This window comes from Jaculus jaculus, chromosome 3, assembly GCF_020740685.1.
Source record: "Jaculus jaculus isolate mJacJac1 chromosome 3, mJacJac1.mat.Y.cur, whole genome shotgun sequence".
NCBI classification, from domain to species: domain Eukaryota; kingdom Metazoa; phylum Chordata; class Mammalia; order Rodentia; family Dipodidae; genus Jaculus; species Jaculus jaculus.
In genome coordinates, this window is record NC_059104.1 from 96,573,092 (window position 1) to 96,702,800 (window position 129,709).

General features: G+C 49.4%; 2 protein-coding genes and 1 non-coding gene across 3 annotated transcripts; 1 reads left to right on the forward strand and 2 right to left on the reverse strand.

The window, feature by feature from the left end:
• Positions 1-3,626: 3,626 nt before the first annotated feature.
• On the reverse strand, positions 3,627-3,733 carry LOC123459662. The gene has a single exon (XR_006636420.1). It is a non-coding gene; the product is annotated as a U6 spliceosomal RNA (small nuclear RNA).
• A 14,907-nt stretch (positions 3,734-18,640) lies between these two features.
• Tmprss4 (transmembrane serine protease 4) lies at positions 18,641-87,926 on the reverse strand. The gene is made up of 14 exons (XM_045146066.1): positions 87,896-87,926; positions 87,251-87,379; positions 64,684-64,859; positions 56,766-56,799; positions 37,514-37,627; positions 33,541-33,693; positions 32,248-32,377; positions 29,077-29,178; positions 28,196-28,236; positions 26,298-26,457; positions 23,958-24,124; positions 21,921-22,019; positions 21,635-21,777; positions 18,641-18,847 (listed from the first exon to the last, which is right to left on the reverse strand). Exons 1-14 carry the CDS (start codon positions 87,924-87,926, stop codon positions 18,641-18,643), a joined length of 1,686 nt encoding a protein of 561 aa, XP_045002001.1.
• A 2,904-nt stretch (positions 87,927-90,830) lies between these two features.
• On the forward strand, positions 90,831-116,430 carry Smim35 (small integral membrane protein 35). Its single transcript, XM_045146067.1, has 5 exons — positions 90,831-90,896; positions 90,989-91,055; positions 113,229-113,345; positions 115,266-115,299; positions 116,331-116,430. Exons 1-5 carry the CDS (start codon positions 90,831-90,833, stop codon positions 116,428-116,430), a joined length of 384 nt encoding a protein of 127 aa, XP_045002002.1.
• The last annotated feature ends 13,279 nt before the right edge of the window (positions 116,431-129,709 follow it).

Consider the following 129,709-nt stretch of genomic DNA (forward strand, 5'->3'; position numbering starts at 1 on the left):
AGGGAGGATTTTCAGGGTCTGAAGTACTGTCCCCCCCCCATCTACCAGGTCTCTAGCTGAGTACTGCCAGTACAGATGTGTGAGACCCCCAACCCACCCCTCCAGGGAAAGAACCACTGGAAAGGATTAAGGGGAGCAGACCCTAAGAGCCCATAGCACAGCTCTGACGTGGAGCTGACATTGCTCCACTGCTGAGGCAGTAGCCTTTCCATTCTCTTCCTCATCTCCCATCATGGCTACGCCTTTGTTCTAGCTGCGGGCCACAATTATCCCTGGGTCTGTGTGAGCTCCAGGGCGTCCCCCAAACTCACATCCCTTCTGATGGCTTTCCTCACTCTCAGGGGCCTGTCTGCAGACCCCTGGGGCACTCTCTGTGCCATTGCCTCTTCTCTGGCACTTGGCCTGGTGATCCCTATCTGCTCTGCTTTTGTGGACTCCTGACTCATGTTGTTTTTATCTTACACACTTTGGTATGAGTCTGTAAAAATTAAAAATATTTTTTTCTTTTTTAGCCACACTATCATTGTTACATACAATGAGATGAATAATTTTTCTTTTTACTTAATGCCAGGATCACATTTCCCAATTAATCCTTGATCCAAATGTCCCTTAATGCTAATTTGTTGATTTTGGGATTCAATCAGGGTTTCACCTTGTGTGTGATCTGTAAGAATCTTTCTGGCCATTGATTTGTAGAAGAAATATGGTCAGTTGAGTGATCTAGTATCCTGGCTTTGGGTTTGAATTTCCAAGTGGTGTCACTTAACTTTCTCCCTTTAATTCTTGGGCACTGCAGATTAGATCCAGAGGCTTAGGTACAACGTTTTTTGGTAAGATACGTACAGGGGATATACCATGAAGGTGTATTTCTTATTCACACAGGAAGAATGATAATTGATCTTGACCATCAACTTGATGGGATGTAGAATCACCTTGGAAACAAACCTCTAAGCATGTCTGTGAGGGAGCTTCTAGATTAGGTAAACTGAAGTGGGAAGACCCACTCTAACTGTAAGCTGCACCATTATATACTGAGCAGTAAAGAAATGCAAAATTATGAAATTAAGAAAATGGATGCACCTGGAGAAAAACATATTGTATGAGGTCACTTGGGCTCAGAAAGACAAAAGCCATATATATTCTCTCCTATGTGGATTCTAACATGGCATAGTTATGGTTTGTTTATAAGTTGCATCAGTAGTACTGGTAAGGAAGCTATATTGAGGTTGGAGAGAGGAGAAGTAAGGAGAGGTCAGAGGAGGGGATAGTAGACAGGCAAGTGGAGGAACAGAACACAGAGGCTGGCCGTGTCTGGGGGACTGGTATGAGGGAGGAAAGGGAAGATACACAAAACTAATGATGGCATAAATCAGTACCAAGAAGCTATCCCCTTGGCTAGCTAGCTAAAAGGTATATCTTTCTTCAAGATGCAGATAGAGGGATAGTTTAGGCAGAAGCATGCTGAGGAGTATAGAAAGTTTTTATTTTAAAACCATAGTCTATTGCTGGTAAAATCCCAGTGCCAGAATTTAGTTACCCCCTACAGTGAGCTGTTGGTTCAGGGAGGCTCATGAGGTCTCCCAAACAATGCAAACCATTGCCAAAGCATTTGGTTATCCACCAGAACCAAAATGGTCAGTCCCTGTTGCTGAAGATACATCAGGTTAGAAAGCACTATGTGAGCTTTGCTGTGGGGGCAAGAGCACCAACTGTGTACTGCAACAAGCAGTGGAGCCTGCAAGCTACAGAATCAACCAGCCAGGCAGTATGTACCCGCCAGTGCAACAGTGGCACACAGGCTATGAGGGTAATTAAGTGCTCTCTGATTGGATATGACGCCCACTCAGTGGGAGGGAATTCATACCTAGCACTGAAGTCATGCTCCCTAGAAGAACACTTCCTCTATTCTTTGGCTAAAAGGAGAGGCTATGTTCATCAAAAAGTCTCCTAAATGTTTATCCCCTTTGACTATGCTGCTGTTACTCTTGAAAAAACAATTTGCTTTTTACAGATGGCAGTGAATACCAAGAAGACCCAAGACCCATCAGCAGGGCAAGAAAAGAAAGCCTACTGTCTAGCACACTGCAAGTCATCTCTATCACACTCTATCACGCCAGGGCCCAGTAAACATGACAGAGGAAGTGAACGATTTACTATGAGTGCTTCCTTAATGCTAGTCTGATAATCCCCTCCAGGGAGATGGTGGTAGACACCAAGGAGCCTCAAAACTTATCAAAGTAGAATATCAGATTCTGCCAAGAGTTCAACACTAAAGGAGACTTATAGCACATCCTCTGTGGTGGTGTGAATTCGGTGTTCCCCATATATTCTGAATGCTTGGTCCCCAGCTAGTGGGAGTTTGGGAATTGAAATCTTGCTGGAGGAGGTGTGTTGTTGGGGTGGACTTAGGGTATTATAGCCAGCTTCCTCTTGCTTGCGTTTGTCATATTTTCTTGCTGCTTTTGTTCACATGATGTTGGTCAGGAGGTGATGTACAGCTTCTGCTCATGTCATCATTTCCCCCTGCAATCATTGAGCTTCCCTTTGAGTCTGTAAGCCAAGATAAACCCTTTCCTCCCACAAGCTGCTTTTGGTCACGAATTCAGAGGTAACTACAAAACCCTTCAAAGCTCAACGCAGAAAGAATGTAAGAGACACAGGGTGGAAGGTGTACTTTGAGGCATTATCCCCCCACACAAAGACTGATTGGTGTATCCATGAGCCCCAGCGATTACCAATAACCCCACTGAGGAAGACCTCAGTGGAATGAGGGCAGGGGAAATGGGTCATAAGAGTATTACCCAATGGGAATATGACCAATTTGCAGTATGTTCATATATTAAACTTCTCAATAAAAACTAGAAGCAGAACAAAGAATCCAAATTTCCTTGCCAAATAGAGAGAGAGAGAGAGAGAGAGAGAGAGAGAGAGAGAGAGAGAGAGAGAGTTGTCTTCTTTCTCCTTCAATTATGAAAGATGACAGGCAGACTTGCTGGGCATAGTAGTCTGGGCTGACAGTAATTGTCTTTCAGAACTTGAAATACATCATTCTAAGCTCTTCTGACTTAAAGTTTCTGTGGAGAAATCTGTTGTCATTGTGGTGGACTTGCCTTTGTAGATGACTAGATACCTCTCTCTTGCTGCTTTCAGTATATTTTCTTTGATCTGCATATTTAGTAATTTAATTATGATATGATGAGGTGTGGTTCTTTTTCTGGTCTTGTCTGTTTGATGTTCTAAATGCCTCCCATGTTTGTATTGACATCTCTTTCTCTAATTTTGGGAAATTTTCTTCTATAATTTTGTTAACAATACCTACTATGCCTTTGGGTTGAAATTATTCTCCTTCTTTGCCCAGAGTTTATAGATTTTATCTTTTCATAAGGTCCTGAATGTCTTAAAATTCTTGCTCATATCTTTACTTAATTTATCTTTCTCCTTGTTGAAATGCTCCAAATCAAATCCTCCACTGTGTCTTCAAGCTCAGTCCTTTCTTTGGTTTATTCTATTGGTGAGACTTTCTATTGAAGTTTTAAAATTTGACTTACTGTCCTTTTCATTTCCAACAATTTGGATTGGTTTTTCTTCAGTATTTCTTCTTCTTTTTTAAGTAGAGAAGCAGAGAGAAAAATATGGAATGCTTCATAAACTTGTGTGTTATCCTTGAACAGGGGCCATGCTAATCTTCTCTTTATTGTCCCAAATTTAGTATATGTGCTGCCAAAGCAAGCACCAGTATTTCTTTTTTTTTTAAATTTAAATTTTATTTAATAATTTTTTCTCAATTTTTATTAACATTTTCCATGATTATAAAAAATATCCCATGGTAATACCCCCCCCCACTTTCCCCTTTGAAATTCCATTCTCCATCATATCCCCTCCCCATCTCAATCATTGTACTTACATATATACAATACCAACCTATTAAGTACTCTCCTCCCTTCCTGTCTCTTCCCTTTATATTTCCTTTTTAGCTTACTGGCCTCTGCTACTGAGTTTTTTTCTTCTCATGCAGAAGCCCAATCATCTGTAGCTAGGATCCACATATGAGGGAGAACATGTGGCGCTTGGCTTTCTGGGCCTGGGTTACCTCACTTAGTATAATCCTTTCCAGATCCATCCATTTTTCTACAAATTTCATAACTTCAGTTTTCTTTACTGCTGAGTAGAACTCCATTGTATAAATGTGCCGCATCTTCAGAGAATGTCTTAATCTTAAAGCTAGCTTTGTCTTTCCTAAATCTTCATTTAGTAATTATTATGGGTTTGGGAGATGGATCAGTGGTTAACAGTGCTTGCTTGCAAAGCCTGCCCACCCAGGTTCAATTCCTCAGTACTCAGCCAGGTGCACAAAGTAGTGGATGCATCTGGAATTTGTTTGCAGGAGCAAGAGGCTTTGGAATGCCCATGCTCTCTCTCTCAAATAAATAAATAGAAATATTTACAAATTATTATATAGGCAAGTTAGCTTAAATTCGATTAAATGTTTGCTTTTTATATATTTTTAAATCATTCATTAAAAAAGAGATAGTCTTGCTGTATATTCCAGGCTGGCATTGAACTTACGACCTTCCTGTTTCAGTATCCCATGTGCTGAGATTACAGGTGTACCACACTATTCTTGGCCACATCTTTTTAGTTTTTATGGTTCTGAAACCTGATGTTTTGGGCATGTGTCTTATAAATAATACATACCTAGGATTTTCATTATCTGTGATAATTTCCCATTACTGTAATGAAATGATTAAAGTAATCAATACATAAGGGAAAAGACTTATTTTGGCTCACAGTGTTGGAAGCTTCAGTCCATGGCTGGTTGGCCATGTTGCTTTGGGGCCTATGTTGAGGCAGAGTACATCATGGTGGGAACACAGACTGGCGAAAGCTGCTCACCTCATGGTGCCTAGGAAGTAAAGCAAAGAGGAAAGGCCTGGATCCCAGAATCCCCTTCTAGGACACATCCACAGTGCCCAGTCCATCTACTAGTCCTTCTGAAAGGCCTACCACCTCTCAAGACCTTCACAGGTTGGGGAACAAGTCTTCGATGTAAGGGCATTTGATGGCATTCATGATTCAAACTGTATCAATTTTCATCCAGTTTGACCATGCCTTTATTAATTGATGAGTTTGACATTATTATGAGCATTGATAATTTTTGTGACCAGCCTACTTTGTGTATTCTATTTGCTAAATAATATTGCTTTTCCTCTTTAGTTCTCTTCTTCTTCCTTGTATATTTGTTGTTGAACAGAATTTGTTCTATTGTACAATTGTATGATTTTAATGTTTTTTTGTTTGTTTTTTGAGGTAGGGTCTCACTGTAGCCTAGGCTGACCTGGAATTCACTATGGAGTCTCAGGGTGGCCTTAAACTCACAGTGATCCTCCTACCTCTGCCTCCCAGTGCTGGGATTAAAGGCATGCACCACCCCACACTCAGTTTTTTCCCCTTAATATATTTCTTCCTTTTATTACTTTGAAATTGAAACACTATTTTTATTCTTTTGGTAGCTAACCTTTGACCACATAGACTATAGGCATATACTTTATATTCCACAATTTCAGGTAGTATTTAACCTCTTTTTTAAACAATTAAGAAACTTTAGAATATTTTTGTTTTTAAATTTTTATTTATTTATTTGAGAGCGACAGACACAGAGAGAAAGACAGATAGAGGGAGAGAGAGAGAATGGGCGCGCCAGGGCTTCCAGCCTCTGCAAACGAACTCCAGACGTGTGCGCCCCCTTGTGCATCTGGCTAACGTGGGACCTGGGGAACCGAGCCTCGAACCGGGGTCCTTAGGCTTCATAGGCAAGTGCTTAACTGCCAAGCCATCTCTCCAGCCCAACTTTAGAATATTTTAACTCTAACTGTCCCTCTGACTTACACACTGTTGTTATCCCATAGCTCAGCTGGGCTTTTAAGAACTAATCCAGGAGGTGGATGTTATTGTTATGTTACATAGACACAGCTGCCTCACCATTACTTCTTATATCTCAGTTCATTTTAGGATAATTTTCCTTCTTCCTAAAGGTTGTGCCTTAGATATTCCTTCTGAAAAGGTTTGCTGTTGGTGGTAAAATATCAGTTTTTGTTTTTCATAAAATGTACTTACTCCTGAAAGGGTTTTGTAGGTTTACAACTCTCAACTCATTAGACCTATCTCTTGGCAGCTGAGGATAACATTCCACTGTCTCCCAGAAACTTCACTGCTGTGGAAGAGTCCTCTGTTAGCCTGACAACCTTTGTGGTGCTGTGTGTGGTCTGTCTTTGTGCTCTGGATGCTATACAACGTTTCTATATAAAGGGCTGGAGAGATGGCTTAGTGGTCAAGGAGCTTGCCTTTGAAGCCTAAGGACCCATGTTCAACTCTCCATATCCCATGTAAGCCAGACCCACAAAGGTAAGGCAAGCACAAGGTCACACATGCCCACTAGGTGGCGCAAGTGTCTGAAGTACTATTGCAGTGTCTGAGGCCCTGGCACGCCACCTCTGTCTCTCTCACTTTCTCCAAAAATAAAAAAAAGTTTCTTTCATCAGTGCTCTGCAGTTTTACTAGAATGGCTAGGTATTGGCTCACTTTAAAATTTCTTTTAAAAAAATATTTTACTTATTTATTTGAGAGAGAGAGAGAATGGGCATGCCAGGGCCTCCAGTCACTGCAAAATAACTCCAGATGCATGTGCCACTATATGCATGTAGCTTACATGGGTCCTTGAGAATCGATCCAGGATCCTTTGGCTTTGCAGGCAAATGCCTTAGCTGCTAAGCCATCTCTTCACCCCTCACTTTAAATTTTCCACCTCACTTATATGATGGGAATTGTTCATATCTGCAGATTCATGTCTTAATAAATTCTGAAATATTCTCAACTATTATCCCTTTGGATATTATCTCTCCTTATGGGGCTCTGAGTATATTAGAATTTACCATTCTTGCATCTACAGTTTATAGCTTCATTTTCATATTTTACTTATCTCTTTCTTGTATAAACTTAGTAACTTCTTCAGTCTACCCTTTATTTTATTTTAAATGCTATTTATACCTCCAATTTATTTTATCACTTTAATAATTATAGTGCTTATTTCTAAGAGCTTTATTTGGTTCTTCTTTAAGTCTGCCTGTCATATTTTCTTGATTATTAAAATATCATATTTTTAACAGAAAGTAAGTGTTATGGAGGAGGTAGAAAAAGTAGAACTCCTGTGAACTGCTGATGTAAAATGGTGCAGTCTCCATGGGAAATAATATGGTGGTTCCTTTAAAAAGTTAAAAATAGGGTAACCATATGTTGCAGCCATTCCATTCAGCCATTCCATTTCTAGTCATGTAACTAAGAGAATCAGAAGCAGGGTCTGAGGACATGCTTACACAGCTAAGCCATTTCATAGCAGAATTATTACTGATAACCGAACAGCAGGAGCAACCCAAATGTCCACCAACCGATTAATGGATAACCAAATCATGAAAGCAAGGCAATATCAGCCTGAGCGAGGAAGGCGTTTCTGACATGTGCTACAACATGGACAGACCCTGGGATGATAAGTGAGACCATCCAGGTGCAAGCAGATGCATACTCTATGATGCCACTTATGTGAACTATGTAGAGTAGTTGAATTCATTGGTAGAAAGTAAAATGGTGGCTTCCAGGAGCTGAGAACAGAAATAAATGAGGAGTTGTTTACTGGATATGGAATTTCAGTTTCGTAAGATGGAAGGAATTGTGTGGATGGATGGCGAGGATGGTAACACAATAACATGAATGTACTTAATACCATTGAACTACACACTTAGAAAATGGCAAAGACTGCAACTTTTGCTATGTGCACTTCACATTTCATAAAAGCAAGGCCTCATGGCACAAGCCTGCAATCCCAGCTACTCAGCAGGCTAAGGCAGGAGGATTACAAGTTCAAGGATAGCGTAAGTTACAGACAGAGTTCAAGAACAGCCTGGGCAACTTAGTGAGACAATGACTCAAAATAAAATGTTTTTAAAAATGGATGGCTAGAGATATAGCTCAGTAGTAGAACACTTGCCTACTATGCATGAGGTACTAGGTTCAAGCCATAGTAGTATGAAAAAATTGCTCCAAAAATTAACCACCACATGTTCTCTCTCATATAGAGATCCTAGCTTCAGATTTTTAGATTTATATGTGTGAGTTGAAGTAGAGTCAGTAGTAGAGGCTAGGAAGCTGGAAAGGGCCCATGAGGGAGAAAGGGGAGGGAAGGGTTTAGTCAATAAGTAAGTAGAGGGGCAAAATACTAGTGGTGGGTTTTAACTGGGGTCTGGAGAGGGGGTAGAGGAGAGGAGGGGGTAAGAGGAAAGTTAATCAAAATTAAAGATATTATGAATAAGCCATCTGGAAACATGCTTCTTTGCTAGCTAAAAAATATGTATGTTAAAGAAGAGAGAGTTTGCTCTACCTTAGAGATGCTTGCTCAACCATGTCTATTGCCACTCTATTCACAATAGCTGGGAAATGGAACCAGCCTAGATGTTCCTCAACTGATGAGTAGATAATGAAGATGTGGCACATTTATACAATGGAGTTCTACTCAGTGTTAAAGAAAAATGAAGTTATGAAATTTGCATGAAAATGCATGTATCAAAAGAATTATACTAAGTGAGGTAACCCAGGCCCAGAAAGCCAAATGTCACATGTTTTCTCTCATATGTGGATCCTAGCTACAAATGAATGGACATCTGTGTGAGTAGGAAGAAAACTCAGTAGCAAAGGCCATTAAGCTAGAAAGGAGATATAAAGGGAATAGAAAGGGAGGGTGGGGGGACTTAATGGGATGGTATTGTATATATGTAAGTAGAAGAGATTAATGGCTTAAGTGAGGTCAGGGGAAGGGACTGAGTAAAGGAAAGGTGGATGGAGGGCTAATCAAAATCTAAGAGGATATAAATAAGACATATGGAAACCTGCTTTTTTTGGACAATGAAACACACAGGAGCCATAGATTGTTACTAGAAAACTTTCAGTTCCAGGGATGAGATTACCTTCCAGTGAGTTGTTGGCTAGGGAGGTCCCTGATGCCCCCAAAATATTACAGGTCATTGCCAAGGCCCTTGGTTTCCCACCAGGAATATATGGTAAGACCCTATTGCTGAAGATTCTACATACTTGGGCTGCAAGGTCACTGAGAAACCATGCTGGAGCTGAGCTGAAAACCTCTTCCATGTAGACCAGCTGACAGAAAGCTGGAAAAAGCCATGCTACATGCAGTTCAATGGGAAAGAGAGAAATAACCAGTGAAGATACCCAGCAGTGGACACTGCAAGCCATATATTTGGCCAGCAAGGCCAAATGAGCCAACTGGTGCAATAGTGGCATGTCTGTTATGGGGTAAGCCAATCACCCTCTACTTTGACTGGAGGCCTGCTCCATGGGAGGAATACATCCCTGATACTGAAAACCTACAACAGGGGTAGTCATGAGCCCTAGGGGTGTAACATCTGCTGGTGTCTAGCTAAAAGTATATATTATGCTCACCAAATTGCCCAGTAAACACTTCTCTTAATGTTCATACCCATATATCAATGCCACTTTCACTTTTGGTTAGAGAACATTCTCTTTTCAGATGGCAGTGACCATGGGATGACTCAGAAGGCACCATGGTGCTAAGAAGAAGTGACAGAGGAGTGCTCAGCACTGAAATATCTTAATCACACCTTCCATGACTCAGGGTCCATTGTGGAAGAGGTGGTAGAAAGAATGTAAGAGCCAAAGGAAGGGTAGTGTGGTGGTTTGATTCAGGTGTCCCCCATAAACTCAGGTGTTCTGAATGCTAGGTTCCCAGCTGATGGAGATTTGGGAATTAACACCTCCTGGAGGGAGGGTATTGTTGGGGGTGGGCTTATGGGTGTTATAGCCAGTTTCCCCTTGCCAGTGTTTGGCACATTCTCCAGTTGCTATTGTCCACCTTGTGTTGGCCAGTGGGTGATGTCCACCCTCTGCTATGCCATCGTTTTCCCCTGCCATCGTGGAGCCCTTGAGCCTGTAAGCCAAAATAAACCTCTTTTTCCCAGAAGCTGCTCTTGCTTGGGGGATTTCTACCAGCAATGTGAACCGGACTGCAACAGGTAGGACTCCTTACAATGTGCTCCTCCAGACACAAAATGGCCTGGATATCCATGACTTTACAGTGTCTGACACTATCTACACAAGACCATCATAACAGGAAGAAAAGATCATGACATCAAAATAAAAGACTGTTTGGGAGGGAGAGGGGATATGATGGAGAGTGGAGTTTCAAAGGATAAAGTGGGGGGAGGGAATTTCCATGGGATATTGTTTACAATTATGGAAGTTGTCAATTAAAAAAATGAAAAAAAGAGAGAGAGTTTAGACATAGATACTCTGTGGGGGTGGATAATCCTGTATCCAGAAGCCATAGATTGTTACAAGAAAATTTCAGTGCCAGGGCTGGGATAGCTTTTAGTGAGTTGTTGGTCAGGAGGTCCTGATGCCTGAAAATATTACAAGCTATGGCCGAGGCTCTTGGCTGACCACTAGAAATAGATGGTAAGACTCTATTGCTGAAGATACCATGTGCTTAGACTGACGGATGCTGAGAAATCAAATTGGAGCTGAGCTGGACGCATCCTTCCTGTTGATTAGATGTTTTGATGCTGGAAATTTAGTTCTATGCATTCTGTTGGGGCAGAAAAGTCATCAATCGTCTTAATTAGGAGTGGACCCAGGAATCTTTTTTTTTTTTTTTATTTCGAGGTAGGGTCTCACTCTGGTCCAGGCTGACCTGGAATTAACTCTGTCATCTCAGGGTGGCCTTGAACTCATGGCAATCCTCCTACCTCTGCCTCCCGAGTGCTGGGATTAAAGGCATGTGCCACCACGCCCGGCTTGGACCCAGGAATCTTCATAGCTGGTTAGCCAGGCCAAATATGCCAACTAATGCAATAGTGGCACATCTGTTATTGGGGAAACCAACTGCTCTCTGATTCAGTTTGAGGCCCACTTCATGAGAGAGAATTCATGTATGGTACTGAAAAGCTAATCAGAAGCATATGACTAGGGAGGTAATAGGCCCTACGGAAGAAACTACCATTGTTTGGGCAAATGATTACATTATGCTCAACAAATTACCCTCTAAATACTTATGTTTATGCACATATATTAGTGGTACCTTCACTTTTGGTTAGAGAAACTTCTCTTTTAGATGGTGGTGGTCATTGGGGAGACAGAAAGCTCATCAAAGTACCGAGAAAAAAGAGACAATGGAGTGTTTAGCACGAAATGAGACTTTTCTGTCACACCCTCCAAGGCTCAAGGACCAAGTAGTAGAAAGCATGTAAGAGTGAAAGGAAGGGGAGGAATGCTTTGCAATACTGTCTGCCAGACACAAAGTGAGTATCGTATTCATGACCTCTCAGTGGCTGACACTACCTACACAAGATCTGCATAATAAAAGGGGAAAATAATGACCTCAAAAGAGAACAGGGACTAGTGTTGGACATAAGGTATTCAGTGGAGGGGGTAGGGGAATGGCGACAAATAAGGATGGTGAGAGGGGGTTATAATCATGGTTGTCAATACAAAGTTAAAAATTATCATACTAGGGCTGGAGAGATGGCTTAGCGGTTAAGTACTTGCCTGTGAAGCCTAAGGACCCTGGTTCAAGGCTCAATTCCCCAGGACCCACGTTAGCCAGATGCACAAGGGGGTGCATGCATCTGGAATTTGTCTGCAATGGCTGGAAGCCCTGGTGAGCCCATTATCTCTCTCTCTCTCTCTCTGCCTCTTTCCCTGTCTGTCGCTCTCAAATAAATAAATAAAAATAAAACCAAAAAAAAATTAAAAAGAAATTATCATACTAGAGGTCCTAGAGTATAGTAGTCTATAGCCTGAACTCTGTAGTCTGAATGTGCATATTCAACTTATCAGTCTAACTTCAAAAAATGTATTTAACCTTATTTTGCCTTAATTTTTAAAAATATTTATATCATGAGGATATGAATAATATTATCTTACATGTCTATTTGAGTGTTAAATGAATCAGTACACTTAGAACAGGGCCTGTCACTCTACTTATTATTAATATTTTTTAAGGTCTTGCTCTATCCCAGGCTGACCTGAAATTGATTATGTAGCCTCAAGCAGGTCTTGAACTTACAGAGATCCTCCTACCTCAGCCTCTTGAGTTCTGTGAATAAAGGCATGCACCACTATTCCTGGTTAATTATTATTAATATAGTTATTAGATCATTATGACACTAGACTCTTTGAGGTATTAATTAGCTATTGTGAACTATCCCCACTTATGGTATACTTTCTTTTTAAACATCTCTGATCTCTAGTTGACAGTTTCTGTTTAGAGGATCTTTGGGATTCCCTCGGCTGTAAGCAGTCCATCTGGAGAGGTAGAATTGGAACCCCAGAGACTTCATCATGGGGCCTACATGCCAGGCATGGAGCTGTAGGATTTGATGTTTGGCCTGTTTGTTTTAGCTCTTTCATTGGTTCAATATTTTCTTGCAATTCTTTCTTTTTCAGTAGGAATGTTTATTCTGTGTTATTACGTATATTTAACTTGTGTTTTAATTTTATAGGCATATAGTTAAAAGACTGTCTTGATTCTCAGATGAGACCTTGGACTTTAGACTTTTGAACAGTATTGGGATTGATAAAACTATAGGGACTTTTGTTTTGTTTGGTTTTGTTATTTTAGTTTTTGAGGTAGGGTCTCCCTACTGTAGCTCAGGCTGACCTGGAATTCACTATGTTGTCTCAGGGTGGCCTGGAACTACAGTGATCCTCATACTCTGCCTCCCGAGTGCTGGGATTAAAGGCGTGAGCCACCATGCCCAGCTCAACTATAGGGACTTTTTATTTATTTTTTTGAGAGACAGAGAAAGATAAAGAGAGAGAGAGAGAGAGAGAGAGAGAGAGGGAGCACACCAGGGCCTACAGCCACTGCAAGTAAACCCTAAACACATGTGCCACTTTCTGCATCTGGCTTACATAGGTCCTGGGGAATTAAACCTGAGCCCTTTGGCTTTGTGGGAAAGTGCCTTAACCCTTAAGCCATCTCACAAGTCTCTATAGGGACTTTTAAAGTTGGGCTAAATGCAGTTTACATTGTAAATGGCTATAATTTTATGGGGGCCAGGGTTATAAAGTGATGTTTGAATCAGATGTCCCTCATACAGTCATGTACTCTAAATGCTTGGTATTCAGCTGGTGGCAGTTTGGGAGGTGGAGCCTTACTGGAGGAGGTGTTTTGGTGGCAACCCTCCTTGTCACAGTAGGTGGAAACAGCAGCAGGAGAATGACTGAGCTCTGGAATGGGGAGCTGACTATAACATCTCAAACATTACCCCTTTCCCCAGGAAAAATATCTGCAGCAAGGCTTTACCTCCCAAAGTGCCAGTAGCTTTGGGACAAACATTCAGAACACATGAGTTTGTGGGGAACATCTTATTCAAACCACCACATGTGCACAGAGGCTAACCTAATTTATATAACCCCTCACCAGTGATTTTAGATCCTGTCAAATTGACAACCATTGTAAACCATCACTTCTTTGGTGCCTATGTGGGATGAACAGATGTTTGCTCACATCTCCCCAGGAACAGATAATACTACAGGAATAGGAGAGATCCCTAAAACAGTTGATAGACTAGAGAATATAAACCCCCTCCCCCACAAAACATATGACTGAGGCTGAGCTGTCTGCCCAGAAAGATTGCCTGCCTAAAAGAGGGATTCTGAGCAAAAGATGTGAAGATCCTATCTTCCACATCCCCCCATTAGCCTCTGATTTGGCAGACAAAGTGGGAAAAAGTGAGGATAAGATGGAGGTGTTGGCTTGCTGTTTCTGATAGCTGGTAGGGTGTAAGGGAAAGAGAGTCCAAATTAGATCTGTGTTAAAAAGCCCTTCTTGTAATCCAAAAACTTGAAAATAATGAGAAAACTCAGATAGTGAAGAGGAAGAGAGTGAAGTCTAATATTCAATACAGAGGAAGGGAAGAATCCATGATTCAACATGCCATGGAGGCCTTCACAATGGCCCTGTATGGGAAACCTTGAGAATCAGAGAATGTTCTGCGTCTGAACTGCTTGAACTGAGACAGGCTTCTAAGCAAGGAGTCAGAGAGCCTTTCATAGCATAGATCCTGAGCTGTGGGGCATGAGGACAAATGGGCTATAGAAGTGAAGAAACTGATGATAGAAATGCCCACTCCTCCTTGAGACAAAGGCTGCATAACAGGCAAAGCAGGAAAATGAGTCCCTAATGGATTGGCTCACACAAGTCATTAGATACATTTGGTTACTACTGGCGGAGATCTCCACGAATATCAAGGATGGGAGACATTAAGAAGCAGGACAGGTATTACTGAGGGAACTCGGTATGCAAGAGGTGGTATTTGATGTCCAGTTTATAAGAGAGTTAGAAAAAATGTTAATTCATCAGGGACCTTGGAATTGCCATGTGGCAAATTGGTACCTTTGCTGAGCCCCAAAGTCAAATTAAATATTTCCAATTAAAATATTACCTCCAGAAGGGAGGAGGTAGTCAAGTAGTCAACAAGTCTGGTAGAGCTGAAATTTAAAAAGCCCTGTCCTCAAAGCTATAGGAGTTGTGAATAACGGTGAGGGACATACTGTGACCAGTGTTGTGTAGTCATTTTCTCTGAATTGAAACCTTCCCTCCTGAAGGGAGGAGGGAGTCTGGAGGTCAACAGGTTTGGGGACAAGGTTACAAGAGCCCTCCCTAAGGTTACACAAAGGTTAAACCACTGTTTGGGGAGGAGACTATCTGACTGTGTGAGCTGCCTGAACGTCCGACCTTGTGCCCCAGAGATGCCGCTTCCGTGAGTCATCAGCTACGCTGGGGTGGGCTTTTTGTCCTCTGACTCACCGTGCTCCTGTAAGTGACCCCAATAGTCTCACTGCCCACCAAAACTGCTGAATAGATATGTGCTCACGTCTCCCCAGGGAAAAGGTTCCACAAGGTAGAGGCTCTGGCAGACCTGAACAATTTCGACTCTCAGGTCAATTGGGTTTGAAAGGTACTAAAGAATTCAGGAGGAGATGCAGGAAAAGAGACAGCGCATTGGATCCTAACTGGGTCACTTGAAAGCAAGTGGAGTATGACTTGTGCTGAGCTGGAGTTCTCAGGGAACAAAATTGACATAAAGGTTGAGAGAGCCTCAGGAAGGCTCTTTAGAGCCTGAGCAACCGTTCACCAAAGGGGCAAAAGAGTAGCGAGTGACCAAGTACCACATGTGAGAAGATCGTGCTTGTCCTAGAGGGGCAGCTGTCCTTCCACTTATTCAACATACATTTCTCCGTATAAGAAAGTATACTGGGAGGTGAAGATTGTCCCACACGGGGCCTGGCAGAACTGTGAAGGCAGGTTCAGTGGCAGGCTGGAGCATCGGGTTATTTGCCCTTGGCTCCGGGATGGGTCAAGCAGTGCGAGGCAGCCCTGCTGAGCCCATTTTGGGATTTTTCAGTAAGTAGATGCATTGTGGCCTCTCAGCGGTGCTTCAGAGCGAGGGAGGGGCATGCACATGGACAATGGTCATGGAGGGCAGGAGGGAGCAGTGTCCTCCACCAATGTTGCTGTTCCCAACACTGTTTTTATTTTATTATTGTTTTGACAGATTAACTGATGAGACCCTTTATGCTATATTGGACCTTGCTGACATTTTCATTTTCAGTATGCCTTTGGGTAATGAATCCCATGACCAGTTGGAAATTGCTTGGAACAGATGGTTGTAAACCTTCAGCGATCTTGTCCACTTTCTATAAGAAGGTTATATTATATAATACTAATCCTTGAATATCTTACAGATTTGGAAAGACATCTGGAAGAACATTAAAGGCAACAGTTACAGAGCTTAAATAAAGATACCCTTCGTGGATGGAAAAAAACTCTACATACAGCCATGAGGTTATTAAATAGAATCTCAGCGTCAGGGGTGGTTTACCACCATTCAAGTTGTTGGGCAGGGAGGCCCCTTAGGTCTCATCAACTATAAAGGTTATGGCCACTTCTGTTGGTTGCATGCCAAAACTAGGTGGCAAGTCCTTGTTGCTGAAGGCACTATACACTTTGCTTACAGGACATGGAGAAATCAGGCAGAAATTTCCCTTCCTGATGGCTGACTTCTGTAGTTCCAGGAGGTACTATGCAGGCTGGAGGGAGAACATTGCTGCTGATAGTTCTGCTCAGTTAAAGACCCTGCGTGCTATATATACTACCAACATGCCCGGCAAGATGTGCCCACTGACACATAGTGGCATAGTTGTTGTGGGTACTACCAACTGATTGCTTTTCAGTTGGATTTTCTCCATAGGAGAGAGCTCAAGTTTGGTATCGTCATAGGCTTTAGTGGGGAAACCACTGCTGTTACTATGAATACAGTGTGCCCGTAAGATTATCTTCCAAATATTTGCATTTACCGGTAGACCGGTGCTGTTATCAGCTGTGGTTGTGGAGGGAAATTTTTATGCAGAGGATAGTGGTTGCTGTGGAGATTCATAACCAGTCACACTGCTGAGAATGAGGGACTATTACTATGGCATGATGATCCAATGTTCAGGTATAAGTGGAATAAAATAATCACACATCTATATCACCCACTCCAAGGCTCAGTGAGTGTGGTGGTTTGATTTAAGTGTCCCCCATAAACTTAGGTGTTCTGAATGCTAGTGTCCCCTGCTGATGGCAAGTGGAAATTAAAGCCTCCTGCAGGCAGTGTATTGTTGCGGGGGCAAGGGGAGCTTATGTGTGTTATAGCCAGTTTCCCCATGCCAGTGTTTGGCACACTCTCCTGTTGCTATTGTCTACCTATGTTGGTGAGGAAGTGACGTCCACCCTCTGCTCATGCCATCGTTTTCCCCTGCCATCATGGAGCTTCCCCTCAAATCTGTAAGCCAAAAATAAACCTTTGTTCCCACAAGCTGCTCTTGGTCAGGTGATTCCTGCCAGCAATGCAAACCTGACTGCAACAATGAACATCTTAGAATAATAGCATCTCCTGTGGAAGGAATGGAGTGTTGTGTAGCCGTTTTCTTTGAATTGAAACATACTCCCTCTCCCCGGAGGGAGAAGGGAGGCTCATAAGACCCAGAGAGCTATGAAACTTAGCGCTCATGGGAGTTATAAGACTCAGGGAGCTCAGAAAGCCAGAAGACTCATGGGGCCCTCCAAGGTTATTTACATAATAAGCAATCTCGGGGGGGGGGGCAAGGAAACCTTTTCAGTGAAACTGTCCACAGGTTGTGCAGGGAGCTCCAGTGATGCAGCTTTCATTAATCATCACCTGGGGTGGCCTTTTGGTAATGCAGCTGTCTTTGACATGCTTCTGTGAGTAACCCCAACAATTCACTGGTTCTTCAAGCTAGACTTGGGTAGAATTAGTTTTTTTCCCTTTGGTCTGCTGTCTGTACCTGATCTGGGGTGAATAGGCATGTGTTCACATATCTCCAGGGATAGTCACCCATCACTCAGGGCTTGCACTCCTACTTGACTTCTTCTTTCTTTTTTTTTTTTTTTTTTTTTTTTTTGGTTTTTCCAGGTAGGGTCTCACTCTGGTCCAGGCTGACCTGGAATTAACTCTGTAGTCTCAGGGTGGCCTCGAACTCATGGTGATCCTCCTACCTCTGCCTCCCGAGTGCTGGGATTAAAGGCATGCACCACCACGCCCGGCTCTACTTGACTTCTTATCAAGCAACCCAGCCAACTTGCGCCAAAGGTCTCTCATACCTGTTTAATAGTCATGGCTATGACAATAACATTAGTAATAACAGTAGGCAGCAGTAGTGACCGTAACAGCAGGACATGCATTTTACATCAGAACTAGTTCCTTGGTCCAATGGGTTTCAGAATGGGTAGAGAAGAGGGCTGTTCAGACTCTCCTCCTCTGCTCAGCCCTTGGTGATCTGGGCTCTCATGAGAGAGCTGACTTCCATTTGTTCGGTCGTCAGGAGAGCCTTCTGGGCTGAACAAGGCTTCTGAGATCTGACTCCACGGACTGATGGCTCCGTGAGCTCTTCTCTCCCTGAGGTTCTGGGAGCACCAGCGCTGGCCGAGCTAGCACAGCTGACTTCCTTCTGGGCACCTCTGGGGTCTGTGTGGCGTTCATCTGCTGTTCCAAGATACTCCAAGGCTCCAAAAAAAATTGCCACAGTTGTGCTCAAAGGGGACTCTTGCTCAGTGTCTGACTTCTGAGGGATCCCCAGTGGGCAGAGCAGCAGGAAATAGCTCTCAGGAACCCAGAGGAGCAGCAGCATCACATCTCAGACTGGAGTGAGACCGTGACGAAGAGGAGGTTAGGTGATTTGAAATGGGTGTCACAAAGTGGTGACAAGCACAAAATGACCTTCCCTTCCCAAGGGTCCTTGCTCTCCCTCTCCTCTCTGAGGAGCGGCCAGTCTGTTTTCACTACTCTTATCCGAATCTAAAGGGGCTGACAGGCTCACTTAGTTAGTAGATCTTGGGGTTCTGGGCCTTAAGGAACTCGCATCCTACAGAAATCTCTGACCTAGGCTCCTTCTGGCTTAACAAAGCAATGTTAGGCTCTCAGCTTGCTGGGAGGCAAAAGTATTTGGGATGTTCAGGGTTGTCGGAGGCACTTACATCAAATGGTGTGTACTGTCAGCGTGGAAGGAGGGAGGGAGGGAGGGCACCGGGGGTGGGGTAAGCCATGCTCACCTGACGGACACTGTAGATCCAGTTGAGATAGGCTGTGACCTTGGTGTACACTCCAGGGGTGCTTGGCCCTCCACAGCCATAGCCCCAACTCACGATGCCCACCACTTGCCACTGGTCAGAGTGGTACATCAGGGGTCCACCACTGTCGCCCTGTGAGGAGCCAAGACAGAGGCTGCTGGGGAGCAAAGGAGGGCAGGGGGTGGCCCTCCCCAATGTCTGAAATGCCTACCAGCTTCCTTGCACTTTCCAGGGCTCTGCTGTGCTCTTCTCACCACCCTCCCCCTGGCTCGTGCTGGTCTTTCCTCCTGGAACAGGAGGGTCTATGGGCAAGTAAGTTGTGGGCATGCTGTCTTCACGCTAGCAGAGCAGTGTCCGTCATTGGTAAACTGCCGGTTCTAAAGCCTGCGTGAATCTGGTAGCTTTAAAAATATGTATGTTATTTTTAATTTAGTGATTTGAGAGAGAGAAAGGCAGAGATAGATAGATAGATAGATAGATAGATAGATAGATAGATAGAGAGATAGATAGATAGAGAGATAGATAGAATGGGCACACCAGGGCCTCTAGCCACTGCAAATAAACTCCAGATGCATGCGTCCCCTTGTGCATCTGCCTTACGTGGGTCCTGGGGAATTGAACCTGGGTCCTTGGCTTTGCATGCAAGCACCTTAACCACTACTTCATCTCTGCATCCCATGGTAGTTTTATATCTATTGAGTCACCAACAGAGTGCCTATTTGTGCAGGGTACTATTTGTGGCACTTGGGATTCAATTAAGAGGTCCTCATCCACAGGGAGTTTACTATCAAGTAGGAGAGCTAATAGCAAAGTAAGAAAATGTCAAGCAGTGGCAAATGTACTTATTTGGGTCCCTTTATTATCACCTTCTTTTCTCTGAGCCCAGAAATGCCTGCACATCCTCACTGCTGCCACTGTGTGCTCCTCGAAGGCAGACACTGTCCCCAAGGCCTGCTGTGTTCATGGCATGCAAGATATGACCCAGAGATGCCTCTCGTGTTAAGGATTTTAGTGACTGGGCATAGAGGTGGGATTGCAAGGAGCATTAGACATTTTAATAAAAATGATTCTAAAGAACCTCGGGAGATATGAGGTGGTGAGAACGTACGCAGGGATTGCTGCAAAGTCCTCACGGCCATGAGGATGAGCTTGTACCAGTGTTTATCTACCATGAGGCATTTTTGTTTTTAGTAAATCATGGCAGCTTAGGGACAGTCACAAAGAAAAGAGACCCAGACACTTGCCTGCAATGCCAAAGGACCCATGTTTGATTCCCCAGGACCCATGTAAGCCTGATGCACAAGGTGGCATATGCGTGTGGAGTTTGTTTGCAGTGGCTGGAAGCCATGGCATGCCCATTCTCTCTCTCTCAAATAAATAAATAAATAAATAAATAATATTTTTTAAAAAAGAAAAGAGAGCTGGAGTCCCTGTCCTCAAGGCAATTATAACCCTGAAGACAGTGGGAAGTAAGAGGGGGTATGGAAAATGGCAGTGTCATATTTATTTCTCAAGGTAGGGTTTCACTCTAGCCCAGGCTGACCTGGAATTCACTATGTAGTCTCAGGGTGGCCTTGAACTCACGGCGATCCTCCTACCTCTGCCTCCTGAGTGCTGGGATTACAGGTGTGCACCACCAGGTCTAGCCTTGCAGTGTCATCTTTGTATGTGAAATAGACATTTAAACTCTTTGCTTGTGTAAATGCATTATTTTTCTATCCATCCACCCATTCATTCTTCTACCTTTTTATTTATTGTTTGTTTATTTTGCATGTGTGTGTTGTGCATGTGTGTTCACATGTATGTTGAGTGCACGTGTGTGTGTGTGCTTGCTTGCACATGTGCAGCTAGAGGTTGATATCACTTTCTACCTTAGTTACAGAGGCAGGGTCTCCCACTTGAACCCAGAGCTTACCAGTTCAGCTAGTCAGGATAGCCAGCTTGCCCTGAGGGTGCCCTGCCTTTGTTTCCTAACTGCTGGGATTGTAGGCTGTAGCCCCCATGCCTGTCTACTGTTTATGTAGTTGTTTATGTAGTATTTATGTAGGCACTGGGGATTCTGGCTCACAAGGGAAATGCTTTATCCACTGAGCCATTTCTCCAGCCCCATTCTTCTTTTTAAAAGGATTTTTATTTATTTATTTCAGAGAGGAGAGGGAGGGAAGGAGGGAGGGAAGAAGAAGAAGAAGAAGAAGAAGAAGAAGAAGAAGGAGAAGGAGAAGGAGAAGGAGAAGGAGAAGGAGAAGGAGAAGGAGAAGGAGAAGGAGAAGGAGAAGAAAGAGAGAGGGAGGGAGGGAGTTTGGCTTGCTAGAATCTCCTGCCACTGCAAATGAATTCCAGACACATGCACCACTTTTACTTTTACTGGGGAACTGGATCTAGGTCATCTAGCTTTGCAAGCAAGAGCCTTTAACTGATAAGCCATCTCTCTAGCACATCTTCTTTTATTTAATTTTTATCATTATTTATTTATTAGATACAGAGGGACAGGGTGGGGGGAGAGGGAGAGAATGGGCACGCCAGGTCCTCTAGCCACTGCAAACGAACTCTAGATGCATGCGCCATGAAGTGCATCTGGCTAACATGGGACCTGGAGAATTAAACCTGGGTCCTTAGGCTTCACAGGCAAGCACCTTAACTGCTAACCCATCTCTCTAGCCCTCTTATTTTTGATTGGAAGAATATTGTTTATTGTTCTTGAATAATTTTCATGATATCTTGATTCCTGATTTTAACTAGGGTGATTGGCCCCAGCCTCATTCTTCTATCTTTATCTGCCTGTTCTACTTTCTCCCTTCATCACACATTGAGTCTAACAGTATGAAAGGCTTCATGTGGACATCCAGCCCCTGGGCTTTCACATCTCTCTGGACCAACATCCTTATCCACATAATTCCCCATGCTCCTCGGAGAACCCACCTGACAGGTGTCCACGCCACCATCCGGGATACCGGCACACAGCATCTCCTCGGTGACTTCCCCTTGGTATGCATCCTCTGCGTTGCAGCGCATGCTGTCAATGAGCTGGACTGTCGCCTGTAGCAGGATGTCGGACATTTTACCTGGGAGTTGGAAACACACTTGCTTTCTCATTCTTGCCTTTACTCTTAACCCAGGTTAGTTTTCTGTACCACTCAAACACTTTGCTGCCTGGAACCTTGGTACCTGGGCTTCTGTTGACATGGGTTCTGAAGCCAGGACTTACCTTCATTCTGCTCTGTAAAGCCCCATCCAATGACCCAGAGTGGGGTGGCTGGAGTGAGCTCCTCATCAGGGAAGGGCAGGCAGATGGGTCTGATAGTGCCTGTGAGAAGCAGAGAGGAAGAGGAAGATCCCGTATCAGAGATTTAAAAAAAGAAACCCAGCTGACACCAGAGGAACTGGGGAGACGAGCAAGAGTGCTGCTTCCATGCTGAACCTGATAATCAGCACCAGGGTGAAGGAGACAGACCCTGAGGATACTCAACACCTACCAAAGCAGAGATCCAGAGGCTCCTGAGAGCTCATCACTGAAGTAGACTTAAAACTCACCCACCACAGCTCAGGGAATTTTGCAGAAAAGGGGGTGGAAAAGATTGTAAGAGCCACAGGTTGAGACATCATGCCCAGAGGTATTCCTTCCCCTCCAAAAATAACTGACTGCTGCTCCCACAACACAAAAACCACAACCTCATGAGGATTCCCTGCAACCCCATTGAGAAGGGTCCCCCCATAGAACAGGGGCAGGGACAAGGGAAAAAAGGGTACTGACACATGATGTATCCCTATATCATCTTGATAATAATAATAATAATAAAAATAATAATAACACCACATTCTGAGATTCATGTTTCACATGTTGAGGATTTTGCTGGTCTGGGTGAGACTGGGCTAACTAATTTCTAGATATTATAAACCACTTGCCATAAATATGCCTTTATTATCTAAACCAAGTAATCCAAAGCCCACAATCTCAGCCACCTCCTTTATCTCACTCTCATACACCAAGCCAGTATTTTTCTCTGTTCTAAATCCCCCCAGAGACCAGCCTCTATGATCTAGGGAATTATTCTCACTCCTCAATGTTGAGCAGGTTCAAACTTGCTTTGCCTACTCTTCCTTACCCCTGTAGACATTCACCTCTGGACCATGTCTCCCCGCTCCTTCCTTCCAGCTCCTAAGTGACCTCGTGTTTCCCCATGCATCCCTGCGTCATGGTATGCCCCTTCTCTCAGGAAATGTAACCGTTTTTGGTTTGATTCAGAAAAGTCTCACTTGATGAGGCTGTGGAATCTTTAGCTGGCAGAAGGAAGTAGGTCACTAGGGGTTTTGAAGTCTTAGCCTGGCTCCTGGTTCTGGCCTAGCTCTCTGCTTCCTGGTCCACCATGATGTGAATAGCCGCTCTCTATCACACCCTTCCACCAGAGTTCGGGCAAGTCTTCCCTGTCATGGTAGACCGAGATAGTCTGAAATCATCAACTCAAACAGACCTTTCCTCACTTAAGTTATTTCTGTTCAATATCTTGGTCATGGTAATGCAAAGTAACTGAAAGAGTAATACATTCATCTTTCAAAGGCTGTTGTCCCCATGTTTGTTACCTCACAAATCTTGAAACAGAACCAGAGATCAGGAGAGACTGGTTTAACCCTCTGAAAGGGTCCTGCCAGGGTTTCTATGACATATGTCCTATGGGATGCTAACAGAAATAACACAAAAAAGGATTCCATAGTCAAACATATTTAGAAAACATGGTTTAACATAATGAAAAAGATTCTCCAAAAAGCTTCTTATGGGGCCGGAGAGATGGCTCAGTAGTTAAAGGTGTTTGCTTGTAAAGCCCAATGGCCCAGGTTTGATTCCTCAGTGCTTATGTAAAGTTAGATGCACAAAGTGACATATGTGTTTGGTGTTTGTAGTGGCTGGAGGCCCTGGCATGCCTATTCTCTCCCTCTCTCTCTCAAATAAATAAAAACAAAAAAACAATATTAAAAAAAAGTCCCTTACAATTCCAAGATTGGTTGCCTCTGATTCTCACTTGTGCTCCAAATGGAGATACAGCGGAAGAATCTTTGCCAGAGGAGGTCCTGTGGCATCAGTGATACTGGGATGACATATTAACTGGACTCCAATGGGCAGCCAAAGTCTTGAGAAGGAACAGGACGCACCTAAGGCCACTTAGGGCACTAGAGGCAAAGTGACAGTGGGGTTTATCTGAGGGACTCAGGTCACCCATGGGCTCTGTTCCTAGCTACCGCCTCTTACCTGAGAATGTGAGTGGGGACTGTAGCTTTATGAGGGCAATGTCCTTCTCTTTGGGGTATGAGGTATTGTGCTCAGTGACGAAGATCTTCGCCACAGGCAGGGATGGGAAGTCACTTAGTTTGTCTGAGCCGGCCCTCACCTTCCAGTTGGACACATCAAGATGCTTCCTAGAAAGGATAGAGAAGGCTAGGTTCAGGTAGGAGCCAAGCACGAGAAGCCTTTGCTGAGAGGTGGGTCCTCGGGACCTGGGTGTTGGAGTGCTGGCTGCTGACGCCTTAAGAAGTAATGCAGTGGTGGGGCAGAGGTAGTAGATGGGGTAGTCTGACGAGTCACCTTCCTGAAGCTATGTTGGACAAGGAGATCTGACTCCTTTTCTTTGGTGAAAAGTGCCCAAGGGAACTTCTACCTGGAGAACTAGGGAAAAGGAATACGCTGCCTGTGTCCCAGCTCTGGGGTCCTGACATTCTCTCTTCCACCCTACTTTTTTATTTTTATTTTTTTTTTGATTTTTTGAGGTTGGGTTTCACATTAGCACAGGGTGACCTGGAACTCATGATGCAGTCTCAGGCTGGCCTCGAACTCACGGCGCTCCTCCTACCTCGGCCTCCCAAGTGCTGGGATTAAAGGCGTGCGCTACCCCATGCCTGGCTCTTTTTCATTTTTTTTTTTTTTGCATGTGTGGTGTGTTGTGTGTGGTATTCATAAGTGTGTGTATGTGTGTTCATATGTGTGTGGGTGTACATGCGTGTGCAGGTGCCTGTGCATGTATGTGTGTGGAGGCCAGAGGCCAACTTCGGGTGTCTTCCTCAATCACTCTCCACCTTATTGATTTTTGCACATGCGCCTTATGTGTGTGGTATGGCATATTTTTGTGGTGTAGGTATGTGTGTGTGCAGATGCATATGTGCAGTGAGCTTTGGAGTCTATTCTCTATTGCGTATCTGCCTTCTTCCTTAAGATAGGGTCTCTCTCTTAAACCAGAGCTGTCATTTTCAATCAGCAAGTCCAGAGATTCTTCAGTCTCTCCCCCTCCCACTGCGGACTGGGGTTGCAGATGTATGTGGACATACCCAGCCTTTTCTGTGGGTTCTGGGTGGTCTCAGGCCTTCATACGTGCTCATGTTTAAGCGGTAAGTGCTCTTAGCCACTGCACCATCTTCCCAGGGTCTCTCACCAAACATGATGCCTATTGATTTGACTACACGAGTTAGCCAGGGGATGGAGGGATGGCTTAGTGGTTAAGGCGCTTGCCTGCAAAGCTAAAGGACCTTGGCTTGATTCCCCAGTACCCACGTAAGCCAGATGCACAAAGTGGCACATGCGTCTGGAGTTTGTTTGCAGTGGCTGGAAGCCCTGGTGTGCCCATTCTTTCTGTCTTGCTCTGTCTTTTTCTTTCTCTCAAATAAATAAGTAAAAAAAATATTTAAAAATATTTAAAATACCGTAAAAGAATTAGCCAGCAAGCTCAAGGAAAGGATCCTTCTGTCTTCACTTCTGCAGTGTTGGGATTGCAGGCAGGTGCTGTCATGCCCAGTTTTTATGTGGGTGCTTGGGATCTGAACTCAGGCCCTCAATTTTGTGTGGCAAGCACTTAATCAACTGAGGCATCTCCCCAGTCCTCTACCCTTGTTCTTGCCTGTTATTTATATTGTGGTCAACTGAGTCATGGGCTTGTCTTCCTTTTTCCCCATACCAGGCACTGCTTGCGTGCAGTGAGATTTTCCCAGGATAGCTCTTGTCAGCGTCTCACAAAGGTGAGAGCCCCCCTGGTCTCGACTGGGAGCACCTTGAAAGCAGTGATGGGATCTATGTGATACACTGGGGCACACAATTTGGGAGGGGTTTGATTCTTAGTAGATACACATTAGATGGTGAATGAATGAATGAAGTGGGAAGGGCTTGGATGTGGCTGTTCTCCAAGGTGTGTCCAGGCTCCTCTCTCCTGGACCCAAAGGGGAGTCTATAGCTGGTTGTTTCTGGACACGATGAAGGCGTGGCAGTGACTCTAGACCCTGGGCCATTTCCTGTAAGATTGGCAAGGAGGAAGTGAGTTCTTAGGAGCGTAGGCAGATGAGAGAGCTTTGTGGTGTGAATAGAGCGGGGGTACAGTGGGCTGAGGACCCTGTGTATCCATCCGAAGGCTTTCTACCCAGCAGAGGTCAAACTTGGGAACCTCTTTACTCAGACCTCCAGTCCAAAAGAGCAATCATGATCAAGGTCTCCCTGGGGAGGCTGTACCCTGTCAGTGATCTTTCGGGGAGAATGAGGGCAGATGTCAGATAAGCCTGCTCTATCCAAGGCCTCTATCCTGCTGGCCTCCTCATACATGGGGGGCCTTACCTGAAGCAGTGGGCTGCTGTGAGGATCCAGTGGGGGTCCAAGATGCTTCCACCACAGATGTGTTGTTTGTTGTACTGGATGCTGACCTGCCAAGGCCAAGTTTCCACGGAGGCAGTCTCCCCACCCACCACCCGAGGCATCTTCTGGCCGCTTCCACAGGCTGGACTCGGAAGAAAGGTGGGAGGAAGGGGATATCAGGGCTGAGAGAAAAGGCTGCCTCCCCTGAGAGCCCCCTCTTTGTCTACTCAGGGCAGGGCTCGTAGGACTGGTACCAGAAGTTCCAAATTGTTCATGGAGAGGCACTGAGTGTCCCAGGCCATAGGCTTTCCCTTAACTCTCTCCTTCTCTCTCTCCCCCATGCCCCTGTCCTTTGAGTGTGTTTAGGTATTTAGACTGTGAACATAGGCGTGCCCGTCATGATAGGAATTTATGTTCTTCAAATGAAACAAGGATGCAGAATCACAAATTCTGAAAGGCCTACCCTGTCCCTAGTCACTCCCACTGGGTAACAGGAAACAGTCACAAGCCACTTTGGTATCCGGATGTGAGAAGAAAGCTCTACAAACTAGATGGTATCATTCCAAATTCAGCTCTCCCTAAATTCCTTCCCCTTGATAAGTAAGGCTCCCCAGTGGCCATCTCATTTTCCCTCAATCAGAATTTCACATGTGACCTTTGAACTCCTGTTAAAATCTCCATTGCCACCTCCCGGTCTTGCTTGTTACCTCTCTAGTCCTTTGGGCACTCCTGACCATGGTGGTATTTCCAAGGGGAAAAGACCCTTTTCTTTCCTGCCCAGCCCTGTGCCTTTTAAATCCTGCCTGATTCAAACCTGTTCTCTCCCTGCCCGCCAGCTCACCTATTCGAGCCTCTTTGCTGGCAAGGGAGGTCTATATTCCTCCAGAGAGCCTCATGTTGCCTTTATAGAAAGTTTCTGTCTAGCCAGTGACCTGCTTCCAACAATTGTTTAGTATGTCTTCCAGAGGTCATTTGTGTGAGCTTAGTCCTGAGTATGGTGGTGTTGAGATGGCATAACATTTAAGAGGTGGGACCCAGTGGCCCTTAAGTCACTGGAGGAGCTGCTGTCAAATCTCTGAGCTCTTGTAGAGTAGCAGTTATCAGACAGAGCCTAACCTTGAATTCTCTCTGGCTCTCTCTTTCACATACTCCATCATGATCCATCCAAAGCTAGGGTCAGAGGTCAAACCAAGGGGTCTACCTGATCTTGAACCTTCAGCTTCTAATTTTATGACCTAAATAAACCCCTTTCTTGCCTAAGGTATTGTGGTAGTTTGAATCGATGGCCCCCAATATATTCAGTGTTTTATTAGTTTGTTGTTTGCATCTGCAGCCACCTGGCTGGAGGCTGTGTCACTGGGAGGATCTTAAGGTGTGGTGGTGGGGTTGAGATTTCAATCTAAAAACATGCAAAGTGTGCCTAGCTGGAGTTCCTGCAGTGTGCTGTGCTGTGTGGCTTTTGGCTTTTAGGCTTGTGCTTCTGTCTTTGCTTGGACCTGTGAAAGCAGGCCAGCTTCTTCTGCCATTATGGAACTTCCCCTGGATCTGTAAGCGTCAATAAATATCCCTTCCTCCATAACTGTGCCTGGTCTGGAAGTGCATCTCAGTGCACCTGAAGCTGTCTGCTATAGGTATACATTATAGTAATCAAAATCTAATATGCTTAGGTCAGGTGGTGTGAGTGGATCATAGAAGGGAGTTCTTAACATTAGCCGCTTGAAGGAACACTAATCTACAACAAGCTCAGGGGCTAAAGAGTAGAGGCTGGTCCCACACAGAGTGCCCTTGGAGGTTGTGAGATGTAGGAATGAGAATGAAGGACGTTCATCTTGTCCATTGCCGGCCTAAGCCCCAAACCCTCGGAGACTGGACCTACTCACCAAGACAGTGCAGGGAAACCAGCAAGCCTGAGAGGCAGGATCTGGAAGAAAGATGTAGGGCCCTGTGGGTTCTGCTTCCCCGTTGACTGAGAGGCCAGGACTCAAGCCTTGTGACACTGCTGACTCAGGTCCCCTCCCCCCCCACAGGAAACCTGGAATCTGCACCACGGGGCCTGTGTGGAAACTGCATCAACAGTGCAGTTTAATTTGATTCAACACCCCATTCCTGAGTGCCTACCATATGCTGGGTCCTGCCCATTCCAAAGCTAGCCCAGGCTGCTGGCAGCCTGAGCAGGAAGAGAACAGAGCCCAGAACAAAGTCTGCCTTTCCCAACTGTAGAACAGCATTTTGGTGGAATTCCAGGCAGCTACAACTCTGTCCCTCTCAAGGGTTACTGTGACGAATACACAGCTCTTGCAGTGTCCTTGAGTGCTAAGAAACCAGTTGCCTTGGTGAACCTCTGCTGCCCCTTGCTCTAATGCGGGCTGGTGACACCAGGGCCACAGAATCTTTCCTGAAGCATTGGAAGGTAGGAAGGCCCTACTTTGGTCTGGCGGGGAAAGACAAAGTGACGTTTGGAATCTTGCCTATTGGGCAACTTATTAGGGAACCTGAGGCAGTCACAAAAAGCCTTTGTCTTTATAGCTCATGTGGTTAGAGAGGTCACTTTATCCATCCCTCTGCCTTTGAGTAGAAGCATATTTTGTCTAGCTGTTCATTGTATTAAGAGCATCCCCCCCCCAAACACACAACAACAACCCTTAAATGTGATTCTGTCACACTGTCGTCTGGCTGCTTGTCTGTTCTGGAAGGCTGGCTACAGGCTCAAGAACTTTCTAGCATTCATAGCTTCTGTAGTCAGAGGTGTTCTTGCACTTACCTACTTGTATTTTGCACTTGAAGCTCCTGACTGTTTCCTGTGACTTCAGCGACATCCAGATCCTGGTTGGGGCCAATCGTCACTGCTTTGAAGGTGGGTTGGCTGTGGTAGGGAGAGTCAGCTGTGAGCTGGGGCCGAGGCTAGAGCTAGCCCCCAGGACAGAGGGTGACAGAGGGCACGCGGGGAGTGGCAGGAGAGCGCAGACGGGCTTGGTCACTGGGGCGGGTTCTGCTTTGCTACACAAGTAGGGACATTTTCCAGTCATTCCGGGCCTCTGGCCAAGGTGCACTGCTGATGTGGCCTGCTTGCTGGGGCAGGGACTCCTAATCCAGAGCTCAGAGCTCTGTAGAAATGCCAGGGGCCCCTTTTCCTAACACCCAGCTCTGTCCCTATTTCAGAAGTCCAAGAAGTCTTTTCTGGTCCAAATCAGTAACGGCAAAAACAAGAAACAAAGCAAACTTCCTTTTCACTGTGGAGAAAGCTGGGGTGTGTATATCAGGTTCTCCAGAAAAAAGTATCTGGCCTGACTTTAATGGTCAGTGTGCGTGTCTGGCCTCCCTGGAGATAGGAGAGGTCCCAATCCAGCTTCTTATGAATCAGATGAATCTTCTCTATCTTGGAGCATTTTTCTCTTTTTTCCTTTTGCTAGTTCACATTTTCTGTCATTCAAACCCTGGGTTTAAGTCTTTTTAGGAAGTCTCCAGGAAACCTTCCCCAATGACTTCCATCTCTATGATTCGTCCTTTGCCTCTTCCAATTTTGTCTCTTCCCAGCCAGTCCAAGCTCTGCATAGAGGGCAGGCATCAATCCATGATAGAAATACTGCTACTCCCTTGGGGGACCAGGTACTGCACCAGGGAAGAGCAGAGCCTGTCTTAAGAGCTCTCAGGAGGCACTGATCTTATGCTGGCTCTGACACAGGTTTGAGGTATGACCTTGGGAAGGTCACATTCCTTCTCTGGGTTTCTCTGAGGCTCAGTTTTCTCCTCTGTTAGGATGCATGAATCAGGTGACCCCTGGGCTTCCTCTCACCCTGACTACCTATGGTGTTTAGGTCTTTGGCTAAGAAGGACCTCCAGTCTAGGCATAGGAAAGAAAGTCAAGAGATTTGTCCCACAAGGAGGGCCAATGCCAGAAGTGGATATTCCCAGGAAAGCTAACTTCTGCTGCTCACCACTTATAGCCTGGTGAGTAATTTAATCAGCCTCGATGTTGTGAAGTCCAAGGAACAAGGTGACCCAGTGTCTCAATGATCCCCAGAAGGGCAGACATTCTGGGAGGTTACCACCCTAAGAACCTTGGGAGGCCCCCAGGTTTCATAGCTGAGCCTTTGCTCATGCTGCAGCTGGCTGGGCTGCGCTGGAGGAGGGACTGGCTGCAGGTGGATGGAGACAGCAGCAGGTGCCAGGCTTGTCTCCCACTCTCCTTGGAAATGACAATGGCAGGGTGTCCTTGCTAGAGGTGCTAGGTGTTGAACATGGATGGAAGAGGGCAGAAACCTGATAACCAGACAGCAAGGGCACAGAGGCTGGATCGATTTGTACTGGCTGCCCCAAGCAGTTCTCGGACAGGATCTTGAGGCTGCTTTCCGGATCCTTGGGAGAGCGTTTTGTGATCAGTTGGTGATGTCTGTGTAGAAATGATCATTTCTTCCTTCTTTCTGGGCTCAATTCCTCAGTTTCCTAAAGAACTTTGGGGCCCACCAGGGAGAGGGTATTCCATCCTTCAGTAGTATACCTGGGTTCCTTTCCACTCTCTCCAGATAGGCTCCCCCGAGTGACTCCTTCCTCTCCCCCTTCCTTCACTGATGAAGCCTCGTGAGAAGAGAATTCCCAGCACCCACAGTGAGTCTGCCTGATGGCCAGGAATCAGGGGTCGTGGCACAGATTCTAGCCCTCTCCTTCCCAGCTACTGCCCAAGCAGCCATTCACTTTCTTGGCGTCTACTTATAACATAGATAATAATAACAACTATGCACTGGGTTTTCTGCCAAGATCAAAAGAATATAAATATGTAATACTAATTACACTTCATATAATTATGCACCTTCCATCCACCCCAGATTTGGAACTGCTTCTGGAGTTTGCCGAGAGAGCTGGGATGGCTGATGATGGGCCCTTATTGAAATCATGCTGGATCCACTGTTTTTTTTTTTTTTTTTTCAGTTTGAGGCATGGAACCTGAGGGCTTTGAGCATGCTAGGCAAGTGCTCACACCACCAGCCCTGATATCCACTTGTCCTTTTCCTCCTTCTCCTCCTTTTTTTCCAGGCAGGGTCTTGCTGTAGCCCAGGCTGACCTGGAGTTCCTGGAATTCACTATGAGTCTCAAGGCGGCCTTGAACTCTGCGATCCTCCTATCTCTGCCTCTGAGTGCTGGGATTAAAGGTGTGCTCCACCATGCCCTGCTTTCACTACATTAAAAAAATATTTTTATTTATTTATTTGCAAGGAGTGAGGAGGGATGAAAGAGAAAGGAGGAATGGGCCTACTTGGGCCTCTTGCCACTGCTTACAAACTCCAGATGCATGCTCCACTTTGTGCATCTGTCTTTATGTGGGTACTGGGGAACTGAACCCAGGCCACTGGGCTTTGCAAGCAAGCCCTTTAACTGCTGAGCCATTTCTCCAGCTCCCTGCAGTACATCTTAACCATAACTTTGCATAAGTAAATTAGGCTTTTGTATTATTGGTCAGGGGAGGTTCTTACAAAGGACAAATGAGTGAGGACTGAGTAAAGGGGACAAGAGGATCAGAGCAAAGGAGCTGGAAGTACAATTGTGTGTATATTTGTATATGTGTACATGCATATGTGGTGTATGTGAGTGACGATGTATATTGGAGGGGCGGTACACGTGTTCTCATTTGTACCCCATCATCCTATGAGGTAGGCATTAGTTTCTCTACCTCTTGAGGAAAGTGAGAGTCAAGGGATTTCGCTTCAAGTTGCTTGGAAATGAAAGTGTTTGGATTTAACTGCAATTCTGTGTGAATTCCATGCCTTTCATTTTAGAGAAGGAAGGAGGAATAAAAGAAGGAAAAGGAACAAAGAAAAAGAAAGGAAGGGAGGGAGGGAGAAAGGAAGAAAGGAAAGAAAGAAGGAGGCAGATAAGCAGGCTGAGGAGAGGAGGCTGCTGGGTAAATTGACACCCTGCAATGTTTTGGGTTGGATACCTGCGATAGCCCATCTGCCCACAGGCTGTCTTGGCCAGAGCTTCTGTGAAGTTGTCAAAACAAGCAGAGACCCAGGTTCCTGTGGACTGGTCCAGCACCTGCAGGGTGGATCTGTCCTTGGAGAGGCGGACTGGGAGGGAAGGAGTCTGGGTCAGTTGCAAGGTAGGGTAGGGACTCTCTGGAGCCCCTCAGGACTCATCATGAGACCAACCCAAGCTTCTTTAACCCAGAACTGGGGACTCTATGAACATCAACACATTCCACATCAAGTGAAGTTCCTCTATTTGACTTGGTTGGTTTGACCCTTGTTTTAATGGGAGCTAGGGTGAGGCTGACCTCCAGCCCAGGCACCATGATTAACAGGTCCCTGTTGGCTTTTCCAGGTTTCTGTTTGGGTGATCACTGACACAATTATTCTACTGTGGTCCATATAGCTTGCTCAGCTGGGGGAAAGATCTCGGCTAGGAACCAGGGAGTTTCTCCATGGGAGGTCCAAAGGGGAGGTTGAGTGACAAACTCTATTGGCACTAGGATGGCAGGTGCCCAGAAGCATTTGACCTTAATAAATAAAGTGCAAGATACACAAGAAGTCACTTAGTGCTGCCCCCTCCAAAACCTCTATTACCCATCTCCTGGGCCTTTTATCTTCAGAGAGCCCAAATACCAAGTAGATCAAGCTAAGCTGACTTAGTCCAGGGAAGACCATGGTTTTCATGTTTCAAATACCTCCTGCTTCTTTGAAGGACCTCACCCAGCTCCACAGCATGTTACAACAAACGCTAAGGAATGGAAGAACTGCTTAATGATCTCTCTTCCAGTCCCCTCTAAATAACAGACTTTATAGAAAGGAGGAGTTCTCAAGGCCATCCAATCTAGTCTTCTTTGTCAAAATCAAGCTAGTGCAGCAGTAACAGGAAGGCTCAGTTATAATTTCCTGTTCCCTTCCTGAGTGTGTGCCCCGTGCACTGCTGGATCTAACAGTAGACATGCCATGGCCTCACCCCGTGCATTGCTGGATCTAACAGTAGACATGCCATGGCCTCACCCCGTGCATTGCTGGATCTAACAGTAGATATGCCATGGCCTCACGCCGTGCATTGCTGGGGTCTAATGGTAGACGTTCCATGGCCTCACCCCGTGCATTGCTGGGGTCTAACGGTAGACATGTCATGGCCTCGCTTTCGTGGACCTTATTTGGCAGAGATGGAAGGTATCAAGGAAGTGGGCAGCTGCTTTCCCTGAGCAGACTTCCTGTCGTGCCCACTCCTCCTGTCCCTCAGCTCCGGGACTCACCTGACATTGCAGGTCTCTCAGAGAAGTTCTGGACACATTGCTCCTCGTCTTCTCCCAAGGCACAGTCAGGATGGCCGTCACACACCTGGTCCCTTGGGACGAAGGTTAAGGGATGGCTGCATATGAAGTAGTATTTGTCCAGAATCACCTTGACTGGAAGGCAAGTGCAGGGAGGAATGGAGAAGGCTGAGACTCAGGCGAGTGGTTGGGGGCAGGGAAAGCCAGGGCTTTCCAGAATGTTCGGCTGAGCCGGGGCCAGGCAGGTGTGGGTTCTAGGTTCAGTTCTGCTGTTTAGTAGCAGATCTGCTTGGTCTTGAGCCTTGGCTTCTTTCCCTGTAAAGTGGAGACAATAACTCTGGTCCCATCTACAGGGTGGCAGAGAAGTCACAAGGCTGTGCATGTGGGAGCAAATGAGAAACAGGCCTTGCCAGTCTACTGTTCCCAATCACTGACTCAGGGCCCTCCGGTTATGAAGCAGAGACAGAATGGGAGACTTGGGTCCCGAGGTCTGAGTCCTGGCTCTGTCGCTGTTCAACCCTACACCCCTCACTTCCCTCTGCTAGGCCTCAGTCTCCTCTGGGCAGCAGGACTGTAATGCTTATTTCACAGGGTTTTAGGAACCCATGGTAATCAAGTGTCTTAAAGCGATCAAGCACAGTTACATGGTGATTTTAAAAAATATTTTTATTTACTTATTTGCAAGCAGAGAGAAATAGATGAGAGAGAGAGACAGAGAGAATGGGCACACTAAGGCTCCCAGCTGCTGTCAACAAAGTCCAGATGCATGGTTCACTATGCCTCTGGCATTACATAGATACTGAGGAACTAAACCCAGTTAGATAGGCTTTACAGGCAAGCACCTTAACCCTGAGCAATCTCTCCAGCCCCAGGAGGGTTTCTTTAAATCTGGGATGGAAAGACCCATGTAGAGGTGGGTGTTTTGTCTTGCTTTCTGCTGGCTGCCTTCAACTTCTCTCTTTCCTTTCCTGTGCTGGGCCTGTGGGAACACTTAGTGCTGTTAATACCTTAGGGACTCACTAGCTGAGGACGTTTCTTTGGTGATGATCACCAGTGCCCCTGGCAGAAGGGACTCCTCCTCCCTAAATGAGCTCTTTCTAGTCTGGACTCATCCCATCACCCCTTGCTGCTCTTACGAGTCATGGAAGTAAGTCCATGATGGTTTCCACTTATCACTTACTAAGGATGAGTCAGGGATTATTTCCCATGGCCATGTAGTGCCTATGTGGTGTAGCCAACCTTTGTCTACCTCCTGAGGAATGCATAGAAACATGAAGGTTGAGGGGGCCTACTCTAGGGTTCGTTTAAGAACCTTTGGTGGCAGAGTCTGGGGGCATGCAAAGCTGTCTGAACTCTAAGTTACACTTTGTGCCTATGTAGGTTTGTCCCTTTCTTCTCCCTCTACAGTGGCAGGCGCATACTGAGAAAGAAAGCTCACTTTAATAATAGTCTGAGTGTAACAGGACAGCAGATCTCCCGGTGCTACTGCAAAACCGGTGCTGTAGTTTGCATTTGGAATGTCTCCCAAAGGCCCACATGCTGCAGGCTTGGTTGCCAGCCTGTGGTGCAATTGCGAGATGGAGGAAGTGAATGGGAAGAGGTTAGATCAGCGGGGGCATGCCCCTGAAGGGAATGGCCAGAGCCCAGGCCTTCCTTTCTGTTCCTCCCTGGCTCATGATGTAAGCCCCTTGTGGTGGTTTGATTCAGGTGTCCCCCATAAACTTAGGTGTTCTGAATGCTAGGTTCCCAGCTGATGGATATTTGGGAATTAATGCCTCCTGGAGGGAGTGTATTGTTGGGGGCGGGCTTATGGGCTTTATAGCCAGTTTCCCCATGCCAGTGTTTGGCACACCCTCCTGTTGCTGTGGTCCACCTTATGTTGGCCAGGGGGTGATGTCCACCCTCTGCTCATGTCATCGTTTTCCCCTGCCATCGCGGAGCTTCCCCTCGAGCCTGTAAGCCAAAATAAATCTCTTTTCTCCCAGAAGCTGCTCTTGGTTGGGTGATTTCTACCAGCAATGCAAACTGGACTGCAACACCCCTTTCCTGTCATGTGTTCTGATCGTCATGTGTTACCTCAGCACAGGCTCAGACACAGAGAGGCAACTGGCCATGGACTTGAACATCTAAAACCCCAAGTCAAAACAACCTTTTGCTATCTTTAAGCTATCTCAGGCATTTTCTAAAATTTATTAAAAAAAATTTTTTTTTGAGGCAAGCCAATAGACTGGCTTTTTATTTAATGCGAGACAACACAACAGAGAAAGAGAGAGGGAAAGAGAGAATTGGCATGCTAGGGCCTTCAACCACTGTAATCGAACTCCAGACAGATGTGCCACCTTGTGCACCTGTGCGATCTAACATGCTTGTGTCAGCTTGTGCTTCTGACTTATGTGGGATATGGAGAGTCGAACATGAGTCCTTAGGCTTTGTAGGCAAGCGCCTCAACCGCTAAGCCATCTCTCCAGCCCCTCAGGCACATTTTTTTAAATAGCAATGGAAATCTGACTACCATAACCACATCGGGTTCAGCCAGCTAAGGTCAAGAAGAAATGATCTGAGGTCTTCTACCTTTCACACCCATCACAGGTCCTCGGGGATTGCAGTGGAGTTCATGTTGTGGATTGCTATTGCCAAGAGAGAAAACTGGACTTGCTCAGTCTCACAACTGGAGTCCTGTCCCAGCTCTGTCTCTGAGCTTTGGTGCTCAGGTATAAAATGAGAGGTCAGGGCTGGAGAGATGGCTTAGCGGTTAAGCGCTTGCCTGTGAAGCCTAAGGACCCCGGTTCAAGGCTCGGTTCCCCAGGTCCCACGTTAGCCAGATGCACAAGGGGGCGCACGCGTCTGGAGTTCGTTTGCAGAGGCTGGAAGCCCTGGCGCGCCCATTCTCTCTCTCTCCCTCTATCTGTCTTTCTCTCTGTGTCTGTCGCTCTCAAATAAATAAATAAATTAAAAAAAAAAAAAAAAGAGAGGTCAGACCAGAGGATCTCTGAGTGTCTTCCAATCAGACAGTGGCTGCTGCTGGTACAGATGACACTGTAGCTATAAGTTCATGCTCTCCAAAGGCCAACCATCCCTAGCCTTGTGCCATAAAGCAAACCCACACCTTGGGTCCCAAATGTGCATGTTACACAGTGACATGGGCTTTTAAGCTTGTTTTTTTTTTTGTTGTTGTTGTTCAGGTCCTTGACAGGCTAGATCACTGGTGCTCATGATATTGCTTGGAGAGAAGCAGAACATTTTACAGGCGAGGAGCCTGAGGGACTTTGTTCCTGGTCACACAGCAGCAAGTGACAGAGTCACCCATCCCAGGTATCCTGATCCCTAGTCTGGTCTTCTGGGCCCTACTTCCTGCTGTGATCACTCCCTGCTATGACCCCGTGGTTGATGAAGTCAAGGACTGTGGGAACTCATTCAGCTTAATCTTCCTTGTCACAGAGTGGCCTGCTCCAGGGCGCACTGGAGCCCAGGCACGGGCGTGAGGCACGCAGGAGTGCTGTCTGTCTAACCATCTTCCCCTGGTGTTTCAGGAAATGTCGTGTCCTCTAGTTGAAAGGGTTGCTCTGCTCCCCTTAGCTACCAACCTGCAGATGATGGAAGGAGGAGGCAGGGGGTGGGCACCCCTGCAACTGCCTGCGTGGGTTTGGAACGGGTGCCACGTGTGTAGCAACCATCTGGGAGAGAAGCCATCTGGGAGAGTGGTGGGGGTGGGGAATGAGCTCACCTTCTCCTTTCACTCTTAGGAGAAGGATCAAAACAGGGGCGGCACATGGGATACAGTTTCTTTCTTTCTTTTATTCCTCCTAAGCTTTCTGCACATCACCTGCCTATGACTGTGGGGGTGGGAAGATGGGGTGAGGGCTGTCACTGACTGAGGGGGTGTCACACTTACAGAGGAGGTGAGGCAGGGCACTTTCATCTAGGTAGGGATGAAAGTTAAGAGGTTGTCACTTACTGAGGATAGCCACAATGACGATGGCCGCCAGGCTCAGCAGCGCGGCAATGATGGGAATGCCCACCTTTTTGAAGGTCTCCAGGGGCCTGCGGGGTTTGTGCGGGGGACTGGCATCTGTAAGGAGTGTGGGCAGAGGGAAAGAGGGTGCAGTCAGCATTTGGAGTCTACCCCTGCCAAGACCCACAGGTGTCTGTCCTCCAGCCAGTGCCAGGGGTGACCTGATGATCGTCTGGTTTTGTGGAGGGTTATTCACACAAGCTAGACTGAGCTTCACGAGGACGTGACCACTCCACCTTGCTTCACTTGCCCCAGCTTACTCATCTGTCCACAGCGCTCCTCAAATGATCCTGCAGAGCATGCTACCTCCCCTGTCTTGTCCTTTCCTGTGCCAGGGCGGGTCACCCCTGCTTAGTATATCCTGGGCTGCCCTGGGAGAGGCCGAGCACATGGACATGACCTTGGGCACCTACCATTCCTTATGCTGTCATTTACTCTTTCCCTGACTTACCGTTTCACATATATATTTTTTAGTTTTAATTGAAGCACAATAATTGTGCATATGGACAGGGTACAGTGTGACATTTCAATATATATAAGATCACATATAATAAGCAGATAGGTAACTGGCATGGCTGTCATCTCAGACACTATTGTGTTGGGAATATTCAGAACCCTCTCACTGGCTCTTTGAAAGCTTGGACTCCAAATTTTGGGGCCGTCTAGACACTTGGGGGAGTAGGGCTTAGCTGAAGGAAGTAGATCACTGAGGGCGTGTCTTTAGGTGTATTATCCCTGTTGACATTCTGTTTTGCTCTTCAGGTCTCTTCTACTTCACTTCCTTGAGGCACAGCCTCTTACCGAACCTGGAGCTGCTGTTGGCTCAGATTGGCTGAGCCTCAGCGAGTCTCCCGTTTCCACCCCACTCAGGACTGAGGTTACAGGCATACGTAGGCATGCTTGGCTTCTTACATGGCTATTGGGATTGAACTCAGGACTTTATGCTTGCACAGCAAGTGCTCCTACCTGATGAGCTACCTCCCCAGCCCCTGACCTAACTCTTTGTTTGTTTTAAACTTTATTTATTTGAGAGCAAGAGAGAGTGAGCCTGAGTGCACGCACGTGAGAGAGAGAGAGAGAGAGAGAGTGAGTGAAAGAGGTAGACAGAGAGAATGAGCGCATCAGAGCCTTCAGCCACTGCAAATGAACTCCAGATTCATGTGCCACCTTGTGCATCTGACATATGTGAATTCTGGGGAATCGAATCTGGGTCCTTCAACTTGCAGGCAAGCACTTTAACCTCTAAGGCAGCTCTCCAGCCCCAGTAAACTTTTATTTAAGGGATTTCCCATGTGATTCCCTCATTGTCCATTGAGGTCACCTTAGTTCTACTGAAGCTGAAGATAGTCCACAATTTTCTAAGCTTTTACCCTGACTTAACTCTTTTTTATTGCTTTGTTTTGGTTTTCTGAGGCAGGGTCTCACTCTAGCTCAGGCTGACCTGGAATTCACTATGGAGTCTCAGCATGGCCTGGAACTACAGTGATCCTCCTACCTCTGCCTCCCGAGTGCTGGGATTAAAAGCGTGTGCCACCACGCCCGGCTTGGCTTAATTCTTGATTAAACGGTAAGCTTCAGAAGGCCAGAGGCCCCTGACACAGTTGGTGCTTAGCAGAGGCTTGATAAACACTTGCGAGAGGATGCATCCTCATGGCCCCATCTGCAAGTCAACTCAACACAGCAGTGCCCAGCATGGTCCTTGTTTTTGAGGAGATTACACTCTGAGGAAGGGGCAAACAGGGCACAGGTAGCAGTTCTACTAGGTGGAAGATGAAATGTGTTAAGCTAGAGACACCATCTAGCGTAGAGTGAGGATGGCATCCTAAGCTAGTAGTTCTTAGATATAAGGAGAGCTGGGGGATGAAGGCTCGGGGCCAGTTGAAGCACAGGCATGGAGGTGGGGGTGCTGTGAGTGTTTGGGGTCTTGTTGGGAGGTAGAACAGTAAAGTCATTTTGTGGAGACTTGAAAATCATGCCAGAGATTTGGAGGATACGCTGAAGGTAGTGAGATGCCATTGAGAGTTTTGAGCAGCAGAAAGACATGCTCCAATTGAGATGTAGGAAGAGCACTTGTTCTCCATCAGGGAGGACAGGGATTGCAATGAAAGGATCTAGCATGAGGATGGCCACCTAGGAAGCTGTTTCAGGCTAAAATGGGTACAATGACCACATGTCCACTTCACATGGTGTCAAGGATTGAATCTGAAATGCTGTTCACAGGCTCATGTTGTGAATGCTTGTTCCCCAAATAGTGGTCTGTTTTGGGAAGATCTAGAAACTGGAAGGCGGAGCTTGACTGAAGAAAGCAGGTCAAGGAGGGCATATCCCTGGAGTATATTATCCTAGCCACTTCCTCTTTCTCTCTTTTATCCTCTCTGCCGTTCTGTGAACTGCTTGGCTTTGCCCTGCCAAATCTTCCCTGCCATGATGGGCAGAAACTTTTTTTTCTGAGGCAGGGTCTCACTCTAGCCCAGGCTGACCAGGAATACACTATAGAGCCTCAGGGTGGCCTTGAATGCATGGCGATCCAACTACTTCTGCCTCCCAAGTGCTGAGATTAAAGGCGTGCGCCACCACGCCAGGTGAACTTAAACTTTTGAAACCATGAGCCAAAATAAATAAAAATAAAATAAACCCCTTCTTAAGTTTTATATTTCAGGTTACTTTTGGCCACAGTGACATAAAAGAAACTAATGCAGATGGCTCCCTAGGAGATGGAGCACAGGGAAGGCTGTAGAGAGATGGAGCACGGGGAAGGCTGTAGAGAGATGGAGCACGGGGAAGACTGTAGGGAGATGGAGCACGGGGAAGGCTGTAGAGGGATGGAGCACGGGGAAGGCTGTAGAGAGATGGAGCACGAGGAAGACTGTAGGGAGATGGAGCACGGGGAAGGCTGTAGAGAGATGGAGCACGGGGAAGACTGTAGAGGGATGGAGCACGGGGAAGGCTGTAGAGAGATGGAGCACGAGGAAGACTGTAGGGAGATGGAGCACGGGGAAGACTGTAGAGAGATGGAGCACGAGGAAGACTGTAGGGAGATGGAGCACGGGGAAGGCTGTAGAGAGATGGAGCACGGGGAAGGCTGTAGAGAGATGGAGCACGGGGAAGGCTGTAGGGAGATGGAGCACGGGGAAGACTGTAGGGAGATGGAGCACGGGGAAGACTGTAGAGAGATGGAGCACGGGGAAGGCTGTAGAGAGATGGAGCACGGGGAAGGCTGTAGAGAGATGGAGCACGAGGAAGACTGTAGGGAGATGGAGCACGGGGAAGGCTGTAGAGAGATGGAGCACGGGGAAGACTGTAGAGAGATGGAGCACGGGGAAGGCTGTAGAGAGATGGAGCACGGGGAAGGCTGTAGAGAGATGGAGCACGGGGAAGGCTGTAGAGAGATGGAGCACGGGGAAGACTGTAGAGAGATGGAGCACGGGGAAGGCTGTAGAGAGATGGAGCACGGGGAAGACTGTAGAGAGATGGAGCACGGGGAAGACTGTAGAGATGGAGCACGGGGAAGACTGTAGAGAGATGGAGCACGGGGAAGACTGTAGAGAGATGGAGCACGGGGAAGGCTGTAGAGAGATGGAGCACGGGGAAGACTGTAGAGAGATGGAGCACGGGGAAGGCTGTAGAGAGATGGAGCACGGGGAAGACTGTAGAGGGATGGAGCACGGGGAAGGCTGTAGAGAGATGGAGCACGGGGAAGACTGTAGGGAGATGGAGCACGGGGAAGGCTGTAGAGAGATGGAGCACGGGGAAGACTGTAGAGAGATGGAGCACGGGGAAGACTGTAGAGAGATGGAGCACGGGGAAGACTGTAGAGAGATGGAGCACGGGGAAGGCTGTAGAGAGATGGAGCACGGGGAAGACTGTAGAGAGATGGAGCACGGGGAAGGCTGTAGAGAGATGGAGCACGGGGAAGACTGTAGAGAGATGGAGCACGGGGAAGGCTGTAGAGAGATGGAGCACGGGGAAGGCTGTAGAGAGATGGAGCACGGGGAAGACTGTAGAGAGATGGAGCACGGGGAAGACTGTAGAGAGATGGAGCACGGGGAAGGCTGTAGAGAGATGGAGCACGGGGAAGGCTGTAGAGAGATGGAGCACGGGGAAGGCTGTAGAGAGATGGAGCACGGGGAAGACTGTAGGGAGATGGAGCACGGGGAAGACTGTAGAGAGATGGAGCACGGGGAAGACTGTAGAGAGATGGAGCACGGGGAAGGCTGTAGAGAGATGGAGCACGGGGAAGACTGTAGGGAGATGGAGCACGGGGAAGGCTGTAGGGAGATGGAGCACGGGGAAGGCTGTAGGGAGATGGAGCACGGGGAAGGCTGTAGGGAGATGGAGCACGGGGAAGACTGTAGAGAGATGGAGCACGGGGAAGACTGTAGAGAGATGGAGCACGGGGAAGGCTGTAGAGAGATGGAGCACGGGGAAGACTGTAGAGAGATGGAGCACGGGGAAGACTGTAGAGAGATGGAGCACGGGGAAGACTGTAGGGAGATGGAGCACGGGGAAGGCTGTAGAGAGATGGAGCACGGGGAAGGCTGTAGAGAGATGGAGCACGGGGAAGGCTGTAGAGAGATGGAGCACGGGGAAGGCTGTAGGGAGATGGAGCACGGGGAAGACTGTAGAGAGATGGCGCATGGGGAAGACTGTAGAGAGATGGAGCACGGGGAAGGCTGTAGAGAGATGGAGCACGGGGAAGACTGTAGAGAGATGGAGCACGGGGAAGGCTGTAGAGAGATGGAGCACGGGGAAGACTGTAGAGAGATGGAGCACGGGGAAGACTGTAGAGAGATGGAGCACGGGGAAGGCTGTAGAGAGATGGAGCACGGGGAAGACTGTAGGGAGATGGAGCACGGGGAAGGCTGTAGGGAGATGGAGCACGGGGAAGGCTGTAGAGAGATGGAGCACGGGGAAGGCTGTAGAGAGATGGAGCACGGGGAAGGCTGTAGAGAGATGGAGCACGGGGAAGGCTGTAGGGAGATGGAGCACGGGGAAGACTGTAGAGAGATGGAGCACGGGGAAGACTGTAGAGAGATGGAGCACGGGGAAGGCTGTAGAGAGATGGAGCACGGGGAAGACTGTAGAGAGATGGAGCACGGGGAAGACTGTAGAGAGATGGAGCACGGGGAAGACTGTAGAGAGATGGAGCACGGGGAAGACTGTAGGGAGATGGAGCACGGGGAAGACTGTAGAGAGACGGAGCACGGGGAAGGCTGTAGATAGATGGAGCACGGGGAAGGCTGTAGAGAGATGGAGCACGGGGAAGGCTGTAGAGAGATGGAGCACGGGGAAGGCTGTAGAGAGATGGAGCACGGGGAAGTCTGTAGAGAGATGGAGCACGGGGAAGGCTGTAGAGAGATGGAGCACGGGGAAGGCTGTAGAGAGATGGAGCACGGGGAAGACTGTAGGGAGATGGAGCACGGGGAAGACTGTAGAGAGATGGAGCACGGGGAAGACTGTAGAGAGATGGAGCACGGGGAAGGCTGTAGAGAGATGGAGCACGGGGAAGGCTGTAGAGAGATGGAGCACGGGGAAGACTGTAGAGAGATGGAGCACGGGGAAGGCTGTAGAGAGATGGAGCACGGGGAAGGCTGTAGAGAGATGGAGCACGGGGAAGACTGTAGAGAGATGGGGCACGGGGAAGACTGTAGAGAGATGGAGCACGGGGAAGGCTGTAGGGAGATGGAGCACGGGGAAGGCTGTAGAGAGATGGAGCACGGGGAAGGCTGTAGAGAGATGGAGCACGGGGAAGGCTGTAGAGAGATGGAGCACGGGGAAGGCTGTAGGGAGATGGAGCACGGGGAAGGCTGTAGAGAGATGGAGCACGGGGAAGGCTGTAGAGAGATGGAGCACGGGGAAGGCTGTAGGGAGATGGAGCACGGGGAAGGCTGTAGAGAGATGGAGCACGGGGAAGGCTGTAGAGAGATGGAGCACGGGGAAGGCTGTAGAGAGATGGAGCACGGGGAAGACTGTAGAGAGATGGAGCACGGGGAAGGCTGTAGGGAGATGGAGCACGGGGAAGACTGTAGAGAGATGGAGCACGGGGAAGGCTGTAGAGAGATGGAGCACGGGGAAGGCTGTAGCGAGATGGAGCACGGGGAAGGCTGTAGCGAGATGGAGCACGGGGAAGACTGTAGGGAGATGGAGCACGGGGAAGACTGTAGGGAGATGGAGCACGGGGAAGACTGTAGAGAGATGGAGCACGGGGAAGGCTGTAGATAGATGGAGCACGGGGAAGGCTGTAGGGAGATGGAGCACGGGGAAGACTGTAGGGAGATGGAGCACGGGGAAGACTGTAGAGAGATGGAGCACGGGGAAGGCTGTAGAGAGATGGAGCACGGGGAAGACTGTAGAGAGATGGAGCACGGGGAAGACTGTAGAGAGATGGAGCACGGGGAAGGCTGTAGGGAGATGGAGCACGGGGAAGGCTGTAGGGAGATGGAGCACGGGGAAGGCTGTAGAGAGATGGAGCACGGGGAAGACTGTAGGGAGATGGAGCACGGGGAAGACTGTAGAGAGATGGAGCACGGGGAAGGCTGTAGAGAGATGGAGCACGGGGAAGGCTGTAGAGAGATGGAGCACGGGGAAGACTGTAGGGAGATGGAGCACGGGGAAGGCTGTAGAGAGATGGAGCACGGGGAAGGCTGTAGAGAGATGGAGCACGGGGAAGACTGTAGAGAGATGGAGCACGGGGAAGACTGTAGGGAGATGGAGCACGGGGAAGACTGTAGAGAGATGGAGCACGGGGAAGACTGTAGGGAGATGGAGCACGGGGAAGGCTGTAGGGAGATGGAGCACGGGGAAGACTGTAGAGAGATGGAGCACGGGGAAGGCTGTAGAGAGATGGAGCACGGGGAAGACTGTAGAGAGATGGAGCACGGGGAAGGCTGTAGAGAGATGGAGCACGGGGAAGACTGTAGAGAGATGGAGCACGGGGAAGGCTGTAGAGAGATGGAGCACGGGGAAGACTGTAGGGAGATGGAGCACGGGGAAGACTGTAGAGAGATGGAGCACGGGGAAGGCTGTAGAGAGATGGAGCACGGGGAAGACTGTAGAGAGATGGAGCACGGGGAAGACTGTAGAGAGATGGAGCACGGGGAAGGCTGTAGGGAGATGGAGCACGGGGAAGACTGTAGAGAGATGGAGCACGGGGAAGGCTGTAGGGAGATGGAGCACGGGGAAGGCTGTAGAGAGATGGAGCACGGGGAAGACTGTAGGGAGATGGAGCACGGGGAAGGCTGTAGAGAGATGGAGCACGGGGAAGACTGTAGGGAGATGGAGCACGGGGAAGGCTGTAGAGAGATGGAGCACGGGGAAGGCTGTAGAGAGATGGAGCACGGGGAAGGCTGTAGAGAGATGGAGCACGGGGAAGGCTGTAGAGAGATGGAGCACGGGGAAGACTGTAGAGAGATGGAGCACAGGGAAGACTGTAGAGAGACGGAGCACGGGGAAGACTGTAGAGAGATGGAGCACGGGGAAGACTGTAGAGAGATGGAGCACGGGGAAGGCTGTAGAGAGATGGAGCACGGGGAAGACTGTAGGGAGATGGAGCACGGGGAAGATGTAGAGAGATGGAGCACAGGGAAGGCTGTAGAGAGATGGAGCACGGGGAAGACTGTAGGGAGATGGAGCACGGGGAAGACTGTAGAGAGATGGAGCACGGGGAAGGCTGTAGAGAGATGGAGCACGGGGAAGACTGTAGAGAGATGGAGCACAGGGAAGACTGTAGAGAGACGGAGCACGGGGAAGGCTGTAGGGAGATGGAGCACGGGGAAGACTGTAGAGAGATGGAGCACGGGGAAGGCTGTAGGGAGATGGAGCACGGGGAAGGCTGTAGAGAGATGGAGCACGGGGAAGACTGTAGGGAGATGGAGCACGGGGAAGGCTGTAGAGAGATGGAGCACGGGGAAGACTGTAGGGAGATGGAGCACGGGGAAGGCTGTAGAGAGATGGAGCACGGGGAAGACTGTAGGGAGATGGAGCACGGGGAAGGCTGTAGAGAGATGGAGCACGGGGAAGACTGTAGAGAGATGGAGCACGGGGAAGACTGTAGAGAGATGGAGCACGGGGAAGGCTGTAGGGAGATGGAGCACGGGGAAGACTGTAGAGAGATGGAGCACGGGGAAGACTGTAGAGAGATGGAGCACGGGGAAGGCTGTAGAGAGATGGAGCACGGGGAAGACTTGTAGAGAGATGGAGCACGGGGAAGGCTGTAGAGAGATGGAGCACGGGGAAGACTGTAGAGAGATGGAGCACGGGGAAGACTGTAGAGAGATGGAGCACGGGGAAGGCTGTAGAGAGATGGAGCACGGGGAAGACTGTAGGGAGATGGAGCACGGGGAAGGCTGTAGAGAGATGGAGCACGGGGAAGACTGTAGAGAGATGGAGCACGGGGAAGGCTGTAGAGAGATGGAGCACGGGGAAGACTGTAGAGAGATGGAGCACGGGGAAGGCTGTAGAGAGATGGAGCACGGGGAAGACTGTAGAGAGATGGAGCACGGGGAAGACTGTAGAGAGATGGAGCACGGGGAAGGCTGTAGAGAGATGGAGCACGGGGAAGCTGTAGAGAGATGGAGCACGGGGAAGACTGTAGAGAGATGGAGCACGGGGAAGGCTGTAGAGAGATGGAGCACGGGGAAGACTGTAGGGAGATGGAGCACGGGGAAGACTGTAGAGAGAAGGAGCACGGGGAAGGCTGTAGAGAGATGGAGCACGGGGAAGGCTGTAGAGAGATGGAGCACGGGGAAGACTGTAGAGAGATGGAGCACGGGGAAGGCTGTAGAGAGATGGAGCACGGGGAAGTCTGTAGAGAGATGGAGCACGGGGAAGGCTGTAGAGAGATGGAGCACGGGGAAGGCTGTAGAGAGATGGAGCACGGGGAAGACTGTAGAGGGATGGAGCACGGGGAAGACTGTAGAGAGATGGAGCACGGGGAAGACTGTAGAGAGATGGAGCACGGGGAAGGCTGTAGAGAGACGGAGCACGGGGAAGGCTGTAGAGAGATGGAGCACGGGGAAGGCTGTAGAGAGATGGAGCACGGGGAAGGCTGTAGAGAGATGGAGCACGGGGAAGGCTGTAGAGAGATGGAGCACGGGGAAGGCTGTAGAGAGATGGAGCACGGGGAAGACTGTAGAGAGATGGAGCACGGGGAAGGCTGTAGAGAGATGGAGCACGGGGAAGGCTGTAGGGAGATGGAGCACGGGGAAGACTGTAGAGAGATGGAGCACGGGGAAGGCTGTAGAGAGATGGAGCACGGGGAAGGCTGTAGAGAGATGGAGCACGGGGAAGGCTGTAGGGAGATGGAGCACGGGGAAGGCTGTAGAGAGATGGAGCACGGGGAAGACTGTAGAGAGATGGAGCACGGGGAAGGCTGTAGGGAGATGGAGCACGGGGAAGGCTGTAGAGAGATGGAGCACGGGGAAGGCTGTAGAGAGATGGAGCACGGGGAAGACTGTAGAGAGATGGAGCACGGGGAAGACTGTAGAGAGATGGAGCACGGGGAAGGCTGTAGGGAGATGGAGCACGGGGAAGACTGTAGAGAGATGGAGCACGGGGAAGACTGTAGAGAGATGGAGCACGGGGAAGGCTGTAGAGAGATGGAGCACGGGGAAGGCTGTAGAGAGATGGAGCACGGGGAAGACTGTAGGGAGATGGAGCACGGGGAAGACTGTAGGGAGATGGAGCACGGGGAAGACTGTAGAGAGATGGAGCACGGGGAAGGCTGTAGAGAGATGGAGCACGGGGAAGGCTGTAGGGAGATGGAGCACGGGGAAGACTGTAGAGAGATGGAGCACGGGGAAGACTGTAGAGAGATGGAGCACGGGGAAGGCTGTAGAGAGATGGAGCACGGGGAAGACTGTAGAGAGATGGAGCACGGGGAAGACTGTAGAGAGATGGAGCACGGGGGAAGGCTGTAGAGAGATGGAGCACGGGGAAGGCTGTAGGGAGATGGAGCACGGGGAAGACTGTAGAGAGATGGAGCACGGGGAAGACTGTAGGGAGATGGAGCACGGGGAAGACTGTAGAGAGATGGAGCACGGGGAAGGCTGTAGAGAGATGGAGCACGGGGAAGGCTGTAGAGAGATGGAGCACGGGGAAGGCTGTAGGGAGATGGAGCACGGGGAAGGCTGTAGGGAGATGGAGCACGGGGGAAGGCTGTAGAGAGATGGAGCACGGGGAAGACTGTAGAGAGATGGAGCACGGGGAAGACTGTAGGGAGATGGAGCACGGGGAAGGCTGTAGAGAGATGGAGCACGGGAAGACTGTAGGGAGATGGAGCACGGGGAAGGCTGTAGGGAGATGGAGCACGGGGAAGACTGTAGAGAGATGGAGCACGGGGAAGGCTGTAGAGAGATGGAGCACGGGGAAGGACTGTAGAGAGATGGAGCACGGGGAAGGCTGTAGAGAGATGGAGCACGGGGAAGACTGTAGAGAGATGGAGCACGGGGAAGGCTGTAGAGAGATGGAGCACGGGGAAGACTGTAGGGAGATGGAGCACGGGGAAGACTGTAGAGAGATGGAGCACGGGGAAGGCTGTAGAGAGATGGAGCACGGGGAAGACTGTAGAGAGATGGAGCACGGGGAAGACTGTAGAGAGATGGAGCACGGGGAAGGCTGTAGGGAGATGGAGCACGGGGAAGACTGTAGAGAGATGGAGCACGGGGAAGGCTGTAGGGAGATGGAGCACGGGGAAGGCTGTAGAGAGATGGAGCACGGGGAAGACTGTAGAGGGATGGAGCACGGGGAAGGCTGTAGAGAGATGGAGCACGGGGAAGACTGTAGGGAGATGTAGCACGGGGAAGACTGTAGAGAGACGGAGCACGGGGAAGGCTGTAGGGAGATGGAGCACGGGGAAGGCTGTAGAGAGATGGAGCACGGGGAAGGCTGTAGAGAGATGGAGCACGGGGAAGACTGTAGAGAGATGGAGCACGGGGAAGACTGTAGAGAGACGGAGCACGGGGAAGACTGTAGAGAGATGGAGCACGGGGAAGACTGTAGAGAGATGGAGCACGGGGAAGGCTGTAGAGAGATGGAGCACGGGGAAGACTGTAGGGAGATGGAGCACGGGGAAGACTGTAGAGAGATGGAGCACAGGGAAGGCTGTAGGGAGATGGAGCACGGGGAAGACTGTGGGAGATGGAGCACGGGGAAGACTGTAGAGAGATGGAGCACGGGGAAGGCTGTAGAGAGATGGAGCACGGGGAAGACTGTAGAGAGATGGAGCACGGGGAAGACTGTAGAGAGATGGAGCACGGGGAAGGCTGTAGAGAGATGGAGCACGGGGAAGACTGTAGAGAGATGGAGCACGGGGAAGGCTGTAGGGAGATGGAGCACGGGGAAGGCTGTAGAGAGATGGAGCACGGGGAAGACTGTAGGGAGATGGAGCACGGGGAAGGCTGTAGAGAGATGGAGCACGGGGAAGACTGTAGGGAGATGTAGCACGGGGAAGACTGTAGAGAGATGGAGCACGGGGAAGGCTGTAGGGAGATGGAGCACGGGGAAGGCTGTAGAGAGATGGAGCACGGGGAAGGCTGTAGAGAGATGGAGCACGGGGAAGGCTGTAGGGAGATGGAGCACGGGGAAGGCTGTAGAGAGATGGAGCACGGGGAAGACTGTAGAGAGATGGAGCACGGGGAAGACTGTAGAGAGATGGAGCACGGGGAAGGCTGTAGGGAGATGGAGCACGGGGAAGGCTGTAGAGAGATGGAGCACGGGGAAGACTGTAGAGAGATGGAGCACGGGGAAGACTGTAGGGAGATGGAGCACGGGGAAGACTGTAGAGAGATGGAGCACGGGGAAGACTGTAGAGGAGATGGAGCACGGGGAAGGCTGTAGAGAGATGGAGCACGGGGAAGACTGTAGAGAGATGGAGCACGGGGAAGGCTGTAGAGAGATGGAGCACGGGGAAGGCTGTAGAGAGATGGAGCACGGGGAAGGCTGTAGAGAGATGGAGCACGGGGAAGACTGTAGAGAGATGGAGCACGGGGAAGGCTGTAGAGAGATGGAGCACGGGGAAGACTGTAGAGAGATGGAGCACGGGGAAGACTGTAGAGAGATGGAGCACGGGGAAGGCTGTAGAGAGATGGAGCACGGGGAAGACTGTAGAGAGATGGAGCACGGGGAAGACTGTAGAGAGATGGAGCACGGGGAAGGCTGTAGGGAGATGGAGCACGGGGAAGACTGTAGAGAGATGGAGCACGGGGAAGGCTGTAGGGAGATGGAGCACGGGGAAGGCTGTAGAGAGATGGAGCACGGGGAAGACTGTAGGGAGATGGAGCACGGGGAAGGCTGTAGAGAGATGGAGCACGGGGAAGACTGTAGGGAGATGTAGCACGGGGAAGACTGTAGAGAGACGGAGCACGGGGAAGGCTGTAGGGAGATGGAGCACGGGGAAGGCTGTAGAGAGATGGAGCACGGGGAAGGCTGTAGAGAGATGGAGCACGGGGAAGGCTGTAGAGAGATGGAGCACGGGGAAGACTGTAGAGAGATGGAGCACGGGGAAGACTGTAGAGAGATGGAGCACGGGGAAGACTGTAGAGAGATGGAGCACGGGGAAGGCTGTAGAGAGATGGAGCACGGGGAAGGCTGTAGGGAGATGGAGCACGGGGAAGACTGTAGAGAGATGGAGCACGGGGAAGGCTGTAGAGAGATGGAGCACGGGGAAGACTGTAGGGAGATGGAGCACGGGGAAGACTGTAGAGAGATGGAGCACGGGGAAGGCTGTAGAGAGATGGAGCACGGGGAAGACTGTAGAGAGATGGAGCACAGGGGAAGACTGTAGAGAGACGGAGCACGGGGAAGGCTGTAGGGAGATGGAGCACGGGGAAGGCTGTAGAGAGATGGAGCACGGGGAAGACTGTAGAGAGATGGAGCACGGGGAAGGCTGTAGAGAGATGGAGCACGGGGAAGACTGTAGAGAGATGGAGCACGGGGAAGGCTGTAGGGAGATGGAGCACGGGGAAGGCTGTAGAGAGATGGAGCACGGGGAAGACTGTAGGGAGATGGAGCACGGGGAAGGCTGTAGAGAGATGGAGCACGGGGAAGACTGTAGGGAGATGGAGCACGGGGAAGACTGTAGAGAGACGGAGCACGGGGAAGGCTGTAGGGAGATGGAGCACGGGGAAGGCTGTAGAGAGATGGAGCACGGGGAAGGCTGTAGAGAGATGGAGCACGGGGAAGACTGTAGGGAGATGGAGCACGGGGAAGGCTGTAGAGAGATGGAGCACGGGGAAGACTGTAGAGAGATGGAGCACGGGGAAGGCTGTAGAGAGATGGAGCACGGGGAAGGCTGTAGAGAGATGGAGCACGGGGAAGGCTGTAGAGAGATGGAGCACGGGGAAGACTGTAGGGAGATGGAGCACGGGGAAGACTGTAGAGAGATGGAGCACGGGGAAGGCTGTAGGGAGATGGAGCACGGGGAAGGCTGTAGAGAGATGGAGCACGGGGAAGGCTGTAGAGAGATGGAGCACGGGGAAGACTGTAGAGAGATGGAGCACAGGGAAGACTGTAGAGAGATGGAGCACGGGGAAGACTGTAGAGAGATGGAGCACGGGGAAGACTGTAGAGAGATGGAGCACGGGGAAGGCTGTAGAGAGATGGAGCACGGGGAAGACTGTAGGGAGATGGAGCACGGGGAAGACTGTAGAGAGATGGAGCACGGGGAAGGCTGTAGAGAGATGGAGCACGGGGAAGACTGTAGGGAGATGGAGCACGGGGAAGACTGTAGAGAGATGGAGCACGGGGAAGGCTGTAGAGAGATGGAGCACGGGGAAGGCTGTAGAGAGATGGAGCACGGGGAAGACTGTAGAGAGATGGAGCACGGGGAAGGCTGTAGGGAGATGGAGCACGGGGAAGGCTGTAGAGAGATGGAGCACGGGGAAGACTGTAGAGAGATGGAGCACGGGGAAGGCTGTAGGGAGATGGAGCACGGGGAAGACTGTAGAGAGATGGAGCACGGGGAAGGCTGTAGGGAGATGGAGCACGGGGAAGGCTGTAGAGAGATGGAGCACGGGGAAGACTGTAGGGAGATGGAGCACGGGGAAGGCTGTAGAGAGATGGAGCACGGGGAAGACTGTAGGGAGATGGAGCACGGGGAAGACTGTAGAGAGATGGAGCACGGGGAAGGCTGTAGGGAGATGGAGCACGGGGAAGGCTGTAGAGAGATGGAGCACGGGGAAGGCTGTAGAGAGATGGAGCACGGGGAAGACTGTAGGGAGATGGAGCACGGGGAAGGCTGTAGAGAGATGGAGCACGGGGAAGACTGTAGAGAGATGGAGCACGGGGAAGACTGTAGAGAGATGGAGCACGGGGAAGGCTGTAGGGAGATGGAGCACGGGGAAGACTGTAGAGAGATGGAGCACGGGGAAGGCTGTAGAGAGATGGAGCACGGGGAAGACTGTAGAGAGATGGAGCACGGGGAAGACTGTAGAGAGATGGAGCACGGGGAAGACTGTAGGGAGATGGAGCACGGGGAAGGCTGTAGAGAGATGGAGCACGGGGAAGGCTGTAGGGAGATGGAGCACGGGGACGTCTAGGGAGATGGAGCACGGGGAAGGCTGTAGAGAGATGGAGCACGGGGAAGACTGTAGGGAGATGGAGCACGGGGAAGGCTGTAGGGAGATGGAGCACGAGGAAGGCTGTAGAGAGATGGAGCACGGGGAAGACTGTAGGGAGATGGAGCACGGGGAAGACTGTAGAGAGATGGAGCACGGGGAAGGCTGTAGAGAGATGGAGCACGGGGAAGACTGTAGAGAGATGGAGCACAGGGAAGACTGTAGAGAGACGGAGCACGGGGAAGGCTGTAGGGAGATGGAGCACGGGGAAGGCTGTAGAGAGATGGAGCACAGGGAAGACTGTAGAGAGATGGAGCACGGGGAAGGCTGTAGGGAGATGGAGCACGGGGAAGACTGTAGAGAGATGGAGCACGGGGAAGGCTGTAGGGAGATGGAGCACGGGGAAGGCTGTAGAGAGATGGAGCACGGGGAAGACTGTAGGGAGATGGAGCACGGGGAAGGCTGTAGAGAGATGGAGCACGGGGAAGACTGTAGGGAGATGTAGCACGGGGAAGACTGTAGAGAGACGGAGCACGGGGAAGGCTGTAGGGAGATGGAGCACGGGGAAGGCTGTAGAGAGATGGAGCACGGGGAAGGCTGTAGAGAGATGGAGCACGGGGAAGACTGTAGGGAGATGGAGCACGGGGAAGGCTGTAGAGAGATGGAGCACGGGGAAGACTGTAGAGAGATGGAGCACGGGGAAGACTGTAGAGAGATGGAGCACGGGGAAGGCTGTAGGGAGATGGAGCACGGGGAAGACTGTAGGGAGATGGAGCACGGGGAAGGCTGTAGAGAGATGGAGCACGGGGAAGACTGTAGAGGGATGGAGCACGGGGAAGGCTGTAGAGAGATGGAGCACGGGGAAGACTGTAGAGAGATGGAGCACGGGGAAGGCTGTAGGGAGATGGAGCACGGGGAAGACTGTAGAGAGATGGAGCACGGGGAAGGCTGTAGAGAGATGGAGCACGGGGAAGGCTGTAGGGAGATGGAGCTCGGGGAAGGCTGTAGAGAGATGGAGCACGGGGAAGGCTGTAGGGAGATGGAGCGCAGGAAAGTCTACAAAGAGATGCAGTATGAGGAAGGTTATTAATAGATCTCAGTGAGTTCAGGGATAGGTTCTGGCTCTTTCAGGCCCCTTCCTTCAGACAGTAATCCAAGGAGGTGTCTCGGCGACCTTGCTTCCGGGGAAAGCAGGGAGATCACATATTGCAGCTGGGGAGGCCTAGGAAGCCATAGGCAGGGGCTCCGGTTCCTCACCTCTCGTACCTTACTCCCTCCCCCCTCACACCTTTCCCTGATTTCCTTCTGATTCCTGACATTTTTTAAATCTTCCTATTCCTTTCTAACTCTTCTATAATCTTCCCTTGCCTTCTCCCTCCCAAGGCATTCATCACATCTCATATCCTTTATATTTTGTTTATTTTCTATCTCCTGCCACATCTTCTTATAATGAAGCCTCCATGAACGTAGTGTCTTGTGTCACGGCTGAGTCCCTGGTGCCTTGACCAGTCCCTGCCCTATATCAGATGCCTAGCAAGTATGCAGTGAATGATAAAGCGATATGCTCGTGGCCCAGTTTTCTTAAGCATATCCTGTCTTCTTTTTCCTAGGTGTAATTATATTCTACCTCAAGTGATGGTGGTCATCACTCTTCAAAATTATAGAATGGAGCCAGGTGTGGTGGCGCACGCCTTTACTCCCAGCACTTGGGAGGCAGAGGTAGGAGGATTGCCATGCGTTCATGACCACCCTGAGACTACAGAGTTAATTCCAGGTCAGCCTGGACCAGAGTAAGAACCTACCTCGAAAAACCAAAATTAATAATAGTAATTATAGAATGGCGCCCTGCCCGAGACTGGTGTCCAGTAAATGCTGATATCAAGGAATCTGTTGATAAGGGCAAGCTGACACCTTGTGCTTCCCTAATGGAGTGTTTTAATCCCATAGAAGCCTGCCACCAAGAATATGGGCACAGGGCTGGAGAGATGAATGGCTTGGCAGTTCAGTGCTTGCCTGTGAAGCCTAAGGACCTTCAAGGCTCAATTCCCCAGGACCCAAGTTAGCAGGATGCAGAAAGGGGAGCTTGTGTCTGGAGTTCGTCTGCAGTGGCTGGAAGCCCTGGCACGCCCATTCTCTCTCTGCCTTTCTCTCTCTCTCTGCCTCTTTCTCTCTGTCACTTTCAAGTAAATAAATAAAAAATAAACAAAAATAATTTTTAAAATTAAAAAAAGAATATGGAGGGAATTACCATGGGATTTTTTTATACTTATGGAAAATGCTAATAAAAATTTAAAAAATTAAAAAAAAAAGAATATGGACACAGTGTGGTATTGCCTGGAAAGTATTGGGACCTGTCATAAAGTAGGTCACCAACAATGTTAGGTATGTTTTAAATGTCCCCACCGTCCTCCCTTTCCTATGGCCATGGACATAGTGACATCTTGCTCATTTATTCATAATGATCTGGTTACAGGACACCTTCTCCTGGGGACATGAATGTAGTTTGCTTTTGAGTGAGCCATCTGTCAACGGCCATACATCCTGCAACCAGGCCCAAAGCCTCTGCTTTCTGCCAACTTTTCCTGGGAGAGACTGATTTCCCTCCTCAGGAAAGGAAGGGGTTTCCACTCAGCTCAAGTTCATGAACTAGCTGAGCTGTGAATATCTTCCTTGCCTGTGGTTGTTCTTCCCTTCAGTCTGTCCTGCCCTTGACTGCTAGTCAGGGCTTTGCAAAAGATGGCTTTCACCACGTCCCTTCCCCTTCAAGTGCCTGCAAGAGGCTCCTGGGATGTCCACCTTTGGAATGTGTCACTGCACTTTCTAAGCCTGTGCAATTGGTCTCATCTTCCTAGCCAAATGGCCTTCAGGGCTGGACCTTAGTAGCCCCCATGCAGTGTAGGCAGGTTGGGTCCCTGGTCCTGAATGACCCCTCAGTTCAGGTCCTTGACTCCTTCACCTGCCACCCTGCTGCCACTTTAGAGGGTTCATCCTGTGGGGCTGGAGGGTGGCGTCATCCCCAGCCACTTAATCAGAGCTGATTGTTCCTTCCTAGCTCTAGCTCCTTCCCCTGCAAGCACTGGGAACGGATTCAGCTGTGATCTGGATCGGCAGTTCTTGGGTTTGCTCATTGAGTGAGCACCAGACAGCCTAGGACTCTTTGGGGATGGCATGATCTGTGATAGTAAACTCCCCAAGTACAAAGTAGACACTGTTTTTACTTGCTTGTGATGCTACTGTTTGTGATCATTAGGAACTTGTGGATCTTAACTGAGAAACAAGCTGTCAGTAAGAGCAGCAGCGGAGCTGGAGAGGTTGCTCAGTGGTTAAAGGCACTTGCTTGCAAAGTCGGCTGTCCGGGGTTTGACACCCTGGTACCTATGTATACCCAGATGCACAAAGTGGCTCATGCATCTGGGGTGCATTTGTGGCGCCAAGAGGCTCTCTCTTTATCTCGCATTCTGCAAATAAAGAAAAAAATATTTTTGGCTTTTCAAGGTAGGATTTTACTCTAGCCCAGGCTGGTCTGGAATTCACTATGTAGTTTTCAGGCTGTCTTCAAACTCATGGTGATCCTCTCACCTCAGCCTCCTGAGGGCTGGGATTAAAGGTGTGCACCACCATGCCTGGCAAAGAAAAAAAAAAAATTTTTTTTTTTTTCTTTCTGAGGTAGGGTCTCACTGTAACTCAGGCTAATCTGGAATTTACTATGTAGTCTCAGGGTGGCCTTGAACTCTTGGTGATTCTCCTACCTCTGCCTCCCAAGTGCTGTGATTAAAGGCGTGCACCACCATGCCTGGCTTAAATAAAAATATTTTTAAAAAGAGTGGGAGTGGCCATTTTCTTTGAGGTTTCTTTACCCTAATTAATTTGTTCCATGATCATTTGCTTTGGTGACCCAATAGGCTATCAGGAGTATCAATCACAGTCAACAATAGGAATCAATAATTTAAGAAAATGTCCTATGAGAAAAACACCCTTACATTTGGGAATTTTCAATTTCTTCACTTGTCTCCTGTAAGTCAGGAATACACTGGTGTTTTCTTTCCTACCAGTGAGAACTAGTGTGGCGCTGATTTCCTGGTGTCATATACCCCACAAGACAGGGGCATCAGCCATCTTATTGCTACAGACCATCTCTGCTCCCAGCCTGACACAATAAATGGATTGTTCTTGACATTTTAGATGTGTTGGGCCTACATTCTCAGAGACCCGGCTTCTTGCATCTAGAAGAAGTCCTGGAGCTGGCAGGAACTTGGTGTTTGGTTATTGAATGATGGGTAGATGGGAGATGGCTGTCAACCTGCATTTTTTTAAAAAATTTTTATTTATTTATTTGAGAGCAACAGACACAGACAGAAAGACAGATAGAGGGAGAGAGAGAGAGCGGACGCGCCAGGGCTTCCAGCCACTGCAAACAAACTCCAGACACATGCACCCCTTGTGCATCTGGCTAACGTGGGACCTGCGGAACAGAGCCTCGAACCGGGGTCCTTAGGCTTCACAGGCAAGCGCTTAACCGCTAAGCCATCTCTCCAGCCCTGTCAACCTGCATTTTGCCCTTGGTAGAGGTGCTGATGTTGTGTAAGAGTGGCTCAGCGTCAACCTGGAAACTAAACCTCAGGGATCAGTGGGCCCCAGCTTACCGTGGCTGTTCAGGGGTTGGTTGCTGGCAGGATCCTGTAATTGAAGGACAAACAGTGAGGTGAGTGAGGGAAGCTTTGAGTCTGGGGTGGGCAGTCCTTATCTATTCCCTTCTTCCCTCTAAATCTACTTTAGGGGCTCCAAATGAAAAATTCAACCACATACCTATTTGACCTGGTTTGTCAATTCCAGTGACTACTTAATCAGCCATTACAGAAGGGACTGCTTGCTGGGTTGCTGCGTGGATTGGTGAAATCTCAAGATAATTTTGCTCTGCTGTCTGCTTTATCAATCATTTGCCTGTATTTATTATGTACTGTATTTATGAAGAAATTCAAACTGAAGCTTCACAAAGTAGGGAGGGGTTAGTAAGTAGCAAAAAAAAAAAAAAAAAGCCCAATCTTACTATTCACCAGGCAAATAAGTGCATCAAACCACCATGAGTCATCTCTGTATAGGCAGCAGAATGACTAAAATTGAAAAGACTGACAGTTCTAAGTGTCAGTGAGAATGCAGAAGCCCGAACCTTGTTGGTGGGAATATAAATTGGCACAAATGTTTTGGGAAATGGTTTGTCTAAATCTATGAATACTTAATGTATGGTTGTCTTATGATTTATATATATGTTTGATGACTGAGCAAATCTATTCCAGGACATAGTCAATAAAAAAGAATGTAAGCTGGAGAGACGGTTCAGCTGCCTCTCCTCCATCATCGCCAGGCTGAATGGAGGAGACTACTTCCAAGTTAAAGACAAGAACAAATCAGGAATCTTGCCCTGGAAATACCGAGTCAGGTACAAATATATATATAAAAAAATCCAAACATAATTGGCATGCAACAGTTTACAAAATCCCTTCATCTAACTCAGTCAAGTATAGGGCAAAAGAATAGATATTAAGCGTTTGCTTTTCGTGGTAGAGTCTCACTCTAGCCCAGGCTGACCTGGAATTCACTATGTAGTCTCAGGGTGGCCTCGAACTCATGGCGATCCTCCTACCTCTGCCTCCCAAGTGCTGGGATCAAAGTAAACAACTCTTTGAGGAGGATCTGTACTGTGCCAGACTGTGCTCCAGAAGCCATGAATTCCCAAACTAATAAGCAATCACCACCCAGGGCTGGGAGGCTGGAGGACCAACTACAGAGAAGCCAGAAAAGACCACAGGGTGGTGGAAGTTCTGCAGAGGAAAGTGGGTGGAGATGAGATAGGATCGGGATAGAGACTGAGAATGGGAGGTCGGGGAAGAGGAGACAATGCTGAGCTGTGACTTGAGCAACTGGAAGAGCCAAGCAAGCAAGCATAAGGCAGTGCACTGAAGTTCGCAAGGCTAGAGGGAGGGCAAGAACACCAGAGAGAAGGAAGATTAAGATGTTGGGCCTTGGGCTGGAGAGATGGTTTAGTGGTTAAGCGCTTGCCTATGAGTCCTAAGGACCCAGGTTCGAGGCCCGATTCCCCAGGACCTACGTTGGCCAGAAGCACAAGGGGATGCAAGCATCTGGAGTTCCTTTGCAGTGGCTGGAAGCTCTGGCAAGCCCATTCTCTCTCTCTCTACCTCTTTCTCTGTCTGTCGCTCTCAAATAAATAAAATAAAGGCCAGTCTGTTGGGCTTGCATCAAAAAAAAAATAAAAAAAAAAAAGATGTTGGGCCTTGTCAGTGGTCTAGATTCCCTTGGGTTTTCGTGAAGCGGGCTATGGTGTTTGCTAGGGTGTGGAAGGCAGAAGAAGGGCTGGTAGGTAGGATACTAAGAGCACTTGTGTAGTAGCCTTTCCCATCAAGTCATTTGTTTTCACTGACTACCTTTGTACACATGCCTGCATTAGTTGGATGGACACGACAAGTTTCTTATGTTTGTTACTAATTGAAAAGACAGTGAATGTACTGTTAATGGGCCAGGACTCATGCTAGAAGCTCATGTACAGAGGGAGCAGGGAAAGCTTACAGTCTATACTTCCCTGGGCCTTTGCTTCTCTTTCTAAGCTGAAGTGACTCAATATTCCATGGTGGATAATGTTTCTAGTTGCTATCTACTCAGTAGTGGATGGGCGTAAAAAAATCCACATACCTTTGCAAGCGAAAGAGGGAAAGAATCCTGAGAAAAATAAAACAGTAAGTTGGAATTTCGGAGACATTATGACTATCTTGTTAGTCACTATATCTCTGCTGTCTCCTACAACTCATGACATAGTGAGTATTTAATAAGCATTTATTTGTTGAACGAGAAAATTAATAAACATATCCCGGTTTCAGGACTCAAAAAAGCTGACTATAGTATAGTCACACAATAATGCTGTGATCAAAAGAAATAGGCTATATATAATATCGATGGCATTAGCAATTTAATATCAATAGAAAAGTCCCAAAAGATTATAGATAGCCTAGAAGCCTTTTCATGAAGAAGCAAGCAATGGTGAACATGGCATTTGAAATGGTGTTTATTTTACAACTGCATTTAGCATAGCTCCTGGCCCATCAAAAAATGTTTAGTCAGTACTGGTTGAATTAATAAGCAAAAGGGACTTGCCCACCTACCGCAGCAGACTATGGATGTGCATGCCAAGAGCAGGGGAAGGATGTCATGATTAGATGTAGGTTATTGCTAAGTTAAAGCCTTCTTGGGGGGGGGTGAGTTTATGAAGACCCACTACAAGGTTAAACCAACAAACTCTATACAAGTTACAAGTAGGCCCTGAGTGAAGCACACAGTGTTTTAGTTATGGGGTAATTGATGTGCATTCGAGGTGCAAAGGGAGATTGAACAGATATCTCTGCCTGGGCTGAGTGGCCTGATGAGGTCAACTCTTGTCCTTACAATGTTCTGTTGCAGCTTGCAACCTATTTAGTGGCTGATTTTTCTCCTTGTCTCTCTCGTATGTGTGTATGGGTTCCTATGTAAACACATGTGTGTGTGTGTGTGCATGTGGAGGCCAGAGGTTGACATCAGGTATCTTCTTCAATCACTCTCCCCCCCCCCCACATTTTTTTATTAACTATGACCTTTACTATATAAACATATTGTATGTTGGTCATATTCCCATCAGGGTTATACTTTTGCTCTGGTATACTTCTGCTTCCCCCACACCCATTCCACTGAGGGCCCTTCTCAGTGGGGTTATTGGTATTCACTGTGAGGTCATGTCTCTGTGGGTCAGTCAAAAGATAGCATTGGCATGCCACGGCTTCCAGCCACTGCAATCGAATCATCTTGTGCACATGTGTGACCTTGTGCATCTGGCTTATGTGGAACCTGGAGAGTGGAACATGGATCCTTAGGCTTCACGGGCAAGCGCTTTACCTGTTAAGCCACCTCTCTGGTCCCGCCCTGTGGTTCTTGATGCAGGGTTTATCACTGAACCTGGAGCTCACTGATCTGACTAAACTAGCTGGCCAGCAAGCCCCAGAGTTCCTCTTGTCTTTGCCTCTCTGCACCTAGCTTTTACATAGGTGCTGGGGATCCAAACGCAGGTTCTCACATTGTGTGGCAAGTGCTTTGACAACTGAAATACCTCCCCCATCCAGATCCCTCTGACCTCTCTTGAAGTTCCTGGGAAACATCTCTTACACAGAGAGATTAAGAATAAGGGGTTGATAAACCTCTGGGACATGCAGCTGCTATACGTCGTGGGTACTGGGTTAATTAATGACTAGGGAGGTCGGTGATTTTCAGGCCTGTGAGTGGCAATCTGGGACAATCAGTGTTATAGACATCTTGAGCAGGACAAATCTCAGAACCTATGACCAGCTCAATTCCCTCTCAGCCCAGGGTCTTCTCTGAGCTGTGGGAAGGAAAGGATGGGGCTGAGAGACATGTGGGCACCAGGCCAGACTCAGATCTAGTTGGCCCTGCCATGATCAAGGATGTAGAGCTGAAACAGTCTTTATAGGCCGTCCCAAGCCACCCTACCTGGTGCCACACAGGGGAACTCTTGTTCTGGTATTGGTAGAAGGAAGAGGGAAAGCTAAACACTACAAATAGCCAACTGTACTTCCTTCAGCTTTGCTACAAACACCTTAGTTTATCTTCAACTTGAACTTAGCCCCTTGAACTGACCACAAATGCCACAGCCCAGACCCAGCCTAGCCCAAGCGAGGGCATCGTGCTTTTCCTTTCTGTTTGGTGTGTTGGCTGGGCCAGGCCATCTGATTATTTGATCCAGCCTGTGCAGAGCCCTGACTCATGGGTCTGCTCCTGCCTTTGTCTGTCCTAGGGCTCTCCTGGAACGAAACACCTGCTTTCTGGAGTACCAGGGAAGGGTAAGAATGCCCAGACATCTAGGGCCCAGATGGGTGACAGGGTGTGAGGTGGAGGTGGCTGAAGAACACCCACCATTGTCTTAGGAGCTCAGAGCAGCTTCCTTCCATATTTCGGGGTTGTTCACTGTCAAGAGAAAGACACCAGGACCTACGTGTGCAAGCCAAACCATGAGCTAGTACAGTCGTGTATGGTTAGACAGCTTGCACTATCCTTCCTCCACAGCCATGGTTCTGTTTAATCCTTGGAACAACCTTGAGATGTGCTCCTCCTCTTACAGAATTGGAAACCAAGGCTCATCTATATGGAGCTGATGCTAAGACACAGATCCTGCTCTCCAGGCCAGGCTTCTGGAATCACAGGGCTGTTGTTTTCATTGCCCTGCTGTTTCAGGCACCTACTTGGGTAAGTGTTCCCCCACCCCCACCTTTTAAAACTTTTATTTATTTATTTATTTATTTATTTATTTATTTATTTATTTATCAGAGAAAGAAGGAGAGAGAGAGAGAATGGGTGCGCCAGGGCTTCCAGCCACTGTAAACAAACTCCAGACACTTGTGCCCCCTTGTGCATCTGGCTAATGTGGGTCCTAGGGAATCGAACCTGGGTCCTTTGGCTTTACAGGCAAATGCCTTAACCACTAAGCCATCCCTCCAGCTCCCCTACCTTTTAAATATGTATTTATTTGCAAGCACAGAAAGAGAGAGGGAGAGCGGCACAGAGAGAAGGGGGGCTCCAGGCCCCCTTATTGCTGCAGACAATCTCCAGATGCATGCACCACTTCCTGCATCTAGCTTTATGTGGGTACTGGGGAATAGAACCCGAGTTGTTAGGCTTTGCAGGCAAGTGCCTCAACCGCTGAACCATCTCTCCAGGCCCTGGGTAAACATCCTTAATTGGCGCTGTGTCCTTTTGACTCTCTACTCCTCTGAAATGCAGTCTTGTATGCATTTGGCATGTAACCAACATGCAAGCATTGCCCGCAGCAGTTCCATGGCCCTCCCCCAGAAGGCATGGCATCAGGCCTTGCTGCCTGGTTTTGCACCATTATCCATGAGTGGAGGTACAAGTCACCCCTCAAAAAGCATAGTACCTCCTGCCAAATCTGCACCTTTCTGCTATCCCCTTCCCCACTCCATCCTGGAGAGCCTTCGGGACTTAGTTCAGCTCAAAATGTTGTATGGACATTTCAGGGTCCTTGTTTGTCCTCTAGCTCAGAGACAGTGATCCCAGACACCACCCGGAGCACCTTTGACACTGACTTTATTTATTTATTTATGTGGTTTTTCAAGGTAGGGTCTTGCTCTAGACCAGGCTGACCTGGAGTTCACTTTGTGGTCTCAGGGTGGCCTTAACTCATGGTGATCCTCCTACCTCTGCCCCCCAAGTGCTGGGATTAAAGGCGCATGCCACCATTCCCAGCTGACACTGACTTTATTTTTTATGTGCACCACAGCGCTCTTGTTTTTAAGTAAGAGGAGAATTATGGTGCCTAGAGAAGCCACAAAAGCCAACCACCTGTGAAGTGTGAGTTCTCATCTCACCTTCTCTTGGGCACACCTCTGAATCTCTCGGAACACTGAAGTCCTTATTAATGGTTACTGAGAACTCTCTTTCAAGGATGGTGGAGCAGATCAAAAACCTCACAATGAAAAGCCCAGCGTTGCACTGGGCTGGTGGTAAGGCAGCAGCTCCTGTCTCTCCACCCCCAGCCCGCCTTGGCCTTGCTACTCCCTTTCTCTCTTCAGTGTAGAGCCCCCACTGCTGTGCTCTGGGAAGAGGTCAGCAGTGGCATTGTGGAACAAGTGGGAAATGGACGAGGGAGAGAGGCCAGTGTATTGCACAGGGGTTTCTCTGGCCTCGCTCTGGTCTGTGGCAGCTTCAGGCTTCCCCAGGGGGGGGCCAAGGGGCTGGCTTCCCTTGATCTCAAAGGGAAAACCTACAGCCAAAGATGCTGCCGTTGCTAGGTGATGGATGAGCAGGTCCTTTGAGGCTCTCTGGCAGATGGTAGCTAGGTTGCTGAGGCCAATGGCGAGGCCGTGGGGGAATCCCAGGGAAGGGATGGGGAACACTTTCTGGGAGAGCCAGGAGACCTGAGGCTGTTCACGGTCAGTATGAAGAGTGGCCCTTGGCCACAACTGGCTCGGATGCTCAGGACCTCTCTATGCCATCTTACTTGGCTTTGATCCCTGCACCCCAACCCAGTCCTCCTGCCAGCAGCTGTGTCTCCACCTGCAACCAGCTGGCTGGCTTGATGCCTCAGGGCCTGTCTCTTGGGTCCCTCAGTCATGACAGGTAAGGGGATGTGGAGGGGTACACCATCCCAGGATAGGGGAGGGCGCTGTTGTGACACAGCAGCTCAGAGAGCATGGAAGGTTTCAGAAGTGACACTCATGATGGCTTCCAAGTAACTCCTGCCCTGGGACCCTGCCTCCAGGACGCTCTCCAACTCAGGCTGGGCACCAGCTCTCCCGCGTGAGGGTTTCAGGAAGCAGTCTCTCTGCAGTGCGTGTAGGCATCCTTATAGCAGCACTTTTTCCTCCAGTTTAACCCCAGCCTCGGCTGCTACAATAGAAACCACATGGTCTTGTTCTAAAGCATAGAGGTGCTGACCTCTTAGCAATTTGAGCTGATCGCCTTGGTCCCCATTGCAGGGTATAATGGCTCCAGAGCAGGGGCTGGACGGGACGGGGCAGGTGGCCTACCTTTATCATGCTGCCAGCCCTTTGTTCAGTTCTGTCATTACAGAATCAGCCTTTGTGTTTGGGCATGGCTCTGAACTGCAGGCAGGGTCCCGGGGAGAGGCAAGGATCTTGGCTTCATGGTAGGAAGAATGGAGGTGCAGTTACACCCCTTTCTCAAGGCACAGGGCATCACAGTGAGAAGGACTGGAGTGAGGTGCTAAGATAGGCACTGACTGCAGAACAGCCTCTGGAGCTAAGTGGGGTGGGGGGGGTTGCTGCGGGAGGTACTCCTGTGGCCTCACTTTTGCACGTTCTCCAAGCCAGGGTAGCAGTTTATCCTCTCTGGCCTTTTAGAGTTGCTGACGATTCTATGTTGCTCGGCTTTCCTTCTAGCGCATGGCAGGGGATCCACCTGGGCCCAGCCTTGCTTCCCAGCAGAGACCCATCCATGAAAGGAAGGTGGCCCCTCCTCTGCACACCTGAGGGCAGTGCCCGGCCAGCTAGTGTGTCTGGGTCAGGCCACACAGATCTGACTTATAGCCTGACAGAGACCCTTGGGGGGGGGGCGGCTAAGGGTTACTAAAGTTTAGAGGGATTCCCTAAACACTAGTTTACCCAAACAGGAAACTGCCAACCGTGATGTAGTCTGATTGATGTCCATAAAATAATTCCATGGAGTTTATGGTGCCTTTAAAAGAACATACTCCCTTTTGCTTGTCCTGAATTGTCCTCATACTTTAAGGGGGTGAGATGTGGTGGGCAGGGAAGAAGGAATGCGGCACCAAAGGACCTGGCTCCTCTATTCAGCAGCTGAGCAAACCCGGACAAATTTCTTGCCATCTTTCGGACCCAGCTTTCCCTTTGACAGTGAGGATAGATGCCCAGTCTGACTTCCTGTGATGGTAGACAGTGGCAAAGACTGCTCCGCTGCTGGGGACCCTTCAATCCCACCCGAGCCACATCCGGTCCCCTCATGATCTCGTACTTGTTGGTTGATCTTTGTGGTGTGACGGGTCTCAGTTGCTTGGGTCCCATGCCGCTCCTTCTGTAAAGACACGCAGGCTTGAACTGAGCTCTGGCCCTGACTGTTCTCTCCATGGTGCGTAAGGAGGGTCTGTGCCCGGGTGCCGCACAGGAGCAGGAAGCGGCAGCCTTCTTTATCTTGGAGGTGTTGGTGACAATCAGCCTCTAGTGGACCATTTAATGCAAGCTGCTAACAAAAGTCTTAGAAACTCCTCGATCACTTTCCTGGGAACTCTGAACTCAAGCTCCTATAAATAGTGCTCTGGTGTCATTCCTGGGACTTTTCTGTACTATCGCTTTGTGGTTGCATAACCTGGCATTCTTCTCCCACCTTTCCGCCCACTCACCTAACTCTACCAGGGCTTTGAAACTTTTTCCATGTTGAGATGCCACTGTTGGAAGAGGGGGTGCTTGACAGTTGATGGAGCACAGGCTCTGGAGTCAGGGTCTGAGCCTCACCTCTGCAACTCACTGGCTTGAGACCTAAGGTGGGTTATTAACCATTTTGTGTGTATTTCATGAGAAGAGAGAGAGAGAGATTCTTCCTCCTAATGAACCCCAAATATGCATATAATACATTACCTGGTGCAATGTAGTAGTAACTGTTAAGGTAATAATAGGGGCTGGAGAGATGGCTCAGCAGTTAAGGCACTGCCTGCAAAGCCTAAGGACCTGGGTTTGATTCCCCAGCACCTACGTATAGCCAGATGCACAAGGTGGTGCATGCGTCTGGAGTTCATTTGCCGTGACTGGAGGCTCCGGCTTGCCCGTTCTCTATCTGCCTTTCCCTCTCTCTCAAATAAATAAATAAATAAATAAATAAAAAGTTTAAAAATAATAGTAATAATAATATAATGACAGCAACAGTACTTTATTCATTTTGTGAGGCACTGTTTGGTGGGGGCAGGTGGGTGTTGGAGACCCAGCAATGAACAAGAAGTGAAGTTCTTGTGCCCATGAGCAGATACCCTATTATTGCTCTTAATAATTAATAACAATGTTGAAATAGAACTTGGCAAGTGCTTGACATACTCAAAACTTATTCATTATTGATGGGCACAAGCTTTGCAGAGGGCCTGACATAGATGTAGCAGATGGTAGCTATTTTGATGGCTTTACAGGACAAGGGGCCTGACATCAAGAGGACAGACTGTGAACTAAGTACATTTGTGAAGGGTGACTGTGGCAGTTAGGGGACCTGAAGTGATGTTGTGTGACCTATTTTGAGTGTCCTCTGAGAGAGAGAGCAGAAAATGCAGTCCATAAAAGCAAAGACCAAAGAAAAGATCAGGACACACATGGTCCTTTAAACCACCTCGGGGACAGGGCCAAAGAGGAATTTGAGGACCAACGGGGCCTTGTCTCTTGGCAAAGGGAAGATTGTTGCACCAAGCAGAGCTTCCTAGAAAAGGTGTGACTAGACGCTCTCTGTGGAGAAAGATTCTCCAGAAGACAGGGACAGGCCCAGATGTGGCCTCTAGCACCCCTGGGGGCTGGGCAGAGTCCCAGCAGTGCTGGGGCAGGTGAGTAGGTGGGGCAGGAGTGGGTGGAGTCACAGGCATTCCAAATGCTGCCATTCTGGTTTTTCTGTTTTGCATATAAGGCTCTGCATTAGATTTAATCGGGGCTCTGAAGTCAGAACATATGGGGAATCCCTCCATCTGTACTACCTCAAAGGTCCTTCCCCAGGGTCTGTGATCTGCTTGCCTGGGGCTACTTCTGTTTCCTTCCCTAGATAATATTTGTCCAAGGTCCAGTTCACCCAGAGTTTTATCCCCTTGAACTCTCTGTGTAGCCCAGGCTGGCCTTGCACTCAGGGGAGTCCTCCTGCCTCAGCCGCCTGTGTGCTGGAATTCTAGATGGGAGCAACCATGCTGGGCTATATATCAGTTTTAAAATTTTTTAAATTTTATTATTATTATTATTATTTTTTCGAGGTAGGGTCTCACTCCAGTCCGGGCTGACCTGGAACTCACTATGTAGTCTCAGGGTGGCCTTGAACTCATGGCGATCCACCTACCTCTGCTTCCCAAGTGCTGGGGTTAAAGGTGTGTGCCACCATGCCTGGCTATATATCAGTTTTTTAAAAATATTTTATTTATGTATTTATTTGAGAGATAGTAAGAGGGAAAAAGAGAGAGAGAGAGAGAATGGGTGTGCCAGGGCCTCTAGCCACTGCATACGAACTCCAGATGCATGTGTCACCATCTGGCTTATGTGGGGACTGGGGATTTGAATCTGACTTCTGAGGCTTCACAGGCTTAACTGCTAAGCCATCTCTCTAGCCCTATATCAGTTTTCGATTCTTAATAGCCTCATGGCAACGTGGTGTTTATCCTGAGCAGCACTGAGTATGAAATCTTATCTCCAGCTTCTTGTAAGCCTGTGATAATCATGCCCGCTGCTCTCCTTTTGTACATGCAATGCTTCCTCCTTCGTGACCTTTAGCAGCTCAGGGGGGCTGAGTCTCTGCAGAATCCCTGGTCCTTCCTGCATCCTGTGGTACTGGCTGGTGTAGCCTTCACTGTTCATATACTTTGCTGTAAGATCCATCAGTCTGGAGAAAGGGGAGTGGGGTGCTCCAGTTCTGTATCTGGTGGGGTGCTGGTGTTCTGGGTCTGCATCTTGGTGGAGGAGGGAACTCCAGAATTTGGAATCCCATCTCTGCTTCCTATAGATTGAATGACCTCTTTCTTTCAAATCACTTAGCATCTCTGTACCTCCCATTTCCTCAGGTGTTAAACAAAGATTTATAAGTCTCAAGGTTGTATCACACACCAAAGATGACCAAGTGTTTCATTTTTTAAATATATTTTAAAATTTTTATTTATTTCTTTATTTGAGAGAGAGAGAATGCTCATGCCAGGGCCTCCAGTCACTGCTAATGAACTCCAGATGCAAGCGCCCCCTTGTGCATCTGGCTTACGTGGGTCCTGGAGAGTTGAACCGGGATCTTTTGGCTTTGCAGGCAAACGCCTTAATTGCTAAGCCATCTCTCCAGCCCCAAGTGTTCCTTGAGCCAGAGCCCTGTGCTTGTTGCCCTGGGTTGAAGATGAGCCATCACTGCAGCTGCTGTTACTCTCTGTGAAACCCCTCAGGGTAGGTCCTTCCCAGCAGCCTGGCAGGCTCATTCTCTGGGGACTGGTGATGAGATGTCCCCAGTGTCAGGGTGGCATCAGGATGAAGGCTTCCCTCTTCTTGTTCACATCGGTGGGTTATGAGGCTTCACTCTGCTTGGGGTGAAGGAAGGTGTTCAGCCCGTCTCAGCTCCATCTGGAGAGTGGTAGAAGTGAGGGCCCAGAGTTGGCATCTTCTCCGAGTCTCCCAGTGTCTTGCTCAGTGTAGGTGCTCAGGTACCCATGGGGCATGATAAAGGACCGGATGGGTGCATGCGGACTCAAGCGAAAGCAAGTGAGACCACAGCAAGTGTCCCAAGGATCGGACAGCTTGGTCCTGCCAGGGGACAAAGCCCAGCCAGACCGATGTGCAGTACAGCTCCTCACCCAAGGTCCCTCTACCACCATGGACAAGGCACCTCATTCTGTCGCCCTCTTCCTGTAGTGTTCCTTCACCTGTCACCTGGGAGAGTTTCTGATTGCACGTGGATGATGCTAGGGAGCCGGAGGCTGCTCTGGGAGCTGGGGAGAGGGGACAGTGCTTCACCTTTGAGACTTGTTTACCAGTTTCTCTGCTGCGATCGTGATGTTTAATCAGAGTGGCAGGTTGGGCGGTGGAGACATTGCCGGGGGATTGCCACACTGTGGCTGCCTGACTCTCCCTTTTTCCTGTTGCTGTGGTTTTCTGGCACGCTCAGGCCTGTCCCTCCCTAACTCTTAGCTCCTGTTTCTCAGGGTCAGAAATGTTTTGGTCTCATTTCTGATAGGATTGGACTTTAAAAAAATATTGGACTTTGTGAAGCAAGGTTCACTCAGATGAGAAGCTGGTTATAGGGGATTCAGTCTTGGATCATTTATCTATCATCCATGCATTCATTCGCTCCTTCATTCTCACCCATTTCTCAATGGTCTACTCCATGCCAGGCCAGTGCTATGCTTGGGACTATATGCAGGCCTCATCCACGAGAAACTCAGTCTGGGGGGGCAGATTTACACAGTGAGGCAGTTGAGTGCATTTAGGCTTTGCAGAACTCACTGTCTTGGGGAACTATGGCAAAACGGAATGTTTTATTGAGGCTGATGCTTGCACCTGGGCACATTGCCCCTTGTCCCTTACACTGCCACTCTGTCTTGCTGACCATAAGCAATTCCCTCTGTGTGATCACTCTTCCTGGCTTCTCTGCCCAGAGACTGGCTCACCTTTTGAAATCCAATGTTAACACTTTCAGGGGACAGCTTCTAGTCACCTTTGAGAGAATCTACCTTCTGGCCCCTGGCTGGGGACCTTATGATCGTTCTGGATTATACCCGTGGCTCACTTTTGTGAATATCTCCAAGGCAGAACCTGGACCCACCTAAGGTGGCTGGCCAGTGGCAACGATGGCCTAAAGGACGAATTAAATGGCTGCTGGCTAGCTGGAGCTTCCGTGGAGTCATAGTGACATCTGGTCTCCTTACCCAGGTAGAGAGGGACCTGGGAGAGAAGGTAAGGGAGAGAGGCCTTTCTTTATACTCTCTCTAGGGTCTTTCCATTGCTCAACCATCAGTTTGCCACCGCAGAGTCCAAGATGGCACCATTAGGTGGGTTGCTAATGCCTCATTTGGAGGAGGCCCTCCCTGCATGTACCCCTAGACCCCTGGAATGTTCACTCACCACATTCCTCCAATACCACCCAAGCCCAGCTAAGCTTTTTGGGTCTGCACCAGTTGGCAAGATAAGAAGGCAGTGGGGAACCCCAACACACTCACAGTGTCTCAGAGGTCTGGGATTGAGCGCAGGCATTTATGTCCTTCCTTGATAGTAACATGTCTTCTGAGGCTCATGGTGCATTTACGATCCTAAGCATGATTGGGTTTTGGTCAGACTGACTTCAGCTATAGAGAACCCACTGATTGCCCAGGGCCTGGCTGGCTGTCTTTGGACATCTCGGTGGAATAGGCTCAAGGGGCACATTGTCAAGAGGAAGCTCATGAAGGCCTTTGATCCGCACTGACAGAGAGAGTCCTGACAGGGAGGGAGGAGACAGGAGGGGAGCAAGGTAGAGCTGGCCTTGACCTTGGTCTGCCTATTCTCTTCCTAGGGCTGGGCGCTAGCTAGGCTTGTCTTGCCCTCAGCAGGGGGAAAGGGAAGATTGTTGGGTATCCAAGGTTTAGTGGTTCCCTCAGGGCCACAAGTCCCTTTACCCTTCCCTGGAGACCGGCCTGGCCAAGCTGACACCTGCCTTCAGGACCTTGGGCTTGACACCTCCATCACAGTACCCTCCTGTCCTCTTGGGGAGCAATGCCCAGTGCCTTCCCGAGGTGGCAGGGGGTCAGGGTGAGATGTGGTACTTGGCTGTTACTTTCTGGAGTGGATTCCTTACTGGTCACAGTTCTGACATTTGTTCAGGATTCCTAGTTTACAGAGCCCGGTCACATGCATGGGTCACTCAGCCTCTCCCTTGGTCTGTGTATGTGCTTGGTGTGCTGTGGAACACAGTTTCCATTTTACCGGGGGAGGAAATGACCCAAGTCTCAAGACCACACAAGGTGCTGGCCCTTTGGCCATGGATTATGCAAGATCTGCTCCTGAAGCTGCCCCAGACAGAAATAGCACCTTTGTTGTTGGCTCCCTTAAGGTACATCCCGGGTTTCTTCGGAGCCACCCAGAAGCAGCGCACGGCCAGGAGGCTGGCACTGCTTCTCTCCCGTCAGCCCGTGACCTCAGGGGAGGGATCCTCTGCACAGAGCTGAGCCTCTTCCAAGGGTGCCCTGATTCTGGCTCTGGGCCTGCGCAGGCAGGAGAGACCCTCTTCCTCAGATGACACCAGCATTTTGTCAGGCTTTTCTCTAGTGGATCATGGGAAGTTCTTGGGCAGGGGATCAGGAGACTTCACATCACTCCTTCTTGCACTACCCTCTGTCTCCCCTTGCCTTTTGTTCCGGTGGTTGAACAACTGTCACATTCTGGCCAAGGACTGGAGAATGAAGACCCCCGGGGTCCCACCTCAGACCCACTGATTAGCTCCTCCACTTTTTGGTTATCAGTTGTCCCCCTTCAAAGGACAACAGAAGACACTTTGGGTACTCAGAGGAGTTTAGAACATGGAAGACACCAAGCAGAACCCTGTACAAATGCCTGAGACTAGTCTGGGCTATCTCTGTACTATTCCCTTTAAAAAAGAATAGGAGACACTTTCCCTAGGGAGTGGCTGTGGGCCACCGTGGTACCGATGGAGCCCTTGGCCTTGGAGAAGTCATATCACGGAGGACTTAGGAGGGGACAACAGGGATAGCCCTGTTTCTATTCCCACTTTCTTCAGTGGGTTTCTTCAAGGAAGGTTGGCAGTAGAGGGAAAGGGAAGGGCTGGCAGATATGAGGGGCTGGATGTGGGAATGATTCAGTTGTGACCTCATTTTTTTTTCCTGTGGCAAGCCCAAGAGGCAAGACAGCAAGAACGAGAGAGACTTGGGGGGGGGGGGGGTTGGCATGCCAGAGCCTCCAGCCATTGTAATCAACCTCCAGACGCATGTGTCACCTTGTGCATATGTGCAACCTTGTGCACTTGCGTTACCTTGTGTGTGGCTTACATGAGACCTGGAGTCGAACATGAGTGCTAAGGCTTCACAGGCAAGTGCTTTAACCACTAAGCCATCTCTCCAGCCTGTAGCCTCATTTTGATTATTATTTTATTTTTGAGAGAGAGAGAGACAGAGTGAGAAAGAGGGAAAGAGAGAGAGAGAGAGAATGGGTACACCAGGGCCTTTCAGCTGCTGTGAACGAACTCCAGACTGTGTGCCCCCTTGTGCACATGTGTGACGTTGCAAGCTTGCCCCACTTTTGTGTCTGGCTACTACGTGCGACCTGGAGATTCAATCATGCGTTCTTAGGCTTCGCAGGCAAACACCTTAAATGCTAAGCTATCTCTTCAGCCCTGTGAACTCATTTGTAACCTGAGAGGTGTCACAAAATTCTCACTGGCCCACCCCACAGGCTGTTTGAAGGGCCCTTTTTAGGAAGAGCCACCCTCTCCCAGGTATAAGGTACTGATGGTCCCACACTCACCATGTTGCCTCTGTGGCTCTGAATTCTCCTATAGACTGGAGCTGAGATCCAAAAACCAGGGCAGCAAGGAAGTTCTCCAAATAGGCCCTGCTGGCCAGCAGGTCAGAAAGGTGTAGTCAGCACAGCCCAGACGGAGGCCATGTGCAGGGCTGGCCTTGGTCCCTGATGGTCAGCATCGTATCCTTTCAGCAAACCAGCCACCTCTCACCGTTGTATCCAGTAGTGACTTGGGTACTGTGGGACTGGAGGATTCAAACAACCCTATGGGTGAACTTGCCAAACTGGAATGCTTATGAGTCTTGTAACCTGACACCTATGGGCTGGGACAACACCTGGAGTCATTCAAGGGCCCTTTGGACTCAGAGCAGGTGACACACCTAAGATGTTACAAAAGCCTTCCCTCTTGAATGCCTGCCACCAAAACGGGCATTGACTGAGGTAAGGTGATGGCAGACAGCTCTCTCTGTCTCTCCTCATTGTGTGACTTCTCACTGTGGGGGTGCTTTTGTTTGGGTTTGGACAAGAGTCTGAGGTTGGGGTGACAATGTGCTGCTCCAGGAAATGGGATTGCTGGCATGTGGGGCAACAGGATTGGGAAGTTTCTGGAGGAGGAGCAGGTTGCTCCCTGAAGAAGACCCACTTTCTCTTGTTCTCTGGACTCTATGTGAAGCCACCAGGCATGGGGCAGGCAACCCATCCCCACCAATGCCCCAAGTGCCTCATGGGCTAGTACCCTGTTTGAAAGCCAATGATGTGCTATGGCTGGGGCCTGGGCCTCTCCTCCACAGGGTCCTGCCATATCCTGATGGCCGCTGGCTGGAGCTGCTTCCTGGCCAATGGCTGTGCAAGGTGGAACTGTGCAGTCACCGACCTCAGAGCTGGAAGATACTTGAGTACTCCTTAGTTCCCTTCCTTCCAGTCCATGGGTCATGAAATTCAACTCCAGAGCAGCAAAGGCAGCAGTCCAAAGTCACACAAAAGTTAAAACTCCAGCTCTTGCGTTTCACAGCTCTGACTCTCCTTGAAAAACAGCCCAGTTAGGCATGTGTCTTGGCCCTTCCATTAGCAATGTGTCATCTCTTTAATTCTCACTATAACCCATTTTCCAGTCGAGGAAACCATAGCTCAGGGACACGGTAATAGTAATGGTGAAGTGGTTTAGTAATGAAGTAGTTTATTGAGATGTGGCTGGAGCTGAGGGGACACTCACTGGCAGCCATGTGAATACGCTGCATGTAACACAGGTGTCGGAAAGCCCTGTGTGTATGGTCAAGGGCAGGGGTGGGGGTGCCCATGACCAATACCAGGTGTCTTTGAAGTTTGCTGCCCACATGGCCCTAGCTCTTTCTCATCCCAGGGGCCTTTAGAGTTGGAAATTTGGGACAAGCTGAAAGTGATAACTGCAGGATTTCAACATAGGGCAGTGAGGGTCCAGTGGGCCACCCTGGGCCAAGCCTTCCCTTGCCTGGTTCCTCTCTGTGGCCAGGTGAACGTATGGTCCATAGGTTTCCCTTTCCTCGCCCGGTGCTCAGGGGAACCAGGAATGTGGCAGCAGCCTGAGTGGGAAGGCTAAAGGGCAGGGCTGGCTGAGGGATGATTACTCATCCCTCCTGGCTTTGGCTATGGCTTCAGCTCCCAGTTGAGTGTGGGAATCTGTGAAAAGGCCTAGAAGGGAGGCATGTGGGTAGGACTGGGCAGCTCACTGTGATACCCTGGGGAAGAGACCACACAGTTTACAGATGAGGGCACGGTGACGCACAGGGAGTGGAGGTGCCCGGAGTACCGACCAAGCGACCCCAGCTTCTGGAGGCCGTCAGCCCTCACTTGCCATGCTTTCCCTCTGTTTATTGCTTTAGATCCCCTTGGTTTTCCTTGCTCTTCTCCTCCTTTTTGCCTCTTCCTCTCTTTCCCCAGCGCTTTCCCCATTTCCTTCCTTCTTTTCTTCTTCTATTCCCAGCAAGTGTGTCAAGGTCATGAAGGTCAAGCTTTAGAAACCCTCACTTGCACAGGGCCTTCCAATGCCCCAGGCTGGGGGGGGGGTGTCCAAGCAAGCATGTTTGCATGATCATGCACTTTTGTAATTTTTGTACAAGTTTTTTTTTTTTTAGCATACATACATATATAAGCTTTAGGCTCACATGATCTGCATCACCCTTGGGCATCGGCTCTGGTACCCCTGGAGTCCTATGTCCTCATCACTGTCACTAATCTCAATCACTAATTATATGTGTAATTGTGGGCATTTCCTTTAATCCCCTTGAGCCCATTTCCCTCATCTATAAAGGGATCATGAACATGCTAACCTCATTATGAAAGCTAAGTCACATTATCCATGTGATATGTCTGGCTCCCCAAAGAGACTTTGTGAATGGGGGTGTTATTCCCACTCATGCTGGAGAGAGCTCTTGTTCAAAGTGCTGGAATTGTGGGAGAAAAGACATAGAACCCAAGTATATATGCCTCAGTTTGTTGGAGGTGATCTGACACATCCCTAAATCACACTAAGTCTAAAAAGAAGAAGAGACAAAGAGAAAACTCTGGATTTGGAGAAAGTCTGTCATCTTTCACTATTCACTCTTTCTCTCCCTTTTTCCTTCCATCTTTACCTTCCTGCCTTTCCCCTTGTAGGATGTTTCTACTTAGATATGTAATTTATCAAACTTTGTATTAATTGCCAATTGCTTCAATTGCCCATTTGCTTTTGGTATCAGCAGTCACTCACTTTTCCATGTGTAGATGACCAATTATCAAGTGATCCATCCATTCCAAAGATGTTTCCTTGGGTGTTGTCAGGCACTGTGGTTGGAAAAAACAGAATAGCTACATTTTGAAGAATAGTCCACACACTGTACATTCCTAATCAAAGCAGAGCAGAGCCTTCCAAAGGGCAGCAAACTCTCTAGATCCTCCCGAATGACCCTGAGTGACGTTGGCTGGGTGGTTAATAGAGATACAAAATCTCAGCACCCCCCCCCCCAACAAGGCTGCATCACAAAGTTTCTGTGAGGAATGAACTTCTTAAAGCTTGAGCATGATGTCACAAGTCTCTTTTTAGTCTCAGAATAAGGACTGCTCTTTTTTTTTTTTTTAATTTTTTATTTAGTTATTGGAGAGCGACAGACACAGAGAGAAAGACAGATAGAGGGAGAGAGAGAGAATGGGCGCGCCAGGGCTTCCAGCCTCTGCAAACGAACTCCAGACGCGTGCGCCCCCTTGTGCATCTGGCTAACGTGGGACCTGGGGAACCGAGCCTCGAACCGGGGTCCTTAGGCTTCACAGGCAAGTGCTTAACCGCTAAGCCATCTCTCCAGCCCAAGGACTGCTCTTTTTGGAGTGAGCTGAATTCAGAGTTGGGGCTTGATATAGGCAAAACCCTGAGGTTCTAGGTACCAGAGGCTACAGTTCTGCCCTCTGAGCCTGAGTAATTTGAGACCAGTTTAGTAATAGATCCATTTGTCCCCGCCTGTTCTATGAAATCATGTGGAGAAGGGCACAGTGGTGGCAGGAGACGGCAGCACCTATGCCAGCTGTGAGATGCTGTGTGCACACTTGTCTCTTCTACAAGGACAGCAGAAGGTACCAGGACTGCTGACACTGGGTGAAAGCGTGGCTCTCCCGAGACGCTCTGACTTTCTGGAAAGGAATGTCACTGCTCAGCCCCTCTTGTCTGGAGACATAAGAGCCTCAAGCATCTGCACCAAAGACCCCGAGATCTCTGTTAGCTGAGAACGCTCCACGCTCTTCTGGCTCCTGCCCATTAACTTAAAGCTCGGGCCAAGGGTCCTGGGGGCCTGACAGATGGCAGGGGCACGGCTCAGTTGGCAAGTGCTTGCCTCACAAGCGCGAGGACCAGAGTCCTACCCCCGGTACTGGGGAGGTGGAGACAGTAGGATTCCTGGGAGCTCACCTACAAGCTGATATATCCTAATCGGTGAGCTCCCAGCCAATAAGAAACCTGATCTCCAAGGAGGGGTTTGGTGTTCCTAAGGATGACACACACCCAAGGTTGCCCCCTTTTCTCCACATGCACGTACATGCATATGCACACCCACACATAACCTCCCATGAATGCACACACACGCACATGCATTAAAAAGACATTAAGGGGGTCACTTCGGCCAAGATGGCAACCACCTAAATGTGTCGCACATCCCTGGGAAAGGAAAATAGACACAGATCCTAAGGAGAGAACCACCCCATCATACTTCAAAAGGGCCCCAACTGAAACTAAGAACGATTGGCAAAACAAGCAAGGGTGCTGTTTTCCTGATGAATCAGATACCAGCACAAGGGTGAAGGAGATCAACACAGAGAACAATCAACTCCTACCAAATCAGAGAGCCAGAGCCTCAGAGGCCCCCAACACCTCATCACTGAAGCAGACCAAAAATGAACCCAACATGGCTCAGGGAAATTTTGCGGAAGAGGGGGCAGAAAGAATGTCAGAGCCACACGTTGGGTCATGATATGCAGAGACATTTCTCCTACCCATAACTGTGGGTTAACTCCACAATGCACGACCCATATACCTCAACAAGGAGGGGCCAGGGGGAGGGGGCAGGACATGGATGAGCCTACAATGGTACCAACTTGACTGTATTCACTGAGTACAAAACTAATTAATAATAAAAAAATAAATTATAAAAAAGTGGAAAAAATGACATTAAGGGACTTGTCTGTGGAGCCCAAGGATCCAGGTTTGATTCTCCAGGGCCCATATAAGCCAGAGTTCATTTGCTGTGGCTTGAGGCCCTGATGCACCCAAACTCTTTCTATCTGCCTCTGACTCTCTCTTAAATAAATAAATAGTTTTTTAAAGACAGTAAGGAGTAAAATAACACATCATACGAGCTCCTGTGTGCACTGGGGGGCCTGCTTGGATTGAGGAGAGGGTCTGTAATGGTCTCTACAGCCCCCCAGCAACCTCTGGCCCTCAGAGCATCAGAGTCCCTCAGGGGGAAGTTTACATCTTGCCCATGCAATTTGCAAGCAGTCTCAGGGAAATTCCTTTCCATTATCCCCCTTGTCCTAAATTAAGTGAACAAATTTCAGATTCTTTCTGACACCTATCTCTTTCTTTTCATCAGCCTTTGAAGAACAATCTTCCTTTTTGGGGGACAAAGTTTTGCTATGTAGCCTGGGCTGGTTTCAAACTCAGTGTAGCCCAGACTAGTCTCAAACTCGAGATCTTTCGGCCTCACCTTCTCAAGTGCTGAGATTGCCAGGCATGTGCCACTCTGTCCAGTTTGAGGACATGCAATCGAACTTTGGGCAACCCAGTGCACATAAGCCTCAGAGAAGGAAGGCAACTGGGTGAAGAGTCTACTTTTCATCCTCTTGTCTTGTTGATTCAAGACCAAGGACAGTGAGAACTTTGATGATTGGTGAGAAAAATCATGGTTCAGATTTACTGTATGACTTTCTCACAATCTGGACAGCAAGCAGCACTTACGTGGAACAACCTTCACGCATACCTGGGGTCTCAGGTGTCACAGTGTCATCACGGCCAGTTATCTCATCTTGGGCATGCTCCTTAATCTGTGACTCACTTTCCTCCTCTATAAAATGGGCACAATAATAGGACCTGCCTCCGAAGGCTGTTGTGAGGACTGACTTAACATTCACAAAGTGCTTTATACAGTAGATGCCATGGGAACAGTTAGGGAAATGAAAATAAAAGTTAAGTGAGGGCTGGAGATATGGCATAGTGGTTAAGCGCTTGCCTGTGAAGCCTAAAGACTCTGATTTGAGACTTGATTCTCCAGTACCCATGTAAGCCAGATGCACAAGGGGGCGCATGCATCTGGAGTTCGTTTGCAGTGGCTGGAAGCCCTGGTGCACCCATTCTCTCTCTGTGTGTGTCTGTTGCTCTCAAATAAATAAATAAAAATAAACAAAACTTTAAAAAAGTTAAGTGAATCTTTCCTATCAAAATGATTTTTTTACATTCTTCTTTATCATGTACTTTATTTTTTTTATTTGAGAGACAGAGAAAGAGAGAGAGAGAGAGAGAGAGAGAGAGAGAGAATGGGTGTGCCAGAACCTCCAGCCACTGCAAACAAACTCCAGATGCATGCGCCTCCTTGTGCATCTGGCTTACGTGGGTCCTGGAGAATTGAACTGGGATCCTTTGGCTTTGCAAGCAAACACCTTAATCGCTAAGCCATCTCTCCAGCCCCCAAATGAATTTTTAATTGCTATATATCATTACCATACATTCCATATGTATTATTAATTCATGACTGCTTCATCAACAGTCATGTTTTTTAAAACAAAAATTTATTTGCTTATTTGAGAGAGAGAGAATGTGAATATGGGCACACCAGGGCTTCTAGCCAATGCAAATGAACTCTAGATACATATGGCACTTTGTGCATCTGGTGTTATGTGGGTACTGGGAATTGAACTTGTATCCTTTGGCTTTTCTAGCAAATGCCTTAGCTGCACAGCCATCTCTTCAGCCCCTCAACAGTCCAGGTTTTTGTTCAAGCTCTGGGTCTTTTTGCCTGAGTGGTTAAAAAGCTTTACAGGACGGGCGTTGTGGTGCACGCCTTTAATCCCAGCACTCGGGAGGCAGAGGATCGCCGTGAGTTTGAGGCCACCCTGAGACTACATAGTGAGTTCCAGGTCAGCCTGGGCTAGAGTGAGACTCTGCCTCGAAACAAAACTAATAAAAGAAAGCTTTACAGCCTAGCCGGCAGTGGAGTTGTGTGGAGTAACACGTCCCTACGGGAGTGAAGATGGGAGGAGAGCGTGCTGAGCGAGGGCTGTGCCCACCGCAGAGCGCCTGGCAGTGGGGGGAGCTGGCTTCCTCCCGGCTGTGTCTAGGAAGAACTGAGAAGGCCCCGGGTGGCCCTGCACCCTGCTGGAGGTGAAGCTGCTCTGGCCTGCCACCGCAGCTCTTCCAGGTCCTTAGACCTGCTCTGAGCTTTGTTTAGTCCGGCTATGTGCTTGCCTCATTCTGCAGCGAGGTCCAGTCTGTACCCTCCACCCCAGCACTTTGATTTCTCACCTCTTTGGGGATCAGTTTGTAGCTCTACCTCTGTCTTCTGGAGAACTGCAGTATAAGGAGGGGTCTGAGCAAGGGGAGAAGGTGATTCATCCAGGGACTAACTAGACACCAAGCTTATCCCAAGAGGCCCAGCCACTTAAGGGTGCCTTTAAGAAAACACTTCTCATAAAATGATTGAGCTCTGACCTTTTGCAGGAGGAGTACTTTGCCAGGGTTTGCTCCTCTCTAACCAGGAAGCTGGCATGCTGCCAGTATGGCATGGATGTACAGAAGCCATGGGTCTCGAAAAAGATAGCAAGAATGTTGGTATCTTATCTGGCATTGTGGAGGGATTAATTGAAGAAACACCTCATAGGGCTCTGCAGAACACTTCCTCACTTTGACTTTCCAAGCTACTGTGTGTAGTGGATAAGAAAGAACAGGGCTGGAGAGGTGGCTTAGCAGTTAAGGCTCTTGCCTGCAAAGCCTAAGGACCCACATTGTACTCTCGAGATCCCACATTAACCAGATGCACAAAGGTGAGGCAAGTGCAAGGTCACACATGCCCACTAGGTGGTGCAAGCATCTGGAGTTCGATTTCAATTGCCGAGGCCCTGTCACACCAATTCTCTTATCTCTCTTCTCTCTGTCTCCCTCTTTCCCTCTCTATCTTAAAAAAAAAGAAAGAAAAAATACATTAAAAAAAAGGCTCAGAGAAATAGACTGGCTTGTCCAAGGTTCTGTAGCTACTGTTTCATCTAAGGGAAACACAGGATACTTACTCTGTCTTTCATTGGCAGCTTGGGATAGAGCATCTTTCTGTGTTGTAGATGTCTATAGTAGGTTAAGCAGTGTCCCTCAAGAATTCATGTCCACCCAGATCCTCAGAATATGACTTCATTTGGAAATGGAGGCATTGTAGAGGTGATGCATTACCGTTAGGTGAGGCTGGGGTAGGATGAGCTTACCATCCAACATGACTGTCTCCTTGTTGGAAAGGGGGAGGGAACACAGAGAAGACACACATGGGGAAGAAGATGTGCATGTGAAGACACGGGCAGAGGTTGGGGTGATGCTGCTGCAAGCCAGGGAGCACCTGTGGCTACTAGAATCTGGGAGAAGCAAGGAAATATCCTATTGTGTGTCCCTCAAAATTCATGTATTGGAAACAGTCCCCAGTGCAGTGTTGTTGCCTTTTGGAGGTGATCAGGCCATGAGGGCTCATGAGTGGATTAACACTGGTATCATGGGATTGGGTTCCCAACAAGCCTGAGTTTGGCTCTCATACTTTCCTTGTCTCTGATTCATATTTGCCCATCCACCATGTTCTCACATAGCACAGCGGTCTTCACCAGATGTTGCAACATACTCTTGGACTTCCTGGCCTACAGAACAGTGAGTAGTAATATAAAGACTGTTCAGGGCTGGAGAGATGGCTTAGCAATTAAGGTGCTTGCCTGCAAAGCCTAAGGACCCATGTTCTACTCTCCAGATCCCACATAAGCCAGACACACAACGGAGAGGCAAGTGCAAGGTCGCACATGCCCACTAGGTGGCGTAAGTGTCTGGAGTTCGATTACAGTGGCAGAGACCCTAGTGTGCCAATTCTCTCTCTCTCTCTAAAATAAGAAAGAATTAAAAAGACTACTATGGTTTGGATAAGTGCTCCCCCCCCCCCACAAAGGCCCAAGTGTTAAATGTTTATTATTGGGAGATGACAGAAGCTGTGCTGTATGAGACGGGGTCCAGTTCGAAAGCTGATCATGTTGAGCTTGCCCTTGAAGGGGATCTTGCGACCCTGGCCCCTTCTCTTTCTTCCTTTCTGGCCACCACAAGGTGAGAGGCTTTGCTCCAACACATGCTCCCACCATCTTGTCCTGTCTCACCACAAGCCCCAAAGTCACAGGGCCGACCAACCATGCATCAAAGTCTCCGAAACCATGAGCCAAAATAAGGTTTCCCTTCTTATAATCTGGACATCTTTGCTATTTGTTTAGAGTGACAGGCAGTGGACCGACATGCCAGTTTTAGGTATTTTGGCAGTGGGGACACAAAATGGAAAGATAGACCCTCCGTTAGAAGTGGAGAAGTGTGGCCCTTCTGACATTGGGCGTCATGCTTCTTGCATCCAGAGACAGCTGTGTTGGGTTAAGCCAGCTGTTGCTGTGATTCGATAGCTCTAGGAAGTGCAGGCAGCCCGGTGGTGGGGCTTTCTGTGTTCTCTCTCTGTGTCCTCCAGGGTCGCTCTGCCCTTCCCCCTTCCTCTGTGGCTATACACGCAGAGTAGCTGAATCTTTGCCCTAGATTATATTTATCACAGCACACTTCCCTGTCAGGTCCTGCTTGACTCTCGGTTTTACTCGGCATAACTTCTACTACCTCAGATGCACCAAGCAAGAGTGTTCTCTCTCTGGATGTATGTGATAGTGTTAGGGTGAGAGATGATGTGCCATCATGCCCCAGGCATAAGCGTTTGGTTTGGCACCTCCTAACAGAGTCCTTTAAGGCCCTCTGCCTGGGGCTGCTGGTCTCAGCCTGGAGACCAGGAGTCATTCTGTACCTCACTCTTGGCCTTCAAAAACAGTATGGAGCTGGGTGGGGTGGTGCATGCCTTTAATCCTAGCACTCGGGAGGCAGAGGTAGGTGGATCACCATGAGTTCGAGGTCATCCTGAGACTGCATAGCAAATTCCAGGTCAGACTGGACTAGAGTGAAAACCTACCTTCAAAAACCAAAACCAAAACCAAACCAAACCAAACCAAACCAAACCAAACCAAACCAAACCAAAACAAAACAAAAAAGAAACCAGGATGGGGCTTGAAGTCCTGAAGCCACGGAGCTTACATGGGGTGGAGGTGCTAGGTTTTATGTTTTTGTTTGAGGATACCCTCTTGGATGAGACTGATCTTGCCCAGCCTGCTACCAGAGGAAAAGATGGAGGCAGGAGCCAACCCCTCACATTCCCAAGCGCAGCCTCCTTCAGAACCCTAGAGCCTGATATTTGCAGATGTCACACCATAAACTTTGTGGTCGTGTCAATCAATCATGTTTGCTCTCTCTCTTTTAATTACTTATTTGGCCAGGCATGGTGGCGCACGCCTTTAATCCCAGCACTCTCTGGAGGCAGAGTTAGGAGGATTGCTGTGAGTTCAAGGCCACCCTGAGACTCCACAGTGAATTCTAGGTCAGCCTGGGCTAGAGTGAAACCCTACCTTGAAAAACAAAAACAAAATGTACTTATTTGAAAGAGAGAGGGCACACCACTGCAATTGAACTCCAGATGCATGCACTCACCCCTTTGTGCATCTGGCTTTACCTGGGGAGTTGAACGTAGACTGGCAGGCTTTGTATACAAGCCCCTTAACCACTGACTCTCTAGAAGAACAGAACCAATTGTGCGTGTGGGCGTGGGGAAATTATTGGACTTGCTTGTGTGAATGGAGGTTGGGTAGTCTAACGACAGCTGCCTGCGTGCTGCAGAGTCAGAGAACTTGGTATCTGCTCAGATTTATTTTGCTCATGGCTTCAGAAGGTTCAGTCCATGGTCAGTTGGCTCCATGTTTCAGGGTAAGAGCTCATAGTAAGTTAGAACATCATGGTGGTAGAGATCGTGGGAGATGAAGTTGTCCATCTCAGGAGGCGGAGAGTGAGGAAGGACCAGGGACAAGGCTTCAGCCAGGTGTGGTGGCGCACACCTTTAATCCCAGCTCCTGGGAGGCAGAGGTAGGAGGATCGCCTTGAGTTAGAGGCCATCTGGAGACCCTACCTCAAAAAAAAAAAAAAAAAAATTCAGGTGAAAGATACAACCTACGGTGATCAAGATGAAAAAGAACAAACGAGAACAATCACTCCCTGTCTTTCTACTCAGGCCCGACCTCGTCTACACCTTCTGTATGTCTAATTTTGTCTTAATGACCTGATAAATGAAGTCTGAATGTTTCTATTTTATAGATGTGGGGACTGTGGGAGTTGGCCTGTTCTTGGCAGACTGGCTTGGGGCTCTGGCTTGGTTCCTGGAGTGAGGCAATATTGCTGATGCACCATTGAAGGGACTGGCTGTGTGGGGATGACTAAGATTCCCATAAGGATGGTAAAGTTGGTGGTGGGCCATTAACAGATGAGTACAATGGTCAACCCCACTGGAGGAGAGAATGCTTTTAGATTGTCTACGTCCAGGCCTTGGCACAGCCTGCGGATCATTTATTGATAATGGTGGTGCCTCTGGCTTGACTGAGTGCTTTTGGCCACAGAGTGATGCTTGGTTGGGGGCGGGAGAAGCTGCTGGCTCCTGAATTCCCTTCAGCCTCTGCAGGGTTGCCAGGAATACAGACACCATTGGTGGAGGCTCATTGTCTCACCCTGGGGTCCCAGCTTTTCCAAATAGGCTTTATCTCCAGTCTTAAAGGCCACCAGTGGGCAGCGCTGTGTAAGGATTGGCACGTGGAGCCATCCTGGGCTCTCCTCAGGCCACGTCTTTCCTTACTTCTCACCCTGTCCCTGCCTGCTCCTTAGTTGGCTGCTCATAGAGCAGTGGGCTCAAGGCCAAAATGGGAGATCTTGAGCCTGACAGCCTCAGGCCCAGCTGTCACTGGCCCTTGTCCCAATGAGAGAGTCCCTCATTCAGCGAACATGGGCTGAGCACCCACGGTGGGCTGGCCAAGGAGGATCCAATGCTGCAGAAGTCACTTTTCTGGCCTCTGCAGCTCTTAAACTGGGTGGGGAGAGACTTAACACAGACATCGCAGAGTTGAGCTGTTGGTAAATGCCAGGATGAGAGCAAACAGAGGCGAAGCCAGGACAGCTGCCCCGAGGAGGTAACATTTGAACTGAGCTTAGGAGGATGAAATAGACTTTGTCACATGGGAAACTAGGGGCACAGTGGGGCGAGAGGTACCCCAGCCCAGGGAGGAGGCTGTGTATGTTTGAACTCGTGATTAGTTCCGTAAATACTTACTTCCATCTTCTCTGTGTTAGGACTAGATCAATAGTGTGTGGCCCAAGGATGGGAAACTCACAAAAGGCAGCTCTGTTTGGAGGCCTTGCATACAACTGAGGAATATGAACATAGACTTTTTATACAGACCAGATGTGTCCCGACTCAGGATCTTGAACCCAAGGATGTGCAGTGACCCATCTGGAGGCCCGAGGACAACCTCGGGTGTTGTTTCTCTTAGGTGCTATCTGTCTTTTCTGAGACAGATGCTCTCACTGCACAAGTACTTGCCAATTAGATTAGACTGGCTGGCCAGTGAGCCCCAGGGATCTGCCTGTGTCCACCTCCCTAGGACTGGAATGACAGACAGTGCTCACCACGCTTGACTCGATGTTGTACGTGGATTCTCAAACTCAAGTCCTCATGCCTGCAAGGCACACTTCACTGATTGCGGTATCGCTCCACCTTTATGTGTGCATTTTGTAACTGAAAGCAAAGGAAGCCTTGAAGCATTTCTAATGTCCCACGTGGGCTTGGCCCTGGTCTGTGGTCGTCCCTATAAAGGAGGTTCACTTGTTTACTTGTCGTGACAAGAAGCAGGGGATCCTTGTACCTTCCTTCACTTCCAGCATATTGTGATATGTTTACATGTGCTCATGAAAGTTGATTCTCTAGTCTCACCTAATTGGTGAGCTCCAATACACACACACACACACACACACACACACACACACACACACATATATATATATATATATACATATATATATATATATAATTGTAAATCATAACTGATAGAAGTTGGTTACAAATATTCCAAGTTATCAAGATACTTGGAACAGGGCTGGAGGGATGGCTTAGCAGTTAAGGCGTTTAAAGCCAAAGGACCCAGGTTCGATTCCCCATGACCCATGTAAGCCAGATGCACAAGGGGGTACTCACGTCTGGAGTCTGTTTGCAGTGGCTGGAGTTCCTGGCGCACCCATTTTTTTTTTCTCTCTCTCTGTCAAATAAATAAAATAAAATATCAAAAAAAAAAGATATTTGGAAATGCACATTTGAATTCCCTGTCAATAATAGTCATATAAAGGTTTGTTATACCTTCAGATATTGGCTAATGAAACTAGTGCAAGTAGACATGATTTATATGTTAGTAATCATATATATATATGATTACTATATATATATAATCATATATATATGTGTGTGTGTGTGTGTGTGTGTGCTACACTGTTATTTTGCAATTGGCAGGAATCAAAGAGGTGAGAGACCATAGCTCTAGACAGCAAGCAGCTGCCAGGAGTGTGTGAACACGATGATATATTGCTTCTGTTTGTTTGGCTCTCAGATACTGGGGTAGAGAGTGGCAGAGTCCAGGCAGAATTCCAGGTGAGGTTTCCCGGTTCAGGTTGGTGGGTTTCTAACCTGGGTTAATAGGCACAGGACAGCAGAGAGAAATTCACATGAGTTGGACTTGGTGGTTAAGTAAGTCTGGCAAATAAATGGGATAGCAGCAGGGAGAAGGGGCTGTCGGGGGTAATTTTCTGTTCTCTAGGCTATCTGGCAAATTTTGGCCCTATGGAAAAGGGCAGGTATGGGAACAAAGGCAGGTTAAGTCAGGTGTACCACAAGGAACTTTCTGGAACTTCTGGAAGCCCTGTGGCTAGCTTGAGGCAGGGTCTGAGTGAAGGGTGGTGTGGTGGTTTGATTCAGGTGTTCCCCCATAAACTTAGGTGTTCTGAATACTAGGTTCCCAGCTGATGGTGAATTAACTCCTCCTGGAGGCAGTATATTGTTGGGGGCCTATTGTAGCCAGTTTCTAGTGCCAGTGTTTGGCACACTGTCCTATTGCTATTGTCCACCTTGTGTTGGCCAGGAGGTGATGTCCATCCTCTCCTCATGCCATCGTTTTCTCCTGCCATGATGGAGCTTCCTCTCGAGTCTGTAAGTCAAAATAAACCATCCTTTCCCACAAGCCACTCTTGGTCAGGTGATTTCTGCCAGCAATGCGAACCTGACTGCAACAGGTGGTGATGGCGTGATTGAAGGAATAAAGGAGCAAAGAGACAGCCATGGTGTCATCTGCCGAGTCCTCTGGGTTTTAGCAAGGGATGGCGCCCTGACCGCTCTCCCCAGCTCACCTCTGGGGAACTCCCAGCGTGGGCACCCCTTGTCTTCTTTCTCCTCTGATCCATCTTGGATATGATTCAGGCTAAAGTCACTGGGAAATCTCACTTTTGCTGGGAGTGTCCTGGCTGTCACCATCAAGATTGAGATAAGCCAAGTGAAAGGCAGAGAAAGAGATGGGTGGTGCAGAGTGTGGGATCTGTCCCCCTGCCAAGGCTGGGCAGGGCTGGGGTTTGAGCAGGGAGAAGGGCGCCACATGGGTCCTGTTTTGGAGCAGAAGTGCCCATTCTGTGTGTGCTCCATTCTGGACATTTCTGAGCTGGGCTCTCTGGGCTGCAGGATCCCTCTGGGCTTGGTCTAAGAAGATTTTAATATCAGTGGTGACTCTGAGGGCGGCATCTAGAACCACCTCTTTAATCCTCTGGCAGGATGTGTGGGGCAGGGCGTGTGAAATCACTGGAAGGTGCTGTCTTATCTTTTGTTGAGCATCTTTTCTTTGGGAGGGAAATGAAATTGATATAGATAAGCTAAAGGATTCAAAATTAAGAGGTTAAAAGAAGATGTAGAAGTTAAGATAAATAAATATGAGAGAGGGAGAGAGAGAGAGAAGGAAAAAAGAAAGTGTAAAGGAAAAGATGGAGAAAGGAGAGTAGAATCCTAAGGAGGAAATAACAAATTAAAGAAACATAAAGAGGGTAGAATAAGCTGGGCGTGGTGGCGCACACCTTTAATCCCAGCACTCGGGAGGCAGAGGTAGGAGGATCGTCATGAGTTCAAGGCCACCCTGAGACTACAGAGTGAATTCCAGGTTAGCCTGGACTATAGTGAAACCCTACCTCGAAAAACAAAAAACCAAAACAAAACAAAAAAAAAGGGTAGAATAAAGACATAGAGAAAACAGAAAGAAGGGAGACTGAAAAACAAACTCAGCCACGTGAAGAGAGTGGGTGGAGGCCTGAACAGGGGCCAGCTTCGGTGGGTGGAGCGTCTTCCCTCTTTCTCACTCACACCACTGCTTCCCCAGTTGAAGGTGTCGAGCTCCAGTGAACTGCCTGCTGTGGCTGGCGACCCCCAGCGGGGATGTGGGAGGCATGTGTGGCAGCTGTCACCGTTGCCTGGGCTGGCAGGGACCCCCAAGGCAGGGGCTGCTGGCTTGATATCTCTGCCCTGCTTTGCTTTTGGTCGCAACAAAATTGGAAGCTGACTTGGTGGGGAGTCAAGGAGCTTCCTGTTCAGAGGAGGCTGAGCTACAAATAACTTAAGCTGAAGGTGTGAGGTGTGATGGGGAGTCAGCTTCAGGCATCGTTGTCCACTTACAGCCAGCCTGTGAAGCTACAGCAGCATGGCCACGCTCAGCCCAGAGAGGTGGTTTTGTAAACGGAGCTCGCATCTGCAGGCGACAGGGAGGCTCCGAGGACCGGGCCCGACCCTGGTGCAGTCCCCAACCTGGGCGAAGAGAGAGGTAGAAGCCAGATCAGAGCCAGTGTTCTAGGGGGTCTGGGCCTGGCAGGGAATTAGCAGAAGAGAAGGGCTAGCTAGAGATTTAGAACAGAGGGGACCCCTACACTCCAGGTCTGTAGAGTGGGCTCCAGATGGAGGACCGCAGCTGCTTCCTTCCTCCCTCCTTCCTCCTTCCCCTAAGGACCCAAAGACACACAGCATACCAAGCGCGGAAGGGAAAGGCACCAAGGACAGTCTCCCAGGGGACCCCGCAGCCACACGTGGGTTTTCACCACCAGCTTTCTAGGGCTGCCAGCCTGAGAGGAGCAGCGGTTACAACAGAACTGAGCAAAACTCATGCCCTCCACAGTTCATCGATCCTGTTTTGGTATTTTCCTTGTTCCTGGTACCCGAAGTTGATTGGAAGGAGGGTGGATGGGCCATTCACACTCAGAGCGCATGAGGGGGCTGGAGCTTGGGTGGATGGAGAAAGACCTCTACTTCCCTCATCACCCCCCTCACCATAGAGGTCCTTCCACGGACAGTTGTCCATGTAGGGATCCACCTGGACCCCAGCGAGGCAGGGTTCAGGGAGTGCAGGATGGGTTTTTGGGTGAGCTAGCAGAGGAGTAGGAGAGGCATGCTGGAGAGAGAGGGATCCCACTGGGCTGTAGGCCACCCATCACACTGCCTTCCTGGATCGTCCTTTTCACTCAATATGGAGCCCAACAGCTGTGCAGCGCTTTGCCATTGGCGATAGCCCCTCGTGATTTCTCACTGAGCCCTTAAGACCCTCCGAGGTGGGTAGGAAAAGGCTGCTCACTGTCCCAAAGGAGAGAAATGAGCGCTCAGTAACTGGCCTCAGGCCACCGACCGGGCACTGTTTCCTCTCCTGTCAGCTCAGTCAGAGAGCAGCAGCATGTCTGTCCCAGAAAACACCCACTTTCTTTGCATCCTGCTTTTATAAATGACAGCGCTTTGCACGTCTGTGACCCTTTGTCACTCCTCACATCAGTCCTGTGTGCTGGGGTGATATATTTTGGGGGGTTCAAGAAGGCCCTCATTCTTCTTGGACTCTGTCTTCAAGGGACAGTGAGGACTCGAAGATCCTGGTTCCCTTGGCTCCTCACACTGAACCAAGCAGGTGCCTAGAAGTGCCTGGTGAGGTGTGCAGAAGCTGTGGCTAGATACAGCAACCCCGGGCATGCTCAGACTAGAGCCTCGTCCTGCTCTGCCCCCACTCCGATAGCTTTTCTGTCCCATTTGTAACGTACCTCTGTTTCCCTTGGGTGACCTTGCTCTGTCGTCCCTCCCTCCAGACCATTCGAGGGCAGGAAAGGAGGAGGGGCTCTGAGATTGCTGGCTTCTCTTCTGCACTGGATCTCTCCTCCAAGTTCTTCCTGGTCTCTATAGGCTGGCCTGTGGACAGGACACATTCAGTGCTCCAGCCCGGGAGTGAGGGGTGGCCCACATGGTGCCTTTCCAGACACTAGGTTCTTGGCTGCTCACCAGCCTTCCTCAAATGCTCGTGTTCTTGCATGTGGGGGTCTGGTTTAGTTGCTAGTCCAAGCCCGTCCCAAGCACAGGCCCCTCTGGCCAAGCAGTTGGCCCATATTCTAAGTTCTAGTATTTCTCCTTGGGTCAGTGCTGTGGCTGTTCAGGTTTGCATATCGCCACCCACTTGGGGTTCATTCTGGATTCTAGACTCTTCCTTGCACATCTGTCTGGTCCTAGGGCAAATATTGAACCTGAGTTGGTGTAAAGGAAAAACTCCAATGCAAGGAGGGGCAGACCTAGCTGGAAGAGATAGTGGCTCACTTGAGGACTTCAGCAAGTCCCCAGAAATGAGTATGCCGGTCTTCAACAGAAATAGTCCACGTAACAGGGAGGCTGGCCATGCCATATTCTTATTTTGGCTTGCTGGGAATGCATTTACCTCTAAGATTTATCTTTTTTTTTTTTTTAACCACTAAGCTTAGCCCATTTTATACTCCAAAACAAGGTTTTACTAAGTTGCCCAAGTTGGCCTTGAAATCACTGGGTAGTGTAAGCAATCCTTGAACTTGTAATTCTCCTGCCTCAGATTCCCAAGTAGCTAGGATTACAGACCTGTACCACCAGGCCCAGCAACTCTTTCAAACAGCTGTGAAACGTGTACTATGATAGAAAAACTAATTAATTGTCCTAATTCATTGACATTATGACATCTGAGTTGAAGTGTCAATAGAGTTTAATTTCCTACCTGCAGTTACCCTGCAGCTGGGGCCAGTTATCAAACTATGCACGTGGATAAACTGAAGGTGAGTGTAAGTATTTATTTTTAAGATGATATCATGTTTAATTTTATAAAAATGGCTTCTTGGAACCCCAAAAGGCAGTGTCCAGTAGTTCATTCTTCAGTCACATTCCCTGCCTTCTGGCCTTTCCCACTTCCTTTCATCCAAGGAGGACTTTTAGTTCGTGATCTCTTTTTCTGTCCCATTCATCAGTCCCTTCTTGACTCTGCTTTCAGCCTTCACTGGCTCAGCCCTCTGGTGAAGCCCTTCAACACACCATCCTCTTGTGGGTTAGTTACTTTCTCATTGCTGTGACAAAATACCCGGTGAAAGCCACTTAAGGTACACCCCCAGGGTAGAGGCCATCGCGGTGGGGAATGCATGGTGGCAGGAAAGTGAAGCGGCTGGTCACATTGCTTCTTCAGTCAGAAGGCGGAGCAGTGAATGCTGATGCTCAGCTCACCCTTTCCTTTTTATCCACCAGAACCCCAGCCCATGGTATGGTGCCACTCATGCCCAGAGGATTGTCCCCTAGGTCATTCTGTATCTTGCCAAGTTGACAATCAGTCTTAACCACCACAACTGGTGAGGACCCTTGCCCCGTTTGACCACAGCTGAACACAATGCTGACCCTGGATCAAGTGCCACCTGTCTCCGTTTCTCTGGATGCTGAAGCGTCCTTTGGCCTTGCAGATGTGACCAGAGTGACAGCATCACCTCTAGACCCCCATGGTGTCCTCCCAGGGTCGCCTCAAAATCTGTGTTCTTTGCTGTGATTTCAGGGCCACCCTATCCCCACTTATCCCTTAAAGCATATGTCACCCAACTCCAGAAGGAGAGTTCTGCTACTCCGCTGTGTCCTTAACCAGAGCTCTGAGCTATAGCTCTTGGGTCCATTTTTGTGGCCTGCTTTGCAAAACAATGCTGTATCACAGTCGACTAATAAATGATCAAGGACTTGCAAGAGGAGGCAATTGTTACATAGTGTTCTGTGGGCAGACAGAAAATAGTATGAAGGGAGAATGTGGATGAGCTGTTTACAGTGGGGCCTCACACTCAGATTTCTTCAGCAGTCAGGGAAGACGGAAGGAAATGACTAGGGCTGTGTAATGGAGGGGGCGGGGCAGGAGACACCAGCCAAAGGCCTGCTCTGCAGAAAGATATCACTTTCAAATAGCAATATGGCATCAGCCAGGTCCAACCAAGCCCAAGTGTTGTCCCTGACGGGAGGTGGTGTGGCTGCCGGGGTGATGGCAGCATGTGACACAGAGTAAAGCTGTTGGAATAGAGACTCTGGTAGCCCTTTGACAACCTCGGGAACAGCGCTGACTCCCTGCAGGGTTGGGACCCCGAGGTTTTGCTGGCCCTGGCCTATGTCCAGAAGCTTGGAGCCTTTGGCACGCTAGGTATCCACTTGAAGGTTGACAGGCTGGCCTTGAACGCCTCAGGCAAGAATGTCAAGCTAGAAACACGGGAAGCGGGGATGGCATTGCTTTCCTTCTCTGAGACTGTCTAGGCAGATGTGGAACTGGGGGGGGGGATATAGAGCCTACCATGGGGTCTCTGGGATTATGGGTTAGATGAGTTCTCATCGCCCATCCAGGCCATGGAATTTAAGATACTGTAGGGGCTGGAGAGATGGCTTAGCGGTTAAGCGCTTGCCTGTGAAGCCTAAGGACCCCGGTTCGAGGCTCGGTTCCCCAGGTCCCATGTTAGCCAGATGTACAAGGGTGCACACGCGTCTGGAGTTCGTTTGCAGAGGCTGGAAGCCCTGGCGCGCCCATTCTCTCTCTCCTTCTATCTGTCTTTCTCTCTGTGTCTGTTGCTCTCAAATAAAAAAAAAAATCTTTAAAAAAAAAAAGATACTGTAGGACTTAGTTTCTGAGTGTGTTAGACCTTGGTGACCACATTGTTGGGGAGGGGGGGCGGTGGCAGGAGGAAGTCTAAAAAAGGCTTTGTAGGATGTAGGATGTCCAAGGATGGGGCCCTGCCTGCTGCCTCCAATTCTTGGGGAGGAACCATCTCAGCCACTAGGGGGTGCTCCGGCTCCAGGAATGGCTACTCAGGACGCCGCTGAGGAGTTGGCAGAAGGAAATCTGGCCACAGTGTGAGAGCCACTCAGATGTGATTCCAGGACTACATTCCCATCTTTTCAACCACGCTGTCATTGTCCCCAGAACTAGGGCCACTCATTGACTTATGTAGTTAAGAAACATTTGTCCTGCTCCTGGGAGGGGTCTGCCCTGAGCTGGCCATGGGTACCGCCTCAGGTAAACCCATCCAGACTTTGGGGACGGGATCAAACAGGTCCCTAAAGCTAAGCTCCAGATGCAGCTTTTTGTCCTGTGTCAGAGGGACATGCCATGTGTGGCAGGGACACCCAGGATGGAGTGTTGATTCTTTCTGAGACTTGAGGGCAGGCGTCCTACTGCTGATAGGATTTTCTGTGGGTCTTGAAGGGTGAATAGGAGCATACCGGCAGGAAAGTCAGGGTACAGGAAGACAGAACTATATCCTAAGCCAAGGCCTGGAGGTAGGAACTTGCTTGGATTGTCCACTTTTGGCTAAATCGGAGAGTGCCAGGCAAGATCAGAAGTTGCAGGATAAGAAATCCAAGGGGAGGAGACTGGCTATATCCGGAGTTGTATTAGTTTTGCCGTGGCTGTGACAAACTACCTGACAAAAGCAGCTTAAGGGAGGATTTATCCTGCTTCAGAGTTGCAAGTATAGTCCACCATGGCGAGAAATCATGGCCGGAGCAGGAGGTAGCTGGTCATGCTCAGTCCAGTTAGGAGAGAGAGTGAGGCATGCTCAGCTCTGTTCTCCTTTTTATTCAGTCTGGGGCTGCAGCTCATGGGATGGCACTTCCCGCATTAGGATAAGTCTTCCCATCTCAACCTAGTCTAGAAACTTCTTCATAGTCATGTCCAGAGCTTGGTCACTAAGGTGATTCTCAGTTTTGTCAAGTTGACTATCAAGGGCTGGGGAGATGACTCAGTTGTCAAGTGCTTGCCTCTGAGTATGAAGACCTGAGTTTGATCCCCAGGTTTGGTGGCATGTGTCTGGAATCCCACGGCACAGTTAGATTCCTGGAGCCCAGCCGATCTAGCCTAACTGGTGAGCTCCAGTCCAATAAAAGAGCCTGTCTCAAAAAGAGGTAAGTGGCCTTCCTAAGGATGACACAAGGTTGTCCTCCAGCCCCATACACATACACACACACACACACACACACACACACAGACACACACACACACACATACACACACACACACACTCAAACAAAAATCAAAGTAAAACTTTCTTTTTAAGCTGATAATCAATACAGGGAGACATAGGGGTTTTTCTCAGAAGAGAGGGGAATCTTCCTTGGGAGCAGACCCAGGTTTTGTGAGGCCTAAAGCATAGATGATTGCAGAGGCTTTAAGATCTAGTTTTTTTTTTTTTTTTTTTTGAGATAGAGACTTTCTATGTAATCCAGGCAGGCCTGGAGCTCATTATGTAGCCCAGGCTGGCCTCACACTTGAGATCTTCTTGTCTCTACCTCCTAAGCGCTAGATGTGTTCCACCATGCCCTCTGTTTAGAGGCTTTCTTAGAGTCATAATAACACAAAACTAGGTGGAGGGGTTGAGAAGGGTCTATGCAAATCAGGGGCCTGAAGTTTAGTTTATTAACCTCATGGTGAGCTCTTCTCAACATGGGCACTGGCAGTGAATGCATGTCCTCTCTGGTTCTTAGCTGTATTCCTTCCTGGACCCCCTGAAACCTGGAGCAGCTGTAGAAGCTGGACTCAGAAAGCTGGTGGTTTTTTTTTGGGGGGGGGGGCTCCTGTTGAGACAGAAGAAGGCAGAGCTGCACCACTAAGGGTGGTTGGAGGCAGGTGGCAAAGACCTTTCACATGGAGTCCAGACAAATCGTGCTTCTGCCTCTACTTATTCAACGAGGCTTTGACTCTGAGACTCCCTGTTAATGCTTTCAGCAACATGTAGGCATGGAGCATTTTTCTGTTAGACAAGCATGCACGCCTCTCACCCCACCACATCCCAGTGAGCAGCCAATTAGGCAGTGTTCCCTCGGCAGAAGGCTCACCATTGGCCTTCTGATGGGCCCCCGGCTGGTGTCCACTAGGCATGTGCTTTACTGTTGTGATACACCGCAGTCCTCCCGCCCCCCCCCCCCCCACCAAGTGCTGAGGATCAAACTTGGAGCCTATGGTAGGCAAGTGCCACTAAGCCCTGTCCCCAGCTACCTTGTACTTCTTATCCATGACTGGCCCAGCAGTGCTTTGGCCCAGATTGTCTGGCTTGGGCACCCATGCAGGAAAATGTATCATCCTCGGGGTGAAACCACAGATGACCTGGCTTTGGTGTTTTGCCACTCTGCACTGTGCTATGATGGTAAGGACGTGCATAGGTAGTATAGAGCTGGTCGCTCTCGTCACCCTGTCTGTCTGCACTGTGCTAAGACAGGGCTCTCTCACTTTTACCCTTTCCTGGGTTCTGGAGAGAAAGCTCACTTGGTAAAACTTCCATTTTAAGCTGGTACCATACAATGGATCTCTGAGACTCAGCAATGGCTTGCACGATTTTCTAGGTATTCAGTGTGGGGAACTCAGCCAATCCAATTGGAGCATCTGCCAATCCAAGGAGGAACGCTGAATCTCAAATTGTGCTAGATGCTGCTGAACCTGGTTTCCTCAGCCACCATGGTCCTTGTGTGTCAGGGACTGAGTTTGGGTAAGGGAGACATGGAGTGGGGTGAGTGAGCTGTGCACCCAGCCTGAGAGCTCCCAATCTGTTTCAGGATGGCACATTCCTTCTGAATCCACAACAAACAAACAAACAACATAGCAACAGGCAGAGAGTAGCCCTAAAGAAGTGGCTGGAAGGCCTTTTCTGAAACTTGTATATCAGCCACAGCGAACACACATGCCTCGGACCCCCGTGAGTCCCTTCTTGGCCCTGTGTGCAGGCAAAGGCAAGCCTGCATCTACCTTCTTCATTCAGCCCCACTAGAGCCTGGAGCAAAGTTCTTTTTCCTGCTTTGCAGAGGCAGGAACCTATCTGAAGCATCCTAGGAATGGTAGGACGTGTGAGTCACAGCAGTTGCCTTACCTTAGAGTATTTCTCTAGCAGAACTTAGAGGAAGTGAGGCAGGAATGGGCCGGGGGAGGTCAGATGGGAGCTTGTGGCCTGGGGTTGAATATGCATCAAGATGCCTGGCCTAGTAGGAACGGGGAAGTCTTCCAAGTATCCAGGTGCTTCATGGCCAGAGACAGAACTTCCAAAGCGTCTGAACGGGAGGCAGGATGAAACAGCCCCCGCTTATCCTGTTTCCTGCAATGTGCCTGAGTCGGCCCGGGTTCACAGTGAGGAAGTAAAGGGCGAGAGCTGGCATTTAAGCAAAATGAGTGCTGTGAGGCAGGAGGAACTTTTGTGTTCCAAGTAGGTGCCTGGCTTTTTGTCCATGTCAGCTGTCTCCATTCCTACCCTCCTCCCCAAGGTCTGATGGAGCCCATCAAAAAGAGTCAAAGAGTCCTTGCCCTTGAGTTTCCTCAGTAGATCCAGCAGTCTGAGGGTGGCAGGCCAGCTGATGGCTGATGTGGGTGGTTGGGTGCCAGTGCGTGGTGGGAACGTGTGAGGGAAGTGGAGGCCTGCTCATTCTTGTCTGTGTCCAGGGCCAAGAGGGGCTCACTCCGGCTGCCGCACAAAGAGCAGAGAGGGTGTTTGTCTGGGCAGGGACCTGAGCCTCGCTTCCCGGGGCTGTCAAGCCCTTCTTGCAATCTTGGCACTCAGGAGGCCTGCGGGGCTTCCCTAACTTAGAAACTTGCATGGCTGAAGTGACTCCCCAAAGCCTCTTGGCCTTTTGTCTTCCTTTACCTCACACGAGTCTTGCCTCTGTGCCAAGAGCCACATGTCACTCGGACTTGTAGGTCAGAATGACCTCTGCAAACTTGGGCGCTGAGGAGTGCTGGGACTCCAAGAACTGTCCCTCGGAAGACGGGCCCTGGAATCGCTTGTCTAGATCTGCTCTGCGTAAGAAACCCCAGTCCCCCAGTACCTCCAGCCTTCTGTGAGCAGCTGGAATACCTTCTCTGCAACTTGTGTGGCAGCCGCACCAACACATGCCTTGGCACCCCACGGGGTTCTGGATGCAGGCCAAAGCAAGCCGGCCTCTACCTCCATCATACATCCCACCAGAATCTGGAGCAAACCTCTCCTTTTCCTGAACCCATTAGGAGCACTCTGGGAATGGCAGCATGAGTTGGTCAAAGAACCTCCCCTCTTCAGAGAGATTCTCTAGAAGGACGTAGAGGAGGCAAACCGGGTGAGAAAGGACTGTGGGAGGTCACAGGGGAGTCTGCTGTGGTCTGGGCGTGAGTGTGCATCGATGTGACTGCGGAACAGGAAGGCGAGAGGGAGGTCTTCCAGGTGTCTAGATGTCTCCAGATGCTTCCAGATCCCGAAAGCCCAAAGCTTCAGGCTCTAAATCTAGTATCCTGGACTGGAAGTGGAGGGGGCACAGTGATTTCAGCTCACAGGTCGTGTGCTGAGGTTGATGTAAGGGGCTGTGACCCTTGCTCTGTAAGTGCTCACAGCTTATCTTCTAGCCTGGGCCTGACTTCTCAGTATTCATTTAGCAGCTGAAATATTTTATTTGCTTCACTTGAAGTGGAGACCAGACACTGCAAACAGAGCCAGCATCTTCTCCATGTCTCTGGACAGGATGGGTCTAACATCTAGGGTCTGCTTGGGACTCAGGAAGCTGAAGAGGGAGAAAGCCTCACACATTAGTGGTTAATGCTAACACTCCCCAGTTACTAGAAGGAAGCCTCACTTTGAATTTTCTTAATGACTTTACCACACAGAAGTAGTAAACTGAGTATTCTTGGGACTGACTTCTACCAAGAAACCCAAGATGTTTGTTTATCTCAAATCTGTTTACTCAAAGCAATCCAGCCCCAAACCTAAATATCTTTCTGTCTCAACATCAGTACATTCAGAATGGACTCTTACCTTCTTCCTCCACAAGATGATAGTCAGAGCTTGCTTCTTTGGAAAACTACCTAGACTGACTTTCATAAAAACAGACTTTGATGAACCCATGCCTCAGTCCTTCAGATCCAGAGGGGATTAGACTGACTATACATGAATCACTTGGGGAGTTTACTGAGAATTGCAGATCCCTGGGCCACCTCTGGGGAAGTCTGAGTGGATAGCTGTTGAGCTTATCCCAAGTCACTGTCGAGACTCTGAAATCCCTGCTTTGCCTTGTCTAGATTGTGAGGACAACTTGGCGCACACTCGAGGGCCTTGATAGGAAGGGCTGTGTTGAGGTTCAGAGCTGAGTGGGCAGGAAATCACCTCCCATTGAAGATTCGCATTTCTAGCACAGTCGGCAAAACTCATTGCTTGTCTAGGCCTCCTCCTGGGTCTTCATAAACCCTGTCATCAGTATAAAGGTTGATGCTTCCTTCCTTTGGAAAGGGACCACACATCCAGTTAATGCACCCCTGCTAAGGTCTCTCCCACTGCGGCACTGTGGAAAGAGGAAGGGATCCAACACTGAGCCTCATTGCGTGTCTTGAGAGCTTATGGTTGGTCAGGTGACTATTTCTGTCCACCATTCTCTTGAGCTAGGAACCAGACGCAGACTTTTGAACGCTAGTGGGTGGAGATCTACGTGGGTCCATGTGGCTCAGGGCCTAGGCAGCTTTGGACTCATGGGAAGCTCCCAGCACTCTTCTTTTGTTCTAGAAAATGAAGGAAAGGGTTGGAGAGATGGCTTAGCAGTTAAGCGCTTGCCTGTAAGGACCACAGTTAGTTCGAGGCTCGGTTCCCCAGGTCCCACGTTAGCCAGATGCACAAGGGGGCGCACGCGTCTGGAGTTCCTTTGCAGAGGCTGGAAGCCCTAGCGCGCCCATTCTCTCTCTCTCCCTCCATCTGTCTTTCTCTTTATGTCTGTCGCTCTCAAATAAATAACTAAAAAATGAATAAAAAAATATTTTAAAATATTTTAAAATAGAATAAAAAAATATTTTAAAAAAGAAAATGAAGGAAAGCAACTTACCCTGGCCTGTTGAGCGGCGCCACCCGCTTAGTCATTCTCTCATAAGTCAATCATCTCTGCAAACACTCTCGCAAGTAGAAGTGAGCTTTATGAATCCCTTAGGTGTTTCTTAGTCTGGCCAAGTGGACAATCAATATCAGTCATCACAAGTACACCGTCTGTCAACTTTACACCTGAAAACATCTCCTTTTTCCCTACGTAATATCCAAATAAGTCAACACCATGGTCATAATTCTGCCCAATATAACTGTCTTGCATATCACCAAAATGGCCCTAATTCCTTCTCCAAGATAGGTGACAATGTTTCTTGAGGAATGTTTCGTCTTCCCTGGACATCCCACAACTTAAATATGATGATATAAATGTGTTTATTTTTTCTTTTTGGTGGTACTGGGGGCTGAACCTAGAGCCTTGTGAATGCTAGGTAAACACTCTACCAATGAACTATATTCCCAGCCTTGATGATAAAAATTTAATAGGAATTGAGTACTAATATTGGCAAATCAAGATTATGTTACATGACAAAGGAATCGGAGAGGAAAGAAAACAAGGATATCTGCTTAATGTGTGTGTGTATATATATGAACAAACATTCTTAAATAGAAAAAAAATACTCATGACAGTTATAAACCTTATTTCTATAACTGGTCATGTGGCTGACATGTATTTCCACCTCTTTCTACCACCCATTGTAGATTTTATCTGCATTTAGCAAGCACCTCAGCACGCCTTAGTTCTTGGTTGACCCATACCTTTATTCCTAGAGTCTGTGCCATTTATCATCCTGCCTGGATCGGGTTTCTGTATCTTCCATATCTTTATCACAGGTTGTAGCAACATTAAGCAATGCCCTAAGGAGTCTCCTGAACACCAGACACAATCTTTCTTACCTCCACGTGGAGTAAGAATTTCTTCCTGGTTGTCTGGGCCGATCACATCTCCCAGTTCTATAGCTCCATTCTTATCCTGTTAAGTCACAGGCAAGAGTAGTCCAAAGCAGCCAGGAAGAAGTCTTGGCTTCCAGTTCAATGGAATGGTTGTGCTTCTGGGTAGAGGAACTTTCTCCTCTGAAACCAAGGCTGCTAGGAATTTAGAGTTTAGGGTTATAGGAATAGGAAGCAAACATCTTGCTAGTGGATCGCTAGGGGTAATGGTGAGCATTAGCATTTTCATTTCCACCCCTTGATTCTTGGCCCCATAAATCTTAGTTATTGGAAAAACTATGTCATACTGACGACACTGAGTCAGAGCATATACAGCCTTCTGGAGATTCTTGTGATCTATTGCTACCTAGCTGGAAGTGGAACTATGTCTTTAAAAGGCCAGTCTAACAAGCCAGCTGTTTCAGGGTGTGTGCTGGGGGGAACATATTAAGACTAGTGAATTCCACAAACATGAACCTGCTTCCTTGGCCATGAGGTGAATTCCTTGGTCAGAAGCACAGCTGTGTGGAATATCGCAACAGCGGATATGTCTATAAGTCCATGGATGGAAATTTGGGCCAAAGCGTTAATGTGCAGGAAAGACAAATCTACACCCAGAAATCGGTGTCTCTTACACTAAGGGTGAAGTGCTGCTCTTTCCATGATGAATATGATCCAATCTATCAATCTGCTACCACGTCACTGGCTGGCTACCCTGGGGAATGGTGTCTTATCTAAGGGCTCAGTGTGGGCTTCTGCTGCTGGCAGATTAGACACTTAGCTGTAGCCAGGCCAGCCTTGCTGAGTGTTTACATAGAATCCAAGTATCTTCATACTCTTGACTCTTTGGAGAGGTTTAGTCACATACATCTTTCTCAAATGTTCTTGTTATCAACTTTCCAATTATGCTTCTTCTAAGTTCCTGACTGTTCAGCCCAAACATTGTCTATAGGGGCTGGAGAGATGGCTTAGTGGTTACGGCACCTGCTTGTGAAGCCTAAGGACCCATGTTCAACTCTCCAGATCCCACATAAGCCAGACACACAAAGGTGAGGCAAGCACAAGGTCACACATGCCCGCTAGGTGGCATAAGTGTCTGGCATTCGATTGCAGTGCCTGGGGCCCTGGTGTACCAATTCTCTCTCTCTCACTATGTCTTTCTCTCTAAAATAAAATTTAAAAAATTAAAGTTTAAAAAGAAAACATTGGGGCTGGCGAGATGGCTTAGTGTTTAAGCACTTGCCTATAAAGCCTAAGGACCCTGGTTCAAGGCCTGATTCCCCAGGACTCACATTAGCCAGATGCACAAGGGAGTGCACACATCTGGAGTTCATTTGCAGTGGCTGGAGGCCCTGGCATGCCAATTCTCTCTCTGTGTGTCTGTCGCTCTCAAATAAATAAATAAAAATAAACAAAAAATAATAAAAACATTGGCTATAGTCTATACTCAACTATATAGTCCCATACTTGTCCATTTTTCTAGTTCTTTAGTTTTTTGTCATTTTTTTAGAAAGCATGAGCCACCATGCATAACTTTATTTGTTTATTTGGAGAGAGAGTGAGAATGGGCATGCCAGGGCCTTCTGCCACGGTAACTCATCTCTAGATACATGTGACCACTTTGTGTGTCTGTCTTCATGGGCACTAGGGAATTGAACCCAGTCCATCAGGCTTTTTAAGCAGGTGCCTTTAAGCACTGAGCCACCTCTCCTGCCTCTTTCTTGTCATTTACTTCATGGGTGTCTGTGTGTGTGTGTAAGGGTGTGCTCTTGCAACGGCACTCATGTGGAGGTTGAGGCGTTTCTCTTCTATCCCTTGAGGCAGGGTCTCTCTGCTGCTTTCGAGCTTCCAGAGTCTCTTGCATCCACCTCCCATTGCTGTAGGCCCATTGGGGTTACAGATGAGTGTGCTACTTATGCCTGAGCCAGCTCCCCAGCCCCCATTTTTTCTTTTCAAGTGAAATTTACACATAGGTACTCTGTCCGTTGTAAAAATTTGTCACTGTCCTTTAGGGAGGTCCAGAAAGGGGCTGCAATGCTGTAGCTGTCCATTTCTGGGGGGTGCCTGCGTAGCATGATGATCATCTGTAAATGAGTCCGTCTTCTCTCCCACAGTCAACCAATCATAGGACGCGCTGTGAGTTTGGGGGCGGGGGGCCCTGTAGCAGGAGTGGTAACTTTGCCCACTTGGGATATCGCTTACCTGTGCCTTTAGCGCCTGCTTGAACCTGGTCTCATACTTGTCACTTCCATGTGACCATAGACTGCTGCTGTATACATCCATCTTTATGGTTTGATAGATCAGATAACACTTAGCTCACTATGGGCAACTCGAGTCATGTGACAACTTGGTGCATTGTCAAGAGGTCATTTTTTACTAAGACCCAGTCGCTTGTCAAGAGCTGTCTCTTAAAGAGGAAGCAGTTGGCAAATGGTTGGTAGGGCCATACTCCAAAATCCCCAGGGCCTCCATTGTGATTCACCTTCCTATAGAGGCTCGCAAAGGGCTCCAAACAGTATCTCGATCTGCCAGCGATACCTCAGGTATCAATTCAGTCTGCTGAATCATACTGCCTACATGGTCAAGCAGCCTATAGTGGCCTGGACCTCCTGAAGAGCCTTGTCCAGTGCTTGGCCCCACTGAAAACCAGCAGCTTCCCAAGTCACTTTGTTTATGGACCAGACAACAGATCCAAGTGAGGAACGTGTAACCTCCAAATAGTCCCACTAGGCATTGTGTGCCACCTTTTTGGTGGTAGAAAGATCCACTGGCAACAACTTATCCTTCACCATAGAAGGTGAGCCCCAAGCCACTGGATGCCATGAAACTTCATTGAGGTAGAAGGCCCTGGGATTTTAACTGGATTTCTCTCTTATCCTCTGTCATCCAAGTACTTTACCAACAAGATTTGACAACTTGTAAAATTTGGCTTATACCTTGAGTTAATGGAAACCAGAGTCTATCAATCAGAGCAGGCTTCAACAGATTTCTGTTTAGGTTTGGATTTTGAAAGAAGATGTGACATTTGCATGGTTAGATCAAATGAGTAACTGAAGGCGGGGTGGGAAGGTGGGGGAATTCTGGATTCTCTGTCAGGCAGAGTGTAAGCTCCCTGAAAGCTGATGTACCAAAAGCTCAGGGGTCACCTGAAGTCCATGGGGTTCTGCACAGCCAGTGTCTCTTGCCAGAGCCAGACTCTCATCGATCACCTCTGTGCACACATTCTAGTCAGCAAGCATATGCCTGGGAGTTAATTTTTGAACTTTAGCACTTTCTTCTGATTTTGCTTAAAGTACTTGCTAATTTTGTGGGGCTTTTGTTTGTTGCTATTTTAAAGCTCCCTGACAGTATGAAGATCAAAGTCAGAGAGATTTACCCACTTGTTAGAGGGTCTTGATAAGAAATCCCCTCTTGCCATTGGAAATTCAATTAGGTTTTTGGTTTCTTCTCCCCCCCGCCTCACTCTGAGACAGGGTCTTATGTAACCTAGGCTGGCCTCAAGATCACTATGTAGCCAAGGACAACTTTGAACTTGTGTTCTTTGTCTTTATCTCTAGAGTGTGGGCATGATAGGCATGTGCTACCATGTGTGGGGTTTATACCACGCTGAGAATAAAACCCAGGGCCACCTGTGTGCAAAGCAGGCACTCTAACACCTAAGCTACATCCTTAGTCTCAAATTTCTTTCTTCCTTCATCCTTCCCTTCTTTCTTCCCTCCCTCCCACCCTGCCTTCCTTTGTTCCAATTTAGCTGATGGAGTGGTATCTGGAGAGAGATCATGGCTTCTGTGGGTGGTGGGTTGAGCATGTGTAAGATCTCTAGACTGAGGTTAGTCCATTCCAGAATGGTTTAGGAAACACTATATGTTGAAGGTAGTGTGTGCATTTTTCTTGTCCTGGTGGGGGTTTCCCTTTCTGGAAAGTTAGCTGTTGGTTAGGTAAGAGACTCTTACCTTACTTGGCGGCATCTTGACACCTTTGCTTTTTGCATGAATTTTAAATGTTTATCTGCAGGAAAGCTGAATTATATAAAATGCATGTCTTCAAATGTATGATTTTTCTTCTTTCCAGCATCAAGAAGGGATACTTTAGACAGAGATAAATATAGGCTGGCATTTTATTGTTCTTTTAAACAGCTTTATTTAGATCTAATTCACATAACATACAAGTCACAATATATAATTCAGTTTTAGTATATTCGCACATTTCTGTAGTCATTATAATAGTCAATTTTAGAACATTTCTGTCACTCCCCCAAAAAGAACATACATCCCTTTAGTTATAACTTCCCTTATCTGCTTCTCTCTTCCCTCCCCACCCCACCCCACCCTCCCATAATTTAGTTTCTGTCTGTATATATTTCTTTATTTTGGATATTTCTAATTTTTTTAATTTTGGTTTATTTATAATTTGAGATAGAGAGAGGGAGAGAGAGAGAGAAAGAGAATGGGAGTGCCAGGGCCTCCAGCCACTGCAAACAAACACCAAATTCATGTGCCAACTTGAGCATCTGGCTTACATGAGCCCTAGGAAATCGAACCCAGGTCCTTTGGCTTTGTAAGCAAGCATCTTAACTGCTAAGCCATCTCTTACGCCCTGAATATTTCTACTTAAATGGGATCATATAAGATCTGTTCTTTTATGACTGGCTTCTTTTGATTAGCATAATGTCTTCTAGCTTTATCCACGCTGTATCCCATTTCAGAACTTCATTGCTTTTCCTGTCCAAGTAACATTCTACTGTATTAATATGTCCACATTTGGTTTACCCATGTATTGGTAGTTCCTTTAGAATTTTCTCTGTACGAGATACTATAATCTGTGAATAGAAATCATTTCATTTCTTCCTTTCTAATCTAGATTCTATTTATTTATTTAGATTCCTGGCATAGAGCCCTGGCAGGACACTCCTGGACAATGGTGAGAGGAAGCAGTGGACATTGACATCTTTGTCTTGTTGCTGGTTCTAGAAAGTGTCTGTTTGTTGCTATTAAGTGTGATGTTAGCTGTGGCTTTCTCATGCAGGTCCTGTGCCAGAGTGAGGAAGTTGTGTTCTATTCCTAGTTTATTGAACCTTTTCATTGTGATAGATTGTTTGACATTGAATGCTTTTTTTCTGCATCTATTGAGTTGTTGGGTCGGCAAAAAGATCTATTGCTATATATTGACTGACTCTCATGTATTGAACCAACCTTATATACCTGGGAGGAAAACTTGGTTGTTGTATAGAATTCATTTTAGATGTTTGTGGGGTTGGTTTGCAAGTATTTTGTTGAAGATTTTGTATTCATATTCTTAAGAGATATTTGTATTGTGATTTCTATGGCTGGTTCTGGAATTAGGATGTTACCCTGACTAATGAGCTGGAAAGCCTTCCTTCTTTTCTATCACTTGGGAGCAATTTTGAAAAATTTGCATTAATTTTTCTTGAAACATTTGGCAGAACACAGTGGGGGAAAGATTCAGGGGGCCTGGGTTTCTCTTTATGGGTAGTGTTTTGATTACTATTTCAATCCCTATTTGGTTTTTGCTGTTGTTGTTTTTGTTCATTTTTATTTATTTAGTTGAGAGTGACAGATAAAGAGACAGAGAGAGAGAGAGAGGGAGAGAATGGGCACGCCAGAGCCTCCAGCCACTGCAAACGAACTCCAGATGCATGTGCCCCCTTGTGCATCTGTCTAACGTGGGTCCTGGGGAATCAAGCCTTGAACCAGGGTCCTTAGGCTTCACAGGCAAGCACTTAACCACTAAGCCATCTCTCCAGCCCTCAAACCCTATTTGTTATCCCTACTTGATGGCATATTTCTTCTTGACTCCTTTTTGGTAGCTGTTCTCACTCTCTGTTGGAGAATATTTTCAGAAATATGACCATTTCATTTAAGCTATCTGGTTTTTACAAGTTACATAATTATCTTTCCTGGTGCTCTGTTTTTGTGTGTGGATTCAAATGATCATGTTGGCAGCCGGAGTGGGGGGGACACTTGCTGTCAGCCTGGAAAATGACTTCTGCTATTTCCTATATGGTGGGTCTGCTATCAACACAATCTATGTGTATCTGGAAAAGTTTTACCTTTTTTCTCTTTATTTTTGAAACCTAGCTTTGCTAATATAAGGCTCTTGGTTGGCAGTTTTTCCTCTGAGCACCTTATCTCCCATCTCCACTGCTTCCACTGGGAAGCCAGCTGCTAATCTTAAGGGGGCTCCCTGGTAAGTGACCCACTGTTTTCATTTTCTCCTCATCTTTGGCTTTTAGCATGTTTTTTAAGCTATATGTCTGCTTGCAAATCTCTTTTGAGTTTATCCTGTTTGGAGTTTTTAGATATGTCACTTGTTGGTACTTGGTTCTCAAACGTTTTATGGTCTTTTTTTAAAAATTTTATTTATTTATTTGAGAGCGACAGACACAGAGAGAAAGACAGATAGAGGGAGAGAGAGAGAATGGGCGCGCCAGGGCTTCCAGCCTCTGCAAACGAACTCCAGACGCGTGTGCCCCCTTGTGCATCTGGCTAACGTGGGACCTGGGGAACCGAGCCTTGAACCGGGGTCCTTAGGCTTCACAGGCAAGCGCTTAACCGCTAAGCCATCTCTCCAGCCCGTTTTATGGTCTTTTGTGAATGATGCCTCTCTCTCTCAGTCTAGCACATGCACTAGGCACTTGATGGTTCCACAACTTCTCTGCTATTCACTTCCACTTTCCTCCTACACCTTGACTTGCTTTAGATCTCTTCTTAAATTTCATTTATTTATTTGCAAGCAGAGAGAGAGAAGAGAGACATACAGAGAGAATGGTCTCATTAGTGGAGACATATTAGCCCCTCAGACCAAAAAAAAAAAAAAGAAAAAGAAAGTAACATAAAGTGGGCCAGAGGCATAAAAATGTCTGAGAGGCTGATTTGAACAAAATACCTGCAAAAATCCTTCTAGGCGGGCTGGAGAGATGGCTTAGCGGTTAAGCGCTTGCCTGTGAAGCCTAAGGACCCCGGTTCGAGGCTCGGTTCCCCAGGTCCCACGTTAGCCAGATGCACAAGGGGGCGCTTGCGTCTGGAGTTCGTTTGCAGAGGCTGGAAGCCCTGGCGCGCCCATTCTCTCTCTCTCCCTCTATCTGTCTTTCTCTCTGTGTCTGTCACTCTCAAATAAATTAATAAAAAATTTAAAAAAAATCCTTCTAGGGGAGGAAGACTTTACTGAAGCTATGGTTCCAGGATACAGTCTATTTTGGCAGGGGGAATGTGGCAGCAGGCGCTTGAGGCAGCTGGTCAGCAGCAAGTCAGGAAGCAGAGGAACGCGTGCTGGAGCTCAGCCAGCTCTCCTCTCCATACGGTCCAGGACCGCAGCCCGTGGAGTGAAGCTGCCCACAGGTGAGGTGGGTTTTCCCACCTTATTTAATCTAATCAAGCTAATCTCTCATAGGCATACCTAGAAGTTCATCTGATTAATATAATCCTTCGTAGGTGATTCTATAGCCTGTTGAAATGACAGTTAATATAAACCATCACTGTTTCATCAGCAAACCAAAGATTTCCACTTCCAACACCTAAACTGCTTGGCAAGATCACTTAAATTAATTTGCCGATCATAAAGAATTGTTACTGGCCAGTACCTTTCTCTCTCTCTCTCTCTGCCTCTGCTATACTATAAACTTCTATCATGAGGCCTCATTTCTTCAGCTGCAAAACCTCAGGGTTCTCCATGATGAGTAGGATGTCAAGAATCATTACTTAGCCTCCAAAGGTTTGTATAAGACAGCATAAGTCAGTGGACTCAGGCTCCAAGTGCTCATGGCTTGGTTGTCTAAATGAAGAAATTTTGGTTCTATTTTAGCCTTTTGTCTCTAAACCTTCTCTGTTCAGAGTCTTCTAGGATTCCCTATCTTATTGAGAAAAAAGGACAGGCTCCCTGCTTTATCTTCAAAGCCCTGTATTAACTGACTCCCATCTGCCCTTCTTAGTTCTTCTGTCCACCATCCAGGGCTCCTCCTTCCCCGTGCTCCTGTGCTCACCATCAAGACTCCTCCTTCCCCATGCTCCTGTGCTCACCATCAAGACTCCTCCTTCCCCGTGCTCCTGTGCTCACCATCCAGACTCCTCCTTCCCCGTGCTCCTGTGCTCACCATCCAGGGCTCCTCCTTCCCCGAGCTCCTGTGCTCACCATCCAGGGCTCCTCCTTCCCCGAGCTCCTGTGCTCACCATCCAGGACTCCTCCTTCCCCGTGCTCCTGTGCTCACCATCCAGGACTCCTCCTTCCCCGTGCTCCTGTGCTCACCATCCAGGACTCCTCCTTCCCCGTGCTCCTGTGCTCACCATCCAGGGCTCCTCCTTCCCCGTGCTCCTGTGCTCACCATCCAGGGCTCCTCCTTCCCCGTGCTCCTGTGCTCACCATCCAGGGCTCCTCCTTCCCCGTGCTCCTGTGCTCACCATCCAGGACTCCTCCTTCCCCGTGCTCCTGTGCTCACCATCCAGGGCTCCTCCTTCCCCGTGCTCCTGTGCTCACCATCCAGGGCTCCTCCTTCCCCGTGCTCCTGTGATCACCATCCAGGACTCCTCCTTCCCCGTGCTCCTGTGCTCACCATCCAGGGCTCCTCCTTCCCCGTGCTCCTGTGCTCACCATCCAGGGATCCTCCTTCCCTGTTCTCCTGTGCTCACCATCCAGGGCTCCTCCTTCCCCGTGCTCCTGTGATCACCATCCAGGACTCCTCCTTCCCCGTGCTCCTGTGCTCACCATCCAGGGCTCCTCCTTCCCCGTGCTCCTGTGCTCACCATCCAGGGCTCCTCCTTCCCCGTGCTCCTGTGCTCACCATCCAGGGCTCCTCCTTCCCCGTGCTCCTGTGCTCACCATCCAGGGCTCCTCCTTCCCCGTGCTCCTGTGATCACCATCCAGACTCCTCCTTCCCCGTGCTCCTGTGATCACCATCCAGACTCCTCCTTCCCCGTGCTCCTGTGCTCACCATCCAGGGCTCCTCCTTCCCCGTGCTCCTGTGCTCACCATCCAGACTCCTCCTTCCCCGTGCTCCTGTGCTCACCATCCAGGGCTCCTCCTTCCCCGTGCTCCTGTGCTCACCATCCAGGGCTCCTCCTTCCCCGAGCTCCTGTGCTCACCATCCAGGGCTCCTCCTTCCCCGAGCTCCTGTGCTCACCATCCAGGGCTCCTCCTTCCCCGTGCTCCTGTGCTCACCATCCAGGACTCCTCCTTCCCCATGCTCCTGTACTCACCATCCAGGGCTCCTCCTTCCCCGTGCTCCTGTGCTCACCATCCAGGGCTCCTCCTTCCCCGTGCTCCTGTGCTCACCATCCAGGGCTCCTCCTTCCCCGTGCTCCTGTGCTCACCATCCAGGGCTCCTCCTTCCCCGTGCTCCTGTGCTCACCATCCAGGGCTCCTCCTTCCCCGTGCTCCTGTGCTCACCATCCAGACTCCTCCTTCCCCGTGCTCCTGTGCTCACCATCCAGGGCTCCTCCTTCCCCGTGCTCCTGTGCTCACCATCCAGGACTCCTCCTTCCCCGTGCTCCTGTGCTCACCATCCAGGGCTCCTCCTTCCCCGTGCTTCTGTGCTCACCATCCAGGGCTCCTCCTTCCCCGTGCTCCTGTGCTCACCATCCAGGGCTCCTCCTTCCCCGTGCTCCTGTGCTCACCATCCAGACTCCTCCTTCCCCGTGCTCCTGTGCTCACCATCCAGGACTCCTCCTTCCCCGTGCTCCTGTGCTCACCATCCAGGACTCCTCCTTCCCCGTGCTCCTGTGCTCACCATCCAGGGCTCCTCCTTCCCCGTGCTCCTGTGCTCACCATCCAGACTCCTCCTTCCCCGTGCTCCTGTGCTCACCATCCAGACTCCTCCTTCCCCGTGCTCCTGTGCTCACCATCCAGGGCTCCTCCTTCCCCGTGCTCCTGTGCTCACCATCCAGACTCCTCCTTCCCCGTGCTCCTGTGCTCACCATCCAGACTCCTCCTTCCCCGTGCTCCTGTGCTCACCATCCAGGGCTCCTCCTTCCCCGAGCTCCTGTGCTCACCATCCAGGACTCCTCCTTCCCCGTGCTTCTGTGCTCACCATCCAGACTCCTCCTTCCCCGTGCTCCTGTGCTCACCATCCAGACTCCTCCTTCCCCGTGCTCCTGTGCTCACCATCCAGGACTCCTCCTTCCCCGTGCTTCTGTGCTCACCATCCAGACTCCTCCTTCCCCGTGCTTCTGTGCTCACCATCCAGACTCCTCCTTCCCCGTGCTCCTGTGCTCACCATCCAGGGCTCCTCCTTCCCCGAGCTCCTGTGCTCACCATCCAGGACTCCTTCTTCCCCGTGCTCCTGTGCTCACCATCCAGACTCCTCCTTCCCCGTGCTTCTGTGCTCACCATCCAGACTCCTCCTTCCCCGTGCTCCTGTGCTCACCATCCAGGGCTCCTCCTTCCCCGAGCTCCTGTGCTCACCATCCAGGGCTCCTCCTTCCCCGAGCTCCTGTGCTCACCATCCAGGACTCCTCCTTCCCCGTGCTCCTGTGCTCACCATCCAGGACTCCTCCTTCCCCGTGCTCCTGTGCTCACCATCCAGACTCCTCCTTCCCCGTGCTCCTGTGCTCACCATCCAGGGCTCCTCCTTCCCCGTGCTCCTGTGCTCACCATCCAGACTCCTCCTTCCCCGTGCTCCTGTGCTCACCATCCAGACTCCTCCTTCCCCGTGCTCCTGTGCTCACCATCCAGGGCTCCTCCTTCCCCGAGCTCCTGTGCTCACCATCCAGGGCTCCTCCTTCCCCGAGCTCCTGTGCTCACCATCCAGGACTCCTCCTTCCCCGTGCTCCTGTGATCACCATCCAGACTCCTCCTTCCCCGTGCTCCTGTGCTCACCATCCAGACTCCTCCTTCCCCGTGCTCCTGTGCTCACCATCCAGGGCTCCTCCTTCCCCGAGCTCCTGTGCTCACCATCCAGGGCTCCTCCTTCCCCGTGCTCCTGTGCTCACCATCCAGGGCTCCTCCTTCCCCGTGCTCCTGTGCTCACCATCCAGGACTCCTCCTTCCCCGTGCTCCTGTGCTCACCATCCAGGACTCCTCCTTCCCCGTGCTCCTGTGCTCACCATCCAGGACTCCTCCTTCCCCGTGCTCCTGTGCTCACCATCCAGGGCTCCTCCTTCCCCGTGCTCCTGTGCTCACCATCCAGGGCTCCTCCGTCCCCGTGCTCCTGTGCTCACCATCCAGACTCCTCCTTCCCCGTGCTCCTGTGCTCACCATCCAGGGCTCCTCCTTCCCCGTGCTCCTGTGCTCACCATCCAGGGCTCCTCCTTCCCCGTGCTCCTGTGTTCACCATCCAGGGCTCCTCCTTCCCCGTGCTCCTGTGCTCACCATCCAGGGCTCCTCCTTCCCCGTGCTCCTGTGCTCACCATCCAGGGCTCCTCCTTCCCCGTGCTCCTGTGCTCACCATCCAGGGCTCCTCCTTCCCTGTGCTCCTGTGCTCACCATCCAGGGCTCCTCCTTCCCCGTGCTCCTGTGCTCACCATCCAGGGCTCCTCCTTCCCCGTGCTCCTGTGCTCACCATCCAGGGCTCCTCCTTCCCTGTGCTCCTGTGCTCACCATCCAGGACTCCTCCTTCCCCATGCTCCTGTGCTCACCATCCAGGGCTCCTCCTTCCCCGTGCTCCTGTGCTCACCATCCAGGGCTCCTCCTTCCCTGTGCTTCTGTGATCACCATCCAGGGCTCCTCCTTCCCTGTGCTCCTGTGATCACCATCCAGGGATCCTCCTTCCCTGTGCTCATTTGTCTAGAATGTTTTGACTCTTCATGTCTCTCTGCAGTGAGTCACTTCTACTTTCTCTGTTTAGCAACCAGTCTCTGGTCATGAAGTAGAGAATAACATAGCTGTTTTAATGGGAATATGGAGCAAAGGACTTCTAAGAGGGAAAGGCTTGGATGGAGAGAACAGGGAAATATTTTGAAATACGTTTGCAGTATTTGATGACAATAATAATGGTGATGACGATAATGTCGTCGTTCACTTTTTTTTCAAATTTTTTTATTAACATCTTCCATGATTATAAACAATATCCCATGGTATTATCCTCCCTCCCCACCTTCCCCTTTGAGACTCCACTCTCCATCATATCCCCTCCCTATCTCAATCTGTCTCTCTTTTATTTTGATGTCATGATCTTTTCCTCCTGTTATGATGGTCTTGTGTAGGTAGTGTCAGGCACTGTAGGTCATGGAGATCCAGGCCAATTTGTGTCTGGAGGAGCACGTTGTAAGGAGTCCTACCCTTCCTTTGGCTCTTACATTCTTCCCGCCACCTTTTCTGCAGTAGACCCTGAGCCTTGGAAGGTGTGACAGAGATATTGCAGTGTTGAGCACTCCTGTCACTTCTCAGCACCATGATGCCTTCTGAGTCATCCCAAGGAGTATCACTTTCTTTTTGATTTTTATAAGTTTCTTTCAGGACAGGGTTTCACTCTAGCCCAGGCTGAATTCACTATGTAGTCTCATAGTAATCCTACTACTTCTGCTTCCTGAGTTCTGGAATGTCGTTCACTTTTTTTGAGGCCTTAGTGTGGTCCACTCCTATGTGCTCACTGTTTTGTTGTCTTCATAAATGACTCCATCATCTGTGTGTGTGTGTGTTTGTGCATATGTGTGCACCTGCACATTTGTGTTCATGTGTGTAGAGGCCAAGCTTGGGTGGTGTTCCTCAGCGATGCTGCCCACCTTATTTTATTTGAAGCAGAGTGTCTTATTGGCCTGCAGCCCCCAGTTAGGCTAGAATGGCTAGCCACAAAGCTCAAGGGATCCTCCTGTCTCAACCTCCCCAGCACTGGGATTGCAAGTGTTCAGCACCATGCCCAGAAGTTTTTAAAAATTTTTTTTGTTTATTTATTTATTTGAGAGTGACAGAGAGGAAGAGGAGGGAGAGACAGTGAGAGAGAGAGAGAGAGACAGAGAGAGAGAGAGAGAGAGAGAGAGAGAGAGAGAGAGAGAGAGAGAGAAAATGGGCACGCCAGGGCTTCCAGCCACTGCAAACAAACTCCAGACGCATGCGCCCCCTTGTGCATCTGGCTAACGTGGGTCCTGGGGAATCGAGCCTCGAACTGGGGTCCTTAGGCTTCACAGGCAAGTGCTTTACCACTAAGCCATCTGTCCAGCCCATGCCCAGCATTTTTGTGTGAGTTCTGGGGCTCGACCTCAGGTCCTCATGCTTGCATGGCAAACACTCTGTCCACGAGCTATCTCCACCTTCCCTCTATGTGTGTCTTTAGTTAGTCTCAATTATCTGTCACAGCGACTGAAGTCTAGCAGGGGAATGGGCTGGTAACGCCTACAGCTTGCAAGCGAGGACGCTGGACTTGGCATGCCAGCTTGCGCCCAAGGTCTGACCAGTCAGCGTACTTTCTGGCTTCTTGACATCATCACTGGCGACTTAGATCTTCAGGTCATGAAGACAGGGGGCAATTTTATTTGTATTTGTTTTAATTTTCTTTTTATTTATTTATTTGAGAGCAACAGACAGAGAGAGAAAGAGGCAGATAGAGAGAGACAGAGAATGGGTGTGCTAGGGCCTCCAGCCACTGCAAACGAACTCCAGATGCGTGCGCCCCCTTGTGCATCTGGCTAACGTGGGTCCTGGGGAACTGAGCCTCGAACCGGGGTCGTTAGGCTTCACAGGCAAGCGCTTAACCACTAAGCCGTCTCTCCAGCCACAATGTTATTTTTATACACTCGTGTGCGCCAGGAAGGAGAGGCCTGGCTTTACCTTCCTTTCCTACCTTTCCACAGGTGGCTTTCCCCCACGGCACTCCTCCCCTCGGCACTCCTCCCCTCGGCCGCCAAACGCTCTGATGCTTCCGTGGGCGCCCATCTCCCTGCATAGTTCCAGACATTTTTGATCTTTCTTTTATGGCTTAGCTTTTTAAAACAAAAAACATAAATTTAGGACTGGAGGGGTTAAAAGTGCTTGTTTTAAAAAGAGCCCAATGGCCTGGGTTCAATTCCCCAGTACCCACATGAACCCTGGAGTTCATTTACAGTGGCAGGAAGCCCTGACATGCACATACTCACTCTGTGTTTGCCTCTTTCTCTCTGTCTTCCTCTGTCTTAAATAATAAATAAATAAACAAACTACACACACACACACACACACACACACACACACACACACCTCCAATAGCTCGTACCACAGAAAGGGAAGAAGAAGCAAGTACCAACAGCAAGCAGAGTATATAAGTCCTGTTACTGGAAACCTGGTTTTACAAAGGGAGAAGACACCCAGGCCCAGGCTGCCCCAGGCTGCTCATGCCAAATCCCAACCTCCTAGGCTCTTTCCCAAGCAGACAAGGCCTTTTCCTTGACTTCAAGAAACACCCCTTCCCAGCTCCATTGTACCTGTTATTAGAAGACTTTGCACTCGGATGGACACACTGCAGACACTGCATGAGTTCGTTCTCAAATGCAAGCGTCAGACATCCCCACCCCCGCGTGCTTGGGCTGAATCAGAGCATGCAGATAGAGGCTCTTGGCAGGCAGTAATTTGGGTGGGCAGTGGGAGGGAGGTTGGGGGGGCTGAACTGGAGCATGCAGACCATGGTGGGGGGGTTTGTGAGAGGGCTCAGGATACCCGTTTCTTTGCAGGTGAAGACTCCATCAGCGCCTTGGGCCTGATCCTGGGCGTGGGGCTGTCGCTGCTGCTCGTGTCTATCCTTGGCTACAGCCTGGCCAAGTGGTACCAGCGTGGGTACTGCTGGGAGGGTGAGTGAGTCCCGGGCCATGCTGCCCCACTTCTGCGAGGCCCATCGTCAGTGGGGCCTGGCGGCTCGGTCGGGATGCAGCAGTCTTTCCTGTGGTGGTTTGCAGTGGTCTTTGGACTTGAGTGGGTGGCTGAGCGGCTGAAGTGACTCACGTGGGGAGCGGGACATTCACTGGGGGAGTGCGGATCCCCTCCAAAGCTCACTTCCTCTCAGCCTAGCACGGCTCATCCCAGGCCAAGGTCCCGATCTGCCTGTGCGTGTGTCTGTGCCATCTTGTGGCTCTTCAGTCCACTTCCTGATGTTCCAGCTTCCCTGGGAATGCCCTGGAGTTTGCCATGGCCTTCTCAACTCTGAGGGATAGCCATACTTTTCATAGGAGGCTGGGGAAACTGGGAGAGCATGCCGGAATGCTGAGAGGCAGAGAAAAATCTTCCCACAACTGCAGTTAACATTAGTAGATATTTCACAAATATCCATTGGGCACTTACTAAGTGCCAATGTACTTTTGCCGGATAGGGTTTCTAAAAAAAAAAAAAGAAGAAAAAGAAAAAAAGAATCCAGGCATGGTGGCACACACCTTTAATCCCAGCACTCGGGAGGCAGAGGTAGGAGGATTGCTGTGAGTTTGAGGCCATCCTGAGACTACATAGTGAATTCCAGGTCAGCCTGGGCTAGAAAAAGACCCTACCTCCAACATACAAAAAAGAAAACAACAACAAAAAGATTCCACATAAGAATGAAATTATTGGGCTGGAGAGATGGCTTAGCGGTTAAGCGCTTGCCTGTGAAGCCTAAGGACCCCGGTTCGAGGCTCGGTTCCCCAGGTCCCACGTTAGCCAGATGCACAAGGGGGCGCACGCGTCTGGAGTTCGTTTGCAGAGGCTGGAAGCCCTGGCGCGCCCATTCTCTCTCTCTCCCTCTATCTGCCTTTCTCTCTGCGTCTGTCGCTCTCAAATAAATAAATAAAAATTAAAAAAAAAAAGAATGAAATTATTTACAGTCTTCTTCTACTTCTTTTTTTTTTTTTTGACACATGAGCTTGTTATGGAGCCAAGGCTGATCTTGAACTTGATATCCTCCTGCCTTCACATCCCAAGTGCTAGGAATACATGCTTGCACCCCCATGTCTAGAAATAGCCTCCATTTTTTTTTGCATGGGTATGTGTGTGTATTCTCATGTGTATGCATGTTTCTATGTATGTGGGGGTCAATGTTAGGTGTACTCCTAAGTTTCTTCACTTTTTGTTTGTGAGGTAAGGTCTTGCTGTAGCTCAGGCTGACCTGGAATTCACCGTGTCCTCACAGGGTGGCTTTGAACTCACGATGATCCTCCTACCTCTGCCTCCTCAGTGCTGGGATTAAAGGCGTGCACCACCACGCCCAGCTTTCACCTTATTTTTTAAGACAGGGTTTTTCACTGCACCTGGAACTCACTGATTCAGATAGACTAGCTAGCCAGAATCCACTCACATTCAAGGGCTCCTACCTCTGCCTCACCAGGGCTGGGATGGCAGCCCTGTATGCCACTGTGCCCAGCTTCTACGTGAGTGCTAGGGGTTCAAACTCAAGTCCACATGCTTATGTGGCAAGTCGTCTCCCAGCCTCCACTTGTTTTTATGCAGGCAGGGACATGAGGCTAAAACCACAGAGTTGGAGCACTGTGGAGCCCAGGTTTTACCCTAGTTCTTTTTCTTTGAGGCTCTAGGCTAGATTGCTTTCTTCTTACGGTGAACTGTGCCCCCAGTGGGAGAGTCTTTAAGGCGCTTGGGGCCCTTTCTCAATATCCTAGGGCTAGTCTGGTCACCCACTCCTAAAGGCAGAAGTGAGGGAGTACTACATGGTCTCAGAAAGGTGACAGCAGGTTTTTTGTTTTTTTTTTTTTTCCTGTGCCCTTAACCCTCTTCTTGAATTGTCTCCCCAGGTCCTAATTTTGTCTTACACTTGTACCAAATCCGGTGAGTAGATCCAGGGCAGATCTGGGTGGGATGGCCATTGAGGATTAAATGAGATGGAGAAAGAGCCAGAGAGAGAGGTAGAATTTATTGTTTCTGTTCCTCATTTCTCCTTCATGTCCCTAAAGCAAACCTGAGAGAATCCATAGGAAAGGTTTCATGAATAAAAAAAAACTTGAAAATGAATAGGAACATATGAAAACCAATCTTCTTAGCATTACTCTTACATAGATTAATATCCTTCCTTCACCCACTCATACAACCACTTACTCATCCATTCATCCATTGCCTCACATACTCACTGACTCACCCACCATCCATTTTCCTATCCATCCACCCACCATTCATCCATCTATCTACCTACCCATCCATCCACCCACCCACCTACCCACTCATCCATCCATACATCCACCCGCCCACTTCCTCACCCACTTACACATCCATCCATCCATCCACTCACCCAGCCTACTCACCCACTCACCCATCTATCATCTGTCCACTCTCCAACCCATCGCTCACCCATCCTTCTGTCCACCCACCCATCCACCCATCTTTCCACTCACCACTCAGGCAATCAGTCATTCATCTATTTATCTTATTCAGCAAGGTTCTATTATATCCAACTTTGTGGCATTTGTTCCTCATGATATACAGGTAGCTGAGCACAGTTTCTATCCCCCAACATCTCCCTGTCTATGCTGGAGACAGGCCTGATTGCAAATAATCTCAGGCACAGTATGGGGTCAAAAGAAAAGAGAAGAGCAATTACAGAAAGTTGTGGATTCAAGGATCAAAAGTCAGAAAAGATCTCTTGTGATAAGTCATCTCATTTACTTTCTGCCACAGGGCAGCCCTGCTCCTCCTCTGGCCCTGAGAGATGGGATGAGCTCTCTTATGGAAGATAAGTCAGCGACCTAGGGACCCCCCTCACCCCCGCCACTGCCAGAACAGCGTCCTGTGTTCTGATCTAGGGAGATAGATGCCAAGGAGAGGTTGGGTTAGTTTTAAGAGTTTTATTGGATAATCTCTTTCAGGAACCTGAAGGACTTGGAGGTGGGCCCACCCTTCACGATCAGTGACCACATCAGCAGTCCAGATGGTGGCTACATGAAGTTCTCCAACGGGCTAGTCTGATGGAGAAGCATCTGCCTTCTGGAGTTCATGGGATGTGAGTGGGAAGGCTGAAGAACTATTGAATGAGTCTGATGTCTCATTAAGATCCTGCAAGGTCCACACAGCCAAGCCTAGCACCAGGGACCACTCAGAACACAGAGATTTCCTATCTTCTCCCCTCTTGCTCTGGAGAGCTAGAGATGACATGGGATGGTGGGACCCTGCACAAGCCTCTCCTCTTTTCACTCTTCCTTCTTTTTCTGCAGGAAAAAGCTCCTGGGTCAGCATGAGCCTATCCAGGTCCCCCTGAGCTGTCTTCTCTCTGTTGGCCTTGAAGGTCTGGCCTGGCCCAGCCCTGAATGTGGAGAATGAAGAGCTTCATAGAGTCAGGCCTCAGTGGATACACCTGGCCAGGTTTGGCAGCTTTCTCCCAAATGCAGAGGGATGGCCATTCTCCAGCGAGAAGGACTGGATTCCAGGAGTCCCTGAACCCCCAGGATTTTCAGGTGTCCTATGCAGCCCAGCCCAGCCAGGACAAGGACTTCAGACACTTCAGGGCGGCTCTTCACGCAGTATCCCCGTCACTTCCCTTTGTAGTGTTGGTGCTAGAGGCTAGGGAGCAGGTCCTCTCTTTTTTTAGGGAGTTATGTGGTACTAGAAATGATTTCAGACATGGTTTTTAACCTTCCCACCAGAGGCGAACTTCCCTGCAGACTGAACATAGCTACGCCTCTGTTCTTCCCTTCTTGCCTCTGTGCTTGGTTTCTGGCATGTTCTCTCCTTCTTAACCTCTGCCACTGTCCTGGCCCCAGCTGTCATTACTTTGACAGGCCTCAGTGCCGCCCAAACATGAATACCTCCCAATTTTGATGGGCATATCTGAGAACAGTCTAGAAAAGCGTTCTTGTTGTGTGGGCTCTTGCACTGGGGTAGGCATGGGGCATGAATGGACACCTTGCAAAACCTGCCGTGTGAGGTGAAAAATGACAAGAGAAGGTAAAACAAGGAGAGAACCCTGGCTGAGCACAGCAGATAGATTCAAGAGAAACTGGAGAATCAGCCATCACCAATACCTTTCAAGTTACCATTTATTCCTCTTCCCAAGACCTACTGAAGTGAAGGCAGAAGTGGCACTGGGAGACTTAGCTTAGTGGTACTTAGTACAGAGTGCTTCTGTCCACAGAGGCTGGGGTTCTGGGGCAGCTGCCAATGGAGAAGGTCGCGAGGCCGACTGTGTTGCTGAAGTCCGCTGCTGGAATGACCAGCCCCAGTTCACGGTCAATAGATGTAGCGTCCGGGACAGCGATGACAGGAGGGATGTCATGTGATTTGATGACCAATGACTTCCTTTGCTGAGACCCCTTGTTCTAGATGACTATGTAGAGATGAAGGTGTGGGGTCTGGAAGTTCTTCCTAGTTTCCTGCCAGGGACTTTCCCTAGCTTAGCCAGCCTTGGACCTAACAGACCAAGCCTCTGAGGTTGGAGGTGTTTAATGAGGTTTTTTCTCTCCAAGTTGGTGGTCATGGTTTTGGATGCCCCTCCCTTCCTTGGAGGGCTACCTAGGAGAGATCAAGAAAGGGGAGTTGGTTGCTTTTGGCTTTCTTCTTCCCAGGGTACCAGCTCTGAGGTCTGGGCCCCTGTTTAAACCCACAGGTGGTTCAGCCCCAATACGTCCTGCTCCACATGGGTCCAAAGGGCCCACTGAGCTACCCGGGCCCTCCTAAAGTGCTCAGGGCTCAGTGGCCCTTGGAAAACTTGAAAGGATGGTGGAGCCCAGGCCCCAGATGGTCCTGGTTCCAGGTCAGGTGGCCTCAGGTGAGGTCACAGGGACATCTGTGGAGGGCTGGGAGAGAGGAGGGTATTTCCCATCCTGGGAAGCAGAACCGAGAGCAGGCTGCTTCCTCTTTCAGGGCCCTCTGACGTGCTCTGCGTCCCTCTGCTTTCCTTCCCGTTGGTCTCCTTACTTCCTCAGACCCACAGTGTACCACAGTTTTCTTCACCCTGGGCACCAGGTCCTACCCTCGACTCTCCCGCTTCCATGGAGAGCTCAGAAAGGGGGCAGTTTCTGGCTTCTTCAGGACTGATTATGGAGTAGATGCCTAGAAGTCCAGCTACGAGTCTGGTGGGCTGGCCACTAGCTGGGCATGCAGACCCCTGGCCATGCTAGATTCTCCCTAAGCACTGCTTTCCTCTCCACCAAACCCTCCCTTATCCTGCTGGAGAGCCTGCCATGCTGTGGGCTGCCCACTGTGGCTCTCTGACATCTGGTCCTCTCTTGGGACAGAGGCTGTCCAGAGATGCCTCTGTCAGGGCTCTACTCAGCCTGGACTGTCAAATTCTCCCCACCCAACCCTTCTAGTCCCACCTAGACTCAGTGGGCCTCAAATCCCATCATTCCCGGAGCTCCCTTCAGGAATTGAGACGAGATGCACCCATTCTGATGCCGTTTGTAGATGGTCCTGTTTCCTATGTGGCCTGTTCCCCATGCTGAGCCCCTTATGGCCACACACGTCTAACCACCTATCAAGTGAAGCTCAAGAGAAAAGCTTAGTAAATGTATGCTGAATAGAGAAAAAACAGCCAATATGGCCACTGAGGGTAGGCTCATCCCTGAAAAGGCTGCCCAGCAACCCAAGGAGGGCCAGACTGCTCTCACAGTTCATTTGTATGCATGTTATTGCATTTGTGCCTCGTGGCCACTCTGTGGCATAGGACTTATTATTGGTCCACTTTGCATAGAGGGAGACCAAGAGGTTCAGGGAGGTGGCCTGCTTTGCCTGTGGCTGCACAGCTGCCTATTGGCTGTGCTGGAGCCTGAGCAGAGTCTGTGGTCGGGATCCAGCCTCACTTCAGAGATGAGAGGGGTGAGGACTGATAGTGGGTCTCATCCTGCTCTGTGGCCATGGGCTCATTCCACTCATATCAGCATCAGGAAATCAAAAAGATCAGGCTGTTCTCAAAGGCTCCTCATGACTTACATTGTCTATTTTAAAAGGAGACACACAACTATGTCTGCATGATGAGTGTTTGTTCATATGCCCTGACACATAGTAGGTGCTTCTAAACAGTGAATCTTAACTCTTATTTAGGAGTTGGCTGTTGAAAGGTGACTGTTAAGGTTCCTCTAGATACCAGTGGTCCATGATTTTGATCACTACTCAGTCCTTCCTGGAGCCTGCAGAGATCTAGGGGGGCTGAGACGGGACCATTCCCAACCCAAGCCACTCAACCTGAGAGGTGAGCACTAATGTTTGCTGGGCACATGTCAGGGCAAGACAGGGCCTCCATGGGCACAGTCTCACTTCAGCCTCACTGGTGGGATGGCTGAGGCTCAGGATACAATGAAATGGTCGGCTTGTGGCCAGGCAAGGATTTACTTCAGTTTAAGCTCCAGCTGCCCTGAGATCTTGGCCTCTGAGGAGCCAGCTTCTTGCTCTAGCAAGATTCCAAGCTCTTTGGCTTCCCTGAAATGTGTGGGTCTCTTGGAGCTCAGGATCCCCAGGCCTCAACCTCAACACTCACTCACTCCTCACTCTTTCTTTTACTTTCTATGCCCTCTTTGATTCCCAATTTATCTCATTCTGCCCACGCTTCAAGCTGGCTCGGATTTCACTTCTCTTTAGGAGCCTTTGGCAAAACTTAGAGATCTTGTTCTCTTCTTATTTTAATTACGAATACTCTCTGGCTTCCATCGCTTCATTAATTATTTCAATTCATTCATTCGTTAAACTCTTTCCCTATGCCAGGAACTGAGTTAGGCGCCATGGGGAATTTAGCCTCTCTAGAAATTACCCATCTCTCGCCTATCTAGTGAGCACTTCTTGCAGATGGTCAGGTTTTTCGCTCTCTGAGTTCCTTGTGGTGACATGTTTGGTTCTGGCCACAGGCAGGAACTTCTCAGGAAACAAGGTGAAAGGATTATGTGGTCTTTTCAGGGCATCTTGAACATTACATTAAGCCTGGTCCAAGCCTGGTACTCTGAAAGCCAATGCTTGCCATCTCCCTCCTCATCCTCCACCACATCCGACCCTGTGATCACAATCAGATACATTTCTCGAGAAAGGCACAATCTAACACATGATTGAAGCCATGATAAGGGGTCTCCTTTGAGTCTACATGTCCTTGCCCCATGACAGGGGTTACTGTCAGAAGGGACCAGGTGACAGGAGGTAGGAGACCATAGTCTGTGGTGTCTCTTTTTCAGTCTTTGGGTGGGGGAAGAGGGTTGAGAAACTCAAAGTGGAAGCAGATGGCAATATCATTCTTTGATGTTTAAAAATTGCTTAGTGATCAAAAACAAGCTAGAAGAGATGGTATTTGAGCAGATCTGGTAAAAAAAACAGGAAGCCAGTGGCCTGGTGAAATCTCACCCTTGCCTGCCTAGGGGAGCAGCAGGGCCAACCAAACAACAGGTGGGGCCGTTTGGGAGGCCACGACCATGGTAGATCCCTGTCACCCTGTTTTCTGCAGAGCCATGAGATTGTCTTGTCTTCCCCCAAACTGTGGGTGGGATTTCTCACACACAAGCACAGAGCTGTGCAAAATGGAAGGAGGCTCGCCCTCTGTTCTAGTCCAGGTCCTTTCCCCTGTAGATGGTCGGTTCAAGCTCTCGAGCCCCAGGAGCCTTGTTGTGTGTATAGCTTGCATGGCCCTTAAGGGCTTTGAGATTTCTTCTAGCTATGAGGCGATTTCAGAGTGTGGTAATGTCAGTGCCACAGTGCTAGGATGGGATTGGGGAAGAGGTGAATGGAGATATGTATGTATGTGCACATGTATGCATGGAGACTCAAGGATCTTTGTTTTTTTTTTTTTTTTTTTGAGAAAGATTGAGAGAAAGAGAGAGATGGAGAGAGGAGAGAGCTGACACGCAGGGGCCTCAGCCACCTAGATCAAACTCCAGGCGCTTGCACCACCTAGTGGACATGTGCGACCTTGCACTTTTCTCACCTTTGTGCTTCTGACTTACATGGGATCTGGAGAGTGAACTATGGGTCCTTAGGCTTCACAGGCAAGTGCCTTAACCACTAAGCCATCTCTCCAGCCCAAAGGATCATGTTCCATTGCCTGCCATATTTCCAGGAAGCCTGGCCATGGCTGGTGCTCAATGAATATTTGCCTGGAGAGCATTTGCTGTATGTCTTCAGGATCTTTTGCTTTGTCAACTGGCCTCACTTCCTTGCCTTAGATATCCTGTTTGATCTACAGCCCTGCATTTCTGCACCCAGTAGCTGTAGGGCAAGGAAAGCAGGGAAGGGGGTAATGATAGTATCAGCTGACTAAGTTGAAAAGATAGCAAGCCTGAAACCAAACTTCAGGTCATGGGGTCTGGAGAGGTGTCTCAGTGGATAAAGCGCTTGTCTTGAAAGCCTGAGGACTGGTGTTCAGATCCCCAGAACCTACATAAATGCTGGGGGAGAGGGAAAGTAGCCCACTATAATCCCAGGGCCGGGAAGGAAGAAAAGAGATCCAAACTAGCTGAATTAGGGAGCTCTGGGTCCAAATGAGAGATTCTGTCTCTACAAATAAAGCAGAGAGCGATTTGAGGAAGAAACCCAGTGTCAACCTTTGGCCTCCACACACACATGCGCCCCGCAGCACATGGGGGCACCCACACGCATATGAGCCTGAATACACACATGCACACACACTGAAAAATACACGTGCCTCCAAAAACCTCTGCTTTGCCTGGAGGCAGGGAGGGAGTCATTAGGTGAATGTGCTAATTATACTGGTTGCTGGGGGTCAGGGATCTACCTCCTCATTTCCACAGGGATAAAACCTTCCAGGATGAGACAATGCAGAGCTCTGGCTTCAGAATCCCCAGCCTGGAGCCTTAACCTGGTGTCAGACGTGCCTTGATAACTGCTGGAAGACCACTCTTCTGCTTGACACCATGCCTCCTTTCCATGTCTGTTACATGCTGCTCACTCTCAGGTTCAAGCCCCACTAGCGATCGATGCCTTTCGTCGCATCACCCTGTCTTACCAATTCTTTTTATGCACGAATGTGCATGTGCACATGTGCATGCATGTTTATGTGTGTGTGGATGTGCATGCATGTGGATACTAGATGGTCAGAGGTGTTGTTCTTCAGGGATGCTTTGTTTCCCCGAGACAGAGTTTCTGGTTTGCCTGGAGATCACCAATTAGACTACACTGGCTGGCCAGCAAGGCCCAAGGGTTCTTCTGTATTTGCCTCCCCAGCACTATGATTACAGGCATGCACCATCAGATCTGACATTTTTATGTCGACACTGGGAATTGAACTCAGGCCCTCATGCTTGTGAGGCAAACACCTTATTGACTGAGCTATCTCCTCAGCACCCTCTTTATTTAAAAAGTGTCCTTTGAGTCTGCTCATTCTTCTCTATCCCCACTACCCTTGCTTAATGTTGTACTTTGATTGGACTGTTGTACACATGTCCGTAAGGGACTGAACGTTGGTGTCTCCTCCACCAAACTCATTTGTTGAAGTTCTGACCTCCAGTGTGATAGTATTTGGTGTTGGGCCTTTAGGAGGTGATTAGGTTTAGATGAGGTCATTAAGGTGGTACCCCATGGGGAGATTAGTGTCTCCATAAGGAGGAAAATACCAGAGAGTTCTCTATCATTGAGGCCACAGCTCCGAGGCACCTAGGTTCCTGCTAGGAAGAGGGACCTCTGCACCGAATGAGCTGGCACCTTGATCCCAGGCTTGCCAGCTTCCAGAATATTGTTATATCGTCCCTCTACTCTGCCCAGATGACATGATTTGTTTTAGCCAGAGCTAACATACCCTCCTACCCTGCTTCTCTTTTTCCTGCCTTACCTCTAGTGTGCAAAACTAGTTTCTTTCATGGCATCTATGGATGGCGATACTTCTTAATGCATTCATTTGCTGGATTTTAAATGGCCTGCTCCAAGAACCCAGGGGTCTTTTGCACACAGGGCTGAACACCATAGTTGGCATATAATAGGTCCTGCTTAAAGAAATAAATTGCTGATACAATAAAAGCTTCTAATCTGGTCTCCCTGCCTCCTGCCTACTCCCGTCAGTTGTATGGTTTCCACTTAAGCCAGTGTTATCTTTTAAAAATGCTAATTTCATCCTAACCAATCCTTCCTCATCAGTGTATACCTACAGGGGTCTCCAACCTTTTGGCTTTGCCACATGATGTCATCTATAAATGGGCTGGGGCATTTATAACTATCCTGGGAGGCATGTGGGTTATAGGTTTGACACGCCTGGTAAGGTTCTAGAACACTGTTTGGAGGCTCATGGGAAACTCAGTGAAGTTCAGATTAATCTGATAGTAAGGAAAGGTGCTCTAAGTTACTAATAGTAATGAATTTAATGTTAAACTGTGGGTTTGCTTCACAAGAAACCCACAAACCCAATAAGTACTACAGGAAATGGCTGAGTCAACTTCCGAGTATCTGGGGTCCTCTAATTGCCTGGACATGCTCCTCAGTTACTGCACACCCAGGTGGGCACCATTTGCAGCTCCCCTTTCTCTGCCCCACACAATGGGGGCTCAGAGCATAGTGCTTTTACAGTGGTGTAGGAGCAGTGTGGGCTCCATGGTAAGAACGTGACCTGTTAGGGTACTGTGTGCTCTGTAGGTGCAGTGTGGGCTCTGTGGGGGGCCCCAACATCTTAGGAGGTAGTGCCTTCTGTCACTGTGTGCGTGGGTGAGGACACAGGTATCTTCCGTCACCGTGTGCGTGGGTGAGGACACAGGTATCTTCTGTCACCGTGTGCGTGGGTGAGGACACAGCTATCTTCCGTCACCGTGTGCGTGGGTGAGGACACAGCTATCTTCCGTCACCGTGTGCGTGGGTGGGGACACAGCTATCTTCCGTCACCGTGTGCGTGGGTGAGGACACAGCTATCTTCCGTCACCGTGTGCGTGGGTGAGGACACAGCTATCTTCCGTCACCGTGTGCGTGGGTGGGGACACAGGTATCTTCTGTCACCGTGTGCGTGGGTGAGGACGCAGGTATCTTCCGTCACCGTGTGCGTGGGTGGGGACACAGGTATCTTCCGTCACCGTGTGCGTGGGTGAGGACACAGCTATCTTCCGTCACCGTGTGCGTGGGTGAGGACACAGGTATCTTCTGTCACCGTGTGCGTGGGTGAGGACGCAGGTATCTTCCGTCACCGTGTGCGTGGGTGGGGACACAGGTATCTTCCGTCACCGTGTGCGTGGGTGAGGACACAGCTATCTTCCGTCACCGTGTGCGTGGGTGAGGACGCAGGTATCTTCCGTCACCGTGTGCGTGGGTGGGGACACAGGTATCTTCCGTCACCGTGTGCGTGGGTGAGGACACAGCTATCTTCCGTCACCGTGTGCGTGGGTGAGGACACAGCTATCTTCCGTCACCGTGTGCGTGGGTGGGGACACAGGTATCTTCTGTCACCGTGTGCGTGGGTGAGGACACAGCTATCTTCCGTCACCGTGTGCGTGGGTGAGGACACAGCTATCTTCCGTCACCGTGTGCGTGGGTGGGGACACAGGTATCTTCTGTCACCGTGTGCGTGGGTGAGGACACAGCTATCTTCCGTCACCGTGTGCGTGGGTGAGGTCACAGGTATCTTCTGTCACCGTGTACGTGGGTGAGGACACAGGTATCTTCTGTCACCGTGTGCGTGGGTGAGGACACAGCTATCTTCTGTCACCGTGTGCGTGGGTGGGGACACAGGTATCTTCTGTCACCGTGTGCGTGGGTGAGGACACAGGTATCTTCTGTCACCGTGTGCGTGGGTGGGGACACAGGTATCTTCCGTCACCGTGTGCGTGGGTGAGGACACAGGTATCTTCTGTCACCGTGTGCGTGGGTGAGGACACAGGTATCTTCCGTCACCGTGTGCGTGGGTGAGGACACAGCTATCTTCCGTCACCGTGTGCGTGGGTGAGGTCACAGGTATCTTCTGTCACCGTGTACGTGGGTGAGGACACAGGTATCTTCTGTCACCGTGTGCGTGGGTGGGGACACAGGTATCTTCTGTCACCGTGTGCGTGGGTGAGGACACAGCTATCTTCTGTCACCGTGTGCGTGGGTGGGGACACAGGTATCTTCTGTCACCGTGTGCGTGGGTGAGGACACAGCTATCTTCCGTCACCGTGTGCGTGGGTGAGGTCACAGGTATCTTCTGTCACCGTGTACGTGGGTGAGGACACAGGTATCTTCTGTCACCGTGTGCGTGGGTGAGGACACAGCTATCTTCCGTCACCGTGTGCGTGGGTGAGGACACAGCTATCTTCCGTCACCGTGTGCGTGGGTGGGGACACAGGTATCTTCTGTCACCGTGTGCGTGGGTGGGGACACAGGTATCTTCCGTCACCGTGTGCGTGGGTGAGGACACAGGTATCTTCCGTCACCGTGTGCGTGGGTGAGGACACAGCTATCTTCCGTCACCGTGTGCGTGGGTGAGGACACAGCTATCTTCCGTCACCGTGTGCGTGGGTGAGGACACAGGTATCTTCCGTCACCGTGTGCGTGGGTGAGGACGCAGGTATCTTCCGTCACCGTGTGCGTGGGTGGGGACACAGGTATCTTCCGTCACCGTGTGCGTGGGTGAGGACACAGGTATCTTCCGTCACCGTGTGCGTGGGTGGGGACACAGCTATCTTCCGTCACCGTGTGCGTGGGTGGGGACACAGGTATCTTCCGTCACCGTGTGCGTGGGTGAGGTCACAGCTATCTTCCGTCACCGTGTGCGTGGGTGAGGACACAGGTATCTTCCGTCACCGTGTGCGTGGGTGAGGACACAGCTATCTTCCGTCACCGTGTGCGTGGGTGGGGACACAGGTATCTTCCGTCACCGTGTGCGTGGGTGGGGACACAGGTATCTTCCGTCACCGTGTGCGTGGGTGAGGACACAGCTATCTTCCGTCACCGTGTGCGTGGGTGAGGACACAGCTATCTTCCGTCACCGTGTGCGTGGGTGGGGACACAGGTATCTTCTGTCACCGTGTGCGTGGGTGGGGACACAGGTATCTTCTGTCACCGTGTGCGTGGGTGAGGACACAGGTATCTTCCGTCACCATGTGCGTGGGTGAGGACACAGCTATCTTCCGTCACCGTGTGCGTGGGTGGGGACACAGCTATCTTCCGTCACCGTGTGCGTGGGTGGGGACACAGCTATCTTCCGTCACCGTGTGCGTGGGTGAGGACACAGCTATCTTCTGTCACCGTGTGCGTGGGTGAGGACACAGGTATCTTCCGTCACCGTGTGCGTGGGTGAGGACACAGCTATCTTCCGTCACCGTGTGCGTGGGTGAGGTCACAGGTATCTTCTGTCACCGTGTACGTGGGTGAGGACACAGGTATCTTCTGTCACCGTGTGCGTGGGTGGGGACACAGGTATCTTCTGTCACCGTGTGCGTGGGTGAGGACACAGCTATCTTCTGTCACCGTGTGCGTGGGTGGGGACACAGGTATCTTCTGTCACCGTGTGCGTGGGTGAGGACACAGCTATCTTCCGTCACCGTGTGCGTGGGTGAGGTCACAGGTATCTTCTGTCACCGTGTACGTGGGTGAGGACACAGGTATCTTCTGTCACCGTGTGCGTGGGTGAGGACACAGCTATCTTCCGTCACCGTGTGCGTGGGTGAGGACACAGCTATCTTCCGTCACCGTGTGCGTGGGTGGGGACACAGGTATCTTCTGTCACCGTGTGCGTGGGTGGGGACACAGGTATCTTCCGTCACCGTGTGCGTGGGTGAGGACACAGGTATCTTCCGTCACCGTGTGCGTGGGTGAGGACACAGCTATCTTCCGTCACCGTGTGCGTGGGTGAGGACACAGCTATCTTCCGTCACCGTGTGCGTGGGTGAGGACACAGGTATCTTCCGTCACCGTGTGCGTGGGTGAGGACGCAGGTATCTTCCGTCACCGTGTGCGTGGGTGGGGACACAGGTATCTTCCGTCACCGTGTGCGTGGGTGAGGACACAGGTATCTTCCGTCACCGTGTGCGTGGGTGGGGACACAGCTATCTTCCGTCACCGTGTGCGTGGGTGGGGACACAGGTATCTTCCGTCACCGTGTGCGTGGGTGAGGTCACAGCTATCTTCCGTCACCGTGTGCGTGGGTGAGGACACAGGTATCTTCCGTCACCGTGTGCGTGGGTGAGGACACAGGTATCTTCCGTCACCGTGTGCGTGGGTGGGGACACAGGTATCTTCCGTCACCGTGTGCGTGGGTGGGGACACAGGTATCTTCCGTCACCGTGTGCGTGGGTGAGGACACAGCTATCTTCCGTCACCGTGTGCGTGGGTGAGGACACAGCTATCTTCCGTCACCGTGTGCGTGGGTGGGGACACAGGTATCTTCTGTCACCGTGTGCGTGGGTGGGGACACAGGTATCTTCTGTCACCGTGTGCGTGGGTGAGGACACAGGTATCTTCCGTCACCATGTGCGTGGGTGAGGACACAGCTATCTTCCGTCACCGTGTGCGTGGGTGGGGACACAGCTATCTTCCGTCACCGTGTGCGTGGGTGGGGACACAGCTATCTTCCGTCACCGTGTGCGTGGGTGAGGACACAGCTATCTTCTGTCACCGTGTGCGTGGGTGAGGACACAGGTATCTTCCGTCACCATGTGCGTGGGTGGGGACACAGGTATCTTCCGTCACCATGTGCGTGGGTGGGGACACAGGTATCTTCCGTCACCGTGTGCGTGGGTGAGGACACAGCTATCTTCCGTCACCGTGTGCGTGGGTGAGGACACAGGTATCTTCCGTCACCATGTGCGTGGGTGGGGACACAGGTATCTTCCGTCACCGTGTGCGTGGGTGGGGACACAGCTATCTTCCGTCACCGTGTGCGTGGGTGGGGACACAGGTATCTTCCGTCACCGTGTGCGTGGGTGAGGACACAGCTATCTTCCGTCACCGTGTGTGTGGGTGGGGACACAGGTATCTTCTGTCACCGTGTGCGTGGGTGGGGACACAGCTATCTTCCGTCACCGTGTGCTTGGGTGAGGACACAGCTATCTTCCGTCACCGTGCGCGTGGGTGAGGACACAGCTATCTTCCGTCACCGTGCGCGTGGGTGAGGACACAGCTATCTTCCGTCACCGTGCGCGTGGGTGAGGACACAGGTATCTTCCGTCACCGTGCACGTGGGTGAGGACACAGGTATCTTCCGTCACCGTGCGCGTGGGTGAGGACACAGCTATCTTCCGTCACCGTGCGCGTGGGTGAGGACACAGCTATCTTCCGTCACCGTGTGCGTGGGTGGGGACACAGGTATCTTCCGTCACCGTGTGCGTGGGTGGGGACACAGGTATCTTCCGTCACCGTGTGCGTGGGTGGGGACACAGGTATCTTCCGTCACCGTGTGCGTGGGTGAGGACACAGGTATCTTCTGTCACCGTGTGCATGGGTGGGGACACAGGTATCTTCCGTCACCGTGTGCGTGGGTGAGGACACAGGTATCTTCCGTCACTGTGCGCATGGGTGGGGACACAGGTATCTTCTGTCACCGTGTGTGTGGGTGAGGTCACAGCTATCTTCTGTCACCGTGTGCGTGGGTGAGGACACAGGTATCTTCCGTCACCGTGTGCGTGGGTGGGGACACAGGTATCTTCCGTCACCGTGTGCGTGGGTGGGGACACAGGTATCTTCCGTCACCGTGTGCGTGGGTGAGATCACAGCTATCTTCCGTCACCGTGTGCGTGGGTGAGGACACAGGTATCTTCCGTCACCATGTGCGTGGGTGGGGACACAGGTATCTTCCGTCACCGTGTGCGTGGGTGGGGACACAGGTATCTTCCATCACCGTGTGCGTGGGTGAGGACACAGGTATCTTCCGTCACCATGTGCGTGGGTGAGGACACAGCTATCTTCCGTCACCGTGTGCGTGGGTGGGGACACAGGTATCTTCCGTCACCGTGTGCGTGGGTGAGGACACAGGTATCTTCCGTCACCGTGTGCGTGGGTGGGGACACAGGTATCTTCTGTCACCGTGTGCGTGGGTGAGGACACAGGTATCTTCCGTCACCATGTGCGTGGGTGAGGACACAGCTATCTTCCGTCACCGTGTGCGTGGGTGGGGACACAGGTATCTTCCGTCACCGTGTGCGTGGGTGAGGACACAGCTATCTTCCGTCACCGTGTGCGTGGGTGGGGACACAGGTATCTTCCGTCACCGTGTGCGTGGGTGGGGACACAGCTATCTTCCGTCACCGTGTGCGTGGGTGGGGACACAGGTATCTTCTGTCACCGTGTGCATGGGTGAGGACACAGGTATCTTCTGTCACCGTGTGCGTGGGTGGGGACACAGCTATCTTCCGTCACTGTGTGCGTGGGTGAG

Coding starts and splice junctions, on each gene's coding strand:
- Tmprss4 (XM_045146066.1), bottom strand. CDS start 87,926: ATGGACAACTGTCCGTGGAAGGACCTCTATG. Junction 87,380..87,895: donor TCCGTGGAAGGACCTCTATG/GTGAGGGGGGTG, acceptor CTCTTCGCCCAG/GTTGGGGACTGCACCAGGGT. Junction 21,778..21,920: donor CTTTACAGAGCAGAATGAAG/GTAAGTCCTGGC, acceptor TCCAACTCCCAG/GTAAAATGTCCGACATCCTG.
- Smim35 (XM_045146067.1), top strand. CDS start 90,831: ATGGCATCAGCCAGGTCCAACCAAGCCCAAGTGTTGTCCCTGACGGGA. Junction 91,056..113,228: donor TGGAGCCTTTGGCACGCTAG/GTATCCACTTGA, acceptor GTTTCTTTGCAG/GTGAAGACTCCATCAGCGCC. Junction 115,300..116,330: donor TTACACTTGTACCAAATCCG/GTGAGTAGATCC, acceptor AATCTCTTTCAG/GAACCTGAAGGACTTGGAGG.